This window comes from Carya illinoinensis, chromosome 11 (genome assembly GCF_018687715.1).
Source record: "Carya illinoinensis cultivar Pawnee chromosome 11, C.illinoinensisPawnee_v1, whole genome shotgun sequence".
NCBI classification, from domain to species: domain Eukaryota; kingdom Viridiplantae; phylum Streptophyta; class Magnoliopsida; order Fagales; family Juglandaceae; genus Carya; species Carya illinoinensis.
The window spans coordinates 9,564,370-9,708,548 of NC_056762.1; the positions used below are offsets into that span (position 1 = coordinate 9,564,370).

Sequence of the window (144,179 nt, forward strand, 5' to 3'; positions counted from 1 at the left end):
ATTGTGTGGCTTCATCACTTTGGCACCGTGTGGCTCTATCACTCAGGCACAATATGGCTCCATCACTTCGGCATCATGTAACAAAAGTTCTCCACTGGCTTCATCATTTTCGTACGGCTTCTCAGGCTTTACCATTTCCACACGACTTCAATGGCATTCTTGCTGCCGACACCCACCATCTGTCATCTTCATCTCTTCATTTTTAGCATTACTCATATTATGTTTTGTGTTTATGGATCTGTGATTTGATGTTTGTTTAATCTATGTTTTGTGGATTTTTTTGATTGTTGATGTTGTATGTATGCCACTAGTTTTTTGGTTGTTAATAACATCTGAAATGAGGGAGATTTATTGGCTCGGACTAGTTGGAAGGGGAAAACACAAAGGGAATGTGGTTTTGATCTCCTTGAAGCAAAATATCATATTAGTGGTTATACTTTACTGTTTTAGCTGAACAAGAAAGGGAGACAGTCTTGATTAAAAAAAGAAACAAATGACACTTCCATCTAATCCAGTTAATTTTGGCATGTAGCTCTCTTAGTCTGGCCCAAATTTTTCTAGTCAAGTCATGTGAGCTAAGGTCCAACAAGACCATCCACTTCTTGTGAGAGGAGACAAATGTTAGCAAAAGTAGTTAAAATGCTAAAGACTAGAAAATTGTATTGCATTTTGGGAATCAAGCATGACACCAAAAACTATCAAAAGTCTTGCTTCTTATTAAAAGTTTCTTTCTTTCAAAACGAAACAAGGCATGCTACTTGAGTCAATTCCCAAAACCCCACAGAACCTGCCCATCAAATCATTCTCTAGATAAACTTAAGTCGACTTGAAAATTAACGAAATTTAAAGTTCCAACCCCAAATTCCTGATTTCAACCGGCTATGGTTTGGTATCCCATATAAACTACACAACTGACGAAAAAAATAAGTACTAATCCAACATTGCTTCCATTCCTGCTTTAGCATACCAAAAAAAAATTAAGCAAAAAAAAAAAGTAAGTAATATAAAACTAAATAGCAAAAATAAAAGGAAAATTCAAGTAAAATATAGATGACGTTTCCTGCTTTAGCAATACAAAGATTAAGCGATATAGAACGTTACATCAAAGTAATATTTTAACGACATCCATGTTTGCATGTACAAATTCTTGAATACATAGAGTAATTAAGCAGGAAACTAATTTATCGTTGTGTAAAAACTCCCTAACCAAAAATTTGAATGCTTATACAAATGGAGGTTAAAACAAAGATGATGTTCGACATCACTACCGATGGCATACTTAAAAGACAGTTTCTCCAAGCAATAGTCTCATCAACCATGGGGTTCGATTCCATAGCACAAGCCAGAGAAAGAAAACTGAGCAAAGATATCGAAAAATACCAAAGCAGGTTGCTAGATTACCTTGACGACTTGTTCAGTTACAGCAACCGTCAACTTCAAAGATCTTTCAAACACGAACCCTTTCAAACTTTGTAATGAGCCCACTTTTGCTACGGTTGTTTTGAGGGAGTCATCCTCCAAGAACCCAAGAACTAAAGAGAGAAAGTAAGAAGAAGGAGATGAGAGAAAGACACAAAATTTGAAGGTAGAGATTTAAAATGAATTGAAAAAAAACGTACAATTGAGGACGATTTCTTCTACTGAAGGGGGTGAGGGAGATGGGTCTTCAAATGTTCTGCTGAATTTTTCTAGGGTTTAGGACTGAAAGGGGTGAGGTCGTTGGGGTGAAAGAGAAGAGTCTAAGGTAATGGAGAGGAATAAGAGGAAGAGTTCTACTTCAAGTGAGTGGTTCGAGAGGGAGAGTACTGCATCTAGTAAGACGTCTGAGGGAGAAGAGGGAGAATTAAGAAACTCGAGAGGGATGAATGATAAACCGTGACATGAACCGGGTTCGCCACAAGAGTGTGGTGTGCGGTTAGGGGACCGAAGGTTGGGTAGATTAATTATTCAATATTATATCTATAACTATTAAATTGGAAAAGAAAAATTATATCTTCAGATCGATGTACATTACACATATAGTAAAATGTTTCTATGCCATGATTTGATTTGAAAGATAAATTTTAAAATTTAAATCTTATAAATTAAATTTGACCATTTAAATAATATAAATGGTGTATTTTATATATCGGTTTGGGAATAAAATAACTCGTTGAAAAATTAAAAATATTCCACTATCAACCAATTTAAGGATTGGCATGGAAAATCTATCATTCATACCATTTCATTTCAAGATAGAATATTTATCCTAGAATTGGTTTTATTGATATCTAACATAATAAATGAAAGAATCATTCAAGACACATTAACTACCAAAGACTTCAACAAGATCTTTATCATTTGATATTATTTGATTTCAAAATAAGAGACGACAAATGATACACTTACAATTATTTTATAATTACTTAATGCAATTGTGGCGCTTTCTTATAAATAATTTTTAATTTTATAAAACTATTCGTCATTTCTTGTAGAGTTGTACAAAATAATTATAAGTGTATGCTTGGGTAATGAGATGAAACAAAAATTTTGTAAATATAAATGAGATAATTTGTTAATAGTAGTGAAATATTTTGAGGTAAATTATTTTATTGAGTTTTGGAGAAAGAGAGAGAGAGAGAGAAAGTAAAATATAATTATTACAAAAAAGAATATTGTTAAAATATATATTTTTAATATTATTTTTGTTTGAAATTCTAAAAAATTGTATTGTTTTTTATATTTTGTTTAGAAGTTGAGGACTGTTGTGATGATTAGATAATAATTAGTTAAAAAGGGTTAAAAATTTGAAATTGAAATTAGTTTGTATTTAAATAATATTTGAAAAGAAAATTATAAAAAATTTTAAAATGAGATAAGATTATTTCTATTTCCAAATAAGCCCTAAGTTGATTATTTTTCCCCATCTTAAATCGATACTTTTACGTTGTCCAATCATATTTTGACAACATTTACTCCCACTCAATAATAAAAGTTGTGCTATATGTGTGTACAACTTTACGTATAATATTACACGTATAGAGTAACAAATCTATTTTATCAAAAAAATTAATTTTAAATTTAAATTTTAAATTTTTTTATTATTTCAATAGCTGATTAAATTCTAATTACCTCCTTAAAATTATAAGTATAAATAACGTTTTTGAATAACAATGAGATGCAATGCCATTAATGATTTCTCTTAGGGGTTTAACCGATCCGGTTCGGTCCGATTTTGTACAAAATCTAGGACCAAACCGATAGGCACCGGTTTTGTATTTTTCAAAACCGATTACGCACCGATTTTTCTCCTAAACCGGTATTCTGGTTTTACCGGTTTCCGATCCGATTTTTCGGTTTTAATAAAATACAAATTTTTTATAAAAATTCTGTTTAAAAGAAAAAACTGATTTAAAAAATTCTATTTACCATTTACAAAAATCTACTATGTAAAAAAATTCTGCTATAAAAAATCTGATTTATAAAAAAAAAAAAAAAATCTGCTATGTAAAATATTCTGATATAAAAAATCTGTTTTATAAAAAAAATCTGTTATATAAACAAAATTCGCTATATAAAAAACTGCTATAAAACAAAAACTAAAATAAGAAATCTAATATACAAAAAAAATCTGCTATAATCCTATATTAGACGATTAGTATTAGTATATATATATTAGTATTAGTCTATATAATATATTAGACAATATAATAGTATTAATATTAGACTATTAATATAGCTATATGTTAGTGTTAGTTTTGATGATTTAGTATAACTATATTAGTATGAGTATAACTATAATCTATATTAGAATATTAGTATTAGTATATATGTGATTATTTTTTATGTGATTAAAAATTATATATAATATAAAATATATTATATATAATATTAATATATAAATAGTACCGGTCCGATCCGGTCCAAAACTAACCGAAATCGAAACCGGACCGGTTCCGGCCGGTTTTTCATTTATGAAAACCGGTTCGGTCCGAAACCGGCACAACCGGTCCAGTCCAGTTTGGTCAGGACCGATTTTTTGGTTTGTCGGTTTTTTTTTACACCCCTAATTTCTCTTATAATAATATCATCTCATTTTATTCTTATTTACCAATAAAATTATATATATAATTTTTATTTAAAACTACAAATAGAATTTCTAGTAAAAATGACATCATCAGATGTCTCCGCGTGTTTGAAAAGTACAATCCAATAGCTAACAACCAACGAAGAACAACACCCACGTAATTAAGAAAAACAACGACAGCCAACGCGGCTTTTCTCGTTTCTCCCATTCTCCCCAAGAACTGACGACTGCTTCTCCTCCTGATCTCTGACCTTGAACCCATCTCCCACCAAATCTCTCTAACCCTCTCCAATCCAGAATTAAGAGTCGCAGCGAGAGACGGAGAGAGAGAGGGATAATTTTTCCTCTCTCTTTGTTTCTTTTGATCGATCACACAAAATGGGGTGCTGTGTCAGCAAGAACACGGACTCGAAGGCCAGTAGGGTTGCCCGGTGGCGATCGACTGGCATTGTGGCTCTCCGAGACTCCAAATTGAAGGTAATCTCTTTCTCTCTTTCTCTACACACACACACACACATATATTGTCATATGTATATTAATTGTATCGATGCCTCTGCATTTTTTTTTTTGGTTTGTGGTGGGGGGGGGGGGGGGTCTTTGAGTTATTTATTGCGTAATGAGGGACTTGGTTTTGAAATAAGAGGGTTAGATGTAATCTGCTTAGTTTTGGTCAAGTGTAAGGTATCTCTCAAGATACCAGGATATCAAGAACCCAAAATAGTGAACAAGAACCCAGAAAACAGAGAAAAATTGTAATAAGAGTCACCAAGGATGACCAAGAACTGAGAAAGAAATGGAAAAGGAAACCAAGAATCCCTTTATTGATTCTTGAACAAGGTTTTCGAGAAACCTTGAACCTCCATACAATTCAAGAAGTATCTCATGCAATTACAATAGCTCTAGATGAATTCTGCAACTTCTATTTATAGACAAAAGAACAATTGATACAAAAGAACAATCGATAAACAACGTCGTTAAGCTGCTTGAGGAATTCCCTTCCCCTCAATCGCAACACACCGATATTTAAAAGCCGAAGCACACCGTTTCACTTTCCCTTTCCGTTAGTTCTGTTACTTCCTTATGCACACTGTTTTGCTCTACGTTATACAACCTTTTATTCCTCATCACATAAGCATCAGAACCAAACTACTCTTCACTTCCAGAATCAAGTCCCCTTACAATCCCCACTCCTAAAGACATTGTCCACAAGGTCAAAGCCATTATATTCCCCTCCACTTAAAGATTCCTCATCTTCCACAGCAGTTCCATGAGCTATCATCAAGTGGTGCTCCAAGCCATTTAATCAGCACTTTTGTTGCTGCCTAATTCCCAACCTTTTTCGATCTCCTCTCTAAAATTGCCTCAAGTTTAGGCTGAAGTTTGCCTTGTGAGTCCACTGGGGGTAACATTGGCAATGGAGAGACACCTTGGCCCAGCTTCTTTTTTAGTCAAGACACATGAAAAACTAGATGGATTTTTGAGGAAAATGGTAAATCCAACTGATAAGCTACTGATCCAATGCTCTTAAGCAGCTGGAATGGACCATAATATCTCGGTGACAACTTCAGGTTATGCCTCATAGCTACTATTTTCTGTCTGTAAAGTTGAAGCCTTAAGAAAACCCAATCTCCCACCTCAAGAACTCTCTCAGTCCTCTTCATATCAGCAAAGCATTCATTCTCTGCTAGCCTTTTGCACATTGACCTTCAACAAGGATAACGATTCTTCTCTTGATTTCAATTGATGATCCATTGCTGCATTAGCAGTGGTTCCAGGGACATATGAAAGCAGCTTAGGGGGCACATACCCATAAAGGGTTTCAAAAGGAGACATGCCAATAGTTGTGTGAAAGGTGGTGTTATAACACCATTTAGCCATAGTCAACCAAGTATTCCACTCCTTTCGCCTCTCACTTGTGTAACATCTCTTCCACTGCTTTGTTCAAAATTTCAGTCTGCCCATCTGATTGTGGGTGATAAACGGAATTGAAATGAAGAGAAGTGCCTTGAAGCTTGAACAGTTCCCTCCAAAATGAACGTGTAAATATAGAATCTCAATCTGAGACTATAGTTTTGGGCATGCCATGCAGCTTAAAAAGTCCTGCAAAACATACTTCAGTCACCTTACTTGCCGCAAAGGGATGAGATAAAGGCTTTCTTGAACAAGGTTTTCGAGGAACCTTTAACCTCCATACAAACATTGTGGAATGAGATTTTCAAAAGAGTTGATGTTTCTTGGGCAATGCCATTGAGGGTGGTTGACTTGCTTGTTGGCAGGACATTTATGGCTGCCCTCAGGTGGCAGCAGTTTGGAAGATGATACCGTTGTACATTATGTGGTGTACTTGGTCGGAAAGGAATGCATGGTGCTTTGAAGATAGGGAACGCGCTATGGCGAAGTTTCAGAATTTCTTTTTACATACATTATTGTTTTGGTTTTCAGCCATTGTACTTAATGGAACTACTGTCCACGATTTCCTTTCTTTATCTTAGCTCCTCTAGAATGTATTTAGGCTTTTCTCTTGTATGGTTCCCGTGTACTTAGGCTTTGCTTATTTCATTCTCATTAATATAATTGTTCTTTTACCTATCAAATAAAAAATAAAAACCCTCCATACAATTCAAGAAGTATCTTATGCAATTACAATACCTCTAGATGAATTCTGCAACTTCTATTTATAGACAAAAGAACAATTGATGCAAAAGAACAATCGATAAATGATGCTGTTAAGCTGCTCGAGGAATTCCATTCCCTTCAGTCACAACGCACCGTCATTAAAGGCCGAAGTGCACCGGTTCACTTTCCCTTTCCGTTAGTTCTGTTACTTCCTTATGTGCACGATTTTACTTAAGTGCAGCACAACGTTTTTCTCTATGTTGTACAACCTTTTATTCCTCATTACATAAGCATCAGAACCAAACTACTCTTCACTTCCAGAATCAAGTCCCTTACATCAAGTCGGTGTTTGAATTGTGTCTGTGACCTCTTGATATGATCAAACTTAACATGTGCGTATGAGTGTGTGAGCGCATGTGCTTGTGAGTGCGAGTGCCTGGGCTAAGGATGAGTAATGGTGTGTGAAGATATAATGGTTTCCTCATTGTTTAGACAGCTTTTAGTTATTGTTGGTTGTCTATAATTTGAAGTAGATGGGGGAGTTCAAATTTAAGTGTACTGCGAACTCATACTGTTGAGAATATAAAGTATTTTGTTGGTTAACTTTTCAAATTAGTCATATCTCTTGGACAACACTTGAATGATTAGATACAAAAGGATCAAAATTTTTTTCAGGTTTGCAATTAAGTAGTCAATGCACTATTTTCGGCAGTTAAGATATACATTCAACACATGGAGTGAAACCATATTTTATTCTTTACGCATGCATAAATTGAAGGAAAATAGCATCATAGTACCAGTTGAAGAAATACCAAACTTACACGTGGATGTTCTATTTCTCTGCAACAGGCATTCCCAAATGAAGTTTTTGACCTGGAGAGATCCGTCCGAACTCTTGATTTAACACACAATAAAATAGGTAATGCCCATCTCACCGTCTTCTGTATCTCAGTTAGTAGTGAGGATATTCACTTTTTAACCCCTAACAAATGAAATCTTCATATTTCTAAAACCTGTCTCCTGCTGATTGTTTTTCCTTTTTGCAGTTGAGATACCTACAGATGTAAGCAAATTAATTAACATGCAGCGCATGGTAAGAATAATTAATTCAGTTGTGTACATGTGCTTAGTTTCTTTCCATGATCATATGCTATAAAAACATTTGTCATGTACAGAATTTATAAAAATTTTAAGTAATATATTTGTGGGTTGATACAGCTGTTCTATTTTGAAGAAACAATGTGGAGATTGTGATTCACTTTTTTCTTAATAATTCGTAAATATTTGCCTTCAAAGTTTCTCCATACTTGAAAATGACTTGTGAAGTCCATAACAGGTTAATCTACGAGAATGAATGTGGTTCTAAAGGAAGGTTCTTACAAAAGAGTAATGATTTGTACAAGCCCCAAATAGACAAGCCTTGTGCAGTCTCTTTGTAAAAAAGTAGAATGCACCATGAAAAACTGTGAAAAAACCTATTCTTTTTTAGTGTTACCCATTTTTTTACAAAGGGCCTGCGTGGGGCTTTTCTATTTGGGGCTTGTACCTAGCATACTCCTTACAAAATAATGACATCTAGTGTAACGTTATAACAAATCTGGTAGAGTGACGGGGGTTGGATAATTGCAAGATCATGAATTAATAGCTTCATAAAAGCTCTAGACGGACTAAAGGCAAGCGAGATAAAGAAAGAAGCTAGCCCTATGTGTAAAACCTTGCCGTGGGGTTGTATTTGGCTTTAAAGCTGCAGTGCACATGCAGCCTTTTACAGGTAGAAAAATATATTAATTAGGACTAGTAATTCCATCCAGTTTCACAAGGCTTTAGTTGGCATTAGAACCTGTTGTGGATTACTTATTGAATTCTGTTGAGATATGCTAATGTTGGCCAATGCACCCAGTTGCTATTCTTTGGGACAGATTTGGTGGTTGAATAATCCCATGGTACTGAAATTATCTGATATCCAGTTTCTTCATCAGCTTGGAATTAGTCAGTACATTGATTAATTAAGACTAATAAATATAGGGTCTTATCTTAATTGGTTGAAAAGAATTAGAATATTTTTATTACTTATTAAAAAAAAAAAAAAAGTAAAAGAGAAGCATGAGAATCTTATAGAGGGAAATCCACCAGAAATGAAATTATTGGGAAGTAACTGAAAGAGATTCATTGATACATACTTTCTTCTCTATTGTTGAGTCATTTACAATCTTTTCTCTTGCATTTATTTTTTATTACACGAATACCTTTAAAAAAATATATTATGACGCAATTATTTACATTCACACGATGGCTGTTCTTCGATTTCCATTGGTGATCATTATGATAGGATTAAGATTGGAAAAACTTGTGTTTAAAGTTGTTCAATCTTTTCAGATCTTATCTGAGAATCTCATTGAGCGACTACCAACAAATTTGGGGAAACTTCAGTCTCTAAAAGTTATGACGCTTGATGGGAATCGAATGACTTCTTTGCCCGATGAATGTAATTCTCTTCCCTAGATAAGTAAGAGAACGCTAATTTTTGTGTTTGATAGTCTTTGCCTGCCTTGGGTTTATTTGTATAAGGACTGAATGCAGCTTGCACGAGACTTTTTTACTAGCTTCTAACCTGATTATGTTTTCTTTTTGTTTCTAGTGGGACAGCTGGTGAGGCTTGAGCGGTTATCCATCTCTGGAAATTTGTTAACATACTTGCCTGAGACTATTGGGAGCTTGCGTAATGTGAGTAATTATACCTAGTGAACTGGAATTCTATTGACTACACTGCGGCCTCAGTGGTTTGAGTTGTTTCTTCAATGGTAGAATAGCTTAAATAGAAGTCGTGCAGTAGTGGTACCCACTGATTATAATCACGAGTGGAAGTTAATTCCACATACTTTATGAGAATTACAACATCACTTGAGAAAGAAAACACATTTGGCATGTTTTATCAAGTTCCACGATCCAATATTGATTGTTTGATGATGCAGTTGTTGCTTTTGAATGTTTCAAATAACAAGTTGAAGTCTCTTCCAGAATCAATTGGCAGTTGTTTCTCTCTTGAAGAATTACAAGCAAATGGTACATTCAAATCTTTCTCCAATGTGATGTCTTATCATATCTTAACAAGTGTTGCTTACTACAAGGCCCTAGAATAAGTGGATTATTTGAACAATATGGAGATTTCTGAGATTTGAAGTGTCAAAATTTCTGCATGCGCTGAAACTTTCAGCTCATTGATGGATATATATGCTAAATCTGAACTGGCTATTTGGTGCTATAAGCATGCTCTTTGCACATGCCATATGACCTAAATTCTCTTTTACCTTTTCGTTACTTCTGCTGTTCTAAGCCATGATACCTTTCATGCATCATCAATTTTGTGCAATATATAAAACTTTGAGGCATTGAATGTTTTCTTGTGCTTCTACAATTTACAATCACTAGGGAGTTCTTAAGTTTCTTATAGATGAGAGTGTCATTTTAAAGCTAGTTCCTAACTTGTAATTGGTGTTCTCTTTTGTATACTACCTATGTAATTGGGCAATGCCTTTTTACTTGTTTTAATAATATAAATAAATAAAACTTAGTGGACAAGCTAGAAGCATGATTGTGCTTCTGAATTTTAAATGGTCTCTTTTATCATTATTTATCTGGTTTTGTGAGCTATGTGCTATTATAGCAATTTCTTGATTTTACTATTACGTGTTCACATCTTCATGATTCTGGATGTCCTTTCAGATAATCTTTTTGAAGATCTACCTGCATCACTTTGCAACCTCACTCACATAAAGTCACTTTGCTTAAACAATAATAACGTGAAGCAGGTATTTACCCCCCCCCCCCCCCCCCCCCCTCTTCTCTCTCTCCATTTTGTCACATGCGAATTGAGGTCTTGTCAACAGATTGAAGCTTGCACTCTTACCATTTTTACAGGGCTTTTATTCTCTTCATCTCCTCTTCTTTCTACCTTCAAGTATATCATCTTTCACATTCTTTGAAATTTGATAATAGCCTTTTATAATTTATTAAATTTTAGTTTTGGTATTTAGAAACTTTTGCTCTTATCAATACTGATTTAGGGGATGCTTGGAGAATGAGATGAGATGAGAAATCTGTGAATAGTAATGAAATAGTTTATGAATAGTACAAGTGAAATAGTTTGACTTAAGATGTTTGATTAGGTTTTGGAAATGAAAGAGAAAAAAATTGAATAAAAATATTGTAAATTTGAAATATTGATAGAATATAATTATTTAATATTATCGTTTGTTTTGGAATTTAAAAAATTTAAATTGTTTTTTGTGTTTTGTTTGGAAGTTTGGGAAAGTTGTAAACTTGTAATGATTAGGTGAAAAAATTGAATATTTGAAATTGAAAAGTGTTTGTATTTGAGTGATGTTTAGAAAGGAAATTATGAGAAATTTTGAGATGAGATGAGATGTGTTTCCCAAACAACTCCTTATTGCTTATCCAAAAAAAAAAAAAAATTGGTATCTTGAAAGTTGCCGGACGTTCAAATTTTGTTCTGAGGCCTCATGATCATTGACAAATAAATTATAGAGATCGGATATATAAGATTGGTTTAAGGAGTGAATCAGAACTTGCCATACTCTTTGAAATGCATCTTCCTGACATCTTAACCATTTACTTCTTTCAGCTAAGATGTTTATGGTGTGGGGGTTTCAGAACTTTGCATGTAATAGATTGTCGAAAGCATAGAGGAATTTTCTGCATAATATGTACTTCTTTTTTGTTAGTAATGTGAATGTGAGTGTGATACCCCATATGATAAGGATAAGGGCAGGTAGTGTATGGGATCCCATATTATTTGGGAATGAGAAGTTTTTGCTCTTTATAAGGTTCCAATGGGGCTCCAATTGTATCATTGACTAGTACTTTTAGAGTATAGGCCATGTGGTTTGGGTCTTTTATTGTAGCGTTACAAATGGTATCAGAGTTTATCCCAACCAGAAATATGGGATTTGAGCTGTGCCACCTACGACAGTCTGGCCCGACGAGGACATCAGGAATTTAAATGGGGTAGATTGTGATACCTCATATGATAAGGATAAGGATAGATGGTGTATGGTATCCCACATTGCTTGGGAATGAGAAACTCTTGCTCTTTATAAGGTTCCAATGGGGCTCCAATTGTATCATTAACTAGTTTTTTTAGAGTATAGATCACCATGTGTTTTGGGTCTTCCATTGGAGTGTTACAGTGAGCTACCAGATTCATGGTTCCTTTTCTCTTTGGCAACACACCTTCCTTTGGACTTTATCTATGGACTTTATTTGCATGGATTTTAAAACTGCTTGCCGAAGGTGTGGTATGGCTTGGGTGATGCCTAGGAGGGTTGTGGACCTTTTTACTTGCCGGAGAGGTTTAAGGGGTAATGTGCAAATAGCTGCTGTTTGGAATATGATACCTTTATTTCTTATGTGGTGCATTTGGATTGAGAGGAACGGTTAAGGCTTTGAAAATAAGGAACGCCCGGTGGATGAACTTAGATGTTTTTTCTTTAATTCTTTATTTCAGTAGGCTTCGGCTATTTTATTTAATGGAACTAGTTGATTTTCTTTGTTTCTTTTTCTAGTTCCTGACATGTAATAGATTCAGTTTTTGTATTCTTGCTGGTGTACTTGGCTTTTCCTTGTTACTTGTCTCAATAAAATTTTTATTCATAAAATAGAAAGACTGCTTGCCGAGGGCCTGTGCACCTCCAGGATTAGTCGGATCTTTATTTTTGGATACCCAGTACCAGTAAAAAGAAATGCATTAATTTTTAGTATATTTTTCACTTACTAGATAAGTACCTCTCGTGTATCCCTGTGCATTATGTAATAAAAGCATATCCCTGTATACTTCATTTGCGCCTCTTGCACTTATCATAAAGATTTATTACTTATAAAAGAAAAAGTATGGCAGATTTGGGTTCTTTTTTATCGCTTCTTGGTAGTTTATTCAGTTATCCAATTTAGCTGGACATGGGCGTATTGATATAGTTAGCTTTCTGGACAGATACCTCCAAATCTCTTGAAAGAGTGCAAAGCCCTACAGAATATCTCCCTACATGGCAATCCTATTTCAATGGATCAATTCCAGCAGGTGTGTTGTCATTATTTAATTAATTATTAATTGCATATTTTGGTGAAATTCCCATTATGCATGTTACAATCTAACTGAACCTTGCACATTTCTAGATGGAAGGATTTCAAGATTTTGAAGGAAGAAGGAAGAAGAAGTTTGACAAGCAAATTGATTCAAACGTGATGATTGCATCAAAGGGCCTTGATGAGGGTGTTGATCTATGAAAGCGTCACATTTTTGCTCTCTCAAAGGGTAAGTCAACATCACAATCTCAATGGGTTTCCTTAGAGCCTTGCATTGGCAGAGTCAAGTTTATAGACATTTACATATGCTGCCAAGTTTAGTCTTGAATATTATGAATATGATGATTTTTGGTGCTTGGTCCTGGCTCTTCAAGCATCAAAAGATTTATTAAACAGAATTTAAGAAGCATCCAGCAAAGAGAAGGAAAAAAAAAAAAATTACTTTTAGAAGTAGTGTGTTCAGGAATCTTGAATGTACCAGATTGAAATGCTTGTAAAGCATGCTTAAAAACTTCATATATTGTTCTGTCCATTTTAGTTCTGTTTGTACATGCTTGAGTATATATCCTTATTTATGACTCCTCTAGGTTTGCCTACTTTGCTGTTTTTTTATAGGAGTTAGACTACAGTCTTCCTAAATAACTTATGCTTCGAAGAGGAACAGTTTTTTCAATATGATTAACGCTCAGAGTGCATATCTTGTTCAAGCTGCACTAATAAGATCTCCAATGTAACATGTATTCTCTCTCTCAGACCTCGGTGAAGGATTGAGAGTAAAACCCACAAAGAAAAATGCTTGAATGGGAATTGAAAATGAGCTACCTCTGATTCTATTCATACCATGCATGTGCTGCATCTAAAATGTTGCTGGTGGACCGGACCATTCATCAATTGCTTTCCTCATTTTCCTTTTGTTTGATTCACTAATGAACAAATTGCCTGGTTTTGTATCTTCCAAATCTGTCACAATTACAATTGCATACGTTAATTAACTTGCACATTTTTTTCTTGCTTTTTGAGATATTCATGCTTCTTGTAAATGTTCTTAACTTTTGATTCTTCTTGAACAAACTAGAGAGTAGAGGTTGACGGGCTGAGTCTATTTGAATGCAAAGAAGGGATGCCATCTCTGGTCAGCTATAAATTCAAAGCAGCTTTTATAGTAGATTGGATGGACATTAGTATATATGGCTACCTGTGAGGTGCGAAATAATATCTCCAAAATCGGTTCTATCACATTGTAAATGAGGGATATTGTTAGTGTATATGCCTGTTATTTTGATTTGCTTGTATGCATCACAAGTACTTGGTGTTTATTTAAGGACTTCACCTCATATAGTTATGGTTTCGGACCGAGGACAAATTCAGTGCACATCTATTAGCAGAGCTTGATGATAAGTATATATAGAGTGAACTTTATATATATATATATATATATATATGTTGACACAGGTACGATTCGATCAAATGTCAAAGGACAACTTTGCTAATGTCCGAGTACTGTTCTTGCAGTTCCGTTTGGTTGCAAGATTCAGTTGATATCAACTCAATTTAGTCTAATTTTAAGTTAAATCTAACATTTAAATACCCAACTTTCAAATTACTAAATTCATCTCAACTCAAACCCTCTTTATACGTGGGACTCAATTTTTTTTTCAACTCAACACGATTTTATATGCGGTATCAAAACCATTTTTTAATTTTTCATAAATAGTATTAAACTCATATTAACATCTAAGCACATTTAAACTCAATTTAGATTGGTCCTACATAACTTATCACACCTATTCAACTCATTATTATACATAAAGAACTCGGCTTAACTTAACATCCAAACGTAGTTTAAATGTGCTATATACTTTAGCATGGGAAATCTGCATGCGTGGATGTTTCTCCAGCAACTATAGTTTCTTCCATTAGTAATATAGATTCTATAGTTTCTTCCATTAGTAATATAGATTCTGTGGTAAATGTGAAGAAACGCTCATTGTATCGCGTTTTTGAACATCCAATATCAGTTTGATGCCATCACATGTTTGTTGGTATTTTTCAGACATGACTCAGTTCATGAATGTGGATTTCTGCCTTCACGTGAAAGAAAATGGATACCCATATGTTAGAAAACTATGTTCATAGCAATTTATATTTCTTTTTTTCTCCAAAATAGGATCAAAATTGTTTGTAATCTTGGATAGTGTTAAATTCTCAAGGATCCTTCTACTGTGCTGCTGGGCTCTTATCGCTACGTGTACCTTTCTATTACAATCTCACTTTTTTTTTTCTTTTTCTTTTTTCAAACATTTTTTTTAAACATCTTTAAACATTTAAAAAAATAATAATAGTTGTAGTCGTAAGTATATAAGTGACGTTCAATAACTTTGAAAAAAAAAATATAGGACTCATATAAAAAAATTAATTAATTTTTTAATAATAAACTTTACTTTTTTCAAAGCGACTATATGGTATTTACGGACACGAACTCCACGTCTGTGCGTAACAAATTCACTAGTAGTAACTTTTTTAAACATTTAAAAAACAAAAATTAAAATAGTCAAACCCAATGCATTTTCCAATTCTCGACACATATTACATATTGTAAAACTTGCTCCATCTGGTCCTAGAGTTTGAACATACACCTTAATGGATTCTAATCCGGTATTAGCCGTAACATATATTTAAATTCCCACATTTTTCCCTTTTGAGGAGGGAGAGGAGAATAGAAATAGAAATAATCTGTCTAAGGTTTTTAGAGAATCATTTAAATTTAACGACTAAGATATATTACCGTATATATTAAGATGCTTAATGAACACATAATTTTTAGTTTAGTTAGATTGTAATGAATATTTCAATAACTTCACTACGAGGCCATTTTGAAAAAAAAAATATTTTAGCTATAAATGGATTAATACAAAAGTACTAAACTCACAAACTAATATGACTTGAAGTGGTACATTAAATTATAAAATTATTTTTATTATAAAATAGATCTAATAGATTTCATGAAACCATATCAATTTGTGGGTTTATTTTGTGTCTATAGCAACTCTCGAAAAGGCTCTAATAATTTATACTAACCATAAGCAACCTGAGTGATAGAGAGAGCTTGTGAATAAAGGGGAGAGAGAGAGAGAGAGAGAGAGAGAGAGAGAGAGAGAGAGAGAGAGAGAGAGAGAGAGAGAGAGCATGGAATGATTGATATGGAATGGTGTTTCATGTACTAGAAAGCTATATAATCAGTTAATCATTTTATTTCTACGTTGTGATGTGGTTAAAGTGTTAAGGGATGGTGTGTTTAGAAGATCCGAATTGACCCAGGTTATGCCAAAATCAATAGTAGATTTACTCGCATGCGAGACTAAACTTCATACTTGTTCGATCTCAAGTAGCAACAGAGTGGAAGACGACTCATTTGTGTATTATGTGGTGTATATGGTTGGAAATGAATGAGAGATGTTTTAATAATTAGGAACACAATGCAGAAGAACTTTGGAAATATTTTATGTATTCCTTGTTTAGTTGGTTTTCAACTATTGTTTTAATGGAGAGATGTTCATGAGTTTTTGTCCTCGTTTTTCTAGCATTCAAATGTATTTAGGTGTTTCTTTTATATACATCCCGTGCACATGAGCCTCACCTATTGCATTTGATGAAAGCTAATCTTACCATACCCTAGAATCTGAACATTGTTTCTGAGAATAAAAAATGTAGCAACTAGCTAGGCCACATTGCTTGGTATTCTTCATGTACAATTTGATATTTTGAAGCCTTATTATATGATTTGCTGCATTCATATTACTAACAAACTTTATTTTCAGGATTGGAAGAGCTGCTGGAGGATCTCATGCATGATAGTCAGACATTCTTCAAAGACTTCATAGAAACTCATTTACAATAAACAACAATTATCTTTTTGAGTTATGTATCACCTTTTTTAGCATGGAGACTTTTTTGTTTTGAGCATATTTGGAAATTGTTTGTTGTGTTGTGTTCTTAGTTATTACAACTTTGGTACTAATACCTTTGGGTTTTATGTAATGAACACATATCTTCCTCGTTTATTGTTACATATTTCAAATAAGATAAGATGAGATGAGATGTTTTGTTGAAAGTTAAATAAAATATTGTTATTATATATAATTTTTTAATATTAGTTTTGTTTTGGATTTGAAAAAATTGAATTTTTTATTATATTTTGTGTATAAATTAGAGAAAGTTGTAATGATTATATGATATGAGATGAAATGAGATAGTTTGTTTTTACGTAACCAAACCAGCCAATCAATTTGCGTTATTTACTTTTGTACAAGAATTTTACACACTAGTAACAATTTTTTTTTTTTTCTAAATAGGAAAAAGTGTCTTACACGTTAAACTATTGCTAGTATGTGTGTGTGTGTGTATATATATATATATATATATATTTGTTTATGCTCGTTGCTCATAAAATAAGCCATATTTCACAATTATACCTTACATAATAGTTTTGATAGAAGAAAATATGTAAATAATTCTACCATAATGATAATTTCGACTTGTATCTTTGAATCTCTTAAGATTCATTTTTAAGTCATGATTAGTAGAAATTTCATTATTTAAAGTGTTACCACAATTCAACCTGTGTTTCACATAGTATGTCACAAGGTTTGCGTGATACTTGAAAAATATTCAAACAATGACAGTCAAACCAAAATTGTTCTAGTTGTTTATGTGGTTATAGCAACTAATATTGTTAATAATATAATATAAATAATTAAATTTATATCTTTTCATCAGTTTAAGTTTTTTGAACAAGTGGTGATTTTACATTATATAAGAACAAAGGTTTTGAGCTCGAACCTAACTCTACACTCTATTTTATTTAATTAAAAAAAATTCTATTTATCATCTCCACATATCACTTTTTTTTTCTTACCAAATGTATGATAAATGGATGATGAGTAGAAAAATTCAATTAGTTTTAAAAAAATAAAACTAAAAAATAAATAAATAAATAAAAATATGATGTGTGGAAATAATGAGTAGTAAAGCTCTTATTTAAATATTCCAAATGTTTAGTGCAAGGGGAGTGATAAGAATATACTATAAATAATTAAATCTATATTTTTTCATCAGTTTAAATTTTTTGAACTAGTGATAATTTTACAAATTATTTAAAATGATAGAAAAATTGGACTTAATAAGAGCATTATTGGACTTGACAAAATACATAAGTAGCAAAAATTTACAAACCACGAATTTTAACCAATTAGTTAAAGTACATTTAAGTTATTGACATTGAGGATATATCACTACAAGATAAATGACTTTTTGTGATCATTATTTTTGGGTGGTAATTCAAAAGTTTTGAAAAATGTCAATTTTTGGCATTTCCACATAATAAAAACTCGAAAAGTTAATTCCAACACCTTTTTTGTATTTTATAGCAGCATTATTAGAGTACTGACATTGGATTAGCCAAATGCCAGTGCAACTATATTAATAGTTAAGCACACTAGAATTTGGGCCACATTGAATTAGCTAAAGGAAAGTCATCCAACATATTACAGTAAATTTATCCCCCAATTCATATATAACTTGCACTGTAGCAAAGTTATATGCTTTTTTTATTATTTCCTGAAAGAAACCTTATTTTGTTTCTTTCCTACAGCTTGGCTCTATTTTTGTTATGAACTATTTTTCTTGTAAAAAGTAAATGAAAATAGTAGGAAAACGTAATGGAAGATAACTATGGTTTTCGAGGAACCTGTGTCTCTGCAATGGCAAATTGCTTGAATATTCTTCTCTATTGATTTTGGACTCTTCTGATAGTACATAAGGTGGAAGCATAACAAAAAATAAAGTAAAAGGATGCTAATGCCCTCATTGCTATGATAGGCAATATTCCATAATAATCCTATGGACCCATGCCTAGTTACTGACTAACACTAAGGAACTAAACAACATTCAACCCAATTACTAAAGCCCTTAACGATACTAGCTGGCCCACGGCCCACAACACAACACCTAAACAACATAAGACAAATTCAACTAAACTAAAGTAAACTAATCTGTTTCCCCAACAAAGCCTTCTTCTCCTTTGTGCTTTGAGGGTGGTATGAACCCTAACTCATGGCATTCGTTCCCCCTTTAGACGACCTTGCCCACAAGATTAGGAAATAGTTGGCGCAGTTGCTCAATCAACACCTAGGTAGAGTTTTCTTCCGATTCCCCACTCCATTTAACTAACAATTTAATCAATGGTCGATTGTTTGATTTGGTCATTCTTCTCTGCAAGATCCTTTCTGGTTCAAGACGAGGAGCACCATGGGGGTCTATTGGTGGTAACAGTGGGGTTGTTGTGGTGGCTGGGCCCAAGCACTTCTTAAGGCAGGATACGGGGAAGATGGGGTGCACTAAGGACCCAAGTGGAAGCTTCAGCTTGTAAGCAACTCTCCCGATCCGTTGCACCACCTCAAAGGGTCCATAATATCGAGGCGAAAGCTTAGCATTAGGGCGACAAGTAACATTGTGTTGCCTATATTTTTGTAACTTGAGGTAAACCATGTCCCCCTCTATAAACTCCTTGTCGACATGTTTCTTGTCATACTGTCTCTTCATTGATTCTTGTGCTTCCAATAAACTTTTCTTGAGTAATGTCTATATTTCATCCTTGGATTTGAGGTGTGAATCCACTTTGGGATTTTGGATAGTTCCTTCTAAGAGTTGGTGGATGGACCCCATATAAAGCCTCAAATGGTGTGAGTTGGGTGGAAGAGTGGAGGTTGGTATTATACCACCATTCCCCCCACGACAACCATGCTACTCACTCCTTTGGGCGGTGGCTAACAAAGCACCGAAAATACTGATGGATGACCTTGTTCACCACCTTTGTCTGGCCATCGAATTGAGGGTGGTAAGCTGAGCTATGGAAAAGTTAAGTGCCATATAGTCTACAAAGTTCTTTCCAAAAAGAACTTATGAAAGCCACATCTCGATTAGGGACAATAGTAGAAGGCATGCCATGGAGCTTGAAAACCTGAGAGTCAAAAAGGGTGGCTACTATTTTGGCAGTGTATGGGTGAGAGAGAGGGAGAAAATGGCCGTATTTTGTAAGGCAGTCTACCACCACTAAGATCACAAAAATATCTCTTAGTAATGGTCAGGACTCAATAAAGTCCATTGATATGTCTGACCACTTCTTGTGGGTATTAGTAAGGATTGAAGTAGGTCAGCAAGGTGAGTATTTTCTTACTTGCATTTTTTGCATGTGGGGCTCTCTTGATGTGTAGTTTGACATTCTTTTTCATATTAGGCCAATAGAAATCTTCCTTGACTCTATGAATAGTCTTTTGGTAACCCGAATGCCCCCCCAAATGGGCTATCATGTGTGTATTGCAATACCTGAGCCTTGAATGGAGAATTCTTTGATAAATAAATTCTACCCTTTTTTAATAATAACCCATTCATCGAAGTAAACCCTTGATCCTCAAGCTACCCTTGCTGCAATTTCTGACATAGCTCAGAGAGCTCCAAGTAATTTTTGTAAGAAGCCTTGAGGTCTTAGAGCCACAGCAACATGATCCTAGCCAATGATACCTCCCTTTCCTTCACTAGTTGCCTTTACAAAGCATCAGCTGTTTTGTTTTCTCATCCCCTCTTATACACAATCAAAAAATCATACCTATAAGCTTGCTAACCCATTTCTTTTGGGATGGAGTCTCAACCTTTTGTTCTAATAAAAATTTTAGATTTTGCTTATCTATCTTTACAATAAAAGGTCTCTTTAACACGTAGGGTCTCCACTTCTTCACTGCATAAACTAGGGCTATGAGTTCCTTCTCATAGGTAGATAGATCCAGGGCCCTTCCCTTAAGAGCATGGCTGAGATAAGCTAGTGGTTTGCCCTAATTCATCAACACAGCCCCTATGTATACTCCCAAGGCATCACACTTAATAACGAAAGGCTTAGAGAAGTTGGGTAGGGCCAACAGTGGGGGATGAGTAACTACTATCTTCAGTGCCTCAAAGCTCGTGGTTGTTGTTGTTGTCCACTAAAATGAGTTCTTTTTTAGTAAAACAGTTAGGGGGCTACTATCATCTCATAATTCTTAATAAATTTTCTATAATACCCCGTAAGTCCCAAGAATTCCCTCAAGGATTTAAGGAAATTAGGTAAGAGCAAGTTCACCATCGACTAAATCTTAGTAGGATCAGTTTTCACTCCTTCAGCTAACACCAAATGCCCCAAATATTCAATTTCTATGCACCCGAATCTGCATTTGCTCCTTTTGGCAAACAAAGTGTGTGCTGCCAAAGTTTCTAACACAATAGTTAAATGTAATAAATGGTCATCAAGTGTCTTACTATAAATTAAAATGTCATCGAAGAAAGCAACAACAAACCTTTGCAAATAAGGTTGGAACACCTTGTTTATAAGCTCTTGAAATGTGGCAAGTGCATTAGTAAGTCCAAAGGGTATAACTAAGAACTCATAGTGATCTTGATGAGTCCTAAAAATTGTCTTAGGGATGTTTTCTTCTCTAATCCTTATTTGGTGGTACTAGGACCTTAAAGTCCATTTAAGAGAAGATAGTGACCCTATTCAACTCATCTAACAGCTCATTAATAACTAGAATTGGGAACTTGTCCTTGTTTAACGCTCGATAGTCAACACATATGCGCTAATTTCCATCAGCCTTTCTGACCAATAATACCAAGGAAGAGAAAGGGGACTGACTATGTCTTATAACTCCAGCATTCAACAATTCTTTTGCTATTTTCTCTATTTTAGCTTTTTGATAAAAATGGTACGTATAGGGTCTCACTGAAATTAGACCAACCCCTTCCTTTAAAACAATATGATGATCATGACTCCTTTTTTAAGGAAGCCCTCTAGGCTTCCCAAACACCCCTATGAATTTCTATAGCAACTTCTCCACAGCAGGTGGCATCACGGCTTCCTCCTTCCCATTTCTCACTTATGAAATCTGCAATAGCGTGCCTCTCATCTCTATTTTTGTGAGCTGAGTAAGGCTAACACCTTCTACCCACTTGGAGAGGCTGAGATTTAATCCCTTGAGCATGATTGAGGTCACTCCTTGAGTAAAAAACATTGTGAGGGCTACGAAGTCCCACAACACAGGACCCAAGGTCTTGAGCCATTGCATACCCAATACTGTCCCCCTAAAGGGTAATAAAAAGAAATCAGTAGTAAACAAATAGACCTACACAACTACTTCAAAATTTTCCAACCTCCCTTCACTCTTACTCCTCTCCCCATTTGCTATGCTTACCACTATTTGCTCTCTTGAATTGAGGGTTAGAGGGGTTTTGGAAATAATATTGGGATAAAAAAAATTATGGGTGCTGCCAATATCCACTAGAATGACCATTGAATGCCCATTGACCTTCCCTAAAAGCCTCATAGTTCTAGGGCTAGGAAAACCTGAAATGGCATGCAATGAAATTTCTGGTGTTTCAGCTCCCTCCCCTTGAATAACAGCCTCTTCCCCTTTGGTTTCTTGCTCTTCTCGTTCCCCTACATTTCCAATAGACTCCAGAACAAACTCCATCCCTTCCATCAAATATAATCTGGCCCTTTTACACTTGTGGCTTCCAGTTTTCCTCATAGTAATAATATAACCCCTTATCAATTCTCTCTTTCATTTTTGCTGCACTCACTTTCTAAATAGGGAAAGTTCTCTTTGGATTAAATCATTTAGAATTCGGGGGTTCCATCTTAGCTGCATTAGGAGAAAAACTTGACCCTCTTACCCCCCCACTCTAGAAGCCTAGTGAGGGACCATTAAAGTGATTAAATGGCTTAACATTCCTTTTGGAGCTGTTGATGTATTCGTCTTAGATCTTTGTTAATCCAAAATCTGAGTTCAAAGAATTTGGTTTAAGCATCCTTATAGGTAATCTTATCTCGTCTCTTAAGCCACTAAGGAAGCATCTTAGGTTATAACTTTCTGAAAGACCCCTAAGGCGATTTGGAAAGGACCTCAAATTGGGACATATAGGCAGCCATAGTAGAAGTTTGCCTTAGTCTAGTAATAGCGTCCATGGAGTCATCATAAGATGAGCTCCCAAATCTAACTAGTAAGGCTTGTATAAATGAGTCCCAAGTAGGTAAATGACCAGATTCATCAGCATCTTGAAACCAAACTAGGGCTTCACCCTCCATATAAAGGAAATCATTAATAGTTTCTGTTGGTCAAACATGGGATGTAGGGCAAAGTAATGGTTTACCTTACACACCCAGCTAGTGGGGTTCTCCCCCATCAAACCTTGGAAAATCCAATTTGATGGAACGAAACTGCATACCATTTAAGCCCCTTAAGCTGTCACCTTGCTGCTCCTGCTTATGAAATCTGGCTTGATGCCGTGGGTGGGTATTTCCCCATTCAATGTTTCTACTAACAAGTCCATTTTCTCTGCTAAATCATTTAGTGACTTCTGATGAGTTTCCACTCTTTGTTCTTGCAGGTCTTGGTGCTGCTTCATCCCCAACACTAATTTCTCTAGCTTTTTGAACCTAGTTCTGTCATCCATAGCTCACTGTTGCCCCCTAATCAACAGCTTTGATGCCAAAATCTATTATGAACCTTTTTTCTTGTATGAAGTAAATGGAAATGGTAAGGAAACATAATGAAAGATAAATATGGCTTTCAAGGAACCAGTGCCTCCGTAATGGCAAATTGCCTGAATATTTTTCTTTATTGATTTTGGACTATTTTGACAGTACATAAGGTGGAAGCATAACAAAAAATAAAGTAAAAGGACACTAATGCCCTTACTGTTATGATGGGCAATATTCCATAATAATCCTAAGGGCCCATGCCCAATTACTGATTAACATTAAGGGCTAGTTTGGATACTAAAGTATTATGCGAATATTCCATTACTATTCATTATTTTATTAATATTTTTCATATACTTTTCATTATGTTTTATTACTATTCACTATTATTTAATATTTTATCATTACTTTTTCACTACTATTCACTACTATTTAATATTTTATTATTATTTTTTCACTACTATTCATAGAATATTTAAGATCATCTCCCTACCAAAATACAACTTAATGAACTAAACAGCATTCAACCCAACTACTAAAGCCCTTAATGATACCAGTTAGCTCTTGGCCCACAACATAACACCTGAACAACAAAAGAGATGTTTCGTTTGGAAAATTCTAGGGGCCATAAGCACAAAATATGGAAAATGCTAGTGGCCATACCCACACAATATTATTCAAGAAAATCTTAATGAAAATTGATGTGAGTATAGGAGCATGCCAGTTTTAGGAGTGATTTACCTTTATTATGAAGAGTTGCATTCTTAATCTTATCAATGACAAGAAAACCCAAAACATGAGGACAAAGATAGTAGTTGACAAGTTTGATTGAGGTCTTTGAATATTGAGATTGCTATGATTTGACTACGATTGTATGAATTCATTGGCTACAATAGTATGCATGAAATTTAATTTTGGTTTTGAAGGCAATCCATGCATGTGTTGCAGTGCATTTCATTTGCTAATGATCAACTTTGTGGCTTTTATCTGTATTTTCTTTTAAAGATTGGAGTAACATGCTACTTATTTTTTTTCATGATATTTTTTTATTGAAGTGTCTTTTGAGTTTGAGCTTTTGCTCATTGGAGATTGTGGTGTTGGAGAATATTGCCTTTTGCTTTAAGTTTTGTTATTTTATTTTATTCTTATAGTCAATCCATGTTTTAAAATTTCTATAACAGAAGCGATTGTTTGGCATATGTGTTTGTGTTTGTGTTTGCTGTAAGTTTAAGTTGTAAATTTATTTTTACAAATAACTCGTATAGGCTAATAATTTATTTGTAAATTTAGTGAGTGATTAGTAAATTTACTCGTATCGGATAACTTCTTTTCATAGCATTGTGAATGTTCAAAAACTTGTAGGCAGTTATTTGGATGCATAAAAAATGAATGTGCATACAAAAACTATCAATCCCATGAAAGTTAGTATCTCTATATTATTGTTTCTCTAGTTGACTATAAAAGTAAAATTAAAATGTATTTAACAAATAAAAATAAAAAATAATTAAAGAAATATAAATAATAATAGTTATTATTATAAATAGTGTGATGATTAATCTAACGTAAATTTCAAGTTTTGAGTGATTAGTTAAAACTAAAAAGTTAATTAAAAAAGCTAATCCAATGCTAATACTATTATGTCGAAAATGATAGCGCATGACATTTAACTATTGGCGGCGACTTCACGATTTAAAACTTCGTCAGTATCATTTCTTCTTCCCGGCCTGATACTCTCTCCCTTCTGAGTGATAGTTTGTGTTTCACCTCAGTAAACCGCCGAGTATTTTGATTTTAAACCGCCGAGTGTTTTGACGCCCTTCCCACGCCGAGCCCGCTGCCGCGCCGTTGCCGCCTCGACTAGCCGGTGAGTCTCTCTCTTCTTTGTCTATTTCTCTCTCTCCGTCCTTCTCTCTCTCTCTCTCTCTCTCTCTCGCGCGCGCGCGCTCTCTCTCTCTCCTCCGTGATTAGGCTGCCCCACCGTCTTTCCGCCGCAGCCTAAGGTATTCTGCCACCTCCTCCGCCGTGAGTAAGCTCTCTCCCTCTCTCTTTTCTCTCTCTCCGGTCTGAGTAAGCTCTCCCGGTCGTTACCCTTATTCTTTCTCTCGGTTCTGTCCATCTGTATCTCCCCCATTTCGTGCCTATGCCTCATTCCTCGGTCTCTTCTCTCTCAACTTCGCATCTCTCGGTCTCACTCTGCTCCGATTGTGCCACCGAAGCTGCTATACGCAGCACCGCCACGCCATCGTCGTCGGCAAGTTTCTTTCCCCCTCTAGGTTTTCTTCTCCTTCTCCATGTGTTCCCTCTCCCTCCGTCGATTTGAAAATTCCTAGTTTCTGCTTTCTGTATACGTGAAACTTCAGCGAAAGATTTAACTAGATTAGGGTGCAGATATCTATTGTTGATGTTTTGGATTTGTATTCGGCTCGTAGGTTAGGTGTTATGCTGATTTAAATTATCAGTTTACTAATAATTATCAGTTTATTAATAATTTGTAGAAACTTGAATAAGTTATCAGGTTTTGTTTCTGTGATTCTTTCCATTATAAGGTTTGTTTTGTTTATGTTTGTTATAAAATTTGTGCCTGACATTTAATTAACTCCGTGAATGTTACTCAAGAATCAATTTTATCATCAGAATAAGAATTTTGTTGGTATTCATATGCTATTTAATTTTCAGGGGATTATATCACCTAATAGGCTTAGAGTTGGCTGTTACCGGAGTGGGCTAGATAGAAGTGAAAATAAGAAAGGTGAATAGATGGAGGGTGATGTTGTGGGCACAAACCCCTTGGGTTGTTGTGTACATTTGGATGAAAGGGGAAAGGGGAAAGAAAAAGAAATGTGATGAATATAAGTTGAAACCTGTGTCAGAAGATAAAAGTAATGCAGAAGAAAGAATCAATTATGAGGAAATATGATATGCAGTTCAGAACCAAATAACCTTGCTGAGCATCTGAATGGATCAAAAGCTGTAAGAGAACATGTAGGATTAAAGGCAAGCTATTGATAAGGAGAAGCAGTTCTGACCTATCTTACTAGTTACTGTCAGTTGTTCATGCTTTATAAGCAATTAGTTTATTCTCTTTTTAGAAAGTACAAGAAATTGAAAGATAAATATGTTTCTGTTTTTGTCAAGAATTTTTTTATTGTTTCTTTCTCTCTCTTGTTTTTGGAAAACATCATTCAAACTTTCTCATGTTTTCCTCTTTACATCACATAATGTACCTCTCTTACCAATAGCAGTCTGTTGTCTTTATCTACACTCACAATTTTGTAGGCACCCACCATCGCATATTCTCTCTCTAGCACTCTTCTAATGTTGAGTCAAGAATAAACTTGTAGCTTCATTTTGAATTATGTTTTAATTTCTTATTTTTTATATTTGACTTGGAGTTGGATTTTTTTTTTTTTGATTTCTTATTTCCTATTTCCAATTTTGGAGTTCAGTTTTGAGTTGTGGTGTGGGTTGTTGCAATTGGGTGTTAGGATTTATGGTTTGATATATGCTATTTTGTATAGATTATGCATAATGGGGTTATTTCATTTTTCAATCGAATTCGTTTGTTTCCTTTTTCATATAAGAAGAGGTTGTGAGAAAGTTGTTTTGGTATCACTAGATTGCTTTTGTATTACTAGGTTGTTGATTATGAGCTAGATATCAAAGTATTAGTGAGCATCTAATAAACGATTTTTCAGAGGGAACTTGCATTTATTTAATTGAGTCAGCTGATCGAGTAGTGTTTCATGAGATGAAACATACTAGTGCTATCTTATCAACTGAATACCTTCAAACAAGATCTTGTGTAAAGTAGGTCTTTACACATCAGCCTCTCCTTGTGTAACAAGATTAAGCCCACATTCAAATACATCAAAGTTTCCATCCATCATTAGGTTCTTAGTTCACGATTTGATCTTAAACCAACTTAATTTTACCTCTAGCCCGGTAATAATAATTATTTAGGATTGGGAGATGAATGCGTATACTAAAAAGAAGAAGCACAATAGAGAGGTTAAAGGAAAGGGGGAAGCATAAGAAACACTATTCATTGCTACTTGAGCTCTTATTCTCCCTCATGGAAAGAAAATGGGAGCAAGCTATTGTTTTGGCTTGTCCTTACCATATAGATAGAGGCTATTGCAAAAGTTAGAACTAGATATCTAGCTGAGACTGAGACTTGAGAGGGACGAAAAATCGAGTTGACTTGTTTTGAAAATGAAAAATACAACTTTTTTATTTTGTCATCCCTAATAACATTTGTTGAGTTGGCATATTTTAATTAATTGATCATTTAATGCTTGACATATAAAATCTTTATAATCAGCATCATGAATGAGAATGACAGAATGAAGACATTATTACCCTTTAAAAATTTCAAATTGTCGAGGGCTATGCCACGTTAGTTGATTCTGGTGGTGTGTTAAAAATAGAGGGCCACATCTAGGGGTGCTACTTGTCTGATACAGGCGGGTAGCCACCCTTCCTGCACCTCATCCCTGCCCATATCCGTAACCATCCATATCCGCTTGCCATACAGGAAAATTTACACTGCCACTGTCCGTCCACCAATAATATTCACAAAAAAAGGCCAAAAATGGCACAAAAACCTCATATTTATGCATGAATTTACACAAATATTATGATGTTACAATCCTTGACCATGGCTTGGCCGTAGGTGGAGAAGAAGAAGAGGATTGAGAGGATGAGAAAAATAATAGAAGAAAAAATTGCTGGTGACCCACGACCACCGCTTGGTCATCAATGGAGAAGAAGAGGACTGAAACGAGGATAAAAAGAAGAAGAGGAGGAGAAAAAGAGGCAGAGAAGAAGAGGAGACGAAGAGAAGAGAAGAAAAGGGAGAGAGGAGAGGTGGGCGGTTGGAGGAGAAAGTGAGGGGAGAGAGAAAATTAGGGATTTGCTTTACATATGATATATTTATATATATATTATATACCCATGAGTGGGCGGGCAGGCGAAAACCCTGCTTGCATTTTGATCTATATGCCTTAAGCACTTGCCCGCACCCCATGTGTGTGGGTTGTCCGCCCGTCCCCAAGCGAGATGGCAGATTGTGCAGGTGGGGTAGATTACAGGGGCCCGCTGCCCAATTCCAGTTGAAGCCATTAGTTTTGCTAAATTTCATTTTTTTCCCGTTTGCCCTTGCACACGTTTGAAACCAACCACTTTCCCTCTTCGTAGAGCTCTCTTCGCCATAGTTGACGTAAAGCCATCAATCGTATGGCGTAAATCTGAGGGCTTGTTTGGAAAAAGTTTCCATTCCAAAATTTTCATCCCATCTCCTTCCCAAATATCATTCAAATACAAATACTTTCAAACAAATCATTACAACTTTCCCAAAATTTCAAACAAAAAATAAAAAAAATTCAACTTTTTCAAATCCCCAAACAAAAATAATATTAAAAAACTATATTTTAACAATATTTTAACTTTATAATATTTTTTTATTCAATTTTTTCTCTCTCATTTTCCAAAACCTAAAAAATATTTAACTCCAACCATCTCACTACGATTCACAAACTATTATACTATTTTTCATAAAATTTTCATCCCATCTCATTCCCTATGCATCTTCTCATTCTTTCTGGCCCTTTTGGTGGTCTCACATCCACTCTTTCACCATCATTCTCCCGCCACGCTCTTGGAGAAACCCCCAAGTCCGAGGCAAGCAACCTTTCTCACAATCCAACTCTTTGGTTAGTTTAATCAGATTAGTTCAATTTCTCAGATTATTTAACATTGAATTTTTACTTCTGTTTAGTTCCATGGAACAATTGAACAAACCACAATTTTAAGGAGCCCAAAACCAACCAAAGTGTAACCTTTGGTTGCTGAGAAAACTCAAGCTATAGCATAAAAAACTGATCGTTGAACCATTAGATTTCTTTTTTCTTTTTTATGGAAACTGTTGTGAATATCACATTGATTATTTCCTTAATTCACCTGAGAGTGAAAGTTCTCTCTCTCAAGTCCTTGTGCGATCGCAGAACTCTCTCTCTCTCTCTCTCTCTCTCTCTCTCTCTCTCTCTCTCAATCTATCTATCTATCTCAGATGTAACTTTTTAACAACTAGATACATCTAAATCGAAGCTTTTTGTTCTGAGGTCTTCTTGGCGATCAAAACCAAGCCTAGTTTTTAATATAGATTTCATCATTCTGGTTTATTTTTACTTTCATCCAAACTAATGCATTAGGAAAATTTAAAATTTAATATTTTGTGCTGTCCTTGTATCTATTGAAAGTTGGAACCTGTTGGTTTGATTTGGTTATATTGTTTAGTGCCAGGGAAAATGGGGAGTGAAAACAATTTGAAGACATGGGTATCAGATAAGTTGATGTCGCTGCTGGGATATTCTCAACCCACTCTTGTTCAGTATGTTATCGGACTATGTAAGTCATGACATGATAATTTCTCTGTAATTCAGCCTTGGAGGGACATATAAGATTGTGGTTATTGCTTTATTTAACGGACCTGGTTACTTTTGTTGCAGCTAAGCAAGCAGTTTCACCAGCTGATGTGTTGGTCAAGCTTGTGGAATTTGGACTGTCTTCATCAAGTGAAACCCGTGCATTTTCTGAAGAAATCTTTGCTAGAGTGCCACGTAAATCATCTGGTGTAAATGTGAGTTTTTTATTAAGTAATTCATAGGGTTACAAGTTTGATGAGTATGTGCAAAATTTCTTTGCTGTTTTAGTTTTTTGTTCTTTGCATACATGCATCTAATATTCTCTGCCCCTTCTCACTATACTTGGTGTCTATTACAGCTTTATCAGAAACAAGAGAGGGAAGCTGCTATGTTGGCAAAGCAGCAGAAGTCTTATGCAATTTTGGATGCTGATGATGATGATGATGACAATGATGTGGGAGGTAATGTTGATCATAAATCTTCCACTGCAGCTGCTCCTGAAGCCAGAAAAGTAGATACCCGTAGAAAACGTTTCAGGAAGAGGATTGAAAGTCAAGAAGATGAAGATGGAGATGATGAGGCACAGTATTATGGCCTAACTGATGGAATTTTGTTTTTGTCTTTGTTTCATCAAGTATTGGGAAAAGCTTAAAGTAATGTCACATTATGTTTGCTTGCTTTGATGCAATGCTACAGGTAATAGCACAAAGGGAAACAAAGAGACAGGCTAAAAGGCGAACTTCTGAGGATGAAGATGATGGTTCAGAGGTATTTTGTGCTTAAATGTGTATGCTTTTATTTGTACAAGATGCCGCATCTTTTGTTACACTGCATTCTTTTCACTGGAAAAAGTCTCGAGTTATAACACATAATACTTTTTCAATGTTCATTTATATTGACAATGTGACCTAGCATACAAATCCGACTCCATCAATTGATTCACTACTTTAATATCCTTAATTCTTTTATCTGGTCTTCTTATTGGTTTGTTTATCAGCTTGCTATACCATAGTCAGGGACAAGGCAAAGGGCTTAGGGGGGCCCGCCCTCCCAAGGCTCTTACAAATAAAATTCATATCTGGGTGCTTTTGCCCAGTTTGTATGTCTCCTTTACTTTGTGCTTTTGCCCAGCCACTGGCTCACCTTATTCCGTTGGTGGTTTCTGTGTTGTCCCCGCCCTGTTTAATGTTGTCTCGGATGGCTTTATTGCAGCACCGGTAGAGGCCCCGACTTCAAAGGTTGAATGACCTGTGGGCTTAACCCGCCATCTCCAGGTTGGATAGCCTTTAGAGTTGTGGGCTTTCATCTTCTCTGTAGAGATAAGAGAAGTGTATGGAGGGAAAAGTCATTTTTATAATTCCTATATAGCTCGTTTCCATAGTTCAGCCTCTTTTTTTAATTGCAAGATATGAAAAGCTTAGATGTAATATTAGCAATATTCTTGGAAGGATGCAAACTTGAAATTATTTTTTCTTTCTTATTGTTTTACTCATTTTTTTCACTTTGCTAATCGTGTTTCTAGAAAATTTCAATTCAATGATTCATTTCAAACCTAAAAGTACTCGACCTCTACAAACTTATAATCCCGGCTTCTTCCTTGAGATTCATATTAGGGCCCTTTTGGTGCAACTAGGTTTGACATGTTCCATGGTATCAAATCTAAAATATGTTTGCTTGAATACATACGTGGTTTCATTGATTATACCATTGTGTGCCTTTGTAAAGTTTGCACTCATGTTTTGCCTAGTGTTAGTTCTACTTGGGAAAAACATTATGCTTATTTTTCATCAATATGTTTTCCTTGTTTTCTCTGTAAATTATGTCTTGTGTTTCCACTGTTTTGCAGTCAGAGGAAGAGAGATTGCGTGACCAAAGAGAGAGGGAGCAATTAGAGAGAAATATAAGGGAGCGAGATGCAGCAGGGACACGAAAGGTGTACATTTATATTGAAATTATTACTGTTAGCTTTTGTCAAAAGGTATGCTTGGACCTTTTTGGTTTTTGTCTTGTTGGTCCAAGCCATCATGGTTTAACCTGCCTATGTGTCCTCACATCATTGATTTACATTTATGCTTAATTGGAGGCAGTTAAATGGTGGCTGTATACCTGAGCTTGCCAAGTGAAGCAAATCAATTTGGCTTGTTCACACACACACGGGAGTATATATGTTTGTTTGCCCATGTATATATGTGTCTATACTGTCAAGATAAGTCAAAAATGCTGTATGAATGGCCGAATAGTTGGCCTTGTGATTTCTCTATATTATATAAACTATACAAAGGAATTCTATACATGGAAAGAACTACGTATATGCTAATGTTATCCCTATACAATGTATCAAATATTAAGCTAATTATACAGAAGAGTAAATCAAGGAAACAAATATGAAAACAATTATGGAAACAAATATGGACAGCAAAGCTGTCCATTGACAGCCCCCCTCAAATTGATGCGGGTTGATCAACAAGCATCAATTTGCTACTTAGGAAGCAATGTCGATGACGAGTGAGAGCCTCGGTGAAGATATCAGCAATTTGTAGTTCAGTGGAAATGTGTAGAAGAGTGATAACACGAGCTTCAAAGTCTTCACGGATAGAGTGACAGTCGACTTCAATATGCTTTGTGTGCTCATGATAGACAGGATTGGCTGTGATCTGAATAGCACTTGTATTATCAGCATGTAAAGGTGTAGGATCGGTCTCAGAGAAGTCCAACTCAGCAAGCAAACCTCGAAACCAAATAATTTTGGAACAAGCAAGAGACATCGCTCAGTACTCAGATTTTGTAGATGACTTAGAAACTCTGTCTTGCTTCTTACTCTTCCAGGAGATCAATGCATCACCTAAGAACATGCACCAACCAGTGATGGGGCAATGTGTATTAGCATAACTAGCCCAATTAGCATCGCTATAAGCAACAAGACAAGGAGAATTGCCTGCAGGAAAGAATAAGCCACGGGCATAAGTGCCCTGAACATAGCGTATGATCCTACGGACAGCAGCCAAATGAAGATGGCGAGGAGTCTGAAGAAACTGGCTGACTTGCTGTATAGCAAAAGAAATATTTGGTTTAGTGATGGTGAGATAGACAAGGCTACTCACTAATTTCCGATATAAACTGGGATCAACAAGTAAGTCACCCTCTTCTTTGCAAAGCTTGACATTTAATTCCATGGGAGTATCAACAGAGGTAGCTTCTTGCAGTCCAACTGTAGCCACCAAATCACTAGCATACTTATGTCGATTGAGTGAAATACCAATGGGACTACGATGCACCTCAAGACCAAGAAAATATGTGAGAGACTAAGAGATGAGTCTTAAGCTGGACAAGTAAAGTAGAATCGGAACCAGTTATCACAATATCATCAACATAAACCAAAAGAATAACAATACCCATGTCTGATTTCTGAAGAAACAATGAAGTGTCATACTTGCTTTGTTTGAAGTAAAATTCTAATAAAGTGGTTCGAAGTTTATCAAACCAGACTCTTGGAGCTTGTTTGAGACCATAAAGAGAGCGATGAAGTTTACACACATTGGAGGTCGGAGGGGGAAACAATCTCGGGCATGGTTTCATATAAATACACTCTTCAAAATCCCCGTGAAGAAAATCATTCTTAACATCCATATGATGTAGTGGCCAATCATTGGAAGCAGCAAGAGCTAGGATCATACGAACAATGGTCATCTTAGCCACAGGAGCAAAGGTTTCCTAATAATTGACACCATATTTCTGATTATTCCCAAGAGCAACAACCCGAGCTTTATAACGATCCAAACTCCCATCAGAGCGAACCTTGACTGAGTAAACCCATTTGCAATCCAGAGAAACTATAGTGGAAGGACAAGGCTCAATGTCCTAGGTGTGATTGGCCTCTAGAGGCAATTTCTTCCTGCATAGCTTGTCGCCACCAGTCATGCTTGATAGCATCTGAGTAGCATGTGGGAATATCAAAATTGGACAATGAAGCAGTAAGAGCTGAAATAGAATTGCCAGACGAAAACCCATACCTATCCGGGGGTACAGACACTCGAGGAGAACGACGTACCAAAGGCTCTGGAGGTGCGGCCACTGACTAATTTCAGTGCATGTTAGGATCAGATATCGGGTGAGCCACCGGAAGAGATTGTGGGCGAGAGTGTCTCGTATACACCATACCTGGTTTAAAGCGAGAACTGACTTGATGAAGATCTGAGAGCTGCTGCTCGAAGCAGGGGAGGACCGCAATAGAAAAATAGGGCACAGATGACACAGGAAAGAAATGTTGATTTTAAAAAAAAAAATAACATTCGTATAAATGCGTGTACGATGTAATGTAGGATCATAGCAATCAAATCCCTTTTGACACACATTATATCCCAAGAATGCACATCTAATAGATTGAGTAGATAATTTATGTCGCTCATGAGGAGGTAAATGAACAAACATACACAATCAAAGATATGAAGATTATCATAACTAGGTTGCTTAGCAAACAAGCGGAAATAGGGAGACTCTATGTGTAAGACTTGGGAAGGTAAATGATTAATCAAGTGAGTAGCAGTCTTTAGAGCTTCAACCCAAAACATGGATGGAACAGAAGATTCTAACAAGAGAGTACGTATCACATCAAGAAGATGACGATTTTTGTGTTCGGCTACTCCATTTTGTTGGGGAGTAGCGGGACATGAACGTTGATGGATAATACCTTTAGAAGCCAATAATGCCTGAAACTCAGTAGACAAATATTCACCACCAGAATCTGTGCATAATGTCTTAATAGTTGTAGAGAATTGATTGTCAACATACGTTAAAAACTCAGTGAAAGTACGAAAAACCTCAGATTTAGAGCGAAGAAAATAAACCCAACTGAATCTGCTATGATCATCAATGAAAGTCACATAGTATTTAAATTTTTCATGTGAACTAACCGGGGAAGGTCCCCAAACATCACTATGGATAAGATCAAAACAACGAAAAGCTCTACTAGCATGCAAAGGAAATGGAAGAGTTTTGCTTTTACCAAGTTTACAAGAATCACACTGAAGAGATAAAGAAGAATGTTCTTTATTACCAAGAAAGCTAGAGTGCAATACATAAGATAGGATCTGAGTATTGGGATGGTCTAAATGACGATGCCACACCATACTCAGATTAGGAACATTATTACAAGCAAAAGACTTAATAGAAGAAACTGGAGAAAGTGCTGGAACAGGTAAAAATAGTGGAAACAAGCTCCCCACTTTAGGTCCCTTCGCGATCGGCTCCTCCGTTACTTGGTCCTGCACAACACAACCATCACCAGAAAAATTAACAACACAATTGTTATCAACTAATTGACTAACAGAAATAAGATTCATGGAAAGCTAAGGAGCAAGAAACGCATTAGTAAATGTAGACGAGGCATCTCTGATAGCAACTATTGGTAGAGAACTGCCATTGGCAGTCTGAATGGCAGAGTGACCAGCATAGGGCCGAACATGACACAGAGTTGTGGGAGCATTCGTCATGTGATTAGAAGCCCTCGAGTCTACGTACCAAAGTGTAGTAGAATTGTTACCTTGAAATCCCATCGCAGATAATGCTGAAATAAGCATTTGTTGCACCATTTCAGGGGTACAGTAAGTAGCGGCAGGAGATGCAAGATCAGAGGAAGCACCTGAGGAAGAGTCATGTGCTACAGAAGTTGCTTTGGGAGGAACAGTAACAGAAGTGTGAAATGCTTGGGCCTGACGATTCTGGGGGCGGATACGACATTATTTGATAATATGACCATTTTTCTTGCAATAAGAACAATACTTTTTAGGACAATTGGTAGCAATATGCCCATATTTCTTGTAGCAGAAACAATGCAAATTTTTAGAAGTCATAGGTGATCCTCGTCCTTGGGCAGCATAAGCCACAGTTGCCGTCTTGGAACTGCCATGAGATTGCTCCAGAATAGCTCGAGTACTAAGACGTTCTTCGTGAAGTAACTCACCAAAACAAATATCAAGAGAGGGAGCAGGAGATCTGTTCAGTAGAGAGGAGCGAACAGATTCATATTCCGGGTGTAGTTTCATAAGAAACTGATCACGCTTGCTAGTCTCATGAAGCTTCTGAATAGTCGAAAGAGTGGCAACAGGAACATCCGCTATAACCAAATCAGTATATTCATGCCAAAGATTAAAAAATGCCGAGTAGTAGTCTTGTATGGAAAGACTACCATGTTGAAACATGGCAATTGCATGTTCCAACTAAATGCGACGAGCATCATCATCTTGATGATAAACCTTCTTCAAGTAATTCCACATGGATTGAGCGGAGCGATGAGCCCGCAAGTTGGTGACAATAGGTGGCTCCATCGAACCAAGAAGACAAGACATGATCCGAGTATCAAGCACAGCCCAAGAAGGAGAAGCCACGACATCCTTGGATTTGTCAGTGTTGGATGTTTGTGCAACATTTGTGCCATCAATATGGCCCCAAAGGTCTTTTCCCTTGAGGAAAAGTTCAAACTGAAAAGTCCAAGTAGAGTAATTTTTGCCTGTAAACTTGACACACATAGGTGCAGAGTCCATTGCAAAAAAAATGGAACTCGAGACAAAGCAAAAATATCCAAAAAATTAAAGGAACCGAGAGAAGGACCTGCTGCCGACAAATGAGAGAAGCCAAAAAAATACCCAGACCAAAATAAATATGCCAAAACCACCCAATCCAAGAAAAAGACTCCCAAAAAAAATCTGAGAACAAAAGAAATACCAAGACCTTAAACAGAGGCTGCTGAAAGACACCACCCCAGGAGAGGAACGTGTCGATAGACTAAGAGGGTGCCAAAAATGCCCAAAACTGAGACAGAAGCTGCTGACAAAGACTACCCTAGAAACAGAATGCTGAAAAACATGAAGCTTTGACGTTGGGTGTGATACACCAGAAACAGAAGGTGCTGAGATGTGCTGCCGAGACTTAGAAGATGCCGACACACGAACGCCGACACACGAAACCGAGAAAAAAAAAAATTATTCACGTACGCGACAATATAACCGAGAGAAAAAATTTTCAACCGGCTCTTGATACCACGTCAAGATAAGTAAAAAATGCTGTATGAATGGCTGAATAGTTGGCCTTCTGATTTCTCTATATTATATAAACTGTACAAAGGAATTCTATACATGGAAAGAACTACGTATATGCTTATGTTATCCCTATACAATCTGTCAAATATTAAGCTAATTATACGGAAGAGTAAATGAAGGAAACAAATATGAAAACAATTATGGAAACAAATATGGACAGCAAAGCTGTCCATTGACATATACATGTAGTTCATAACAATGCTGCGTGATAAATATGGTATACCTGAAAGAAAAAATGGTTAGTGTGAGACTTCAGTACGAAACTGGCCCCAAGCTTGGATTTCACGACACCTACAAGTATGTAGGTATATACATATAACAAAACTTGGCGTCACTTTTCCTTTGATATAGCTTAATAGACAGACAATGGCTTTTATTTTTTCCAATGACTAGTAGTAGATGTAAATCTACATATGTTCACATCTATGCAATGTTATACAAAATGCTTTATTTGTTAATTTTCATGTTACTAATTACTTTATATGTTTATTTTTTTTAAATTTTGTAACAGCTAACTGCGCCAAAGTTAACACGAAGGGAGGAAGGTATAGCATATTTGCATAATGTATGTATACACACATCTTTATATTACCTTGTCTCAGTTTGATGTATTTTTATTTTAAACAGAAGAGGAAATGAGGAGATCTAATGCTTTGGAGCAAAATGGCATGGAAACTTTAAGGTTGGTCATTATACATCCCATCCGATTTTCTCCCTGGTTGAGTTTTTAACATGATTTCGCTTCATTACTAATGAAAAAACGATATCATTTCTTTATTTGAAAATGGAAACATCTTAAGATTTTTTTTTCAATAATTTGGAGTGTGGTGTGTGTATATGCTTAGAATTCTTGACTTCAATTTACTTATATAAAAAAAAAGAATTCTTGACTTTCATTAAATATTAATTCTAGAATTCTTTAAGGTTATCTAGGTAGAGCAGAATGTCACAAGGGACTCTTTAAATTTATATTCTTTCTTTTCACGGCAAAATTTGTTCCTTAACTTCCGTTTGAACAGATATTCAACATTAATAGTTCTCTAACGTCATTTGGATAATAGTGCATGGCAGAATTATTTACTAATGAGTTAGCACTCAGGCATTAGGCTGATGCACACCAGACTCTTAAAAAAATAGATCATTTCTAAATGCTAAGTCAGATATGATAGAAGAGATAGTGAACAATCCAAGTAAGCATATGGCGACTTGAGTAATGCCCTTATCATGCTTGTCTCTTGTTGATTATTATTTCCTGTGTTGCTTGTTTATATCTTTTTGAGTTTGTTTATTGTCTTATGTGTTTGTGACATAAAGGGGTTGGTTCCATGTCTTGTTCTGTGGTCCTGGTTTTTTCAGGCTTTCTTTGTCTTTTTAAGCCCCTCTTCTTATGATTTTTTTTTTTTTTTTGATAGATAATAAGAGATTTTATTCCAAGTAAATAGGCATAGCCCAAGTACATAGGATGTATACAAGAGAATACACCTAAATACAAACTAAAGCAAAACAGAACTAAGACAAAGCATTACAAATATTCCTGTCCCTTACAAGGTTTTTCACCCAAAAATTTAAAGTGCTAAAGAAAAAATCCCTAAAGTCCCCTAGAGTACGTTCACAATCTTTGAAATACCTTCCATTTCTCTCTAACCATAAACACCAAAACAAACACATGGGAAACACCCTCCACTCTGCTGCACTGCCTCCACATCCCACTGCGTCTTGCCAGCTAGCCAAGAAGTCCACCACATGTAAAGGCATCACCCAATTAATGCCTACCCTTGCAAATAAACTCATTCCACAAGACCATCACCATCTTCCAATGAAGGAAAAGGTGGTTAACAGATTCACCATCTTTTTTACGCATGAAGCACCAGTCAATGACATACAAACCTCTTTTCCTCAAATTATCTGTAGTTAAAATTTTTTCAAGCGACACCAACCAGCAGAAAAAAGCAACTTTACTGGGCACCCTTGCTCTCTAGTTGCATTTCCAGGGGAATGTTATATCACCATGACTATTTAACACCTTGTAAAAAGATTTCACAGAGAATCTGAAATTATGATTATGTAACCACAGCAGCCTATCCTCCCTATACTGATCAGCTGCTTCACTCACTTCCCAATCCTGTAATTCTCTAGTAAATTCCACATTCCAATGCATCATATTATTAGAAAACATATTTTTTTTGATAGGTAATTTATTAGTATTATTAGAAAACATATAAGAGTCAGCCACTGCAGCCCCTTTATTTCTAGTAATCCTGAAATGGTTAGGATATGAAAATTTAATAGCTAAATCCCTGCACCAAACATCATGCCAGAAAAAAATATCTGTCCCGGTGCCCACTTTGAAATTAATGTTTTTGACAAAATCCCCCCATCCCAACCAAATAGACTTCCATAATCCCACCCCAAACACCCCCTTTATTTCATTAGTACACCAATTTCCCTGCATCCTTCCATATTTAGCATCTACAATCTGCCTCCACAATGCATTCTCTAAGTTGTACCTCCAAAGCCACTTCCCAAGGAGTGCTTTATCAAAAAGCTTTAAATTCTGCACGCCCAATCCTCCACAAGACACCGGGGTACAAACTTTATTCCAACTCACCAAGTGATATTTTCTTTCCTCCCCAATACCATCCCATAAGAAGTTCCTAAAAATCCTCTCAATTCTTTTTACTACCCCTGCTGGTATAGGAAATAAATAAGTGGGTAGATTAGTCAAAGCGCTTTTAATCAAAGTAACTCTTCCCCCTTTATACAAATAGACTTTTTTCCAACCAGCTAGTCTCCTCTCAATCTTTTCAATCACCCCACCCCAAATAGACACTGATTTGTGAGGGGCCCCCAAAGGTAACCCAAGGTATTTCATAGGTAAAGAAGATACCTTACAGCCCAAAATATCGGCCAAATCGTAAATATTTCTGACTGCATCCACTGGAACAATTTCAGACTTAGTTAAATTGATTCTAATTTTAGAGACAGCTTCAAAACATAACAATAAAGCTCGAAGATGATCCTGACTAGAATCACTGAAGATTAAAGTATCATCCGCGAAGAGAAGATGAGAAACAGTGATGCTGCCCCTTGAGACATCACCCACCTTGAAGCCCAACACAAAACCCCCTTCCATTGCCACTTCAATCATACAACTCAAGGCATCCATGACTAAGACAAATAGGAAAGTAGATAAAAGAGTCTCCTTGCCTTAAACCATGGGAGTTGCTGAAGAAACCAACTGGAGAGCCATTCACCAAAATAGAGAATTTGGCCATCAAAATGCAATGTCTTATCCACGAGCACCACTTCTTCCCAAGTCCAAATCTCAAGCAATTAGAGAAGAAAATCCCAATTGACATGGTCAAAAGCCTTTTCCATATCCAATTTGACTAAAATTCTAGATTGCCCCATCCTTCTTCTGCTTCCAAACTCTCATGAGCAATTAAGATCGAGTCAAGAATTTGTCTTCCCCTCATGAATGCATTTTGAGACTTTGTTATAATCTTATCCATAACCACACATAGGCGGTTAGCTAACACCTTTGAGATGATCTTATAAACCCTATTAACCAAGCTAATAGGGCAAAAATCCCTCATTTGTCTTCCCCTCTTCATATAAATTATCACTCTGTTGGTTTCTCAAAACTTGTAAATTGTAATTAGGTAAAGATGACCATAACTTATTTGCATATTGTCTTTCTCAAGAAAGAGACATTTTATTGGAGTAATGTTAATGAACAGTGTGAGATTAGATGGTTCATAATTAACTATAAAATCTACAATTCTGTGGAGACAACTTATTTATAGATGATATTTGAAGTTGGAAACACTCCAGCTAGATCTCTGGATTTAGCATTATCCTTCTGAGATTAGTTATTCGTTCTTCAACACCTCAATTGCTATAAATTCTTGCTTAATATTGTATGGATTTTCTAGAGTGCTTGAAGATTCTATGAAATTTTTAATCATCATGCTCACATCACATTGATTATCTTAGGAAGTAATAAAGTGAACTGAGGGATCTTATCTATATCCTATCTTTTTTTATTTTTTATTTTTTATTTTTATGTTCTGATTAGCAATAATACAAATGATCCTCTTCTTGTGATTTAGGAAAGTGTCAAGACAAGAATACCTAAAGAAAAGGGAGCAAAAGAAACTTGAGGAATTAAGGTATGATGGATTGCATGCTGCTCTTTTCATAGTTCAGGCTTGTGCTTTTCAGCCAGTGAAAGAAGGAATTAGTTTCCGGTGTCTCTTCTCATAATCTTGATAAATTTTGCTAAATATCAGAGATGATATAGAAGATGAACAATATCTATTTGATGGCGTTGAGCTTACCGAAGCAGAACGGCGTGAGTTAAGGTAACATTTCTCCTGCCTGCAGATATCTTTAACTTTTTTTTGTATTATCCATTTTTCTTCTGTATATTATGAGCCTGGGAGGTATTCAATTTTCATTTAATTATAGATCTAAGTTTCCTGTGCTATGTGATTATTGGTGTACACATTGTTATTCTTTCAACCAAAAGTAGACTTGCTTTTCAGTAGGGAGCATGATTATTGGTTTACACATTATTTGGACATGGCACCTTGATTTTTTGTGAAGCAAACCTTTAGCATATGCATTCCTTGCACTGTTTGCTTCCTTTTTGTTAAAGCTATATCGGGCTTGAAGATTAATTTGGCAAGATCTTACTTCTAGAAAATTGGTCGTGGATAGCCTTGCAGATGTTCTTGGTTGTAAGGTTGGTTTTTGCCTATGGTGCATTGAGGCCTCTAATTCAGAGCTCAGTTTGAGACCTATAACATATGGAAAGGTGCCATTGAAAAGATGGAATATAGATCGGCTGGTGAAAGGTTATATTTGTTAATGGGTGGTAGAATTTCCTAATAAAGAGTGTTCTGTCAAATTTTCCCTCTTGCTTTAAGTCCCCATTTCCCTTCTCGACGACATCACTAGTTGCGTTAAAAGATTATTGAGGAAATTCTTATAGGAAGGGGTGGTGGAGGAGCTTAAATTTCACCTACTAAATTGGTCCAAGGAGTAAGCAGCATTCTTTGCTTAGTTCATTGCTTTAGGAAAAATGTTTACAATTGATAATTTTAGGAAGAGATGAGTTATAATATTTGTACCGCATTTGTGAGAAGAATTAGAGCTATTACTACATTATGAAGTAGCGTGTGCTTTGTGGCAAGATGGTTTTAGCTTTTTCGGATTATATTGTCTTGCCTCTTTAGGTGGTGGATCTTTTTGTGTTGTAAAGGTTGGTTTAGAAACCAACATAGTAAAATTTTGTGAAAAATGATCCCTATTTGACTAGTACGGTACATTGGAAATGATTAGAATTTTGAGAATTGATTGTGAGAACTAGAAGATTGTGGAGGATCTAAAGGATTTTTTTTTTTGATTGGTAAAAGAAGTTTTATTGATCCACGTAAATAGGCAAAGCCCGAGTACATAGGAAGTATACAAGAAAGAGCCTAATTACAAAACTACATGCTACTAATAGTAGCATACAAGTCATTAAGACTTGTTCCGTTCAAAACAATAGAAGAGGCCCAAAGCAACAAAGTATGAAAGAAAAAGTCCCTAAAACTATCCGGGGAGTGTTCCCTACCCTCAAACAGTGGCTATTTCTTTCATCCCATGTGCACCACATTAGACATAAAGGTACCATCTTCCATACAGCTGCGATCTGGCGATTGCCCTTAATCTCTCGCCAACAAGACAATAAATCCATCACCTTCCTAGGCATGACCCATGCGATACCAAGCCTCAAGAAGATTGCATCCCACAATACCTTAACTACTTCGCAATGAAGAAGAAGGTGGTCCGCTAATTCACTGTTTCGCTTGCACATGTAGCACCAATCCATTATGTAGAGTCCACGCTTTCGTAACTTGTCAATTGTTAAGATTTTACCATGTGAAGCCACCCAACCAAAGAAAGCTACTTTGAGAGGAACATTGCCCCTCCAAATGCTCTTCCAAGGGAAGTCATTGGAGGAATAGGTCGACAAGGCTTTGTGGTATGAACGAATTGAAATTTTTTTGTTCCCTGTGTAGGTCCAGAGTAACATGTCTTCCCTTCCTACCCTTAGCTTTAGCACATATAACACTTTGTAGAAATTAGTGATGTCTGCCACCTCCCAATCCTGTCCAGCTCTAGTGAATCTCACAGACCAAGTAATGGAGTTAGCAATACTGCACATATTATCAGCCACTGAAGAGCCTTGATCCAACGCAATCCAATAAAGAGAGGGGAGAGCATTTTTCAAAGCAGCATCCCCGCACCAAATATCATGCCAAAATTTGATCCACGTGCCCCTTCCCACCTCAAACCTGCAGTTGCCTAGAAAATCATCCAGCTGTTCCGGATAAGTTTCCAAACTCCCATGCCACAAGCCCCTCTTATTTCCTTAGAGCACCAACCTCCTAGGCACTACCATACTTGACCTCTAAAATATTCCTCCAAAGAGAATCTTCCTTATGATGATAACGCCATAGCCATTTGCTGAGAAGTGCCTTGTTGAGAGTTCTCAACTTTCTTAAGCCCAACCCACCACAAGACAATGAGGTGCATACTTTATCCCATTTGATCAAATGGAATTTCTTTGTCTCCTCTATCCCTCCCCATAAGAAGTCACGAAAGATCTTCTCCAATCTATTCGCCATCCCTGCAGGCACCAGAATGATGAAAAAAAATACGTTGGGAGATTAGATAACGTACTCTTAATGAGTGTGATTCTCCCGCCCTTAGACAAGTAAATTCTCTTCCATCCTGCCAGTTTGCCTTCAATTTTCTCAAGAATTCCTTCCCACATTACCTTGGAATTATGAGGGGCTCCCAATAGGAGTTCAAGGTACTTCATAGGCAAGGATGCGACCTTACATTCCAAGGTGGCAGCCACCTCCCTTAAGTTGTTGACCGAGCCAACGGGGACTACTTCTGACTTTGATAAATTCACCTTTAGGCCAAATACAACTTCAAAGCAAAAAGAAGTGCTCTTAGGGAGCGAATCTGATACAGATCTGGGTCACAAAAAATCAGCGTATCATCGGCGAAAAGAAGATGGGAAACCGTCAAGCTTCCATGTGTAGAACCACTCACCGAGAAACCCGAGATGAAACCCCTATCCACCGCCCCTTCCAGCGTAGATCAAAAGGATTTTTTTAGATCTATGTACTATTGGATGGTGGCAAACTTATGTTTTTCCAGCTTTAGTTTTCAGGATTTTTTAGACCTTTTTTCTCTTTGTAACTAGGTGCATCTTTGTATGCTCTGTGTGTTCTTGGGAAGCACATTTTTGTGTTCATTAAATAAAATTGTTTGTGCTTTTTTTTTGGATAAGTAATCTTAATAAAATTTTTGCGTATTATATATGGTTTTGAAGCACATTTTTTTCCCCCTTTTCATCTCTAAGTTTGGAAAAATGAAAAAACTTCTATTGATCATATTACTCGAATACGATTTCAAAACACGATGGTCTCTGTTGCAATAGACTGGTTATCGCTTTGTTCTTTTTCCTTCTCTTGAATGGTCCCCATTTTGGGCTGCAAAGATGTTGTACAAGGGCTTGACACATTTCCCTTTAGTTGAACCATTGATCCACGTCGTGCATTTTGTGGTATCACGGCAAAGGTAATCAGTTGGGATTTAGATCATCTAGAGTTCTTACCTGAGCTCTAGGGCCTAGAGTGGAAGAGAGAGAGAGAGAGACACACACAATGTGGGATCTACAACATCTATAGTTGTCTCAGTAAATTTCTTGGGGAGCATTAAATGCTCAATAAATGTTGTATAGAAGACTTCATGTGTATTTCTCTTCCACTCTGCCCTAGAATCGAGGGATCTATATCCAATCAATTGTAGTTCCTGTTTTTCGAGTATCCATGCGAGATATGTTTTTAGTTGTTCATCTTGTATGTGGAAATGCTATATTAGTCTTTGGATTGAAATTGGAAAGCAAAGTAATAGTTCAAAGCTCAAAATCCCTGTCATGAGGCTTTAAACATGTGTTTCTTCCACTGTTTATGGAAACTGCATCAGTAAAAAAAATTAATGAATTTTTATTTTGTTAGGTACAAGAAGGAAATATATGAGCTTGTGAAGAAGCGGTCCGAGGAGGCTGATGATACAAGTGAGGTAATCAACATTTTACTAAGGCATAGTTGGCAGGTCCTTTTATTCATTCATTGTTCTGGTTAATTATATTTGTTTATTGCTTTTCGAGCTATTTTGGACAGTAGCCTTTAGCAGATGATTTTTTGCGAATGTTGCATATGGTTGACATTGAGTAATAGCTAATTCATGGCAAACTATAAACTTCTTGTTTTTCTGCCTCTCTTTTGGAAAGATAATCATTTGACAAGTCAGGAACCTAGATGACCATCTATGCTATTGAGTGGTTTCTCTTCTAGCCTCAATCCTGGCATTACAGTAGTGTTCAAGCCATTAAATATGCATTCTGATACCTGATATTCCTCATTTGGTCTTTTTGTGGAGATTGTTATCCTCCAAATAGAACGGTCCTGGCCAGTCGTTTTATCTAACATCCCCAACAGCAATGTTGATTTCCTGCGAGATACATGTTTAAAACAAATTGATTATCGCAGGAAGCTTTGTAAGTCTATGGATTTTTTGTTAAAGTTACATTTCTGTTGTAATGCCCCAATGGAAGACCTAAGCCACATGGCCTATAATTCAAAAGGAATAGTCAACGATACAATTAGAGCCCTATTGTAACATTATAAAGAGCAAGGACTTCTCAATACCAAGCAATGTGGACAACATCTACTCTTATCACTTATTATAATGGGGTATCACAACCCCCCTTATATTCCCGACGTCCTCGTCGGGCTAGTCCGTCGTAAGTGGCACGGCTCAAGTTCTACAGTTCTGGTTGGGATAGACTCTAATACTATTCATAACGCCCCAATGGAAGGCCCAAGTCACATGGCACATACTTTAAAATGATTGCTCAACAATACAATTTGAGCTCCATTGGAACATTATAAAGAGCAAGAACTTGTTATTCCCAAGCAATATGGACACCACCTACCCTTATTACTTATCAGAATGGGGTATCATATTTGCCATCATAGAGTCTAGGGCAGGTGTTTGAAAGAAAAAAAGAATTTCTAGAAATGAGTGCTTCCTCTTTTATCACATCAGATAATAAGCTATTGGGGCTTAAACTTCAGGGGGTATGCTTTTAAGCCTTGTTTATTGGAAATTTTAGAAAACTCGTATAAAATTAGATCTGCAAGTTCTCATCCTTGATTTTAGTATACTTGGTCTCCCGCATTCATAGTCATCATACTTTCAAAGTGGCCGCATCATCTTCTTTTAGGCGGACACAGAAATTACCACAATACTGTGCCTGTTAGAGTTTCTTTTTGTTCATTACTGGAGTAAATGTTCTAGAAAGAAAAAGAAAATATGGTAACTGCATTTTTACCATGTTATAAAAATTTTTAAGATAATTTCTTTGGTGTTTAATATCTCACATCTGGATGGCAGGTATGCTACAACTTCTATTAGTATTAGATTTTTTTTCTCCAAGAAGGTTATATAAATTCCATTGAGGTGGGTAAGGCTTGGTTTGATTCTGTGTTTTTTCTTGGTTGGTTTGGAGATGAATACCGACAATGTTCATTATTCGTTGGTAACGCCTTCATAAAATAAAGTATTGTCCAATGGGTGCCAAACCTGCTTTGATGCTGGGTTTGGATGGACGCTCTATCATGGATAGAGTCCGCTCGATGAGAAACCATTCTTGTTCAGCCCTAATCCTGCGAAAATTTGGTGTACAACATGTCAAAAAACAAAGTTGGTGTATAAACTGAAAACTCATTTTTTTCTCATCGAATCTAAGTTGAGCCAGTTTATTTCATTTTGTCGAGCCAGTTTATTTCATTTTGCTGTAACATAGACACGATTGATACACAATAGTATTAAATTTAAGTTGAGCCGTTGCTTTTTTCCAAGTTTGTTGGGATATATGACAATGTTCCATGGCTTTGGTGCTAAGGGAACATTTGTAAGACGGTCTTATTTAACATTCATAGCCCTCATTCCAAACCACCAAGGTGGTAGCCTAGTTGGTTTGAGCTGGTATTCGATGGCACAAGGTCAGGAGTTCAAGTCAAGATGTAAGTTGAAATTACTTGTAGTAGTAAAGCCTAACTTTTGGGCCATGTGGATGGGTTTTGGACCAGCTGGATACTTTGGGGGTGCTGTGGTGACAGGTGCTCTTGGGACAGTAGCTATGGCTCAAACCAAACATTTCACAGCTGGGAGGAGCTCCTATAGTCACGCCTAGGGAGGGTACGTTTTTTGCTCCCGCCTCCCCTTTTGTTGAGGAAAAAAAAAAATAGCTCTGATTCCAAGAAAAGCAGGGGCTCAAGACATTAGTGACTTTATACCTACATATCTTGTGAGTGTAGTTTACATAATCTTGGCCAAAGTCATTGCTAATAGATTGAAGACGAAATATCATCTTTAGTTCTCCAAATTCATTAAGGGAGGGAGAATTTTAGACTTAGTTTTTAATATGAACAAGTGTTACGAAAATTGATAAGATTGAGGGATTTGGGTGTTCTTTGGAAGTTGGACTTGCAGAATGCATACAACCATGTGAATTGGAAGGTCTTGCTTGCACAGGTTGAGATAGGGGGACGTTTATCTCTTTTATGGTTTGTTATCATCATAGAGGTTTCTCAATAGGATGATCTTGGCATTAGTAGATTCGGGTATTTTGTCAGCTTTCTCAATGGGAATTCAAAGCTACAGGGGGGCTTCTTATTTTGGCATTAATTATATGGTATGTTAATTTTTAGCAAAGCAGATCTGGAGAATCTATGTCCTTTGCGGTGCATGTTTCTATGTTTTGAGGCAATATTAGGGCTACAGACTAATTTGACTAAATTTGAATTACTCCTAGTTGGCAATTTGGAGGATGTAGTGAGTAATTGTTTCAGCAAAGAGCCCAATAGGCTCTCCATAATACTTGTGAAAAAGGGCAAGAGAGGAAAGGTCCAAAATGGTCTATTTATTTGCTAAAGTGCGAGTTTACAACCAACCTGCATCCTTGGATGTAGGAGTCTTCCTTGCCCATGGCATTTTTATATCTCCCATTGGAAGCACATTTTAAAGCTAAGGCAATCCGGGAAGGCCTTCTCAAGAAGGTGGAGTGTCGGTTGGCTGGATGGAAATTTCTGTATGTCTTAAGGGATGTAGAATAAATCTGGTAAGTTTAAACGTTTCCACTCTCCGTAGGAATCGCCAATTGCATTGGAAAGTTATTAAGGGACTTTCTTACGGGGTGGCAATGAGAGGAGCTGAAATTTCATCTTGTGAAATGGCCCAAGGTATGCTTGCCAATATCTGAAGGTGGTTGCTATAATGAATGTGGTTTGGGTATCCAAAGGTTAATTACATATAATCGAGCTCTCTTGGGAAAGTGGCTTATGGCGATATGCCAAAAAAAGTCTATGTAGGTAATGATAAACATGAAGTATGGTAGTGCATGGGGTGGATGAGGCTCAATTTAGGTGAATGGGAATTATGGGCTGGGTGGGGCACATTTGGTTCTTTTTTGCATTGCAAGGATGCAATCAGCGTTAGGCAACTTGCTGCTCTCAAATAGTTCTCTTTGGGTGATGGGTGATGGGTATAGAATAAAATTCTGGACTGACCTGTGGTGTGGAGATCGAGCCCTGAAGGATTCATTCCCTTCAGTTTTTAGGATTGCATGTGAGAAAGATGCATTAGTGGCTAATTGTATGGAGTTCTTTGGAGACCTAGTCCAATGGAATGTGAATTTGACTAGAGCGGCCCAAGATTGGGAGTTCTTTGGTCTTCTATACACCATGATACCGAGAACACAAGGAGCTGACATGATATGGTGGATACCCACCGGTAAAGGTACATTCTTGGTCTGTTCTTTTTATAAGTCTCTCACATATCCACAGAATACTCAATTCACATGGAGAAGGATTTGGCTAAATAAGGCACCTCCCAACGCGGCATTTGACGATGGATAACCTACTGTGGATCATCTATTGTTGCACTGTGAGGTTGCTAAAACTTTATGGAATTAAGTGTTCAGCAAGTTAGACTAGCTTGGGTTATGCCTGCCACAGTGATAGAGCTCATGGCCAGTTGGAAAAATCTACGAGGTCCACAAATCTCAGCAGTGTGGAAAATTGTTCCGATTTGTATCCTGTGGTGCCTATGGATGGAGCGAAATGACCAAGAGTTGCACGGAGCGTTCATTAGAAGAACTTAGATTAATTTTTGTCAGCACTCTTTTTCTATGGGTCACAGTTGTAGATTTTCGTGGTCTCAATTTTCATGAATTTATTGTTTCCATTTCTTCTCCCTAAATGGCTGTTAACCTTTGTATGCCATCTTGTGTACTTGGGCTATGCCTATTCATATCAATATAATCGTTCACTTATTAAAAAAAAAAAAGAGTTCTCTTTGGGAACTATAGGATTTTTTTTTTTTTTTTTTTTTTGTGGGGCGGTGGGAAAGGGTAAAAAAGATGTGTTTGGCCATTTCAAAGAGAGGCTGTTCCATGGTGCATTGAGTCCCAATGGCAATATTCCAGGTTGGATATTTGGCACAGCTAGACCTCCTTGCTTTTCTCATGTTAAAATCATTGAGCCCCTTTTCTTCTCGATCCACAGAGACAGAGGATTGTTAAGAATGTAGAAGAGGTAGGTGGGTAGTTGATATCTTTCTTTAACTTGCTTAGTTAGGTGACTTGCTTCAAGAAGAGTTTTCTACAGAGATTATCCTCCCTTCTCCAAATGGCATCATAAAAATTATGAGATCATCAGTGAATGAATCTGTCTTATCTTCTGCTGATAAATGGTTTTTGTTCTTGTTATATACTTATATGTGGTGTTATTAAACTGATTATTTGCAACTCTCCCCGACATTCTCTGTGAGTGCAGTACAGGATGCCAGATGCCTATGACCAGGATGGTGTTGTTAATCAGGAAAAGAGATTTGCTGTGGCTTTGCAGCGTTACAGGTCAGTTTACACTGGGAATATAAGATGCTTAGACGTTTGTACTCCACAATTGTCACAGCAAGCACTACATCAACAGCATATCCTCACGGCGCTTCATCTATTTTTCTAGAAACATATCGTGCTCAGTCTCGTTAAAGTTATATATTTTTTTATTTCTCATGCAATATATAGGGACCCGAGTGCTGGGGATAAAATGAACCCATTTGCAGAACAAGAGGCTTGGGAGGAGCATCAAATAGGCAAGTTATTTCTGAAGATCAATTCTTTAAGTGCATATATTTGATCAAGGTTCTTCTATTTAGTATTCTAATTTTGAAGTTATCATCTGGCAGGAAAGGCAACATTGAAATATGGCTCAAAAAATAAAAAGCAAATATCTGATGACTATCAGTATGTTTATTCGGTTTCCACTTTATTACAGCTCTTTTTTTTTTTTTTTTTTTTTTAAATATTTTTTTTTTCATGCTTGTTGGAGTGACATCTTAGATTAGTTCCTTCGAAGCAAGGCTTGAAAAATCGGAATCTGATTCGGAATCGGATAGGGACCAATTCAATGAATTTGGTGATTCAACAAATTGAATTGGGCAATTCATGACAATTTTGAATCAGTTATTTTAATGTTGATAAAAAGTGTTAAAAATCATATATAGTGCAATTCAAGCATTTTATATCATGTATAAAATTGTATAAAATATAAATTCACTTTCTAGTTTCAATAAAAATATTCTATGAATCTAAATAGTTTAATTTAATAAATATGTAATTTATGTATTTTTCCTTGTATCACTAAAGTAGCATGCCTAGGTGTTGCTCTTGTATATGTCCTGTATACTTGGGCTATTGCCTACCCTTTTGATCACTAAAAACTTGTTTACCGATAAAAAAAAAAAAAAAAAATCTATTTAACCTCAATTGCTGACATTTTTTAACCACATATATAAAAAAGATAAAGACCATTAAGTTATAAGCACATAGTTAATATACGTTTAGTTCTATCATATTTTTGTACAAGAAAAAAAAAAAAAACTCAATTGTTAGACAACTTGAAAACAAATAAAGTTTTGAATCGGTTGGAATCGGTTCAAATTGGCTAGAATCAGTCTGAATCAGCCGAAATCGGTTGATTGAAGTAGTTCAATGAACGATTCAAAAAGTTCACTAAAATCGGCTCGTTTTCTCACTGATTCAATTTGAATCAACTGAATCAAACCCTTTTTTAAGCCTTGCTTCGAAGTGAACGATAATGATTATAAACGTTATTGTCATAGTGACCTTTCCTTTTATGTAAGCGCTAGTATGATTTTCTCCTTTTGTTTCTTTTCATGTTCAGGTTTGTATTTGAGGATCAGATTGACTTTATCAAAGCATCGGTTATGGATGGAGACAATGTATGTCATATAATTTCATTGATGATGGTATGCCATTCCTTTCTGAATTTGTGGTAAAATTGTCTGCTTTTGTCATTTCATTTGCTTGCAGCTTGATAATGAGGAGCCCATCGAGTTGCTTGAGAAGTCTCTGGCAAAATCAGCTTTGGAGAAACTTCAGGTCTTCATACCGTAGCTAATTCTAATTTTGTAAGAAGTTTATACCTCCCCTAGAGTTATCTGTATTGATTTCTACTATTTTAAGAATGTGACATGCTTGGACAGTAAATGTATGTAGAAAGACACTAAAGTTCTTTTCGGATAGGTTTTTTTTTTTTTTTTTTCCCTTTTTTGTAAGTAATAGTAAAACTTTATTGATTTTAGGATAAGTCAGAAGGAGGCAAAAATACCTTAAACAACTAGAGATTTTTTTTGAATTATATATTATTAAAACTCTTTTTCTTGGGCCAAAGCTGTAGATTTTAATGGCTTGGACTTTCATGAGTTTTTTATTTCTCTTTCTTCCTCCTAGATAGGTGTTATCTCTTGTATACCCCTGTTCTTGGGCTATGCCTATTCTTATTAATAATATTTTTATTGTTTACCTATAAAAAAAATAAAAAAATTAACAACATATTTTTACCTTTGAAAAAAGTAACTATTATAATGTTGTTAATTATATGTAATAATATACTGGGGTTGGCTCAAGCGATAAGGGCCTTGGTCATAGTAGTATGCTTCCTCTAGGTATAAGGTTCAAACTCTTGGGTGCAAACTATTTCTAGGGGCCACGTCCCATTGGTGAAAAGCTGATGATTTACCTGATCTGTGTGATGGGGACGCACTGCGTCCAGGGTTTAACTGGGTAAAAGACATGTTGCATTTGCATGATCTCCAGCAGGTTGGACTTTTGCCATTATTATTATTTACTTATCAAAAAATATTATTGTGGAAGATTCAGGAGATTGTGACAAATTAATTTATGTACGATCCCATATAACATGGAAAGACACTAAAACTGGTTCTATAAGATCACTTGTCAAAAAAAAAAAAAAAAAAAAAAAAAGGTTCTATAAGATCAGTTTTTTTTATAAGTAAAAAAAAAGAAAGATAATTAAGAAGGAAAGAATGTCTTACATTGCTAGAAAAGTTTTAAGAGACTGAATAACATGTTACATAAAATGGCACAAATTGGAGTAGTTTCAGAAAAGTGAGTAAATTACTCATGTCTAATAACCCATCAGAGATTCATACCTTTGAATGTTATCAATTTCATAAGTTTCTGCTGTAAATTTATACCTATAAAAAAAAAAAAAAAAAAAAAGTTTCTGCTCTGCTGTAAATTTATGAATTGATGTTTTTTTAACTTGCAATTTTTCTTCTTGCTCATTCAGGAGGATAGAAAAACTTTACCCGTCTATCCATATCGAGAGCAATTACTCCAAGCTGTTCATGATCATCAGGTTTCCATATCTCTGGTTACATTGCTGTTTATGTTTTGTTCTAATTATTTGAGAATTTCCATATTGTATTATATCCTACATAGAAACAGAAACCGAAAATTCTGTTTGTGCATTTCATTCAGGGTATACATTTACTTCTCATAACCTTGAATTGTTGCTTTCATAGGTTCTTGTCATTGTCGGTGAAACTGGTTCTGGGAAGACTACACAGATACCCCAATATCTTCATGAAGCTGGATATACAAAGCGTGGAAAGGTGTTGGTTTTTCTTTTCTTATAACATGTTTGTTATGCTAGATTGTAAAGAAATTCCTCCGATGATTTCTTCAATTTAATTATTGTTACTTTCTGGTGAATTATATCTTGTGAAAGATAGACAGACATGATGTACTGATTCCATTTCACTCACAAACCCATACACCTGTTTCCCCATACTGGAATTTTATTTCTTATAATTTTTACCAGTTTTAATCTGGTTATATCACTGGGAAAAGAAGGCATATGGTTTGTTTGCTGTAATAAAGTGTTCTTCTTGCGCTGGGATTTGCTATATTCCAATGTATATTGTATATACTCTCCCCAGTTGCATATGCAAACTAAAACTAGAAGAACCATTTGTGATAAATGGAGCAGGTTTGGTTAATTGGAAATAACTGGTAGTCCCTGTGTACCTGGGCTTTGCCTACTTTTAATGAATAAAACTTCTTGATTACCTATCAAAAAAAGAAAATAACTGGAAGTCAATCTAAGTTTGATCATGATTGTGTCCTTTCTTTACAGGTTGGATGTACACAGCCGCGACGGGTCGCTGCTATGAGTGTTGCTGCTCGAGTTTCGCAAGAAATGGGTGTCAAACTTGGGCATGAGGTATGCTGTCTTTATTGCTCTGGCTTGTTTACAACCCACTTTTCTATTAAACATAAATAATATTTTTGTTACTGGATTAATGTGTTCTTCCATGCCATGCTATATATAGGGCTTGTATGCACACCTTGATTCTGATTTGCTGCTTGGATGTTGCAAAAGCCTGACATGGAAGAATATGTATTTATTGTCTGAGGAATCTTGCTACGTCTTTTGTTTCAATTAATGAACCTAATTTTGGTTGCAACACTACCTCCATCTTCATTGTATGATTTTTCTATTAATGTTCTTTCTATTTCTGATTTGTGTTAAAATGATGCAATGGGCATTATGGTTGTTGTGATCTGATATCTTTTGCAGTTAGATACTGGTAACTGTAGTTTTCCCCTTCGGGGTCAACAGTAATGGTTTATGTAAACTGTAGGTTGGTTATTCCATCCGTTTTGAAGATTGTACATCAGAAAAGACTGTTCTGAAATATATGACTGATGGGATGTTGTTACGAGAATTCCTTGGTGAACCAGATCTGGCAAGCTACAGGTGAGTGAGTTTATTTTAGAGCCAGATTTAAGGTTTAGTTAGATTGGTGGTGCTGGTTCACTTATTTTGGCCGCAAACTTCTTAGTGTAGTGATGGTGGATGAGGCCCACGAAAGAACACTCTCAACTGATATTCTATTTGGATTGGTAAAGGTAAGCAATAACTTTAAATTAAAAACGGTTCATATTTTTTTGGTTTTCTTTTTTTAATTGAAGTGTTTTGATTGGTGGACAATCATCTTACAATTATAAGTCGCATTCCTTCATTTAGGTATAGGTGGGTTTGCCTGTGTTCCTTTAAATAATTAAAATGTATCAAGGGATCCTTGAAACAACTCTGGCATGCTTATTCTATTAATCCATCTGATGGCTTTAGATTTGGAGAGCACTTTATTATGGAAGCTATTGGGCCACCCTTCTAATACCATTTAGATGTGCTGGACGTACTTTCTTTCATTTGAAATTGAGATGATAACTTTGGTTTCATGACTCAATGTGGTATTTATTATCCTTTAGTTTGCTATTGACTTCTTAATGCTCTTTTATAACAGGATATTTCTCGTTTTCGCCCTGATCTAAAGTTGCTCATCTCCAGTGCCACACTTGATGCAGAGAAATTTAGTGATTATTTTGATTCAGCTCCAATTTTTAAAATCCCAGGGAGGCGGTATCCTGTTGAAATACACTACACAAAAGCTCCAGAAGCTGATTACTTGGATGCTGCTATAGTTACTGTTCTCCAGATTCATGTGACACAACCAGCTGGAGATATATTAGTTTTCTTCACTGGTCAAGAAGAGATTGAAACAGCCGAAGAAATTTTGAAACACAGGACAAGGGGACTGGGGACAAAGATTGCCGAACTGATTATCTGCCCAATATATGCAAACCTACCAACTGAACTTCAAGCAAAAATATTTGAACCCACTCCTGAAGGAGCCCGGAAGGTTGTTCTTGCAACCAATATAGCTGAAACCTCCTTGACTATCGATGGGATCAAGTATGTAATTGATCCAGGCTTCTGTAAAATGAAATCCTATAATCCAAGAACTGGGATGGAGTCATTGCTGGTCGCTCCAATCTCTAAAGCATCAGCTAATCAGAGGGCAGGTCGATCTGGACGAACAGGTCCCGGGAAATGCTTCCGATTATATACTGCTTACAATTATTACAATGATTTGGATGACAATACTGTGCCCGAAATACAAAGGACGAACCTTGCAAATGTTGTCCTTACTCTTAAGAGCCTTGGCATCCATGACTTATTAAATTTTGATTTTATGGACCCACCACCATCAGAAGCATTATTAAAAGCGCTGGAACTACTCTTTGCACTGAGTGCGTTAAATAAACTAGGTGAGTTGACTAAAGTAGGCAGACGGATGGCGGAGTTCCCTCTTGATCCCATGTTATCCAAAATGATAGTTGCTTCCGACAAGTACAAATGCTCAGATGAGATCATTTCCATTGCTGCCATGCTTTCTGTTGGGAATTCAATCTTTTATCGCCCAAAGGACAAACAAGTCCATGCTGACAATGCACGAATGAATTTTCACACTGGAAATGTGGGGGACCACCTTGCATTGCTGAAGGTTTGGTGAATTTTTTTTTTTTTTTTGGTTCTTTTGAATGTTTTATACATTTGGATTTCTAGGTGTGGAGTGTAGTAGTCAAAAGAATAATGGGCCAATGGCACCATCCCTGGTTATTAGGGATCATGGGGTCCATGGTTAGGGGTTCAATCCCCCCCAACCACTAGGGCAATAGTCCCTCAAAAAAATTACCTAGAAAAAAAAAAAAAACAAGCAAAAAGATGAAAAGAATAGCGTTGTGTTTGTGGTAACTGTATTATACTTTAACAGCCAAACAATGAGTTTCCATGTTTACTTATAAAAAAAAGTTTCCATGTTTAAGAATGGTTATTGACCCTATTTGTTATTGTTGTTATTATTATTATTATTATTATTTTTCATTCAGGTCTACAATTCATGGAAGGAGACAAATTACTCCACACAGTGGTGTTATGAAAATTATATACAGGTATAGTTTAAGCAACAATTCCTCATTTTATTTCCACTAATATTAATTCTTCTGATACTTATATCAAAGCATTGCATCTATTGACTGCATGCCGCCAGGTGTGAAGACCTTGAGATGATTGATCCAAGAAACTGCCAATAGTTTAAAAGCCTTACTCTGGAACTCAATTCAATATTGTTCAGTGCTCTATTTATATTTCTAGTTTACCCCCATACAAAGATTTGAGCAGTTTTGAGTTTTGGTGGTGGAATTAAAGTTTTGAATACCGTTAGGGTGACCGTTTAAGTTAAGGTACTAGAATGAAATATTTTGATATCAGTACTGTTTCATGATTGTCTATGTATGAATAAATTAATTATATATGTATAAATTATATTTCAAAATAACATTAATGCAAGTCTTAAAAAGTTAAAACACATATAAGAATCTTTAGATGTGAGAACTTGAGTGAAAATTACGAAAAAGTTAGGTTTTTTAAATTAATTACAAAAATACAACAATTAGCCGGTATCAACCAAAACACATCGAAATGGCCGGTACACCGAAAACTGGCCGGTATTGACCGAAGCACACCAAACCGGCCGAATTTGACCCGGTACGAAACACATACCTCTTTCGTGCTGGGTACCATTCTGGCTGTACGGGCCAATACAGAAGGGCATTCAAAACACCGGGTGGTGGCATACAAGTCTCTCTCTCTCTCTCTCTCTCTCTCTCTCTCTCTCTAATTATTATCTGAGTTCTACATTTTCAGATTTTAGTTTAATTAATATTTATATCTCCAATTTATGAGTTTGGTGAAGATTGCGAACTTCCTTGGCATTCAAGGCTACCTATTTTTGCATCATGTTGATTGCCTACCAATTTATGCAATTTATCCTCTCAGTTTGTTATGTGAGTTTTTTTTTTTTTTGATTGAAGGAGCTCTTACTGTTCTTTGTAATTTCAATTTTATTGTTTACAGGTTAGGAGTATGAAACGTGCAAGGGATGTTCGAGATCAGCTTGAAGGGCTCTTGGAAAGGGTTGAAATTGAACTAATGGCCGACCCCAGTGATTTAGATGCCATAAAAAAAGCTATAACATCTGGTAAATCTGTTAAAAAAAATTCTTTTGTTTCAGTGACGAGGAAGTGAAATGATTCTTTGTTGTGATTAATTTTGTAATTATTGTTCTTTTCAGGTTTTTTCCCACACTCTGCAAGGCTTCAAAAGAATGGATCTTACAGGACCGTAAAACATCCACAGACTGTTCACATACACCCCAGCTCCGGGCTGGCACAGGTAATTTATTGACTCTTCATTAAATATTGATTATGTTTAGGTGTGTATAGGAACCAATCCAACTGGCCGTCACCGACGGGAACCAGCTACCGGAGTTGGGAACTGGCTGGAACCAGTCGGTCGGTAGTAGGGATTTGGTGAAACCGCCGTTGGCAGGTTCGGTCCTAGTTTGAACCCGAACTGGTCGATAATATATATTTATATATATTTTAATAAAATTAAGTGAAATGGCATCGTTTTCCACGCACTGTTTAGAAAAAAAAATTAAACTGAAAAGACGCCGTTTGGAATTAGAGTTTGAAAACCCTTGGCCCCTCCCCTCCCTCTTCTCCCGATCTTATTTCTCTCTTCACTTTCTCACTCCTCTCAAGCAGCGGCAGCGCATCTCTGTCTCTCTCTCTCTCATGCAGCAGGGCCACCCCCCATCTCTCTCTCTCATTGATACGTTCTCTCCATTCTCTCTCTCATCGCGCCACCGACGGGATTGCTTGTCATCAAGTGACATATGGGTTGTGGAGGATGATTTCATTAAATGGTTGCAAGAGGATATAAAGACATAAGCCTAATTTTGTTGTCTTAAAAATAAAAGAGAAAGGTCTTTTAAGAGTTTTTGTTGGTCTGGAAGTTGGAGTAATTCCTGTTTAGCCTGTTTCTGACTTAAATATTCATCATTTCGAATGCAAAATATGAACAAAAAATTGTTCATGAGGTGATCATTATTTATATTTTACAAAAATGATTTGATGCTTTTCAATGGAATTGGTTCTTAGAGCAGATGGATATGTAGACATGAATCGTTTTATTATACAAATTATACTGCTTTTATTTACTTCTTTGTAATGATCTGTTGAACTGCCTTGCTCCTGGTTTTCAATTTCATGCTGTGTTTGGGCTTTCAAATTACAATATAAAATGATGTATTAGGCATGCTATATTGAATAAATGTGTCGGGACAATTTTCCCTTTTCATTAGAGGTATTCCTTAGCATAAAATGTCCTGACTGGATTCTCAATAAAGGATCTTTCTTTATGGAGCAATTATGGAGGACTGGACCTAGGGCTGTATACGAGCCGAGTTCGAGCGAGTTTGGGTTGTGCGAACTCGGCTCGTTCACAACTCGAGTCGAGCCCAAGCTCGGCTCGTTTATTGGACGAGCCGAAGTTGACGCTCGAGCTCGGCTCGTTTACATTTAACCAAAACTCGAGCTCGGCTCGAGCTCGGTTTGTTAACGAGCCGAGCCCAAGCTCGACTCGAGATCGGCTCGAGTACATATATGTTATTTGCAAAATATATAATATACAAAAAATATTCTGCATCAGAATAATAACAAATTATTTTTTTTTAATGGAGAATAATAGCAATAGCAACTTAAATTTAAATTTACATCATGAAGCCTTTTAGAGACTATTTATTGACATTTACTTTCTAAATAGAACTAGTGAATGAAAACAGAGTTTATTTACAAATTACAACAATAAGAAATGAAACTTAGTACATCAAACTCCAAAACAAAGAATGAGATCTAAAATTGAAATAAGTGAAGTCCTCAATCTTCACGAATGTAGCCCAGAAGTCAGAACCATATACATTATTGCGCTGCTGTCTGCATACACTAACTAATACACAAAAAAATTTGTTAACAGATTTTTAATCCCTTGCTCAAGTACTGTTAACTTAGTATACTGTCAAGGGATTTGTAACAGGAATGCAAAACTTAATTTGCACGAAATAAATGGCATATTTGAAACAGGTTGAAGCAGGTAGTAGCATTAGAAATTAGAATTAGCAAACTGCAATAAAATGGAATCAAATGGCAAACTCGCACAACAACTGACAAACCCAATAAAGTATACAAAACATGAATTTCACGAGCAGTAGAAGAAAATGGCAAGCTCACTGATTTTACAAAGCACATCAGCATTTTAAATTACATATAGAGTGAAATGGCAAGCTAGATTGTCCAAATTACACAGCAATTATACAAAACAGAAATCAAACAAGCAATACAATCAACATGGCAAGGTAACTAACAGTGAAACAAAATACATTAGAGTTGCACGTGAAATTCTTCATAGAAACAAGTTCTCAAGAAACAAAAGGCATACACTAATCAATTAATCAAAGTCCTCATGCAGTTACCAAAACAAAGTCAACATGACAGAACATATATAAAGCAGCAGGCTGCAGTAGCAATAGGCATACAAAAACAAAAGTTCATACTTTAAGTTAAAGCAAATATGCCAACTAGTTACCAACAAAATCACAATGACTAGAAGGGCCCAAACTTATACAATATTTGAGTTCACCATGACAGAAGTAAACAATTTCCCAAACTTGAACAGAATCACCACAGGACAACCTGCACACACTAATAAACCAAAAAAAAAACATTAATATAATATTTATTCCCTTGCAAAATTACTCAAGTACTTTTAACTTAGTAATATTGTCAAGGGATGTTTGCAATGCAAAATTTAATTTGCCATTTAAAGAAATTTAGAAAATATAGATGGTGAAGAGTTAGAACTTAGAAATTACCTGAACTGTCATGTGATCATATTAGATAGAAAAGCCAAACTGTCCAAATATTACAAAGTAAACTGTTCAAATATTAGATAGTAAATCATATAGATTAACCAAAACAGACTAGATAAAACTAGAAAACTGCCCAAAAGCTCCATAGATTAAACATGCTTAATTTAAACAGAATCTGAGTCTGTATGGGCCTATGGCTATGGCAAGAGAATCTGAGTTTCTGATGGAACATCCTTCTATTGACAAGAAAAAAAAGTAGTTAGTATTGTTGTAAATAAATTAATAATAGTAAGTATAAAATAATAAAATAGCAATAGACAGTGTAAATTAAATAGATTACACTTACAGAATTGCTTGATGATCTTTTAAGCCCATATAATGCTCTAACCCAATCAGACCCACATAACAACATCTGGACAGTTTCAGTTGACAATGACGCTCGATGAGGATCAATGACTCTGCCTCCTGCGCTGAATGTTGATTCTGAGCTAACTGTGGTAATTGGGGTAGCTAATATATCTCGGGCCAATTTGGACAAAGTCCGAAATTTGAGACTATTTGTTTTCCACCAATCCAAGGCATCGAAACTTGCATCTGAATCCTCTTCACAGATATATATACTCTCCTCTAAATAATTGTCCAGTTCTAATTTACTAGGCTGCACGGTATCAACACTCCTAACAAAAGATTTAAATAATGACTGGCCACTCTGCATGCTTCTCCCAGTCCCGACACTTGAGGAAGAACCATATACATTCATTCGAGCATTATCTTGCTCTCTTTGTGCCTCAAGAGTTGAATTGTATTCATGAACATACTCATCATATAACTCATGCAACACTTGAGAGACATGATCAATATTCGTAGCAGCATCCGGCATGTGATAAATTAAAGGAAAACAAAACTGGATCAGGACCAATTTGAATCTAGGGTCTAAGACTGCAGCAATTGACATCAATAGATTACACTCCCCCCAATATTTGTCAAACTTAGCACTCATTTTCCTTACCTTTGATTTCATGTACTCATTCTCATCTCTACTCTTCTTACCTAAGATGTCCTTTATTCTCCAAACTTCAGAAAGAAATAAGTTTTCTGTTGGGTAATCACTTCCGGATACAATATTGGTGACTTCATTGAAAATAGCTAGTAGTTGACAAACATTTTCAACTTGCCCCCACTCTTCAACAGTTGGAACCCATTCAAAACATCTATCTCTATCACCATATCTAGGGAAAACTTCTTTGAACTGAATTGCAGCATCCAACATTAAATAAGTGCTGTTCCATCTTGTAGGCACATCTAAAATCAGTTTCTTTGAAGGCAATTGCAACTGTTTTGCAATTTCACTAAACTGTTTTAGCCTATTCTCTGATGCTACCAAATATTTTATACCATCTCTTACACAATCAACAATATCCCTAATCTCCCCCAATCCATATTGTACAAGTAAATTTGTTATATGTGCACAACAACGTACATGAAATAGTTTCCTACCTACAGTCAATGTTCTTTTCAACCTAAAATCATCTTTCAAGATCCGAATGGCAACATCATTAGAACTAGCATTGTCAACAGTAATTGAACTAATTTTATTCTCAATCCCCCAAGTTTGGAAACACTTTTCTAAAGCATTAGCAATAAGAAGGCCAGTATGTGGAGGTGGCACATTACAAAAGTTCAACACACGCCGCTGAAGATGCCAATCAGCATCTATAAAATGAACTGTCACTACCATATATGAAAGTTTTTGACAGGAAGTCCACATGTCAGTTGTGATATGAACTTTATTCACATGTTTAAGCAAAGTCCTTAACTTAGCCTTTTCATTCTCATAAGTTCTCATACATTCTTTCTTTGCAAGAGCCCGTGACATTTTTTCCCAATATGGAGTGTTTGCACTCATAAATTTATTAAATACCACATGCTCCATCATAGAGAATGGATATTCATGGTAAAGTATCATATGAGCAGCAAGCTCTCGGACCCTACCACGATCATAGGTAAAGTTTGAGACAGTGAAGTTTCCATCTGCCTCCTTAGACTCAATTGCTAAGACTTTTTGTTTTTTCTTAGACCCCATGTATGGCAAACAGGTTAGTAAGTGCCTACGTAGAGTAGTCGTAGAACTTGATCGAGAAGCTTTAAACAAGGTTTTACACCATTTACATTGAGGCTGTTTAACCCCATCCCTATCAACCTCGACAAAATCATTCCATACATCAGAAGTCCTCTTTCTTTTTTTTCTTTCATAGGCTACTGTTTGCAATTCTATGGAAGCATTCTCAGTAGACACAGTATTAGGAGCCTGAGTATTTTCAGTATCTCCATCATTATCAGATATGGCCTCTACTAAACTAATCCCAATCGAGTTTTCATTTTCATACTCTTCTACCGGATGAACTTCATTCACTGGATCACCCATTTGCTAGGGTCTATTCATGGTAAACACAAAACCAGAAACATACAATAAGCATAAAGACATTGGCCAAAAATCAATGTCTCCTTGTCTTGGTGGCTCAAGGTGCCTCCAGAAGCAAGGATACTAAAAGATGTCAAAGTAAAAATAATATGACTCCAACAGTTTTGTTATACAGCCTTGCCTTGATGGCTCAATGTGCCTCCAAAAGGAAAGGCTGATATAGTTGATTAATATCAACTATAACAGATGTTAAAGTCAAATTAATTTGACTCGAACAGTTTTAGTATACAATCTTGCCTTAGTGGCTCGATGTGCCTCTAGAAGCAAGGCACCTCAACAACATAAACATAGAACTAATTGGATAAAATTAATCAACCAAAACATATTAAACACTAGTACATTTCATAATTGAAGCAAGAACATAAACACAAGATAGATTGGATAAGATTAAGCAAGCAAGACATGATAAAGATGACATAATTAAATAGTTGCAGAAAGGCCAATATATGATCATTTAAAATAAACAGAGGACAGATTCAAGCAAACATACTTTAAGTCTTGAAGCAAGAACATAAACAGAGGACTGGTTGAATATGATTAATCAATCATATCATATTAAAAAAGCACAATTAAATCTTGCCTTAGTGGCTCGATGTGCCTCCAGAAGCAAGGCACCTCAACAATTTAAACATAGAAGAAACTAGATAAAAGTTGAAGCAATCACCATGAAAAACACAAATGCCATTTCATACTTGTAATTAGAACAGAAACACAAAACAGATTGGAACAGATTAATCAAGCAACACAATTTTATGGCATAATTCAATACTTGAAGCAAGAACAATGTATAAACATTTATACATTGTTCAAAACAGATTCTACATATGCATATTTAAGTACTTGAAATTAGAACATAAACAAAATACAGATTGGATAAGAATTAAGATGAATCAAGTAACACATGGTAAAGATAACAACATTAAATACTTGAAGCAATCACCATATATGATCCTTTATAATCAACCAAAACAGATTCAAAAAAGTATATTGAAATACTTGAAATTAGAACATCAACACAGTTACACAACTACAAGACAGATTGTAAATTTAATATAACCAAAACATGCAACATTAAAACATGCACCACTACTTAAGGCCAAAATCACCATAGGATCAGATTAATCAACCCAAACATGAACAATAAAGCATTATTAAATAGTTCAAGCAAGAACATAAAGCATCATTAAATAAAAATTAACTTGAGAGGCTGAGGGAACTCACAAGGCTGATATAAATTTTTCTTTTAGCACAACTCAGTAGGCAAGATGATTAGCCAAGCAGCAAAGACAGATATAAAAGCAGAAAGCTCAAGTTAGACGCCAAGTTCTAAAATTGTAAGCAATAGCAAAATAACCAAATATTGGGCATATTCAACTATTACAAATCAAAAGAAAAAATTAAAATTAAAACATAAACTTAACAATCAAAGTGATGGACAACCAAAACAGTCATAGTCTCAGTGTCTCACAGTTACCAAAATTAGCATATACGACTGCTTCATGATCACGATTCATGAATGACAGTGTACTATAATGATTTCATGTAGATCTATTGTGCCCACAATACCACAAATCACAATATGAAAAAGAGTTAGGATAGAACCAGAAATGGGCATTGAAAATAGCTACATAAAACTATAACTAGATAAATCAATCAAATCTGCCAACATTCCCAACCAAATGCGTAGAAAAAGGAAACTAAATTGGGTAATCGACTCGTAGATGGACGAATCGACGAACCAGAGAACCACAAGCCACAAAATCAGGGAAGCAGTGGTTGGGAGTCATAAATGCATGCATTTAATGACCCATTTGTCGAGGACCGGCTGTTTTCTCAGAGGCTGAGATTACAGCCAGGGTTCCCCTCTAAAACGGCCGCCGACTGCATCTGCTAGGGTTTCTAGCAGACTGCAGAAGCAGCCATTTTCACTCGACGGCCCGAGGCCCCTCGAGAACAAATGCTGCCCAAATGCACCACACAAATCGAATGATAGATTAAGATGACATATAGGAGGTAACTAGTAAATAGTAATCAGTGTAACCGTGTAAGCATAAGAGATTCAGAGAATGGATAACAGGAGAAGAAGCTAGGGTTTCTCGATGGGAACAGACTGTGAGAGGAGAGAAAGTGAAGCGGCAAGGCCGAGAGAGTGAAAGGTGACTTGGTGAAAGTGAAACGGCGCAGCAGTAGAACTAGATGAAGACTCGGGAAGCATTGAAAGTTGTAACCTAGGGTAAATGTGCCTCCATTAAAATCCAACGGCTCCAAAGTCCCTAGAAAAAGTAACCACATATCCAACGGTTCAAATCAATCTAGGGTTTAATTGGATTCGGCTCTTTAATTAAATTTATACTAGCATAAAAAAGCATATTTAAATATTATTCTATTAAAAAAAATACTATAGTCTATGCATTATAAATTATAATACATGTTAATTTTTTTATATTATAATTTTTATAATTAGCAAGTAGTGACTGTAGTGTTGTAAAAAAAACTATATTTATTTATAATAATTAATTATACTATAAAATTGTCTAACATTATATTTTATCAAACATTCTCCTAATTGGTACTCATAATATAAATTTATAGTTATATTAATTAGTATAATATAATAATACTATAGGCTAATACCGTATATTAACCAAAAAGAGTATTCTATTTTAGAAAATATTATAAGTTATAAATTATAATGCATGTTAATTGTTATATAAATTAATTTTTAAAACTAGCAAGTAGTGTTGCAAATTCATAGAATATATAATGATATAATCTAAGAATCATAGGTGATAAATATTTAATAATTATGTTATGATAGATTAATAAAAATATTGTAAATAGAATGATATAATTATGATTTATGAGTGATATGTTATAGGGCAATAAGTTATGACTATAGCTTATAGACTATAGCCTAGAGCCTTATTATCCTATAAGCATAACTTCTTATATGACATTTCACTATTTGATAAGAATAAGATAAATATATCAATATCATATATTAATATTATAAATTAAATATATAAACTTATAGTATATGTAGAAGAAAATATTTAACTATAAGTCACTATAATTCTATATACATAATTAATAATACATATATAATTATTGATTATTATATATATATTTTATATTTTACTATATATGTATAAATATATACGAGTCGAGCTCACGAGTCGAGTCGAGCTTTATACGAGTATATTCACGAACATTAATCGAGTCGGTCGAGTTTTATACGAGTTTGTATCGTTTAATAATCGAGTTTATTTCTGTGTTTACGAACGGCCCATTTAATATTCGATTCGAGCCGATTTCGAGTTTATTCGAGTCGAATTCGAGCTGCCTGTCGAGTAGCTTGTTTATTTTACAGCCCTAACTGGACCACCTTGGTAATGTATAAATTATTTGTACGACTTTTTGGGTCTGGTCCATCTTGTCTAGAAGAACTTAACATTCTCTTCTTTGTTGCTAGATTCAAAGGTATAACTCATTGTCCGACTTGGGCAAACTGTTACAGACATGAAAATTCATGTGGAAGTCGAATTCTGTTCATACGTGGATCTGACTTTCCCAAACTTTCTGTGTGGATCAAGCATTTCTTCTTATGTTATATAGCACATTATTAACCAAATCTATTTAATAACCTCTATATACATGCATAAAATAACTAAATATATCATATAGCTTGCAATAAGTATAAACTAATACAACAAAAAAATATATATATACTAATTTTAGGAAATAACTTCTATAAAAGGTTATATAAAACATTGTATACATGCCGTGATAACCTAACTAAATATATCATATTAGGTAAAATATGAATAAACTAAAAAAATGAATAAACACATAATACATATTTGAATATATAAATAAAGCTAACATGTATTACATATAATACATGGTGGTGGGTTGTTGTGCTAGTCTCCTTAGGGGTTTAGGTTCCATGGGTGAGTCCTAAGAGCTTTGCCGTGGGGTGGTTCCCCCGTCATAAAAGCAAATGTATTACATATAATACACATATAATAAATATGTTATGAGCTTTAAAATGAGCTCAAACAAGTTGAGTCAAGCCTTTATGAGTTTTGTTCATGAACTTAAACTGAGTCAAGCCAAGCTTATTTGAGTTTAGCTCTTTTAATATTAGATGAATTGAACTCAAATCGAGTATATACAAGTTGGGCTTGAGCCTTTCATGAATGGCTTTGTTCATTTACAGCCTTACTTGCATCCTACATCCCTTAGCAATAATTTTTAAAACATAACCATCAGTGATCCATGACTTGCAAACCATCCAGTGGGTTAATTAGTTTAATCATGGTCAGGAATGGTTTGATTTGGTTCTTGACCTGATGTGCTTTCTGGGGGTATGACCGAACTGTAGTACATTGGATGGTCTGACTGGTCTGGTCCATGTTCAAAATAATGAAGTTTCAGTTTTGGGTGGAAATTCAGGTGCTATGTTGTGCAGTGCTTATATTCTTATATATCTTTCTCATTCAGGTCCTTCCGAGATGGGTTGTATATCATGAATTGGTTTTGACGACCAAGGAGTATATGAGACAGGTATGCTTTTGTCCGCACTCAATGACTTTGATTCAAGTTAGTTTTTCCTGCATACTAGTTTGGAATATTTATTTCTACCATTGAATTGCAGGTGACGGAACTAAAGCCAGAGTGGTTGGTTGAAATAGCCCCGCACTATTACCAGCTTAAGGATGTTGAAGACTGTACTCTCTCTCTCTCTCTCTATATATATGTGTGTGTGTGTGTGTGTGTGTGTGTGTGTGTGCGTGTGCGCATGTTTATGCTTGCCCATGTTTGGGGACATAAGTTTCCTGTTTGAAGTAGGGATTTAGTGCTTCACCATATCATCTTCTACACCACTGATATCGTTGAGAATGTTTTGATTCAAAACTTCACCGTAAATTCTGGTGTGGTTAGAGATTAGGAGAATTGTAATATTAGGTTTTCTCTACATGCAGACAAGGCTGGGCGAGTACTAATTGGAATTTGGACTGTTTGGATCTTCATTAGATGTGAAATAATTGCTTTTTTGCGTGCATTTGATTAAAATTGATTTATTGTTATTTTCCAATCCTTCATAATGATTTCCTTATGGTGTTGGCTTCTCTTCTGCATCAACTATGTTTTAGTGGATTTTGTGACTTGCCATGAAAAGAAGAAGAAGAAATTGAGGGTAACACTTACATATCCATGAAATGCCAAGCATACTTAAAATCATTCTTGTAGAAAACCGCTGATTGGCGAGATATGTTAATCTACCCATTCAGAAGTTTTCCTTGTAGTTGTAGAGCAATCCTATGGAGTTTAATTATGTAATTTGATGTTTTGCTAGAATTTCACTTGATCTATTTGAATGTTTGGACTTCATGTGACTTTTGTTTATCGTATCCATCGCTAGAAGACAAAACTTTCCTCGGATGGAAATAGAAATTGATGCTGGATTATACAGTTAATGTGATTCTCTCAGTTGTGGATACTTTTTACCCTTAACAAATAGAACTCAATCTGAAAGATTTCCCTGAACAACATTCATCCCATAATGATAAGGATGAAAATGATCCCTGGCACAATAGGGTCCTTGAAAACAGCATACATTCTTTTCTGTGAATGACGCCCCCTCCGGCTGCCATGCAGCTAACCTATTTTGCAATTTTTGTTCAAGCTATCCTCTTCACGGGATTGATATCTTTCTATTGTCTCTAGTGTTGGCGTCTTGAATTTTTGGCTGTTTTGTGGTATCAAGTAATTGTCAACTGCTTGATTTATGGTGTTAAAGTAGGCTCTTTATTCAATTTTAATGTTTAGCTGAAGCATGGCAAGGCTGACTTTTCTTAGATAATTTGATTGAACTGGATTGCTAAATTCTATTTTCTCTGCAGCGGGTACAAAGAAAAAGCCTCTTGTGGAAGGGCGTGGATTAAAGGACTAGAAACTGGATCACTTGCCTCATCATTTCGCTTGAATTGCTCAGCCACCGAGACATCGGGTACAAAGGAAAAGCCTTGCACAGTCCCCAAGTCTTGGCAAAGGGGATTGCAGATACTTAGCAGAGAAGATAACTGTATATACACCTGATGGATTTTTGGGCTGAAGACGATCAGAGACACTATAGTAGAGGACATGAAGACTGCACATAGTATTTTGTATATTTATAATAACTGCATTATCTGAAATATGAAAATCAGTAGACTCCCCTCTTACTAAAACCGAACATCCCTTGATGGTTGATGCATGTGGGGATCTTGGGGGTTTCAGAGATGGCTGCATTTTAGATCATTCATTCATAAAGAACTCCCATCGTAGGATCCCTTGGTTTTGAGGTAGAAGCTTAACCCAAATGTAAAATTTAGATAAGAACACCTGCTTACAAGGCGTGTAGTTTATGATTAAAATATTTCATTTGCTAGCTTTCAATATGTATGTTGTGTTTGAGGTGCTGTTTAAGTAAAACTCAGATTTCGGCCACCCTGGTGTATTTCTGCTTCAGTTTTGGCATGTGCGTGAATTAGACTTACCAGATATTGCTATGGCGGTTTTACTCGACTGGGGATTTCATTTCATTCTTGTCACTTTTATTTGGACTTAAATCAAAGAATTTCTAACAGTCAATCAAGTAGTGAAAGTCACGTGTTTATAGTCCCTGGATTACTCAATCAAAGAATTTTTCATTGTTTTTCTCTTAACTTTTGAAGTGACCTTTGGGCGGAACACAGTCTTAACTCTTGTAGTGAATCCGTTGTAATTCCAGCATATTCTGCCCTCGCACTGTTTATGCCAAACCATCAACGACTTTGTCAATTTCCTCGTCCAAAGGTGCAAGCTGTAACTTTGGTAATCTTCAATTATGGTTGACTCTTTGCAGTCTCTGATCTATTATTTATGAAGAATTCCATCTGCGCCTTTTTTTTTTTTTTTAATTAATTAATTTATTTTTTTATAATAAAAAAAATTCAAGCCAGTTGACATAGACTGTTGTATTTGAGATGAGGACTTCAATACAACAGCAGGTTTCTCATCATCCCCATATCATCCTCTGAGGTGGCTAAAATCCAACTCAAATAAGTCGTCATGTACTTCATGAATTTAAAGTAAAACTGCTGAATATGAATATTAAACGTTTCATGCAAGGGTTGTTGCCAGGACGATCCGTTAGGGTCCCGACTTGAATCTCCTTTTAATAAAAATCATTTTGGACCGTTTATATATTGAAATTCCCCCAACATGAATATAATTGAAAGTTGTTAATGGAAAACTAAATACATGAGCATTAATGTCACAGAATTTAAAAATTAGCCTCCGGTCCAGCTTTTTGGCTATGGAAGATAGGAAATTTATTTATCTCTTGTCACTGCAGGCGTGTCCTTGAGCCAGGGGTCCAATGGCTTCCCAATTGAATACACAATGAATCCTATCTCTCTCAGCTTCTTAACATTCACAATGTTTCTACCATCGAACACAAATGCAGGTTTCTTCATATTATCAAAAATCTTCTGGAAATCAAGGGTCTTGAACTCATCCCATTCAGTTAGAATGCAGATCCCATGAGCATCCTTGGTGGCCTCATAAGCATCCCCAACAATGCTGACTTGATTCACAGCAGCAGTATTTGAAGGCTGCAGATGAACAGGATGGTCCCAATCAAACTTGTTCATTGAGAGATCCTTCTTTATTTGATCTTCAGCAACTTGTGGATCATAAATGCTCAACCATGCTTTATCCCCCAATAGCCCTCTGCACACATCAATTGCTGGTGTTTCTCTTGTGTCCCCAGTATCCTTCTTGAAGGCAAACCCAAGTATTGCAATCTTTTTACCAGAAACTGTATTGAACATTGAAGAGACAACCCTGTTGACAAATCGATTCTTTTGGTAGTCATTCACCTTAATGACCTGTTCCCAGTATTTGGCAACTTCAGTGAGGCCATTGCACTCACAAATATAGACCAAGTTGAGGATGTCCTTTTGAAAGCAGGATCCTCCAAAACCTACACTAGCATTAAGGAACTTGGGTCCAATTCTGGTGTCCTTACCAACAGCATTGGAAACTTGTGAAACATTTGCCCCAGTTGCCTCACACAGAGCTGACATGGCATTGACAGAAGAAATCCTCTGAGCCAAGAAGGCATTGGCAGCTAACTTTGAGAGCTCTGCTGACCAGAGATTGGTTGTAATGATTCTGTCTTCAGGAACCCAGTGCGAGTATACATCTTTCAGTGCTTGAACTGCCTTTTGGCCATCAGGTGTTTCTCTCCCTCCAATCAGAACACGGTCTGGGTTAAGAAGGTCCTGAATGGCAGTTCCTTCGGCAAGAAATTCTGGGTTTGAGAGAATCTGATAGCTGATGTTACTGCTATTGAAGGTGAGGATCCTTTCAACTGCCTCAGCTGTTTTCACTGGAACAGTTGATTTCTCAACGACTATCTTGTTCGATGTTGAAACATTAGCAATCATCCTGGCTGCACTCTCCCAATATGTAAGCTCTGGAGCTTTGCCAGCTCCAAGGCCCCGGGTCTTTGTCGGGGTGTTAACAGAAACAAAAATTATGTCTGCCTCAGAGACATGTTTCTCCACATCAGTGCTAAAAAAGAGGTTCTTCCCTCTGCATTGCTTCACTACTTCATCAAGACCTGGCTCATAAATGGGGAGCTGGTCACTGTTCCAGGCCGTGATGCGAGAGATGGAGATGTCAACAACAGTCACTAGAATTTTGGGGCACTTGAGTGCAATGACTGCCATGGTAGGACCTCCAACATATCCAGCTCCAATGCAGCAAATCTTCACCATTTTCTTGGGTAAAAACCTGAGCTAATTGATCTGTTATGTATAAATACATCAAACAAAGCGTTTCTTGCAGAATCTGAAATTTTGCATCCGTAAACAGTACAAAGCATGCGGAATATTAGACCAGTTTAGATTCATAGTCAAATCTACTGGTGTTCCCCATTGTCAAAGGTCGTCTAATTTTGTTCAACAGTTACTGCATTATAGAATAAGGGTTTTAACCAACCATTAAAGCCATTTATTTCTACGTAGCAATTAAAGCTAGAGTAAAAGAAAATGGAACTGAAACGGAAAGGAATCTGAATGAAACGGCTAGAATAGGAGGAGAAAAGAACAGGGTATTCTTCCTACATCATAAAAGATTCCCAACGGTCCCAGAACAAAACCAATCTTTCTTATTAACATCAAATCAGATTAAATCGACCACAGAAGCAAAAAAATATTAATATGCAAATACCAGGGGAGAAAAACAAGAACAATAGCATTCAACCAAACCTATCATGCAAACACGATAATCATGATACAAAGAATATAATTCACACAATTTTTGCAGGAACTCTGGAACTGTCAGAACAAACGTACCTTGTATCTCTTTATAAACTTCAATATAAGGACGAGGAATGGAGTGAGAATAAGAAAGTATAATGGGACCTGAATTCTATTCAGAATAGGAGAGAGATGAACTACAAGTGCATGAAACAAAGGAGCTCTTGATCTCCTTAAATACCCGAACTCAAAGGGCAGCCAGATGTACAGTGCTGGGCTGGAACGTTGAAAACATTTCAATAACGCTCATTTCAGAATAATACAAGGGATTTTCTTTCCAAGACTAGGCAATTAATGCGCCAACTGTTCTTTGTTTGAAAACCATCAAAACCACTTGAGTTACACCCATTTTCTAATGACACAAAAATACAACTTTTCATCTTAAATTTTGTCATTATCTATTGATATACCGGCCTGTATATTATAATGTAAAGGGTTTTACTAATGGGAGGAAATATATGGTATGAAAAACCGTATCTACCATGACAAAATATATCTAACATATGTAGAAATATATTTATGACAATTTATTAAGAACGTGGAAATTTTATGCATAAAGAGATGCATCGAATTCTAGGATTTAGAATGAGAGGAAAATAGACACAAAACCATAGTTGGTACGTTTCCATGTAATGTGGCGAAGGGACTTCAACCAAACACGAAAACTTTACGAATGTTAGGAAAAAGGAGGAGTTTCAAGGCGGGTCATAAACAACGTGTTTGGTGGGGTAGAAAAGGAGTTTGATTGGATTAAAAGCCAATGGAATTAAAAGAATGTTGAAAAAGTGAAAAAGTAATGCATGGATGACAGTTGGAGTATTCTCATTGGTTTGGCCAAATGAAGATGTAGGCTAAAATTTGAATGATTTGTATAAAAAAGACCTAAATTGAATTGGACAAATCTAAAATATTTTAGACTTTTACTATAGTGATTGGCTAAAAATGAAAGATTACTTTTATTTACCAAAAATTAAAATATTACTTTCTTACTCATACACTTTCATTTCACCAGTTAAAATATTAAATATTTTACACTTTCATTTCAAATGATTAAATGACTTTTGAAAATATGTTTTCTTAATATTAATTTAATTATAATATAATTATTAATAATATTAAATTGGTAGCATTATAAAATGTAACCAAAATAATTTTTTTTAAAATATTAATTTAATAATATTTTTTTATTATATAGAGAATAAATGGCTAATCCAATGTGAGGATTGAATTTAGATGAAATAAATAAATATAAAGAAGTGTTGATATTAAACAAATTTATATATGAATTTGGCCAAGCCAATAAGGATGCTCTTAAAGAACTCAATCAATTTGTTTAAAGAGGAATGAGGGAAGGATATATAACGTGTTGATACCTGAGAAAATGCCCAAAAATTAGCACCAAAATAAAGACATTGATATGAAAGAGGGCGAGATTCTTGTGCTTATAAACAAAAGTTGCAGGATTCCAATATTGGGTCTTTGACAGTGATGATGGTAACGCATATATATAAAGCCTGATTAATTTAATTTCCTTCATGGCCAACGCTACAGCCACGGCTCGTAGCTCCGTTGGGTGTTACCGCTAGTTATTTTGATGTGTTTTTCTTTCTTTATATATATATATATATATATATTTTAATGTTTTTTAATATTTTTTTTAAAATTTATAATATCATTAAAAAATATTTTCATAATTACGAAATAAAAAAAAATAATAATTTTTTTTTTTTTAAAATATCAACGGTGGCTCCTAACGGTAGTTGGGAGCGGTGACACCAGCTTTATTCTTTCTTTCGTCGGATGACGCCAAGTCTTTTTTTTTTTTTTTTAAAAAAAATTATCAAAAATTTTATTCTTAAGTAAGGTAAAACACATAATTTACATTACTTAAATGGTAAGACATGATTTATAAAATTCAATTTATCCAAATTATACTATATAAGCACTTTACTAGGTGTGTTGTATACATCAATTTATCCAAATTATACTATATAAGCACTTTACTAGGAAACAAAGATAACAAGTGTTATATATATAAAAGTAACATGAAGCATATGAAAACTTGTATTAAAAAAAAAAATGACATAACTCAAAAGACTCCTCGCTCTTTCATTAAATAAAACTCATCAATTATGGCATTAATGGGCTAAATCTTTCACTAATTTCTAAATAATCTCCAAGAAAGTCGGTCGTCCAGCTCGATCCATTTATATGAAATATAAAAATTCAAAAGAAAAATATTTATATGATTCATTAATCACTGTATCTTATTTAAGAACTTGCGTTTTTAATCAACAAATTAAATTTCTTTAGGCTCATTGTTATTTTGTTTCAGATTGATATACTGTTAAAATAATAATAATGAGTCTCACTATTATTCTTTAGGCTCATTATTAAAATAATAAGATACTGAGTCCTCCAAAAAAATAATAAAAATTAAAGTAATGGTTAGAAAAATAGACTCGAGGAGTAGCCTGCCTCTACTCTCTTTCGGTATCTCTCAAGTTTCTAAGGACGAAAAATGCTTGGAGCCTGCTGGGGGCTCTGTTAGTTTTTTTTTTTTTAATTTTTTTAAACTTAATAATTAAATAAATATTTTTTAATAATATTGTGATTTCTTTTTATTAAAAAAATATCTAATAATGTTAAAAAATACTTATAAAAAAAACCAAAATTATAAACACACAATAATAACTAACGGTAGCTCCTCTCACTTGCTGAGAGCTACCGGCGGTGGCTTTAGCGCCACCCTTTTAAGGACTAACGAGACTCTTGTCTAGTGCATCTAGCTTTTTTTTTTTTTTTTTTTATTTTTTATTTTTTATTTTTTTTTTATTTTTCTTTTTTGGTATGAATCGAATAAGAATATTATAAAATTATTTTATTAAAATACATTTAGGGGGCCCCACCGTTTAGAAATGGTCTTATAGAACGCCTCGTGTTTTTGGGTAAGTCAAATGAATGAAATTTGTAATAGAGGGGTCTAATATCAAATTTGTCATAACAATCGGGAAAAATGATAATCATACGTAACTTTTTACAATATTTTATATAATAATATTTTGAAATGAAGAGTATTTTTGTAAACTATCTTATAAAACTAATATCACTTTACGAAAATACCCTTATTTTACAATATATGTTACGAAATATTTGTGAAATGTATTGTGTGAATATCATTACTCCAAACAGACCATGTAATAAGAGGCAAGATTTCCCTATTTCTTATACTTGGAAGTTCAAATCATGTGTTGTTACATATATAATAATATAAATTCAGAAAATATTCTAAATAGTTTAATAGCAATTAGCCAATTATAATAGGATTTTACTATATATAAGTCAGTGTATTAACACACCATTTATAGTGGGATCCATTATAGCATTCGTAAAGCCCTTTTATAATAATAAGATTTAACTTTAATGAAATGACATTTCTGCATTGATTTTATTGTAAAATGAATTGTAAGATAGTTGCAAGTATATTTTTATATTTTATTCTTAAATAAAATAAGAGCAAGACGACGATGCCTTTTGATCCTCACTGATCTCATGATGGATTTATCGCTGCAAATTGGTTTGGATTCTCAAGAAATGGTAAAAGATGACACATTCAAGGCGTAGAAAACAACACAAGCCTCTTGTTGAGAGCATGCACCTAACCACGTTACTTACAAGGCATGTCCACATATGTAGTAGTCTTGTAGACATTCCATTCAAATCTTCAATAACTAGTCTTTAATTAGCTCTATAAAATATGGGAGAGGCTTGAAACCAAACCTACATCCATTATTAGCATTAATACCTCCATGGAGATCCTAGTGGAAAAACAGCAAGCAATGACCCCTCCAACCCATGCCAATTTCCAAACATTAAACACCATCAAGAGGTTGAACCCCGGCCACCAGGACAACAACACCCTCTATGACTCGTTTGAGCTCCGAGCGATGACCCATCAGCTCAACAAGGCCATCCAGGGCTCAAATGTCTCCTCACCACCATACATGTTCCACTTAAAGTCTCATTTTTGTCGAAAAAATCTCGCCCGCATCTATAAAAAAGGTGCAAAGTCGTCACAATTGATTTCGTACTCACCATCTACACATGCAAGGACACGCACGATGTCTAATGGGGCAGGTACTATAGGTGGCTTTGTATCACGGTGGTGGAAGAAGATTAAACGGGGTTTTCTAAGGAATTAGAGAAAGAAGAATGGTTAGCCAAATTAACACTATAAGAAATATGGGCTTTTACCATGAATTTTTTTTTCCCAAACTCTACATCCATGGCAAATACTTAGCTTATAACATGAAAACTGTTTGTAGGAAAAAAAATATGATTTTTTCCACGAGATTATGTCCACGAGCAAGATTTGATGGAAAATAGTTACATACTTACCTAATGTCACAGACAGCATCTGTGGAAAAAGAAAATAACATTTTATCATGTAATCACATTGGACGATCAAAGATTTGTGATAAAAAAAAACATTTTACCACGTAATCAAGTTGCCGCAAATAAGTATTTTTTGAGATTTTAAATCTCCACCCTTGGATCACTTAGATCCCTAATTCCCTTCCATATTTCCCCTTGTCTGATCACCCCCTCCCTCCAAAGTCCAAATGCCGTATCTCCCCCCTCCCCCACAAATCGAAAACTCTGTCTCTCTCTCTCTCACTCTCTTTCTCTTTCACAACCGCCACCATAGAAGCAGCGCCACTAGCACGAGACGACAGATCTCTCTCCCTTCCATTCTCTTCTCTGTCTCTCTCTCTAGGCTAGGGCTCCGCTGCCGCCATCTCCACGCACGACATCATGGTCGCCCATAGCTTCTCCGCGTCCCTCTCTCACTTTCCCTTACATCGATCAACCCACGCTCACCCCCAACGTCTCCATCAAGCCGACAGCACCGTCCCTGCCTCGCTATGAATATTCCACCATGAGACAGTGAGATCCAACCGAGGCCCCCAACGCCAACAACCCAAGAATATTCCACTACACTGCTAAGAGTTGGTTCCCTTTATTTGCCTTAGTTTTCTCTCTTGTTATGTGTAAGTTTTTGAAGACTGAAGTGCCCCAAAGGTATTATGGAGTAAATTGCCAGTAGTCAGGGAAACTATTCTTTTATTTCGCTGCATTGTTAGTTTTTAATTCAATTCACTGTGATTGTTCTGCTTATTCTATTGACCTCCATTTCCTTGAAGCAAAATCTGATGATTGGTAACGACTGTATGTCATTTGCTTTCGTGAAAAGGGTTCTGCTTCAATCATGTTCTTTTTGTTAAATGTGAATTGGTCTATTTAACTTAATTAAATTAGAAACTGCTGTCATAATTAGTGCCAGGTCAATGCAGTTTTAACTTAATTTTGTTTCCATCATCTCATGAAAGAAAACATTTCATTGGTTCCTCATTTCTTAATGTATGTTTCTTCTTATTAAGTTTAGATCTAAATTACAAAATTTTCTTATTAAATTTATATCTAAATTATATGGTTTTTGTTTTCGCTGATAGTGTCCAGACACCAATTACCTCTTCATGGGGGAATATGTAGATAGAGGGTATTATTCCTCATTTCTTATGCTTGTTGTCTTGCTATATGAAATTATCTTTCCCATTAAATAAGTTATATGGTCAATTGATCTGTTTTTAATTTTCATTTCATTCATTTTCATGGTGATGGCTTTGGAACCTTGTCATGGTCCCAAAGTACATTTATCAATGTTGAAATACACATCTATTTAGTTCAACTAAAGGCCAGTTGGTTTAGCGAACTCCTACATTATCTTAGTAGTCTTTTGTGTGCTAGAATTCTTACAAACCTTGGCTCCAGAAAAGGTGTAAAATATGGGATTTCTGTTCAAAGTACTGTTATATAGCCTAATAGTTTCCTTTCCTTGCTTGTGAATGCTAAAGTTACTATGATAGAGACAATATCAACTCCTAGAATGGCAGTTACCTTTCTATACAGCATAAGAACAAGGAATGGCATTAAAAATCTCTTTTTACCATATTGCATTGGCTTGGTGTAGCATTAATACACCTTACTGATCTCTGTTTCTGAATTCTAGTCTTAAATTTATGATGGTAACCTGGATGCTTCTCTTTAGATGTTGAATTCTCACTCACATAAGTAGAAAAAAAAAATCTATAAATAGTTTCAATGGTTTGATTTTATTTTAGAGTTAATTTTTCTGTTTCTAACATTCAAAGTAATTGTTATATAGCCTAATAGTTTCCTTTCCTTGCTTGTGAATGCTAAAGTTACTATGAAAGAGACAATATCAATTCCTAGAATGGCAGTTACCTGTCTATACAGTATAAGAATGAGGAATTCATGATTAAAAATCTCTTTTTACCATATTGCATTGGCTTGGTGTAGCATTAATACACCTTACTGATCTCTGTTTTTGAATTTTAGTCTTAAATTTATGATGGTAACCTGGATGCTTCTCTTTATACGTTGAATTCTCACTCACATAAATAGAAAAAAAAAATCTATAAATAGTTTCAATGGTTTGATTTTCTGTTAGAGTTAATTTTTTAGTTTCTAGCATGTAGGTATGGAACCATGTGTGATAATAGCAATGGAGATATTGTCAAGACGGCATCTCGTGCTCGAAAGAGTGCTGTAGGGTTTGTTCTTTTGTCTTTATCAAATCTTTTTTTATTTTGATAAGTACTTTATTAAATCTATTGTTGAAGATTTCCTTTTCTCTAGTTTCTCTAGTTTTATTAGATTCTAGCACCTACACACCTAAGTTAGTTGCTGCACATCAAACCGGCCCTCTGATCATGCCATTCTCATCCCTTCAAACTCCAAGCCACAAATGCTATAAGGATTGAACTAGAATTACTGCAAGGCACTATAGCAGCATAATTTCAGCCCTTGTAACTCTCAGTTTTGAGTTCAGTCTTGTATATTCCTCCCCTTATTCAGCCTCTGTTTTGAAGACCTTTAGTTCCTCAGAATTTCAGTCCTTGTAACTCTCAATTTTGAAGACCTTTTCAGCCTCTCAGTTTTGGCTTTTTTTTTTTTGGGGGGGGGGGGGGGGGGGGGGGGGGGGGGGGGGGGGGGGGGGGGGGGGACAGATTGGGGATTAGTCTTTAAATTTACCACCTTGTTTAGTATGCATGAATATGTTCTTTGGACCTACATATTCATTTTAGAAAAATTAATGTGTCTATAATACTTTGAGCTAATAATTTTTTTTTTTCTCTTTGTTTTTTCCTTTGGCAGATTACTCAGGTTTATGGATTTTATGATGAATGCCTGAGTGAGTTATCGATACATTACCTTGGTTTAGGAGGTCATACTTGTAGTAATTTATACTATCTTTTACATGACAATATTATTCATTTTCCCTTTCATACCATATTTTAGATAGTCCTAATATATAGTTTGTGAACTTGATGAGTAGATAATGCATTTCATCTACCTATCGATGTTTTTGGACCTAAAATTGTAGATGTGATTGAACTTATAACTTTTGTGGTTCAAGCTGATGGAGTGTGTGGCTGTCCTGTTTGGGTTGTGCTATGTGACTGGTTGGGTTGACACATGGTTGTTTGGGTTGACATGTGGTTGTTGGTTTTATGAGTGTGGTTGTTCAGGCTGTTATATGTGGCTGTTTAGGCTAGTATGCATGGCTGGTTGGTTTGTTTTAATTACCGGGTGGTGTGGTTGCTTTTGCTTGAAGTTTGTGTGTGTGGTGGTATTTTCAGGCTGTTGTGCATTTATGAGTTTTCAAGTTGGTAAAGTGCATTTATGTGCATTTAAAAAATGAAGTGATCTTTTGTGAAAGTCTGAAGCTCCACTTTTTGAATGATTTATTGTACAATATATCATGGTCATACAAATTAAGGCTACATGGTTCTCATTCCTTCACTTGTAATTCTGTATTTACTAAACTTGACTCAATACACTCAATTCTGTCTTCTATATTCATTCCCTTATCCAGCCTCTGTTTTGAAGACCTTTAGACCCAGAAGAGGCCTTCCATCTGACTTGAACTGAGTCTTGTGGATTAAAGGAAGATCTCCAGTTATTTAGTAGACCAGTCTAGTGATATGTGAATTTAGTTTATGATTATACACTTGTGTTGGATTGAATTACATGGGCAGCAAGGTTTTTCTTGTAAACATGTTAGAAGAATTAACTAGTTGTTTTTTCGGAAGTGTCATTAGTGTCAATTTGAATCTTGGAGGTTTGTATATATTTTTTTGGCTTATATTTGACATTTTTTTATGCTCATTTTTGGCTCAGCCTCATCTTTTTTTACTTTTACAATTATTTTATCTTATTTTTCTGAATTCTTCTAGCATTTGCCGTGAAGACAACTCGCGGCAAATATCTTTTTTTTTTTGACGGGGAGAAAACTTTTCCCACAAATCTTCTAGTGGGTAATACTAATACCCACCAGTACCTCTTATAGTAATTGCTCCTACTCCCATAAGCATAAATGAAAATAGATATGCTTTTGCAATGAGTCACATTGGCTCTTGCTGCAAAATTTGTCGTGAGAAAACATAGGTATTGCCCACGAATTAAACCTTTCGTGGGCTATAAGGCTTTTTGCGGCGAGTTTTATGCCACAAGCTGCCCACAACAACAATTTGTGGGAGTAGAGTTTTTCCCACAATTTGTACATAATGCAGTAGAAAGAAAGCCTGGCTAATTTAGCAGAGAAATTCTATTCATCATTCTTTTTATTATCATCATCTAAACATCCTTGATGTAACATCAAATGATTGGCCCACAAGTATATAACAAATAAACTTCAATCATTTAATATAAATAATGGTATGGTGGGAGGATGATGATAAAAAAAATAAAGGTGAATAACATTACTACAATATAGCATGTTGATACCGAGGTAACGTTATATATATATATATATATATATATATATGTATATATTGTGTATATATATGTGTGTGTGTACGTTTTTGACATTTCTATTGTCTGAGTTTGTTTTCGGGCAGACACACTTGTGTATAGGCTAGCATTTTATGCAAAGGATAAAATTACTATTCCACCTTCATCTTTGAGAAAACAAACCAAGTTTGGTATGGACAATTTTTCTTTTTAATCGGTAAACAAAATTTTATTGAGCATAGAATAGATAAAGGACTAAGTATGAAGGACATATATAAGAGCGTCAACAATGCATGCGAGTTTAATGATACAAGGAAGACATGGAAAGGCATGCCATAAAAATCAATTAAAACAAACCAATGGAGTAAAGTAATAAAAAATAAACTTCTAAACTCATCCATTGACCGTTCTGGATCTTCAACACTTCTTGCATTTCTCTTCTTCTAAATACATCACCATAAATAAATTGGGATCATCTTTTATACTGTTACAATCTGAGAGTTGCCCTAGATGCCTCGCCAAGAAGTCAAGAGGTTGATTATTCCATTTTTTGGCATCATCCAAGCTAAGCCAATTCGAGCAAAGAAATCATTCCACAAGATTGTAGTAATCTCATAAGGAATTAATGGACAACGTACGAACTCTATGCTCTTTTTGCACATACAACACCAATTCATGATTATGATGTGGCGTTTTCGCATCAAAGTTTTGAGTTCTGTTCGACTGATTGTTTTGGTTGAAGTACTAGAATAAAATATTTTTGTATCAATATGTCTTGGTGTATCTTTTCGAGATAATCGATATATGAATAAATTTACATATAATTAGATATAACTATATTATAAATCTTAAAAATATCAATACAAGTTTTAAAAATACAATAAAAAGTAAAAACATTTCAAAAGTATATGCAAACCAATATGAAAGTGAACATAATAAATAGATTTTTTTAATAAATAATAAAACATAAAGAGATTATTTTTATTAGTAAGAGTACATGTTACTCCACAAAGCTAAAGAGACATAATAAGAGAAATTTTAAATGTATGGTCTACAAATTTTTGTTTACCCTGTTAGTTTCTAAAATTTTATATTTTAAAGGGTTTGAGCCTTGTCTTATATGGAGCTGTCAGTTCTTCACGTGGAGATGTCAGCATTTCTTTTCAAATACTTCAAGTTCCAACGCCAAATCTTATCTTTGTCTCTGTGCCTCTAGTTTTTATACTAGCATCTAGGTCTTCAACCTCAAAGAATATAGATTTTCGTTTGAAATACCTATTCTGGTTGGAATATTGGAATCCAACTGTAATGGCTCGAGACCAATTGGAACAATCGAAATTTGACTTGATATAGAACAGTGACCTACCTCATGCTAATTACTGTTCTTGTATGAAATTTTGGCCAGAATGAAATAGATTTCAAAAACTTGATTTCTATAGGTTGTCTAATGTGAGGATCTTCTCTAAAAAAGTTGACCATACAAAAAGATGGCCTTCATGGATGCTTTTGTCTTCCAAATACCCTTCCATGGAAATGCATGTGTATTATGTGTGGTTATGGCTTAATAGTTGGAGCAGATTGTGAACTTTCATTTTCTAGAATGGCGCTAAAAGATCTTGTCTGTAGCCCTCCCTTCATATGGGTAGAGTACACTAGATCATAGAACTCCAAAAAAGTGGCAACTTCACAATCATATGCATCTCTAAAGAATGTAACATTCCATTGGGAGTACTATTAGATATGATTAAGATGTCCGCAATGGAGGCCTCGTTTGTATACATAGTTCATATAAGATAAGATGAGATATTTTGAATAGTAGTAAATTTTTTTAGTTAAGATAGGATGTAATAGTTTGTAAAAAAATATGTGTTTGGATAGTGAGATGAGATAAGATAGTTTTAATTTTTGAGATTTGAAAAGTGTGTAGGTCCCACTATTTTATAAAGAGCCAAATTGTGCATTGTTTATATACTTTCACAACTATTCATGTTAGTTTTCACAGTTCACATACTGTTTATGTCAGTTTTGTACTATTCATGCACTATTCATTGTCAATTATTATTGTTTATTTAAGTAAATGTTTTTAAAATTTAAAAACGAAATATAGTATGTTTGGATAAGGAAAATTATTGTATGGATACAACATCTCATCTGTATCCAGTAACCAAATCAAGCCTGAGGCTTCTTTCATTCTTGCTATGCCCTATAATTGTAGATAAGCTTCCTTGAGTGCCCTATCGTCACACCATACGTTGTGCCAAAATTTGATTTTGGACCTATCACTCACCTCAAACTAGATAATTCTTGAATATGTCTGTCAACCTCTTCTTATGTATTTCCCTAGTCCCACCCCATATGGTCCACTTACCTCATTCAACACTATCCTCCTTATGGTTCACCATACTTTGATTCTATCGTAGCTTTCCATACTGCTCCCTATTCATTGTGGTATCTCCATAGCCATTTCCCAAGAAAAACTTTGTTAAAAGATTGCAAGTTTTGAATTTTCAATTTTCCTTTCAGGTTAGAAGAGCATACTGTGGTCCATTTTATCAAATGGAATTTAAACTCATTGTTCATCTCCCCACAATAAATCATGTTAAGGTTTCTCCATGCAATGAGGCACCTTGTGGGGAAGTGGAAATAGTCATACAAAATAGGTTTACAAGTTGGAAAGGGTACTACTTTTGATTAAAGTCACCCTACCGCCTCTGGAAAGATACATCTTCTTTCAATTAGCCAATTTCCATTCCATTTTCTCTAGTATTTCATCCTAAATAGATTTCAATTTGAATGGGACAACCAAGGAATGCCCAAATATTTCATCGGTAGCTGAGATATCTTACATTACAAAATGTAAGACATGCTCTCCACGTTTGAAACATCCTCTACTGAGACTCCTTGTGATTTAGCCAAGTTAACATTCAACTCTAAAACAACTTCAAAGCATAAAAGGAGTGCTCTCAAAGATCGAATTTGATCATGGATGGCCCCACAAAAGATTAGGGTATCATTGGCAAATAAAAGATGAGATATGTTAAGTGAGCTAGAATTTGCCTCCCTCATTGAGAATCCAAATAAGAACTTGCTCTTCACAACACCTAAAATCATCTTGCTAAAAGCTTCTATTACAAAAACAAAGAGTAGCAGAAATAGAGGATTACCTTGTCTCAAGCCTTGTGAGTTTTTAAAAAAGCCCTTTGATGTGCCATTCACCAAGACAGAAAAACAAATAGTAGAGATACACTGTTTGATCCAAGAACACCATTTTGATCCAAAACCACATCTCTCAAGCATGTGAAGCCCAATTGACTCAGTCATAGGCCTTCAGCTTACACGAGCCCCATCACTCCCAACTTGAGTCTACTATCCAAACATTCATTGGCAATAAGCATTGAATCAAGAGTTTGCTTATCTCAAACAAACTTTTGACAATGTCTTGTAAATTCCATTCACCCCATCACTCCCAACTTGAGTCGACTAGCCAAACATTCATTGACAATAAGCATTGAATCAAGAGTTTGCTTATCTCAAACAAACTTTTGACAACATCTTGTAAATTCCATTCACCAAGCTAATAGGGTGATAATCTTTGAGCTTTACAACCAGATTTTTTTGGGAATAAGAGTAGTAAATGTTACATTGAGACTCTTTTCAAACCTACCATTTACATAAAACTCATGGAAGAACCCCATTATGTCTTCTTTTGTCACTTCCTAACAAGTTTGAAAAAAGGCCATAGAAAATCCATTTGGACTTGGAGCTTTGTCACCCACCAAGCTTCATAACACTTTTCTGATTTTTGTTACTCCAAAGGCCTCTCAAGTTGTCCTGCTACTTGAGAGTCGAGTGTCAAAGTGAACCCATGTAGTCTTGGCCTCCAAGAGAATTGTTCAGAAAGCAAACTCTTGTAATAGTTGACAATGTGATTTGTGATCTCGATTTGGTTGGAAGAAGCTGCTCCATCAACCATCAACCATCAACGTCTCTATGACATTGTTCCTCCCAAGTTAGTCACCCGATGGAAAATTTTGGTGCATTTATCTCCTTCCTTCAACCAAAGTACTCTTGACTTATCCAAGCTATTTCTTCCAATAGAGAGACACTTTCGAGGTTCACAGTCACTTAAATTTTACAAGCCCTCTCCATTTCAAATAATGCCTTATCCTCCTCTACTCCCTCCAATCCTTTGAGTTCGTTAAAGAGAGTACTTTGATCTTTCACATTGCCAAATGCTTGCTCATTCCATGCCTTCAAATATTTTTTCAGATACTTTAATTTACATGGCATGATGTAACTTGAAGTGCCATGAAATTGATAAGAAGACACCATTGCTAGACTCTATTGAGAAACCCATATGATTTTAACCATATGTTTAAAAACTTGAAATAACTTAGGCCACCCTAAATACCTCCACAATCAAGGAGGGTGAGAAATTGAGTTGAGCACAACTAGTGAAGTCTCTCATGAATAAGTTCTGGATAATGTGTTGGTCATTTAGGTGATACTAAGAATCTATTGATCCTTGACTAGAAGGGGTGTTTTCAGTTGCTTGACCAAATGTAGGTGCCACCTGCAAAAGGAATATCTAGTAAATCTTGTTTAGAAATGAAGTTAGAGCATTCTCCCATTGGTGAATTGAAGCTAGAGTTTCCCAATAGTTCGCTCAGGAATCAAGTAACATTAAAGACACCACCAATATTCCAAGGTAAGACCCATATGCAAATTAGGTCAACCAATTCATCCGATAGTAAACTTCTTGCATGATCTAAGGTAGGACCATAAACCTTGGGGAATGCCCATTAATATCCATACACAACATTCTTGAACGATATTAAGGCAAGCAGCAGCGTAGCACCAGCACAGCGCACCAATATTCACAGCAGCAATTCATCATCACGCACTCACAGCAACAATCCATCATCATAGAATATTCCTCAACCATAGACTTTGCAAATAACCACGTCTCAATAACAGAATTGTAGACAGATGTCATAATATGAAAGGTTGACATATTTGGGTTGTTATTCATGTGTCTATAAAAAGGCACTCCTATGTATTGAAGAATATATGAAAAATGAGGAAAAGTTTTACGTAGTTTTTCTCCTCTAGTCATTTTATATTTCCATTGCATTAGTTGCTTTAACATGGTATCAAGAGCCTAGAAAGACCCACGTCTATGGCCTTTCCAGAGAAAAACTCACCTCCTCCTTCCCCACCTCCCCCACCTCCTCCGTCACCACCTTCTGTGTCAACAGCTATCATTACTTCCGCCTCTCATTTGGTAACTGCCAAACTCACACTCGAAAAATTTCCGTTATGGCAAGCTCAAATCGTTCTGTTTCTCAAAGGACATCAACATTTTGGCTTTGTTGATGGTACCCATCCTGCACCACCACTCACCATTAATAATGTTCCCAATCCCGCATACACCCAATGGTCCTTGCAAGATCAACTGATTATTTCTGCCATTAATTCATCGCTTTCCAATTCTGTTCTAACCCAAGTGCTTGATTGTAAAACCTCTCACGCGGTATGGGCAACCATTCAAAATCTCTTCTTTGCTCGCTCCTCTGCTCACATTATGCACACCAAGTATCAGTTAGCCACACTCAAAAAGGGTTCTGACTCCATCTCCGAGTATTACAATAAATCCAAAACTCTAGCTGCTAGTTTAGGAGCAGCTGGGTATCCACTCACTGATCTAGAATTTACAATAGAGTTGCTTCCAAGATTGGGCACCGATTATGAATCGTTGGTGCCCTCTTTACCCCTCGTCCAGATCCCCTTACTCCTCATCAAATCTTCAGCTATTTACTTAATCATGAGTCACGACTATCTCATCAAACCCAGACCTTGCTTTCGGGCACCTCTCTGGATGCTCACAATACAACACTACGACCTCTGCATCCTGCTTCATCCAATAGAGGTGGTCGCATTCCAATTTCCGAGGTGGTCTTCAGAGTTGTGGTCAAGGCTGAGGCACTTATACAAGTCCTCATGGTACTACTCATGCTCCCAACTAATTCACTAATAGACAATATACTCGTCCCTTATGTCAAGTGTGCCGCAAACCAGGCCATTATGCTATTTCATGCTATTATCGCTATGATCACACCTACCAATCCCCACCACCTCCATCTCTCATGGCTAATCTTACTTCCCTGCAAACCCCACCATATAACCCCACCACGGCTTGGTTCCCTGATATTGCCGCCACCCATCACTTCACCCCGCCATACACTAACCTCAACATTGACACTGCATCTTACCAGGACTCCGATCAAGTCAGTATAGGAGATGGCAGCACTATTCCCATTCAGAACTATGGCTTGACTCATCTTGCTACTTCTTCTGGCAAATTTCTCTTAAACAACATTTTGCATGTTCCTTTAATTTCTCGTAACTTGCTTTCAATTAGACAATTTTGTCATGATAATAGTGTCTTTTTTGAATTTCACTCTAGTTATTTTCTTGTGAAGGATTCTCGAACCCAGGTAGCTCTTCTTCGGGGTACCATTGAGAACGGATTGTATGTTCTTCCAACCTCCACCGTCCGTCCAAGCATCTCACTCTCCTATCTCTTCTCCTCAAGCTCTTTTTAGCTCACGGACTTCACCTCACCTATGGCATCTCCGATTGGGCCACCCCTCCTCCAGAATTACGAACCTCACCCTTCAACAACATAATCTTCCATCTACACGAACTAGGTCCACTCCGTGTATCTCCTGCCCACAAGCCAATGCCCACAATCTTCCTCATCCTTCATCTAGTTCCAGATCAACTATACCTTTTCAATTACTCTTTATGGATGTATGGGGCCTGGCCCTAGCGTTATCTACTACTGGATGTCACTATTATCTCTCTGTTTTAGATGACTTCTCAAATTACATATGGATCTTTCTCATGCAAACCAAGTCTAATGTTACATCTTTGCTCATGGCTTTTCTTCAATTTGTTAACAATACTTTTTCCACTAAAATTATGTTAATTCAATCGGATTGGGGAGGGGAATTTCACCCTCTCCATCCTATTTTTCAAAAAATGAGAATAAATCATCGCATCACAAGCCCTTACTCCCATGAACAAAATGGAAGTATTGAAAGACGTCACTGTCACATAGTTGAAACTGGTCATGCTCTTATGGCTCATGCTCATATGCCTCAAAAGTTTTGGGCCGAGGCATTTCAAACGGCTGTGTATTTGATTAATCGCATGCCTACTCCCACGTTGTCCAACAAATCTCCTTTTGAAACACTCATGGGTCACCCTCTAGATTATGATTTTTTAAGAGTTTTTGGGTGCACCCGCTGGCCCAATCTGAGACCATACAACAAACATAAAATGGATTATAGATCACTTCCATGTGTCTTCAAGGGTTATAGCCCAAACCACAAAGCCTACATTTGCCATTACATTGCCTCAGGTAGAACCTACATCTCACGAGATGTGATATTTCATGAAGACCAATTTTTGTTTCAGCCCAAAGACCATCCTAAGCCCACATCGGTCACCCAAATCCCAGCCTACCCGTTGTTGCTTCACCTAAACAACCCTCCTCACCCAACTCTAGATTCTTCAATTCCAACTCCAACTGCCAGCCCAACTCCCACGCCTAGCCTAGCACTTAACCCGGTCCAGTCCATCTCCTCATCTCAAACCAATTCTAGGGTTCTATCTCCATCCTCTTCTTCACACTCTAAGAACCGGCCGCCCTCTTCAGAAAACCCATCTCTCCTCCACCTCCTCCCTCACGGTCTACCACCATCATTCCCTCTCATCCTATGCAAACTAGATCACGATCCAACATACACTGTCCTTGTCGTCTCACCAATGGCACCATCCCATGGCCGCCCTCCAAACCCAGCAATTCGTCCACATCTCTCACCATAATCGGCTCCAACACTCATAGTCCCTCTACTCAAATGATTCCAGAGGAACCAACTTCATTCACTAAAGCGTCTAAACACCCTGAGTGGCACCGAACCCTGAATGTCGAGTTCCAAGCCCTTCTTCAGAACCATACGTGGGATTTAGTCCCTCCTTCTAGTCGATTCAATGTTCTGGGATCCAATTGGATCCTCAAAACAAAACACTGTGTTGATGGATCGCTTGAACGTTGCAAGGCACGCCTTGTGGCCAAGGGGTTCCACTAGCAACCCGGTTGTGATTTCTTTGAAACCTTTAGCCCTGTAGTCCAACCCGTTACCATTCGCGTCATCCTATCTCTTGCTGTCACCTCTAACTGGTCCCTTCATCAACTGGACATTCAGAATGCGTTCTTACATGGGGACCTTGAAGAAGCAGTCTACATGAGCCAATCTCCGAGTGTCGTGAATCCAAATCGTCCTTCATACGTCTGTAAGTTACGTAAATTGATCTATGGCTTAAAACAGGCATCTCAGGCCTGGTTTGCAAAACTCAGTGATCGATTGATTTCTCTTGGCTTTCATGCTTCTCGTTCAGATAGTTCCCTGTTCATATTCTGAAATAATTCTGATTGCATCTATGTCTTAGTTTATGTAGATGATATAATTATTACTGGGTCCAATAATTCATTGATTTCAGATTTTATTAATTCATTAGGTGTAACCTTTCCTGTTAAAGATTTAGGATCTTTACATTACTTCTTAGGAATAGAAGTCTCTAGGAATTCTTCTGGGTTATTTTGCACCCAAACAAAATATATCACTGATTTACTTGTATGCACAAACATGTATAACTCAAAATCTGTTTCCACCCCAATGTCGTCTGTGAAATTAAATGCTCTAGATGGAAACACATTTGAGGATCCTCAATTGTACAGAAGTATTGTGGGCAATCTCCAATACCTCTCTTCCACACGTCCCAACATCTCATTTGCAGTTAATAAAGTATGTCAGTATATGCACTGTCCTTGGCAACCCCACTGGCAAGTTGTCAAACGCATTCTGCATTACCTCAATAACACCCAGACTCTAGGACTTTTTTTGTCTCCAACCTCCTCTTTGCATTTATCTGCTTTCTCTGACGTCGATTGGGTTGGATGCCCTGTGTATTTCTTGGTAATCATCTAGTGGTCTGGGGTTCAAAAAATAGCCTACTATTGCTTGGTCTTCCACTGAAGCCAAGTACAAAACCTTAGCCAACACAACCTGTGAATTGATTTGGATTCAATATTTACTTTAAGAACTTGGCATATTTCTGGTCCAACCACCTACACTCTGGTGTGACAACCTTGGAGCCACTTACTTGTTAGTTAACCCAGTTCTTCACTCACGGACCAAGCATGTGGAACTTGACTACTATTTTGTGAGAGACCGGTTGCATCTAAGTCTCTTCAAGTGTCCTTCATTTCAAGCAAAGATCAATTGGCCGACATTCTTACAAAGCCTCTGTCATCAACCAGATTCTTACTACTTCGATCAAGCCTCACCCTAAAGTCAGTGCCGCTTGATTTGAGGGAGGGTATTAAGGCAAGCAGCAGCGTAGCATCAGCACAGTGCACCAGTACTCATAGCAGCAATTCATCATCACGCACTCACAGCAGCAATCCATCATCATAGAATATTCCTCAACCACAAACTCTGCAAATAACCATGTCTCAATAACAGAATTGTAGACAGATGTCATAATATGAAAGGTTGACAGATTTGGGTTGTTATTCATGTGTCTATAAAAAGGCACTCCTGTGTATTGAAGAATATATGAAAAATGAGGAAAAGTTTCATGTAGTCTTTCTTCTCTAGTCATTTTATATTTCCATTGCATTAGTTGCTTTAACAAACGAGCAAGCCACCATATAATCTCCGTACAATCTTCTAACTTTTCCACTACTATTTATCCCACGTCACTAAGATGGCACCATAGTTGCTTACAACAAGACAAGTTTCTAATAATGCTTGGGAGGATAAATTCCAATTTCTTTCCTTGTAAATAAATGAGTTTTCTTGTAGACAAACGGTATCTACTCTCCTACTAGGTAACTGATTTCTAATTTTGTAATACTTTTCCTTCTCATTCAACCCCCTTACATTCCATAAAACAATTTTCGGCTTCATTAAACAACATCCATTGCCTTTCTCTTCGATCTTCCACAGTTAGAACTCCTCTTCTACTCCATGGTTGACTGTCCAATTGAGCCTTTTTAATTCTTTAGCTCTCTTATTTGCTGAATTGATCTCATTTGATGAGCTAGAGTTAGTCTATCCAGCCTCTATAGCTGCAAGGAGGGCTATAAATTGATCCTCAAAACCATCACACAATATCTCCACACAATGTTAAATCTCTTGGATGTAGCTTCTCGGGTGCTGCGAGTTCACTGGCGTAGGTGCTTCACAATATACCTCTTCACTGACCGGAGGATTTGCTTGCACCTCACCCACCCCATCCGAGACAGGACACAACACTTGCCATTGCTCTCCCTCGACCCCATCCAAATCATATACGACCACGGCTTTGTCTGGGATTTCCCTTTCCTCCATATGACCCAATTCAGAAGCCCCACTCCAGAGGCTTTTCTAGTTATATGAATAGGACCTAATAAGGCTTTGAAATATACACAGAACAAAGGATACCACATCCTTCCATTTACTAACACTAAAGAAGGAAAATCTCTACCTACCCTATTACATCCTTCCATTCAAGCCTAAAACATGCTTTCTTATAGCCAAATTGCGTTAATGCCTTTATTTCTGGACCCAATAATGAATTGCCTTCCCATCTCTCAAACGGTTGAAGCCAGAAGAGTACAGAACATTGGATGTTAGCATCTCATCCTGGTCAAGCACAAAAATCTTGAAGAGAGAATTATAAGGGCTTCCTTCTATTGATGCTAAACAAAGGTTCATTTACAGCATGCCTTGTATAGAAGTAGCAATTTCATAACCACAAGCTATGGCATCGGCAAAACAGATATAAGCGGTTACACAAAACATGTGACACACCTTAATAACAATGAGTACTAAAATCAAAACCCTAATTACTTAATTTTGGGGGGGGGGGGGGGGGGGGGGCGCTAGCAAACAAAAAAAAAAAAAAACTCTAGGACAGTCTCAGCGCCATTTCTTGTAGGAGAGCTCGCTTCTGCGAGGCATTAATTATGTGATTTGTCTCAGCATTCTCAAGCACATCAGTGATAATGGCAGCCGCATGACCAAGAGGTTCCTCAGCCACCCTCTTCAACATGAAGGCCTGCAAAGTCCAAAGTAATTAGTAAAACAACCAAAGTGTACAGAAGTTTTTGAGTACTGACAAGCAAAGTTTTCGAGCAAATATTATTATTTTATTTTTTATTTTTTAATGTCGGGGAACCTCTCCAAGGCAGAGCCCTTCAGACCCACCCTTGTAGAGTAAACCCTGGTTCCCATGCACTGCACCCTCGGAAGTTTCCCTATACGGAATTAGTTAAATCGCTGACTTTTCACATGTTGAACCTTAGACCTTGAAGGGAGTGATACCCCAAGACCAAGGCCTTCACCACTTAGGCCAACCCCTTTGAGCAAATATTTTTTGAAAATACCAAGACATGATTTGGGCATCAGATCAAATAAATACCAGGGGGTGTGACCCCAAAGGATTGTTTACACCCATGAGGTGTTGAACCTTAGACCTTGAAGGAAGTGATACCCCAAGACCTCACCACTTAGGCCAGCCCCTTTGAGCAAATATTATTTGAAAATACCAAGACATGATTTGGCATCAGATCAAATCAATACTGGAAAAGTAAAAAATATGACAGATTGTGCAAAATCGACAAATTTCAAATAGATTTGGAGCAAAATCTGAAAGAATAATATTCAGTGTAGAAGAAGAAACCCTAATAACTAAAACATTTCGTTCATCATTTTTTTTCTTTTGTCATAATGACCTGTAAATTATTTTAATTAAACATTGAAAACAATTGTGGAAAAATGTTTCATAAAAGATTTAAGGATCTCAGTGATTTGATAATTGAATAATCTCAATTAATTAATGAATATCAGAAATAAAGAGCAAATTATGAAGATTGAATAATTGAAAATAATAATAGGAAACTATCTAATGGAATAAGGTGTGCGTGCATGAGAGAGAGAGAGAGAGAGAGACCTGGCCATGATGGGATATTTCCAATGTACAAGGATACTGAAACCAAGGCTCCCCATCAATTTGAACAGGTAATGCAGCTAAGAGCTGTATCTTAATGGTTTGCCCTTGTGCAAGTCTTCGAGCACGAGAAAGCCCAACCTGTTCCCAGTCAAATAACCAATTCAGAGGCATTTCACAAGATATAAATCTAAAAACGCAGCCCCAGTGGTTTTCTCAAGAACTTGGATCCAAGTTGAACTCATTTCGTATGATCAAATTAAGTAATGTTCGTATGGAACATTGAGCTATATTGGAAAATTAAACGTCGAAGGTGCAAGGGCAATTGGGTAATCTCCTACTCTGCCAAAAAGGGCAATGGCTTCACCTACAGCTTAAATATTATAAAACCAGACTTTACATTTTTTTAGCAGGATGAAGAGTGCTGTCATGAAGTCAATAAACTTTACTCAAATTCCCAACTAAATCCTCATGTTTTATCAGCTAGGAGACCGAAAGGTTAACATGTTCCTTTAATTTAAAAAGAAACTCGATTTAATGACAATAAATCAAATGCATGCTCAATCTTATACAGTAGGTGATAGAACTTATTCAAAACGCTCCAAAACAGGTCAAGTAAACGTGTACATATAAGAAACCAGTTTACCTGAAGTTTCCCAAGGTGCCATGTCCCCGATATGCTCACAACCTCAAGTATCTTATCATGCATAGATTGTGGATCAAAATTATCATAACTTTCATCCTCATTTTGCCATAGATCTACACCACCCATGTAGCTCCCAATGTTGGCAACAAGTACACCTTCTGCATCCTGCAAAGATTCAAACCCAATCATATAATTAAACACAGGAGCTGGAAAGATTTTAAACTTTCAGTCCATACTCACTACTCAGGATTGAAAATTATTTAAATGAGTATATATATATTTTTTTATAAGTATTTAAATGAGTATATTTTCGCACCAGAACTTAAGGATAACTCAGGGTTGGTGGCTACAAGGAGAAAATAAAGGATGAAAAGAAAACAAGTAAAATTGGTCTGGAAAAAGCAAAATATGCCAACAGAGAAGGTGGGGAACAAGAAGCATATGCTCCAATCTCTGATTATTTTATCAACCAATTGTAACAATCATAGAAACACCGAAGTTATTTATTCATAAGCGGGGGGAAAACTACAAGAAGAAAAGAGCTAACAGAGTAATTCACAGAAATTATTACGATTGCACCTATTGATAAATTTACAGACTCAAAATGTCCAGCATTTTCTTGGTTGAGAAGTAATCCATGCACCGTAGCGGGTCATTTACTTCATGAACCAACAACAATGCCGTGCAAGGAGATGCCATTTCAGTTGAATATCATTAGCTGACAGCACCCCAGATTTAAAAATCCATAAATATTTGGAATTCATTCATAATGCCAAAGCTTATCCACAAGCCTAGAGCCCAATCAGCATGGTGATGAGTTCTTAAACAATTCAACACAAAAATCAGTCTAACCCACCTCAGGAACTTCAACCTCAACCCCATCCACTTCAACAAGAACTTCAAAAGGAAAATCAGCAAATGTCCTATCCATTATACTCTTAGCGCCCTCTCTTGCATAAAGAACTTTATTCATAAACTGCACATTGGGAGTAAGAATTACACTTGGATAAAATAACCTGAAGACCAAACAATAATTTCAACAATATTTAAAATAATAATAAATAAATAAATAAATAACACAATCAAGCAGAACCTTTTGAGCAAAAAAAATAAAAAAATCAAAAACTAAAATAAAAGGGAACTATAATAAGACAGTGGTCTATCCTGGAAAAAATGTGATGTTAGTATATTACTTCTTTGAGCATAAAAAAGTGTGATGCTACTTTTTTACCCTTCCTTTCTAAGAATGTAAAGAGTCTATAGACTTGAGTCCTTGCTATTTCATGAACCAGGTACGCTGGAAACTGCAATGCTCTTCACCCCATTCTCCGAATACCAATCACGTCTCTAGTCAACAGACTTCAATAATGCATCAAAAACAAAACTTTGTATTTCTCTCTCTCTTTCTTCTTTCATTTCTTCCTTCCTTTTTTTTTTTTTTTTTTTGGTGGTGGGTTTTTTGGTGGTGGGTGGGGGGTTGACATCATTAATTGACATGCTCAACAAGAAAGAGTTCGTGAAAATTATAAAAGATTAAGAACTTAGATGTTTTGAAAATCTGAAATCAAGTAATTTTTTTTTATAAGTAATGCACTTATATTTGATAAGTAATTTGCAGACGATATAGATAGCATAATGCGCTTATATTCTTCAAACAATTTGATACATAGGTTGCACTACAGCCAAAAGATTCTTGTTATGTGTAAGAAATGAAATTTCAAAGAAGCTTGCAAGAATTACTAATTTAGGTAAGTTATTGAATAGAATAAAATATCTCGCACACTTAAAACCAGAGAAGTACATTCCTTTTCCTACACAAGGTATTTTAGACTCAGTTTTAAGAGAACATTTATCTGAACTTTATATAATTATAGTATGTTAAAATGAAAAGATCAAATACTAAGCATTAAAGACTTATTGTACTTCAAATTTAACTTACCTGGTTATAGAACTTCTCCGGATTTTCCTCCCGCAGATTATGAATGTCCAGAGCAACCTTCGCATCACACCCAACACCTGTAAATAATGCTTGCACAAATTAGTCACCAAATGCGTGAGAATATCCATGATAGTACACTGAGTTCTCCATAGATGGGAAAATATAGCTGTATACTCATGCAGGAAGTAGAGCTAAATGTCACTGGACCTATACATGAATCATACGCCAAAATTACCCATCAATCAACAAATATAGTGAGTTTAATTTAGTAAGCCAGTTTACGAAAATCAACAAAAATATAAGTAGCAAGATAACACGATTAAGTTTGCAATTAACGGTATATCATTTTTTTTTTTTTTTTGATAGATAAACTAACGGTAGATCATGTAAACCCAGAAATACAACAATTACAAATCCATAATGAAAACAAAGAAAGCTCATGGTATTTCTTCCAGCATTTATTTTTCCTTTTAAGCATTTTGATTAAAGCTGATAGATTTTTTACCCAACCCAACAAAGGGACCTCAGAAACCAGCAGTTGGCAGGATCAAAGAAGTGAGTCGAGCAAATTTATTAGATACTTGCCAAATCTCTAGTTGACAGTCTATAAATTCAAGTAAAATGTTGAACTTCAAATGCCTAAATCAGGTATACAACATTTCTGAACCAAAAATTTATCATCCGTTCCAAGGGGACACTTATCTCCACTGACAAGTATGCTATGTAACTGAAAAAAACTATATAAATAAAAAAGCCTAACATACCAAGATAATTGTTCATAAATTTTGGTGGGAGCTGCTTTCCTTCTTTATTTAAAATTGCTACCTTCCAACGGTCTAGAATAGTTACTGCAGCGTGTTCTATGTGGTGTAACACTGTACAAAGGCCTCCTTGCCTCTCCACTGAGCCCAAACCACCTCCCCAAGAAAGGACCCTGGCCAGATCATTTCCAGTCCCAGCAGGAAGAATAGCAACTGGAGGAGGAGAAACAAAATTTTGCTTGTCTATGGTATTCAACACCCAACCAACAGTACCGTCTCCCCCGCATATAAGAACTCTAAAGTGAGGCACCTTTCTGAATAAATAAAGACCCACCTCTGGACCCTCTGTTGAGCTCAACTCGAAAACCTAAAAGAATGTACCAACAACAACGATGATAAAAATCAATTGAGTAAAAAAATTAACAATTATAACAATAAAAATACAAAGTGAAAACACATCAAAGTTTTGTTAGGGGGCCACAAAAATATATCCTGAATAGTCCATGTTTATCAATTTATGCAACACCAAAGAAACTAACCATATAATGAATCATTCAATTTCCACTCACTAAAAAAAGCGATTTAACCCAGATGATAGCATATAGGTGCTTTAGCTTTCATGATTCCAATCAATTGATACCATAAGGGAGTATCTTGACCAACCTAGCAGCTATTTTGTCCCTGTTAATATCAAAGTGTACACCCTCATATGATAATGCAGGTTAAAGTCATGTCACAGTTCACACCACCTCAAATGTGAAATGTTGTCCAATGTTCATGCATCATACGACGAGGTTTTTCTTGTCTGTATAATCGCATTGTTTTAACAAAAATGTCAGTTTGACAGACTAATGAGTAATTTCAATGGTTTATACACTTAATAATAGCTTTAACATTGATATGCTGTATATTAATTATTCGATAAACTACATTGTGCATCATTTTCTGTGTCTAACAAAATACTACCACTAAGAAAAAACAGAGTCCACTAAGACTCTCATAATGTTTCTCTGAAAGCTCGATCTTGGCCAAAATGTCAGGAGAAGTTATTCCAAAAGCATTAAGGTGATACTTCCAGTTCTACTTGTTCAGGGAGAGGAAACAACAAGTTTATGCCTATACAAAAAAGTAAGGATCTGAGGGACAGTGTGATTGAGAAAATAAACCTGAACAGGATTCAAAAGCATATTTAAACGTCGTGCAAGTGAATCCCCATGCTGAGCCCCACTCTTCTTGTTGATGAAAACTAACAATGGCCTTGCATCTGGAGGCAAATCAATCAATTCATACCTCTGTTTCATACTTAATACCTGAGACTCATCCCTCTGATTGATTGAAGAACTTCTTTTGTAATTGGGCTTTGAATCCAGTTTATTATCTACATGACCATTTTGATGTTGAACCTCCACATTCATGCTAACATCACCATTTTCATCCATTGCATGAGAACCATCACTAATTTGATGAGTATCGGCAGTGCTTTCTGTGGAAATGTCCCCAGTACTACCACTATTTCCAGTTTCAACAGAGGATTCATTTCCATGCTTGTACTTCTTGCTCTGACTCCGTATAGTTGCACGCACTGAAGATGCTATCTCATTGGCTCCATGAGTAAGTGAGCTTAAAAATCCTCCTGTAGATGTCTGGTTTAACTTCTTAACATAGAGTGGTGATAGAATCAACCTTCTGAATGGCCCTAAATCGCATACATCACCATTTTCATTAGACGCCATATTACTGTGGCAATCTACATGTACCAATCTTTGACACCACATACAACACCATATAGGGGATCCACCAAGGAAAGACGCACTACATGGTTCCTCACAGTAGCTACAAAAAGAAGCTCCATCAGGCTGATCTGTAATCTCTGCCCAACGAACAGCCCACTGGTGCATCACATGCTCATATCCAATCATAGATACACATTTACAATCCTTATGTGCGATGGAGGAGCAGCTTAAATGTGCTGCCACACCACAAATGTCACAACGGTGTATAAAACTGTCTGAAGTCGCCAAAGGCCCCAGAGTTTGAGAAGGGTATGTGGATTTCAAGCAGACACAACAACTTAAATTTTTTCCACGAGATACAGATTCTAGAATCCAAGCATGAGGAGTTACAGGCACTTTGTGCCTTGCCTTTGGATTTTTCTTTGACCTGGCTATGGCTTTCATCCAACTTAGATTAATGTTTCTCCTCCACTGAAATGCCGTATAGGCAATAGTTAAAATTCCAACTAGGGCGGCAACAAAAAAAGATATAATGAATAGCCGATCCGTTGGATTCTTGTTGTTCCAAATGGGAAATAACATCTCAACATCTCTGAATTCATCCATTTCTCCACCAAATAAAAAACCAACGGAATCACTATAACAACCTATTTATATTTCTGCCAATAAAGTGCCATCATGAGTACCAAGCTTGAACCAGCTTCCACACCAGATTCACCGTCCAAAGAATTAACTGATGGTGCCAAAAAGAGTCTAACAACGTGGAGAAAATATGCTACTCAAAGCAAAGATAATGTTCAAACAAAGGGTGCTTTTCTCAGGCACGAATTCCTCCAAAGCACCTGCTTTCAATCCCAATGGTGGTAACCATGAAATCCTATGTGTTGATAAGCATTTGGAGCCCAAGCTAACATCCACATACCTGTAGAACACTTGAGTTACGCAAGTAATAACTTTCAGTGACATATGATTCACATTAGTTGCAAATTTCTTCGCAGTTGAAAATTATGGCCAATAAACAATTTATAAGTTATAAATTCTTAAACATAAAAGCTGATAGCGTTCACAGCTTCAGCGGCATTACAGGATATATCTAATAGTTTCACAGCATATGAGAATGGTGCATTCTTTTCAATCACATACGAAAACTATGTCATAAAACCTTAAAACACAAGTGCTCCTTTTGGTTGGTGAGAATCTTGCAAAAAAACAAAAAAGAGGTCTAAACTTTGGATCGCTTAGATTGCATAGAAAACCAATGCCTAAATTCCTGACCGACCCTAATAAAACCACACAAGTTAGAGCAATGGGACTTAACTGTACTCACAGTATATTAGGGCAAGCTTTGCAGCCTTAGGAAAAGTGGAAAACAAAGCAACAGAGAAGTCAGACTCGAAACTTGCCCTCTCTTTCCTCCCGTTTCTCCACAAACAAACAGAAATTCGAAAGGAAATAATAAAAAAAAGGGAAAACTAGTATAAAAATCAATAAGAATACGATTAATTAATTAAACACCTCCTTGACAACGAATTAAATATATAAATATATTTATATATAAAGAAGAAGAGGAACTTACAGCAACACACAACGACTCAACGAGAGGGATGGATCGGGTCGATCAAAGCCAACACTCGGTTGATCTAGAAACAGAAAGCGCAAACCTAGTCATTTAGACAGAGACGACGAGAGAGAATCGAAGCAAAACCAAAATCCAAATCCAATATATATATATATATTTTTCCCTTTTCCTCTCTATTCAAATCTGTTTGAAATTAAAGTATTAATAACTTTAAAATTTCAACTTTTGTTTTTTCCCTCTCTTGCTCGCTTTTGGAGATTCTTGTAGACACCGCAAGCAGGCACATCGAATAGATACGAACAGAATAGACTTTCCCGAGAACATATGTATTAGTAAACAAAAAACAAAAATGAGTTCTTTGGAGAGGGATCCACGCGGCGGACAGCCAGACCATTAGGGTGGCGAGCGTCCTTTTGTGGGACCCTAAACTTGCTTTTTTAGACTCGTACCGTACGCGCCATATACACATACATTAGACGAGCCCACGCTTTCCCTATCGTCTCTTCCATAGAAAATCGAACGCAGCTTTCAACAAACAGATACCACCCACAACTTTGCTCCACCTACTACTGGGTACCAGCTTTGTGTCCTTGCCCAAATACTGAGCTGCTTTGATTTGCTTTCTCTCTAAACGTGTTTTCCCTGCCAACAAAATCCAGCCCTTCTTCAGTGCATGTAAAGATGGTAATTGCAGAAAGATCAACAAACCCATCGATTACCAACAGCTTGCAAGCAATTGCTTCACCCACGATAGTCAACCACGAATCTTTATGCCCACACGGCACCCCCATCTTATTGTATATTGAACTCTTCCCACTATTCGTTATAGTTCTCTCCTTTTGCAGGTGATAACTCTTACGTCTTCCAAGATTCTCATTTGAGCTTCCGACCCAAATCAGTTTCTCAATCTAGAGAGAAGGGCTTATGGGAAAACGGCACTCCTGTCATATTCCATGTATAAAGATAGGCAGTGGATGAGACCTCGTATTATTTGAAAATAAAAAAATTTTATTTTTTATAAATTTTTAATAAACATTTTTTTAAAATATAGGTTATGAAGTTTAGTTCTATTAAGACGTTATGATAATTAAATAATAATTAAATAAAAAATTAAAAAAATATATTTTTGTTGTAAAATAATATTGTTGTAAAATAAATTGTATGACCACCTTGAACTAGCTGATATATGCATAGTGCATAGTGCCAGCATAGTACTGCATAGTAACTGATATAGTGAATGGCCGACATAATGCACAGTGTATAGTGCCAGCATAGTACTGCATAGTAACTGGCATAGTGAATGGCCAACATAATGCACAGTGCATAGTGCCAGCATAGTACTGCATAGTAACTGGCATAGTAAATGGCCGACATATGCATAGTGCATAGTGTCAGCATAGTACTGCATAGTAAGCTAGCATAGTTCCCTTTGTACGCCTATATATATCGTTAAATTCTTTAAGAAATTCATAAGTTTCATAACTTCTCTGAGTTCTATCTCTCTCTCTCTCCTTTTAGAAAGTTTTATAATAAATCTATCTCTCTCTTTCCTTTTCGATAGTTCTATAACACGTTATCAGCACGAGAGTTCTGACGATCTTGAAGCTAATAGTCCTCTACTTCAAGTAAGTCTTTCAATATATTTTTTGTAGTTTTCAAAATGAATATGAAATATTAAACATATTTATGTTCCTGATTTATATATGTAGAAAATGTCAAATCTTACAAAATTGGAATTCGTTGCTCTTGACATTTCTGGGAAAAATTATTTATCTTGGATCCTTGATGCTAAGATCCATCTGGATGCAATGAATCTGGGAGATACAATTAAAGAAGGAAATCAAGGGTCCCTACAGGACCGTGCTAAGGCAATGATTTTCCTTCGGCACCATCTTCATGAAGAATTAAAAAATGAGTATCTAACTGTGAAAGATCCACTTATTTTGTGGAATGATTTAAGGGAGAGATATGAACACCAGAAAACTGTAATCCTCCCAAAAGCTCGTCATGATTGGATGCACCTGAGGTTGCAAGACTTCAAGAGTGTTAGTGAGTATAACTCTGCACTCTTTAAAATTAGCTCGCTATTGAAATTATGTGGTGAAAAAGTCACTGATGATGACTTGTTAGAGAAGACATATACTACTTTTCATGCCTCGAATGTGCTCCTGCAGCAGCAGTATCGAGAGCGAAAGTTCAAGAAATATTCTGAACTTATATCTTTTCTTCTATTAGCTGAGCAAAATAATGAGCTTTTATTAAGAAATCACCAGTCACGTCCTACTGGTTCTATATCATTCCCTGAAGTGAATGGTACTAGATTTACATCATTCTCAGAAGCGAATGGTGCATCTTTTCAAAGAAAAAGAGGGCGTGGACGTGGTAAGAAAAACTATAGAAGTGGAGGTCCTAGAAGTGACCACACTAAAAGGGAAAATAATAAATATACACCGTACCATCAAAAGTGGTTCAACTCAGAAAAGGGCAAAGGTTCTCAAAATAAATTTGTAAAGAAATATGAAGATTAATGCCATAGATGTGGTATGACTGGACATTGGTCTCGTACCTGTCGTACAGCTAAGCACTTGGTTGACTTATACCAATCTTCCATAAAAGAAAAAACAAAGAAATTTGAAACAAATTTTGCTGAACCATCATATGCTTTAAATTCTATAGATGTAGAAGATATTACAAGTCTTGATGTTTCTGATTTCTTTGAGGATTCTAGTGGTAGAGTTGATCATGGAAGTGTTCCTTTTTAATTAATGTATTTCCTTTATATTATTGTAAAATATTTTTATTCTGTAATTTTTTTTTAGTAATGAAAGTTTTATATATTTTGTAGAATCATGAGTCTTATTGATGAACTTTCTATCTCCGAGATGAATAATAAAGATGTATGTCTGGCTGACAGTGCTACAACTCACACAATTCTTAAGGATAAAAAATATTTTCAAAATCTAACATTGAGTAAAGCCTATGTTCATATCATCTCCGGTTCATCGAATCTAATTGAAGGCTCCGGAAGAGCTTATATTGTGTTGCCTAATGACACCAAATTTTGTATTAATGATGCTCTATTTTCTTCACAATCCAGAAGAAATATATTAAGTTTTAAAGATATACGTCGTAATGGTTGTCATATTGAAACCATTAACGAAGACGATAAAGAGCATCTTCTCATTACTAAAATAATTTCGAGCCAGAAGCTCGTATTAGAAAAACTGTCTGCCCTCTCATCTGGATTGTATTATACAAAAATGAGAACAATTGAATCACATGTTGTAATGCACCAGAAGTGCATTGATGCCAAAATATTTATGACTTGGCATGATCGCCTTGGACATCTGGGATCAATAATGATGAGACGAATAATTGATAATTCGTATGGGCATCCCCTAAAGAATCAGAAGATTATCTTATCCAATGAATATCCATGCTCTGCATGTTCTCAAGGTAAATTGATTATCAAACCATCTATCTAAAAGCTTGTTTTTGAATCTCCATCTTTTTTACAAATGATTCATGGAGATATATGTGGGCCTATTCAACCATCAAATGGACCGTTTAGATATTTTATGGTTTTAATTGATGCATCAAGTCAATGGTCACATGTTTGTCTACTTTCCACTAGAAATGCTGCATTTGCTAAACTTCTTGCACAAATAATTAAGCTACGAGCACAATTCCCTGACTATCCAATTAAAACTATTCGATTGGATAATGCAGGAGAATTTACATCTCAAGCTTTTGATAATTATTGCATGTCAATAGGAATAGATGTTGAACATCCAGTTGCCCACACACACACTCAAAATGGTTTAGCTGAATCATTGATTAAAAGACTTCAGCTAATCGCTAGACCTTTACTCATGAAATCAAATCTTCCTATTTCTGTTTGGGGACATGCTATAATTCATGCAGCATCATTAATTCGAGTTAGGCCATCAGCATATCATAAATATTCACCATTACAGCTTGCATTTGGTCAGCAACCAAATATTTCTCATCTTCGTATTTTTGGATGTACTGTATATGTTCCAATTGCACCTCCACAACGTACAAAGATGGGCCCTCAACGTAGACTTGGGATATATGTTGGGTTTGATTCTCCATCTATTATCAGATACCTTGAGCCTCTTACAGGGGATATGTTTAAGGCACGTTTTGAGGATTGTCATTTTGACGAATCCATTTTTCCAACATTGGGTAATGAGAAGTCGGTGCCTGAAGCACGACAGGAAATTACTTGGAAAAATAAAGCTCTTTCCCAATTTGATCCTCGTACAAAAGAATGTAATCTAGAGGTTCAAAAGATTATTCATTTGCAAAGTGTTGCAAACCAATTACCGGATGTATTTACTGACACTAAAGGTGTGGTAAAATCATATATTCCTGCTGTTAATGTTCCAGCAAGGATTGCAGTCCCTGAAGGACAAGTTGCCAAAATAGCAATAGGCGAATCTAAGATACGCCTGAAGCGTGGACGACCTATTGGTGCTAAGGACAAAATTCCTCGGAAGAGGAAAATACAAAATGAATTTGGTACTCCTGAAGAGTCCATACCAACACAGGCCATAAGAGTAATTGATGCTCCTGAAGAGAATAAATCTCCTGAGAAAGAACCTCCTGAAGAGGTATTTCATAAAATGTCTTCCCTTGAAGAAGGACAGGTACCTAAAAATAACGAAATCTCGATACATTTCATGAGTACAGGAGAAATTTTGAATAGAAATAAAACTGTTGTCGACAACATATTTTCATATAACATGGCTCTTGACATTACCAGAAGTAATGAAGAAATTGAGCCAAGAATTGTCGAAGAATGTCGACGTAGAGATGACTGGCCAAAATGGAAATCAGCTATTGAAGCTGAATTAAACTCGCTAGCAAAGCGAGAGGTCTTTGGACCAATTATACAAACACCAAAGGGTGTAATGCCCGTTGGATATAAATGGGTATTTATACGTAAACGTAATGAAAGCAATGAAATTGTGCGATATAAAGCACGACTTGTTGCACAAGGTTTCCTGCAGAAACCGGGGATTGATTATGAGGAAACATACTCTCCTGTTATGGATGCAATCACATTCAGATATTTGATCAGTTTGGCAGTTATAAAAAGATTGAATATGCAATTGATGGATGTGGTCACTGCATATTTATATGGATCATTAGATCATGACATATATATGAAAATCCCTGAAGGATATAAAATGCATGAAGCTTCTAATCTGAGTACATCCAGAAGTATGTATTCTATTAAGCTTCAAAGATCTTTATATGGGTTAAAACAATCCGGACGCATGTGGTATAAACGCCTTAGCGAATATCTATTGAAAGAAGGATTTGAGAATAATCCAATATGCCCATGTGTTTTTATTAAGAAATCAGACTCCGGATTTGTTATTATTGCGGTTTATGTTGATGATCTAAATCTTGTTGGAACTCCTGAAGAGATCAGAAGAACCGCTACATATTTAAATAATGAATTTGAAATGAAGGATCTTGGCAAAACGAAATTTTGTCTCGGCCTGCAGCTCGAGCATTTGCCAAATGGAATTCTCATTCATCAGTCAAATTATACAGAGAAAGTCTTGAAACACTTTTACATGGACAAAGCTCATCCCCTGAGTACTCCAATGGTTGTTCGATCACTTAATGTGCAAAAGGATCCATTTCGTCCTTGTGAAGACAATGAAGAAATTCTTGGTCCTGAAATACCTTATCTCAGTGCAATTGGAGCCCTGATGTATCTTGCAAATTGCACTTGGCCTGATATTGCATTTTCAGTTAATTTACTTGCAAGATATAGTTCCGCACCAACTCGAAGACATTGGAATGGCATTAAACATATCCTTCGATACCTTCGAGGTACGGTTGATATGGGATTATTTTATCAACATGGTTCAAATCCACAATTAGTTGGATATGCAGATGCAGGTTATCTTTCAGATCCACACAGAGGTAGATCTCAAACTGGATATGTATTTAGTTATGGAAATTCTGCTATATCATGGAGATCTGTCAAACAAACATTATCTGCTACCTCTTCAAATCACTCAGAGATCATTGCAATTCATGAAGCAAGTTGAGAATGTATTTGGCTAAGATCAATGATCCAACATATTCAAGAAAAGTGTGGTCTTCCAGTGATTAATGATAGCCCAACAACTTTATACGAAGATAATGCTGCTTGTATTACTCAAATTAGAGGAGGATATATCAAAGGTGATAGAACCAAACATATTTCACCTAAATTCTTTTATACTCATGAACTTCAAGAGAAATGTGAAATTAAAATCAAGCAGATACGATCAAGTGATAATTTGGCAGATTTATTCACAAAAGCATTACCAACTGCAACATTTAAGAAGATTGTGCAGAACATTGGAATGCGGAGACTTGAAGACCTTTTATCATGCACTTTTCAGGGGGAGTAATGTCTTGAAGACTTATACTGATTGTACTCTTTTTCTTTCGCTAAGGTTTTATCCCACTGGGTTTTCCTTTGCAAGGTTTTAATGAGGCAATCTTAAAGCATTATACGGTACACATGAATATTGTACTCTTTTTCCTTCGCCATTGGTTTTTTTTCCCACAGGGTTTTTCCTTGGCAAGGTTTTAACGAGGCATATTCATTATATGTGGTCATCCAAATGGGGAGTGTTGTAAAATAACATTGTTGTAAAATAAATTGTATGACCACCTTGAGCTAGCCGATATATGCACAGTGCATAGTGCCAGCATAGTACTGCATAGTAACTAGCATAGTGAATGGCCGACATAATGTACAGTGCATAGTGCCAGCATAGTACTGCATAGTAACTGGTATAGTGAATGGCCGATATAATGCACAGTGCATAGTGCCAGTATAGTACTAAATAGTAACTGGCATAGTAAATGGCCGACATATGCACAGTGCATAGTGTCAGCATAATACTGCATAGTAAGCTAGCATAGTTCCCTTTGTACGCCTATATATATCGTTGAATTCTTTAAGAAATTCATAAGTTTCATAACTTCTCTGAGTTCTATCTCTCTCTCTCTCTCTCTCTCTCTCTCCTTTTAGAAAGTTTTATAATAAATCTATCTCTCTCTTTCCTTTTCGATAGTTCTATAACAATTTTGAGGAATATTTAGATATTAAGATGTAATAAGATGAGATAAAATCATTTGAATATTCAAATAACCCCTAAATCTTTCACTTGAATAGTTTCCTCAATTATTTTCACCGGAGACAATTGAATTGAATAGGTTTTTAGTGTCATTATCAAGTAATATAAATCCTTTCAAATTTCTGTAAAACATCTTCCAATATTAAGGTAAGTCAACGATTGGATTATTATTGTAATTCACCACACGTGTACAGCAGGTGGCGTGATTTACATCAAATACTTCAGACTGAAATACATCCTTCTTCTTTTCCTGGTCAAGATCGACCATCTGGTTTTTAGCAATTTTATCTCCTACAGGCCCCTAGCTGAATAGAGGTGAAGCTTGTCCTTTAGAAAGTGAAGCCGAGCTGAAGTAAGTGGCTTATTCAGCAGATCTGCAAGTTCATCTTTATTTGAAAGAAACCAGACCTTCAGAGTGACCCGTGAAACTCTCAAGCAAAAATGGAAATCCAATTCCATGTGATTCGTGCGATCATGGAAAACTGGATGATTTACTGGTATCGCACCAAAATGTAGGAGGCTAATGCTGGAAAATACCAAGTTCTTTAAACAATGACCGTGAAAGGAATAAAAACAGCCCAGACGATATGATATCCATGCGCCAGTCCATTGGATCTTCATTAGGAAGCAAGTGGAAAAAAAGAGATGTGGGGATTATGGGTGTATATCTTGACCAAATTTTTTCCAGATTCGTTCAGGAACCGGATTAATCCGGGCAGATAAGATTACCGATTACAAATTCAAAAACGGTTACGGATCCGGTGATATAATCGGATATCCGTAATCATTACATTAAAGAAAATGTTCAATCAGTCTTTACATTTCAAAACACAAGTGCCCGACAAGGTTTTTAAATTACTTCAATCAATATATATAGAGTTTTACTACATATAAATAAGTCGTGTACTAATCTGCATATTAATACTGATTCCTTCATACTTAAAATTTAAATTAACACTATTTTCAATAAAATCTACTTTTTGACCAATCACATTAAATTAGTTTGTAGATTAGTACACAATTATACTTACAACTAGATTTTTCCATATATATATATCTCCCCACCCCCGAAAACCCTAGCATCCCTCAACGAAACCTATCGCCACCATCCCCCCTTAGACAAAGGCTAAATTTTGAAATCCAATTTCTGTTGCTGATCTCCTTAGTCTCCACTTTGTGTCTTGTTATAGAAGCGGAGTAAGCTTCTCCTAGATCTGCCTAACTTGGCTTCCTGTATTAGCTATGTGAGCATCTCTCATAGATATGGATAAATTAGATCTGGGTTTACAGTTTTGTTTGAGTCCATATCCATTTGATTTTGTGAATCTTGGTTATTTTTGATTTTGTATTTTCTGGGATTTTTTTGAAGATTTGGTATCTATTTTGATTTTGTATCTTCGAGTCCATAATACATTATTATACCATTTTTCTCTAGAATAGGTCTAGGTTTTTAACTAATCTCGAGGTGGCCATGGTTCTCTTTTAGATTATTTTTCATAGATTTTTTATTTTTTACTTTTGGCTAGATCTGGGTCTATTTTGGTTTGTTCTATTATAGACGCAGAGTAAGCTTGTCCTAGATCTGCCCAACTTGGCTTCTTGTATTAGCCATGTGAGCATTTCTCGCTTTTAAGATGTAGATATGTTTCACTTTAAGGTTGTTTTTCACATATTTGGAATTGTTTTGCTAGATCTGGAATTTTTATTTTATTTTATTTTATGGATCTCATTTGTAAGGCAATGTACGCGTCATAGATAATTTCTGATATTTCTTTGTGTTGATAAAGTTGTGGTACATATGGTGATGAGAGCATGCATGTCTCTCCATATATATACTTCAATCCATGAATTAATTAAAAACAATCTGAGGCGTGTATTAAATGATGCTTGCTTCTTCATTCTCATTAACTATTTATTTTCATGTGAACTATTTTCTTTGATGATTTATATTGGAATTGTAGTGTTGCTCAGCAGTATTGTGTTTCCTTCATATTTGAACTAATCACTTTTTTTCTTGCTTTTAGGCTGTTGTGGATGTCAAGAAGAAAGTTACAACTTTGAGGGCTATGCATTATCGTAATTTCTATTTGATTTTCAGTAAGTCCATCTTGCTAGCTGGCAGTAGTGTTAATTGATGCAGTTGTGATACTGTACATAATTAGTTTATGCTAATTCCTTGCTTGCATGGATTTCTAGCTAGCTAGAGTGATCATCATCACTTCCACCGCCACAAATAGTTGAGTTTCATGCATGCATTTCATGTTGTAGGTTTCTTGTTTATAATAAGAGCAAATGTATTGTTAATTCTTGTGTACATATCTTACTTGATTATTGATTAAGAATTCATACAATGTTTGGCAGATACCCTGATCTTGAAGCTGGGGAGATGCTGATGACTAGATCATTGTGATGTAAAACTCATAAATTTGTTCATTGTAAAATTGATGTTTTGTATTGCGATGTGAAGAATGTAATATGTAAAATGTAGTGTATTTTTTGTGTGTGTGTGTGTGCGCGCTTTTTTTTATTTTTATTTTTTTTTGAGAGAGAAAATGTATTGTGTGTGGATATCTATTATTATTTTATAAAATTTTTGAAGGATAATAAAAAGTTTAAAAAATCACTTTAAAAATATTTATTATATAAAAAATAATATACATAAAGGCCTAAAAAAATATTTAAAAAATGTTAATTTTTTTTTAAAAAACAAGCTATTAATTTTTTTTTTTTTAATTCTAGGTTTTAAACAAAGATATTTGAATTAAAAAAAAAAGGTGATATAAAAAATTTTCCAAAAGTTTTAAAGCTTTTTTTTCAAGCAAAAATAAAAAAATGTATTAAACCCGGATATCTGGTTACAACCTGAGTATCCTGGTCCAAATCTGATACCCAATAAGGATTATAATTGGGTTTACTTAGGCAGATATCTGTCCAATTTTAAAAAGTCGAATCTAGATTCGTATATTCAGATCCAGATCCGGTTGCACAGCCTTAGTGGGGAAAAAATTTGAGGAAAGAAAAACAAGGTGTTAGAGGGAAGTGTTGGGATAAAGTTGACTAGGTCCAACCCATTAAAAACTGACTTGGTCTCAAATGTGCTTCCAACTATAGAAGTGTCAAGTTGTATCAACGATAAGTCCAGGATCGCATTCCACAGGGACAAAGGGTTATCAAAATATTTGTAAAATTTTTGTTATAAAAAATGTACCTACTATAAGAGATGAAAACAAAAAAGGTAAAATGCAATGTGAAAAATATTGAATATGAGTTAAGAAAAAAAAGTATGAATTCAATTTCTGCAAAAATTTAATCAAAAATGGAATTAGAGTTTCTAATCAAAAAGACAAATTAACAAACACTTGAGTTGGGTATGGGGCTTTCTTTATTTCGATTTCTAGATAATTTTATCGATTAATAAACCAATCAAGGCATTGATAAACGGAAGATAAAAAGTTATGCTCAAATTTTGCAATATTTTCCTAAGGGGTTCTCTACTTTACTAGCCAAACACACATTTACAATCAATTGAGAGAAGTCTTGATAATTTTCAAACTTTTGTTGTGCCTTACGTTAACAACAAATCAAGAGCAAGAGCCGCAATCTATTTTCAATTTACATCCGACTAGTAACATAGTGAAATCAAAATTTATCAACAAAATATTGAATTAAACTAGAATTCAAAACATGTCAAGTCTCATTCCACAACCTAAGTTGCAAAAATTAGATACACATAATATTTCTAGCAGTAAAAATAAATTTAAGTTGAGTCATGATAAAAACTAAGAAAATAACCAAATGGAATCTCAAAAGTGCAAACAACCTCTTAAATACCTCCGAAAAATGAAACAATAAATGTCGCAGCATAGGAAAATAAGGATCAATTTGCCTCAAATGAAGGAGAAGCCTGATTGAGCTAAAATATTGCATGTTTTAGCTATTTAAAACAAATGTATTTTAAATTCTTCGTTACACTATTATTGGTTTTAGATGAAAAAATAGTTAATAAGCATAAATACGAGTTGTGATTTTTAATTGATTAAAATCATGTTTATGCTTAATTTTATAACTATGATTTAATTGGACAATATTTCCTCACAAATATAATATATTTTTAATAATCTATTTTTCATTTTAATTTATTTTTGAGTGCTATTTTTATCTATTTATTTTCAGCTCAAATAAAATTCACATGGGATCCGGTTGAAACATTTGATTAAAAGTGCATACTAATTGAAAGGAATGAAGAGAAGGAAGGAAGCGGTGTACTTCGGCAGCTAAAAAAAAAGATGAAGATTTTTTGTGGTGAATTTCTTACTTGGTTGTTCATAGATGCATGCGGTGAAGAAAATGATTTACGGTGGACAAACACATGCAACGTCAAAGTCTAAAAAAGGGGCTGAAACCAAATGGAGGTCCCATGAAGCAGCTCTTTATTTTATTTTTGTTTGCTCTTGGACGTGGGAGTGTGAACGTAAGAGGCGGCAGCTTGTTAATAGCTTCGGTTGGTGCAGCTAAAGCAGACTTGATTGGAAGTGCTTAATCCTCCGGTGCTGAAAATGTGGTAATTGATAGTCAAGCAGAATCAAATTTATTTGATGTCGGTTGGTGCAGCTAATTTGGAGTGGAGTGGAGTCTAGTGTCTTTGGAACCATGAAAATATATATATATATATATATATATTTATTGCACACTCTATTCTACTCTGGGAGGATTGGCAGGAGAGGGAAGTAGAGGGGGGATGGGATGAGAAGGTGAGTCGGTCATTTGTTTGGAGTGGAGAGGTGCCGTGCTTGACTTGGATTGGAGGGAGACTTGGCTGGTGGGAATTTACGTGCTGGGGTTCTCATTGAATTGAGGAAGTCGGTGGATGCTTTTTTAGGAGAGCATAGAAAAAGGAAGTCGGTGGGATGAAGTTGAGGTCGGTTGGGATTTATTTATTTGGCTGATTTGAGAGATGAAGTGGGTGCAGCTTTAATTCTCTTGGAGGAGAGTCGGTCAGTGAGGATTTTTTTGGCTGAGCAGGTTATTGATGTGGGAGGTTTTTGGACGTCTAGAGTTTTTCATTGAAGAGGGACGTGGGGATTTGAGTGTTAGTTATTGGGATTTTTCTAGTTTTCATTGGAGAGGAAGTCGGAGCTTGACTAAATTGAAGAGACGTGTGGAGTTAGGAAGTCAGACAGTAGATAGGTGAGGGACGTGAAGTTGAGATTTGAAGGGAGAGTTGGTTGGAGTTTTATTTGGCTGAGTAGAGTATTGACGTTGGGTTGGTTCGGATGAAGAACAGAGGAGCAGCTGGGTTCATTTCTATTTTCTTTAGTTCAGCGACGACATGGGTTTTATTCTCTCGGCGTCGATTGGGTTCCAGATTTTATTACTTCTAAGTTTTTTTCTAGTATTTCTTGTATTTTATTTTAGTTTTCTAATGAAAAATATTTATGTGATTTCTATAGCATTTGTGATGAACATGGTTGGCTAAATTTTCATATTAAGGTTAGAGGTGAAGTTTAATGATTTAAATATTATTTTCGAATCAACGTAAAATTTATTTTGTGAGCTTGATCGATTGAAAGATTTTATTATTGGATATTTTGATTATCTATATATTTATCTTGATTCATTGTGATTACTGAATTCAGTGAAAGCTTGAAGAATCCATGTGATATTCAAATAAATTTATGAATGTTTTAATCATCAATCGTTCATGCTCAATCATTAGCAACTATTTTTTTCTTGACCTTAAATGCTAAATCTTTCAATTAAACGGAATCATTATTCTAGTTTAATTGAAGTAAATTGATCGGAAACAATATTATAAATTATTAGATGGATCCTTAAAACTTAAGTCTTTCTCCAAATTCATTTTATCATTTTAGTTTAATTCAATTATTTTACAAATCTTCATCTCAGTAATTTTATTTTATATTCAATTACATTTTTTTTAGTAATTTCTTTTCATTGTTTGAATTTATTTTCTTTATAACAAAAGTCAATCCTTGTGGATTCGACCCTGTAAGGTACTACAACACCTGTATACTCGCAGGTATAACTGCACTAAATTATTGGTTCATTAATTTGAGTGAAATTTTAGGTGCAACAAGTTTTTGACGCTATTGCCGGGGATTGCAACGTGTGATAATTTTTTTTTTAGAAAAAAAAAATATTTTAATAATCTTTTGCTAATTTTCTCATATTCTTTTTGCAGGTACGATTTTTGTTATTTTGACGAAAAATGGATCAAGTAACAATTCTTCCATATTCATATCATTTGGTAATCTCATTCCAAAAATTTTTTATTTTACTTTCTTGCTTGTTTTGCTTTTTGTTTTTTTTTTTTGTCTTTGAATGTGCATGATCCTCTATGATGAATGATCTCGTGGCAACGTGATCAAACTGGTAGATTAAGGAGAAAGAAAATTGTTTTAAAAGAATTGATTGATAAGTTGTCTAGTGATTACAAAAATTCTCATTCTAATACCATAGCTGACAATCATAGTGTTCATGACGAACAAGAAAATGAGGATGTACAAAATAATTCACCAATGAGAACTTTGCGCGAGTATTTACTGCCAACAAGGACAAGTACTCCATCTTGCATAATTTTTCCTACGAATATGGGGAATTTTGATTTAAAATCGGGAGTAATTCAATTACTTCCCAAGTTTCATGTCTTAGACTCAGAAAGTCCTTATTTGCATCTGAAAGAATTTGAAGAAATTTGTGCAACTTTACAAACTCAAACTATCAATGATGATATTGTTAGATTAAAGTTGTTTCCATTCTCTTTGAAAGAAAAAGCTAAAAATTGCTAAACTCCTTGAGATCAAGATCTATTGGCACATGGCAAGAAATGCAAAGAGAATTTCTGAAAAAAGTTTTTTCCAACTCATAGGACCAACACTCTTCGCAGAAATATTATGAATTTTTCTCAAAAAGAAAATGAAACATTTTTTCAATGTTGGGAGCGTTTTAAAGAATTATTGTTAACTTGCACACATCATGGCTATGAAACTTGGTGCACCATTAGTTTTTTCTATGAAGGTTTAACATCTCAAATGCGTCAGTTTGTAGAAATGATGTGTAATGGTGAATTTTTAAATAAAGATCCTGATGATGCTTGAGATTATTTTGACCAATTGGCTTAAAATGCCCAATCTTGGGATAATACAGATCGTTTTGATAGGTCAAATAAGCCCAAACTCAATACCATGTCTCAAGAGGGTATATATGTCCTTAAAGGAAATGATGATGTGAATACTAGGATAGCAAGTTTAACAAGAAAAGTCGAGGTCATCGAATTTAGGAAGGTAAATTCAGCTAAGGCCATTGAAAAAGAAGAAGAGAATTGTGGCATATGTGAGATTAGTAAACACTTGACTCAGGATTGTCTAACAATCCTCGCTTTTAAAGAGGTGTTGTACGAATAAGCAAATGTCATAAATTCTTATAAGAAACCATTTTCTTCCCCTTATTCGGAAACATATAATCCTGGATGGAGAAATCACCCCAATTTTAGTTGGAAGAATAAGTCCAATTCAAATCAAAATCCTCAAGGACCGTCTTCTTTTAATCCTTATGTGCCTCCATATAAGAAAACCCTTGAGGAGACATTACAAACATTTATGCAGGGGCAAATAAATATTAACACTCAGACAATGCAGACCATTACTGAGATGAGAAGTTCCATTAGCGACTTGACTTCCGCATTGCACGCTCAAGAAAATGGTAAGTTTCCTGCTCAACCGCAGTCGAATCCCAAAGGTAAATTTGAGGTAAGAAATTCAAATCCTTCTGATTCAAAATTGGAACATGCCAAGTCCATCACCACTCTATGCAGTGGAAAAATAATTGATAAGAGTATTTCAACAATGAAAGTTGATGAGACCAACAATTCTTTAAATTCTAAAATTGATGGTGAACTTAACAAGGTTGAGCTAGATATGCTTGTGAAAGCCCCAATACTTGCCCCTTTTCCTCAAGGTTGCAACATTCTCACAAGTTGGTTCAACATGCTGATATTCTTGAAATTTTCAAACAAGTAAAAATCAACATTCCTTTGTTGGATGTAATCAAACAGATTCCATCATATGCTAAATTTTTGAAAGATTTGTGCACAGTGAAACGTACAATGAAAATGCAGAAGAAGGCCTTCCTCACTGAGCAGGTAAGCGCCATCCTCCATAACAATTCTCCTTCAAAATATAAAGACCTAGGTTGTCCAACAATTTCCTACGTGATTGGAAATTTTAAAATTAAAAAGTTTTACTTGACCTCGGAGCTAGTGTTAACCTCCTACCTTACTCGATATATGAGCAGTTGGGTCTTGGTGAACTTAAACCCACCAAGGTAACACTCCAACTTGTTGACCGACCAATTAAAATACCGAGAGGGATAGTGGAGGATGTGTTAGTACAAGTAGGAAAATTTTATTTTCCAGTGGATTTCATTGTTTTGGACACAAAACCTGTCTTTGATGTTTGCACTCAAATTCCTATAATTTTGGGTAGGCCATTCTATGCTACTTCAAATGCTTTAATAAATTGTAGGAGTGGTGTGATGATAATTTCTTTTGGTAACATGACTTTGGAGTTGAATATTTTCAATATTTGTAAACAACCTGGCGATGATGATGATGTGCATAAAGTAAATCTGATCCAAACTCTTGTTCAAAAAAAATTTGATTTGTCAATTCTTTCTGACCCTCTTGAGGCTTGTTTGGTTCATGGTGAAAATTTTGATGATGATTATGTGCTTGTATCTATGAATTTTTTGCTAGAATCTACTCCTATAATGGACACTAATAAATGGAAAACACGTTTTGAGGAATTACTACCTCATGATGTCGTGTCTCTCCCCTCAAGTGTGCAAATATCAAAACTCGACTTGAAACCTCTACCTGCTGATATCAAATGTGCATTTTTAGGCCAAGTAGAGACATTACCAGTGGCCATCTCGTCAAAACTGGATGAAATTCAGGAGAGAAAATTAATTGGTGTTCTCATTGAACACAAAGAGACAATAGGATGGACCATACTTGATATCAAAGATATCAATCATTTGATTTGTACCCAAAGAGGCAATTGGGTAGAGCGTTTCGTTGAAATATTCATGGATGATTTTTCTATTTTTGGTGATTCATTTGATGAATGTTTGACTCATTTGGAAATAGTGCTGATTAGATGCAAAGAAAAAAATTTGATTTTAAACTAGGAGAAGTGTCATTTTATGGTCACTCAAGGGATTGTTCTTGGTCACATTGTTTCTTCTCAAGGTTTTGAAGTGGACAAGGCCAAAATTGAATTAATTTCTAAGCTGCCCATCCCAAAGAATATCAGGGATATCAGATCTTTTCTAGGTCATGCAGGTTTTTACAGGAGGTTCATTAAAGACTTCAACATAATTTCTAGACCTTTGTGCAATTTATTGTCAAAGAAAAATTCTTTTGTGTGGACTGATGACTGTGAGTTAGTTTTTACAAAGCTAAAAGGTATGTTGATTTCAACCCCAATTATGCGATTACCTAATTGGAATTTACCATTTGAGATTATGTGTGATGCTAGTGATTATGCTATTGGAGCTGTGTTGGGCCAACATAAAGACAAAAAGCCTTGTGTTATTTATTATGCAAGTAGAACTTTAAATTGTGACGCCCCCAAATCCCCATGCACGGACACGGGAAAATTGAGACGTCCGGATGATGACATCACGGGTCATCACCCTATCGACTTGTGCCAAGTGTGTATATAAGCGACGAATGTGCACGAGAAATACACAGCGAAAAGCAAGCCAATAACTAAGTACCAGAATTTTTTCTTGTTTAATATAAAGCTATTCAAAACATACATAAATAAATATTACAAAACACAAATATAATTTAAAACAAATACAAAGCATAACATCAGCATCCTGGAGGAGCCGCATCCTCGGGCTCAGTCTCCTCCTCCTCATTCTCGATCTCTACACCAAAATCTACGGTACCAAAAAATGGTGCCGCAGGTAAGTAAACTCTAAACACCACTAGATAAAAACATATAAAACTCAAACAATATGCATGAAATAAAAACCAATGCACATGCACCATAAAACATAATTTTTTCACGCACGCCAAAAATCCATTTGACCCACAAAAACATATCCTTAAAACCAAGTCTCGCCATTAACCCAGATAATGGCCCAAACCACCATTTTTCTAGAAAATGGATCAAAAGCCTCAAAAACCAAACATCGCCATTTTTCCAGAAAATGGCCCACATCCGAAAACCATAAAAACAATCCGGTTATGCATGCACCGTGATCTCCCCTAGGGATCACCCGCACACCCTGGCTCTGTGCCACACCGCAGTTAACGACTACGCATGTGACACCTAAACGAGCGATTCCCAGACTCGTGCCCCGCGCGTACCTAGTCAGGCCATCTTCTAGTCCCCGCCACTCTAGGGACCACGGAGTCGTCACGATAGCGTTATCGTATCGTGCGATCCGGTCGTCGCCCTGCGACAACTCAGGAGATGCCACTTAGTATTATCGACGCCCGAGTGACCAGAGGAGCTCCACCGAGATCATAACCCATCCCGGCTTGAGCTCGTGAGACACACGCACCCGAAATTCCATTTACGCCAACAAAACAGGATTTTCTCAAATTAAATAAAATGCACATATATGCAATATGTAACGCACGCCTCATGGCTCAAATAACCAAACAATCACATACAACCAAAACCAAGTACTCCGTCCTCAAACCATCCGACCCCCGAACTCCTCGGACTCAGTCCGGAATCAGCCAACCAACAGCAATTATTTATTGTAAGAGCAAAATATATTTAAATCTAAAATTAGGGTTTGAAAAATACTTATAGCGCTATATGGTATTTTTAGAAAACACGCGGTGTTGCAAACGGCGGAAGGAAAGCAACGTAACAGTGAAAATTCACTGTGGCCGTGGGTTGTAAAATACCCACTTTTGAACGGGGATAAACCAAGGCTCGGGATTGATAGGGAGGGTCTAAGGATGTTTATGAAGCTAATGGAAGTGAAGTTTGGCCGTGAGTGGCGACGGAAACGGTGGAGGAAGGCCAGATTTCCCAAAACGGAAAGCTAGCTCGTGGGAGCTATTCTGGTGGCTGTTAGAGGCTGGAAATGGGTGGGTTAGGATGGCAAGGAGCCGGTGATGAAGTGGTGAAGAGATGGTGGCAAGAGGTGGAGCGACGGCGGCAGATCGGAGCAAAATCTGTGAGGCTTGTTGGGCGTTGTCCGGCCAAACGGCGGCTCTGTTGGCGGTGAAAATTGGTGGGGTGGTTCACTGGAGGGAGGGGAAGATTTTGGTAGGGGTGCTGTGCCACACGGTGGCCGGCAGCGGTGGGTCTGGGCTGAAGATGGTTCCGGCGTGGGAGAGGAGAGAGAGAGAGAGAGAGACGAACCGGGGGGGTTACGCGCGGGAGAGAGGGGAGGAAAAAGAAGAAGAAAAAAGAAAAAGAAAAAAGAAAAAGGAAAGAAAAGAGAAAAAGAGAAAAAGGAAAAAGGGGAAAAAAAAGATGTAGGAAAGAAATGAGGTCCAATCCTTACTCCGGAAAGCAAACAAATCCGCCGAAAATGAGATTAAAAAATCGTAAAACGACTAATTAAATAAAACGCAACATCAAATAAATAAAAATCAATTAAAATACATTAATTTAAAATAAATAAACTAATATATTAATTAAATTAAAAACAACCCTTCAGTGAAAATACACGTAAAAGCGGGTCATCACATAAATAGTGCTCAAATGAATTATTTAACAACTGAAAAAGAGATACTTGCAGTAATTTTTGCACTTGAAAAATTTCGCTCTTATTTGATTGGATCTCAAATTGTCATCTTTACTGATCATGCTGCGTTAAAGTACCTTTTAGCGAAAAAAGATGCAAAGCCCAGGTTGCTTAGATGAATCCTTTTGATGCAAGAATTTGATTTGATAATTAAAGATAAAAAAAGGAATTGAAAATGTTATTGCTGATCATCTGTCTAGACTTGTTCTTTCAGATTCCATAGAGACAGTTCCTATTAGAGACACATTTCCAGATGAGTAACTTTTTGATATATTTCAAGTGACTTGGTATGCTGAAATTGCTAATTTTCTCGCTACAGGTAAAATTCCTCACATTTGGACTCAACAAGATAAAAGGAAATTTTTTGTGGAGGTAAGAAAATTCTTTTGGGATGATCCATATCTGTTTAAATATTACCCAGATCATATAATTAGACGATGTGTTCCCAATAACGAATTTCAAAGTGTGATGTCTTTTTGTCACTCTAGGGCATGTGGTGACTATTTTTCTGGAAACAAAACTGCTTTCAAAATTTTACAATGTGGTTTCTATTAGCCTACCATTTTCAAGGACACTCATGAATTTTGTAAAAATTGTGAGCATTGTCAAAAATTGGGAGGGATTACCCGCCGGAATATAATGCTATTAAATCCAATTTTGGTTATTGAAATATTTGATTGCTGGGGCATTGATTTCATGGGACCCTTCCCAGTTTTTTTGGCAATCTTTACATTTTGGTAGTTGTGGATTATGTGTCCAAATGGATTGAGGCTGTTCCATGCAAAAACAATGACCACAAAGTGGTATTGAAATTTTTGAAAGAAAATATTTTATCAAGGTTTGGAACACCTCGAGCCATTATCAGTAATGGGGTAAACATTTCTCAATAAGCCTTTTGAGGCCTTAATGCAAAAATATGATGTTACTCATAAGGTTGCTACCCCTTATTATCTACAAATAAGTGGCCAAGTTAAGGTATCAAATCGGGAGATAAATTTTTTTTTAGAAAAGACAGTTAACCCAAGTCACAAAGATTGATATTTACGACTAACAGATGCACTTTGGGCATACCTTACTGCTTTTAAAACCCCGATCGGTATGTCCCCATATCGACTCGTTTTTGGAAATGCATGTCGCTTGCCTGTGGAATTGGAACATAAAGCTTATTGGGTAATCAAGCAATTTAATTTTGATGTGGATAAAGTTTGCTCTCTTCGTAAGTTTCAGCTTAATGAGTTAGAGGAAATCAGGAATGAAGCTTATGAAAATTCTCGTATTTCCAAAAAAAGATTAAAAATTTTTCATGACAAAAATATTTTTCAAAAATCTTTTGAATCTTCCCAAAAAGTTTTGTTGTATAATTCAAGGCTCCATTTGTTTCCTGGCAAGCTTCGATCCCGATGGATCGGCCCTTTTGTTGTAAAAACTATTTATCCTTTTGGGGCCATTGAGATAGAAAATCCAGAGAATGGTAATGTTTTTAAAGTTAATAAACAAAGGTTGAAACCATTTTTGGATGAGTTTACTCCATAGGTTGAGTCCACTACTCTGAAGAATCCTGCTTATCAGAATTAATTTCTGATTCCTCATTGCATATACCGTATTTGTTTGTTTTATTTTTCTTTCTTTTACTTTTTGTTTCTTCTAACTTTGACACAAATCTACTCCTTGTGTACACTCGAGTATCTCAGGTGACTTCTTTCCTCTCTGTTTAATCATTTTTGTCTCAATATATGTTCTGCAATATTTATCTTGCTTCAATTCATGCCTGTATAGCATACATCATCGAACATTCAATTGCTGAACATTGAGGACAATGTCACATTTAGTTGGGGGAGGGTTTTCTGTTGAAAATTTGTTAGTACCGAAAAAGAAAATAATAATAATAAAATAATAAAAAATAAAAAATAAAAAAAATAAAAATTTGTGATGTGACGCCCCCAAATCCCATGTACAGACATGGGAAATCGAGACGTTGGGATGATGACAACATGGGTCACCACCCTATTGCCAAGTGCCAAGTGTGTGTACATGCAACAAGTGTGCAAAAGAAAATACGCAACGGATAAACAAGGTCATATAACTAAGTACCATAATTTTTTTTCTATGTTTAATACAAACCCGCTCAAAACATACATAATAAAAAATTACATGCCACAAATATTGTTTCAAATCAAACTACAAAGCATAAACTCTAAATCAATACTCTGGCGGAGCCGCCTCCTTGGGCTCAGCCTCTTTTTCTTCCTCGACCTCTACATATCTACGGTACCAAAATGGTGCCACAGGTAAATAAAGATCCAAACGCCACAAGATAAAAACATATTAAACTCAACAAATATGCATGAAAGAATGCAAATGCACATAACCCATAAAACCACATTTTTTCACGCACGCCAAAATCCCATTTTGGCCCAAAACGTAACCTTTAAAACCAATCATTGCCATTATCCCAGATAATGGCCCAAATTAAGAAATCACAATTTTCCCATAAAATAGATCTCAAAGCCTCAAACATAACCTCGCCATTTTCCCAGAAAATGGTCCGTATCCAAAACCAAAACCCGTTCCAATTATTGCATGCACCATGATCTCCCCTAGGGATCATCCGCACACTCTGGCTCCTGTGCCATACCGCAGGTAACGACTACGCGTGTGACACCTAAACGAGCGATGCCCAGTACTAGTGCCCAGCGCGTATCTGGACCAGGTCATCCTCTAATCCCCGCCAGCCTAGGAACCACGGAGTCGACATGACAGCGTTACCGTATCGTGCGATCCCAAAGGATGTCACTCAATATTATTCACACCCAAGTGACCAGAGGAGCTCTACCGAGCGGCTTGGGGTCGTGATACACACGCACCCGAAAATCCATTTACACAAAAAACACCGATTTTTCTCAGTTAAACAAATGCACGTAAATGCATCATGCAATGCACACTTCAAGATACAAATCATCCAACCAATCACAAAAACAACAAAACCAAGCAACTCCGTCCTTGAACCATCCGACCTCCGAACTCCTCGGATTCAGTTCGGAATCAACCAACAGTCAAATAATTAATTGTAAGAGTAAAAATATATTTAAATCTAAAATAGAGTTTGGAAAATACTTACAGCGCTATAAGGTATTTTTCGAAAGATCACGACGTTGCAAACAGTGGAGAAAAAGCAACGTAACAGTGTATTTTACACTGTGGCCGTGGGTTGTAAAATACCCACTTTCGAACGGGGACAAACCAAGACTTGAAATTGATAGGAAATGACCTAGAGATGTTTACGAAGCTAAAGGAAGTGAGGCCGTGGGTGGCGATGGAAGCGGAAAAAGAGCAAATCGGAGTTGAGCTCGTGGGAGCTGCTCCGGCAACGGATCGGGGCCGGAAATGGGTGGGTTAGGACGGCAAGAGGTAGGTAATGAAGTGATGAAAAGATGGTAGCCGGAGGTGGAGAGACGGCGCCGGAAATGGCCAAAAACGCTGCGACTTAGATAGGCTCTAGGTGGTTAACGGCGGCACGGGAGGGGTTGATTTTTGGTGGGGTGGTGCGCCGACCGATGGGAAATTTTTCTGGGTGGGTGGTTCCAGCCACGTCGCCGGCGAGCGGTGGGTCTGGGCTGGAGAGCTGGACGGCGACGAAGGGAGCGAGAGAAGAGCGTGCTGCGTGCGAGAGGAGAAGGAGAAAGAAGAAGAAGAAAAGAAAGAAAGAAGAAAAGAAAGAAAGAAGAAAAGAAGAAAAGGAAAAAGAAAAAAGGAAAAAGGGAAAAAGAAAAAGAGAAAAGAAAAGATGGAGAAAAGAAATGAGGTCCAATCCTCACCTCCGGAATCTAAAAACTGATCCGACGAAAACAAATTTAAAAACCATAAAACGACTAAAATAAATTAAACACCACATCAAACTAAAATAAAACCAATTAAAATACAATAATTTAAAATAAAAAAACTAATATATTAATTAAATTAAAATACTCATTCAGTGAAAATACACGTAAAAACGGGGTATCACATGTGAGGTGCATAGAAACATAAATGATTAACACACTCTTGGCATTTTTGTGAAATTTGAGCACCTTGGTGGTGTAGTTGACCGGAATTATTTTGTGAAAATTTATTTTCAACCCTAAGCATAGAGCATGACTTATGATGTATCATATTTTGTTGAATAGTGACTTGAAACACCAGGATGCGATATTTACAAAAATGAGAATTAGTATGATTTATATAGAATAAATAGCAAGTTTTGGAAGAACATTTTGCACATACTTACACTTGTAGTGTTCCTCATTAATGTTCATTGATTTAAAACAGGAGAAGTAAACTGCAAGACTACCGAGCCTTATGTAAAAATAAAAATAAAAACAAAAGAAAAAGAATCGAAATAAAAAAAAAATCATATAAGTTTTCCTAAATAAAGAGTTAGAAACAGTTACCCAAAACTTTGGAGGTTGAGTGTTCAACCTTTAAACAGAGTTGGCGTAAAAACTGCTAGTCCCTTAGGCTTTGAGGTAGTTATAATCAATAATAATTAATCTTAAGGTTGAAAAATCCTATGATAAATCATGCTTATTAATGAGGAACACACAAAGGTTTAGCCACACACACATATCCAAGTTCTGAGACATTTGCCCCAATTTTATGTGAATAATTGTTGAGACTTTCCTTGTGGATACAACTCCTGCTGTTGAGTATTCACGAATCAATTTTTTGTGAGATTTAGAATTATGTTTGATTGCTTTGTTTGAATTTCGAACTTTATGCAAAGTTCATCTCAATTAATTTTCACTATTTTGTTCAAGGATTAGCAAAAAGCTAGTTGGGGGGTGTGATTGGGCTGAAATATTGCATGTTTTAACTATTTAAAACCAATGTATTTTAAATTCTTCGTGACACTATTATTGGTTTTAGATGGAAAAATGGTTAATAAGGATAAATACGAATTGTGATTTTTAATTGATTGAAATCATGTTTATATTTAATTTTATAACTATGATTTAATTGGACAATGTTTTCTCACAAAAATAATCTATTTTTTATTTTAATTTATTTTTGAGTGCTATTTTTATCTATTTATTTTCAGCTCAAATAAAATTCACATGGGATCCGGTTGAAACTTTTGATCAAAAGTCCATACTAATTGAGAGGCATGAAGAGAAGGAAGGAAGCGGTGTATTTCGGCAACTAAAAAAAAAAGATGAAGATTTTTGGTGGTGACTTTCTTACTTGGTTGTTCATAGATGCATGCAGTGAAGAAAATGATTTACGGTGGACAAACACATGCAATGTCAAAGTCTAAAAAGGGGGCTGAAACCAAATGGAGGTCCCATGAAGCAGCTCTTTATTTTATTTTTGCTTACTCTTGGACGTGGGAGTGTGAACGTAAGAGACGGCAGCTTGTTGATAGCTTCGGTTGGTGCAGCTAAAGCGGACTTGATTGGAAGTGCTTAATCCTCCAGTGTTGAAAATGTGGTAATTGATAGTCAAGCAAAATCAAATTTATTTGATGTCAGTTGGTGCAGCTAATTTGGAGTGGAGTGGAGTCTGGTGTCTTTGGAACCATGAAAAAATATATATATATATATATATATTGCACACTCTATTATACTCTGGGAGGATTGGCAGAAGAGGGAAGTAGAGGAGGATGGGATGAGAAGGTGAGTCGGTCATTTGTCTGGAGTAGGACTGTACAGCCGACCCGACCCGACTTGAATTGTACTGTTTCGAATCGATCCGTAGTTGGCCACTTCCGAACAGAAGATTCTGAAAGTTTCCCTGTTACCCGATTACCCGAAGCCGATACTGTTCCGGGCGAAATCAGGTATTCCGACACCGATTACTTGAACGGTGCCTATTACGGTTCATCCTTAGCCCATGGGGCAGCTTCTTGGTACTCTAAGCATGAAAAAACCCCAGCATCGAACTCAATTGAAGCTGTCTACAACAAAATGGAGGCCAAAGAACTTAAAATAGAAAAAAGAAACATTACCCTTAAGATGCCAAGAACTCGATTAACATCCTCTTTCATTAGTTCATTCTCAGATCCTTAAAGTACATCATCTCAAGGTAAACCCCGAAGTCATCAGAGTCTACGATCTCCACGATGTAAGGAGACCCCACGGGTCTCTGTGGCATCGTCCACCGCTCAGACAACTTGATCAAAAAGAACTTGTTGTGGGCCACGAGAATCTGACGATGGAGATTCACGGAGACACTGATGCCGTCCTTGGAGCTCAATGTAAGCTTAATGTCACTCGAGGTCGTGTCGTTCAACTAGTTTTCAGGGCTGCGGCTAGACAGGATCTCGAAGTTTCCAGGGCTGCATTGTTAGGGTTTGGTTTTGGGAACCAGTACGGCGCCGTTTTGTTTTAGGAGATGCGGTTAACGGGTAAATACCCAATTCGGTCCGTTTTAAAACGGGTAGTAAATGTAAATACCCGATTCCGACTTGTTTTGATTCGGTCCGGCTAATTTGCAATGATTCGGGTCGAAATTTCGGTTCGGATCAGGTAGACGGTTTAATTGTTCACCCCTAGTCTGGAGTGGAGAGGTGCCGTGCTTGACTTGGATTGGAGGGAGACTTGGTTGGTGGGAATTTACGTGCTGGAGTTCTCATTGAATTGAGGGAGTCGGTGGATGCTTTTTTAGGAGAGTAGAGAAAAAGGAAGTCAGTGGGATGAAGTTGAGGTCGGCTGGGATTTATTTATTTGGCTGATTTGAGAGATGAAGTGGGTGCAGCTTTAATTCTCATGGAGGAGAGTCGGTCAGTGAGGATTTTTTTGGCTGAGCAGGTTATTGATGTGGGAGGTTTTTGGAGGTCTGGAGTTTTTCATTGAAGAGGGACGTGGGGATTTGAGAGAGAAGTGTCAGTCATTGGGATTTTTCTAGTTTTCATTGGAGAGGAAGTCGGTGCTTGACTGAATTGGAGAGACTTGTGGAGTTGAGGAAGTCAGACTGTAGAGAGGGGAGTGTGAATGTAAGTTGAGACGTGAGGGACCTGAAGTTGGGATTTGAAGGGAGTATTGGTTGGAGTTTTATTTGGCTGAGTAGAGTATTGACGTTGGGTTGGTTTGGACGAAGAACAGAGGAGCAGTTGGGTTCATTTCTATTTTCTTTAGTTCAGCGACGGCGTGGGTTTTATTCTCTCGGCGTCTACTAGGTTCCAGATTTTATTACTTCTAAGTTGTTTTCTTATATTTTGTGTATTTTATTTAGTTTTCTAATGAAAAATATTTATGTGATTTCTATAGCACTTGCGATAAACATGGTTGGCTAAATTTTTATACTAAGGTTAGAGGTGAAGTTTAATGATTTAAATATTTTTTTCAAATCAACGTAAAATTTATTTTGTGAGCTTGATTGATTGAAAGATTTTATTATTGGATATTTTGATTATCTATATATTTATCTTGATTCATTGTGATTTATGAATACAGTGAATGCTTGAAGAATCCCTGTGATATTCAAATAGATTTGTGAATGTTTTAATCATCAATCATTCATACTCAATCTTTAGCGACTATTTTTTTCTTAATCTTAAATGCTAAATCTTCCAATTAAACGGAATCATTATTCTAGTTTAATTGAAGTAAATCGATCGGAAACAATATTATAAATTATTGGACGAATCCTCCAAACCTTAGTCTTTCTCCATATCAATTTATTTTATCATTTTAGTTTGATTCAGTTATTTTACAAATCTTCATCTCAGTACTTTTATTTTATATTCGATTGCACGTTTTTTTAGTAATTTCTTTTCATTGTTTGAATTTATTTTCTTTATCACAAAAGTCAATCCTTGTGAATTCGACCCTGTAAGGTACTACAACACCTGTATACTTGCAAGTAAAACTGCACTAAATTATTGGTTCATTAATTTGAGTTAAAGTTTAGGCGCAACAAAGCTGTAATAAAGAAAATGAGAACCGAAAACTAAAGCTGTCCAAAAAACACAAAAATAAAACCCAGCTGAAATGAAAGCGGCGTTTTGATTTCCCAACCCAAACAAAAATGAAGAAAAGTAACACTATTGAAAACTAAAACCAAGCAGCCGACACCTACCAAAGCCTAAACTGCAGAAAGAAAGAAAAAATACAGTAGAAAAAATATTAAAGAGGAAGCCGTCCAAGTGAAGAACTAAAAGAAATAAAACTTTGCAGAAAAAAATGAAGAACCACCCAATGTCCCAACAAAAACCAGAGCTACAGAAAAGGAAAAAAATGAAGAGAAAGTCCAGTACACGAAAATGAAAACTAAGAAAAGAAGCTATGGAGAAAAATGCAAAAAAAAAAAAAAAAATTCTATCCGTAAGAACCAGAAAAATAAATCCCAGTCGAAAATGAAGTAGAATGCCTCCAGCAAAAGACTAAAGATGAAAGAAAAATGAAGCCAAATGAAAAAAATAATTCAAATTGAAAGAAAGAAAAAGTCCCACGAAAAAGAAAAAAACTCCAAAAAATAACGAAGATAGATACCTCTGTCAAACAAAAAACTAAGAGAAAAAAAGAAAAGAAAAGCTCCTCCCTACTTTGGGTGATCTACTCTCCTTTTTTTTTTTTTTTCATTTTTAGCCCCCACTGTTGTGTGCGTGAGTCTGTGCATCTTGAGGCCACGATCGTGATTGGTGGGATCCTGCACTCCCTCATGCTAGCACCTGCAACAGCGTTGAGACCGTGCTTTGCTTTTCATTTCCAGAGAGCTGTGTTTTGGTTTGTGCCTCTTGTACCTTCAGTCCACGATTTGCCGTGTGGACTATCTCTTGGTTCCCATTAGATGGGTTCCCCCAAACCCATTAACCAATTCCTTAATTTCCTCTCGAGTCCCTCATGGCTTCAGACTCTATATATATATATAGATATATATATATATATATAGATATATATTTCTTTCCATAAATACTCTGCAACATTTAAGTAAGATATGAAATGAATAAAATTGGGGTATTAATTCTGATGTGGAGCAGTTGCATTATAAATGTTTTTAAGTGCAAAAATGTCATAATTCAACAATTGATTAATCAACTGCATAATCAAGTGCTTAACTCATTTTTGGTTAAACAATTTAGTCACTTTAGCAACTTAATTATGCAATTTTGCCACTTTAACACACCCCCAACTAGTTTTTGCTAGTCTCTAGCAAATAATGCGATCAAAAAATGAAAGATCTAAGAGTGACCTACTGAACTCAAAAATCTCTACAAAAGATCAAATCATGTTGAGGTAGGTCTTGGGCATCAGAGTGTAGTTAGGTCAGGTTATAGTTCAATACAAAGGCTTATAAAATTCTCAAGAATTCAAACAAGGGGAATGTATCTATGTTGTAGATCTCTGAGTGCATCAAGTGTGTGAATAGATTGTCATTTGTTGGTTTCAAGATTTCTCACAATAGTTTCAGCCAAGCAACTTTTTCAAGAAAAATAAAAAAGTCTTTACTCCAAGTCAAAACTATTACATTGGTGGCTTTCACGCTATCACACTTTGAAAGACCAATTTTTTAAAAAGAAAACAGATCCCAGTGATCAGCAGACTTTTCCAATGTACTTGCACCATTTTTTTTTTTTAATCTTTGGCCTGTCCCTTTTCTCATGTATTTTAACCTCAATTTTTTTTTTTTGAATTTCTCATTCACTTTTCCTAGGCCATTAAGATATGGTTTATTGTAATACTTGCTAGTTGCTTAGATGAAAACCACTAATTGACATCAATCAAACAACAAAAGTATCTATCTTGTGTCTATTAGGGTCATCAATCAATAGTTTTGAAATACATTGCCTAATTTTGAGTTGCTAAGACTTATCATAAGGTCCTATGTTGAACTTAAACCTAAACTAGTGGGAATTAGTGTAGTCCAAGACCGAAACTATCTAATCTTAAGTAGAGAAGTGTGAAATTAGTAACTTGTCATCAAAAAAATTTAGACCCCACAATTATAAATCCTGAGAGACTAAGTGGTAAAATACTCTCCTTACTCCCAACTAAAAATGGGCAGTGTCCTCAATACAAATCATGAATAAATAAGGAATGAAAGAGAACAAGGCCAAAGGAAATACCTGAGATGGCTGAGGGGATCTTGAAAGTAAAAATGAAACCAGAAGAAAAAATGAACTAAACAGTGCTAAACCTGAAGAGATAGAATGAAGAAAAAGAAAGAAAGAAAGAGAAAAAGAAAACAAAGGAAAAAACAAAGCATAGAAGTGAAATAAACAAGAACAGAAAAAAGAAAAAAAAGAAAAAGAAAAAAAAATTAAAGCAAAACAGAAATAAACTAATGATCATGAGAGTAAGTAGGATCTTCCAAAGGATTGAAAGTATCCTCACGTGAAAGTTTTGCCAAAAAATATTTAAGTCGTTGGCTATTTACTTTGAAAGTATTTTCATTTTGAGGATTAGTAATCTCAACAGTTCCATATGGAAATACAATCTTAACTAAATAAGGACCACTTCACCTTGATCTTAATTTTCCTGGAAATAGGTGGAGGCGAGAATTGTAAAGTAAAACTTGTTCATTGGGCTCAAAATTCTTTGTCTGGATGTGCTTGTCATGTAACATCTTCATGCGCTCCTTCGACAATTTGGAATTGTCATATGCATCTCGTCTAAGCTCATCCATTCTGAAATCTGAAACTTTCTCACAGAACCAGCATGGTCAATAGAAAAATTGAATTGTTTAACAGCCCAATATACCTTATGTTCAAGCTCAACGGGGAAGATGACATGCTTTTCCATAAACCTAGCGATAAGGGGACATGTTAATAGAGGTTTTAAAAGCTGTCCTATAAGCCAAAAGTGCATCAATCTACCTCCTAGACCAATCTTTTCTGTTAGGGTTGACTTTTTTTCTGAGATGTGCTTAAGCTCCCTATTAGCTAATTCAGCTTGCCCATTTGTTTGAGAGTGATATGGAGTGGAAACCTTATGGTGTATATCATATTTCTTCATGAGGGCAGCAAATGGTTTGTTGCAAAAATTGGTTCCATTATCACTAATGATAGCTCTAAGTATGCCAAATCTAGCAAAAATGTTTTTTTTCAAGAACTTAAGCATTACCTTATAGTCATTCGTTTTACATGGAATGGCTCCAATCCACTTAGAAACATAACCAACAACCACTAGGATTTACAAATAACCAAAAGAAGATGGAAATGGCCCCATAAAATCAATCATCCAACAATAAAAAATCTCAATGACCAAAATGGGTTGTAGAGGCATCATGTTCCTCTTAGTGACTATGCCTAATTTTTGACATGGCTCACAAGTCTTGCAAAAATTGTATGCATCTTTAAACATATGAGGCCAATAAAATCCATTTTGTAAAATTTTTGCAACGATTTTATGTGCAGAAAAATGTCCCCCACATGCCTCAGTATGACAAAAGGAAAGAACAGCTTGTATTTCATGATCAGACACACATTTCCTTGTGATTTGGTCAGAACAATATTTAAACAAATAAGGATCATCATAGAAGAATAACTTTACCTCACGCTTAAATTTTCATATGTCTTGAGCACTTCAATAGGGTGAAGTTTGTCCTATCACTAAAAAATTAACTATGTCAGCAAACCAATGCAAGTTTTCAACTAACATAAGCTGTTTATTAGGAAAAGAATCAAGAACAGGTGTCGGTTGTTCAGTTTTAGCAATTGTGAGCCTAGACAAATGGTCAGCTACCATATTCTCCACTCCTTTCTTGTCCTTGATGATAATGTTGAACTCCTAGAGTAAAAGTATCCATCTAATCAACATTGATTTTGCATCTTTCTTTATCAATAAATACTTGAGAGCTGCATGGTCAGTAAAGATGACTATAGGAGAACCAAGAATATATGTACGAAACTTATCTAAAGCAAATACCACAACAACTAATTCCTTTTCAGTAATAGAATAATTTTTTTGAGCGGAATTTAAAGTTTTATTTGCATAGTAAATGACATATGGAAGTTTGTCCCTACGTTGTCCTAGAACAGCTCCTATAGCAAAATCGCTTGCATCACACATCATTTCAAAAGAAATTGACCAATTAGGAGGTTGAATAATAGGAGAACCGGTTAGCAAAGTTTTAAGTTGACAGAAAGCTTCTTGACACTCGGGTGTCCGATCAAAATTTACATCATTCATCAATAACTTACATAGAGGCTTAGAAGTAGAGCTAAAGTCCTTAATAAATATTCTAAAAAAGCCCGCATGCCCAAGAAAAAATCTAGTGTCTTTTATTGACTTAGGTATAGGAAGTTTAGAAATCAACTCAATTTTTGCTCTATCTACTTCAATTCCTCTTGATGAAACAATATATCCTAGAACAATGCTCTGTTGTACCATGAAATGACACTTCTCCCAATTGAGCAACAATTGCTTCTCTTCACACCTGGTCAAAACAACTTGTAAATTGGTTAAACAACTCTCAAATGAATCACCAAATACAGAAAAATCATCCATAAACACTTTTAGGATGTTCTCAATCATGTCACTAAAAATGCTAAGTATGCATCTTTAAAAAGTTGCTAGTGCGTTGCATAAACCAAAATGCATTTTCCTAAAAGCAAAGGTACCAAAAAGACAAGTAAATGTGATATTTTCTTGATCCTCTAGTGTTATTTCTAATTGATAGTAACCGGAGAACCCATCTAAGAAATAATAAAAAGCATGTCCAGCAACTTTTTCTAACACTTGATCAAGAAAGGGTAAAGGAAAATGATATTTCCTAGTGGCAGCATTCAACTTCCTATAATCCATAAACATGCGCCCACCAGTAGGAATCCTAGTAGGAATCGATTTATTTTGCTTATTTTTAACAATGGTAAGCCCAAATTTTGTTGGAACTACATGAATGGGACTTACCTACTTGCTATCCAAGATGAGGTAAATAATACCCACATCATGCAATTTCAACACCTCATTTTTAATCATTTCCTTTATTGTGGGATTCAACCTTCTTTGCATTTCCCTAAAAGACTTTGCATCATCTTCTAAATAAATCTTATGGGTACACTCCAAGGGACTTCTACCTTTTATATCAGACATTGTCCACCTAATGGACTTTTTATGCTTCTTAAGGATGTCTAGCAATTTATCTTCTTGTTCACTAGTTAAGTGAGAAGAAATTACCACAGGGAATGTGCTTTGTCCTAAGAAAGCATACTTCAGCTTCAATGGAAGATGTTTGAGGTCCAAAGTTAGGGATTGCTCCTTCGAAGGCTTGAGAGTTGATGTCAAGGGTTGGAGTTGCTCAAATTTCGGCCTCCATGGTGGTGTAACTTGCTGACCTATTAGGGAAACAAGAGATGTGTTATTAACATTATCAAATATTTTCAAATCTTCTTCAAATCTTCTTCAAATTCCGTTAAAGAATCAATAAATTGAAAGTAAGGTGCAGAATTTTCGTCAATAAAATTTTCCAGCAAATTCACTTCATAAACTTCCTCAACTTCTTGCGGTTGCTTGCAAAAATTGAAAATATTTAGCTCTAAAGTCATATTTTTAAAACTCAACTTTAAAACTCCACTTCTACAATTTATGAGAGCATTAGAAGTAACCAAGAATGGTCTTCCTAAGATAACAGGTGCTTGGAAAGTAGAATGAGTAGTCAATTACATATCAAGTGCCATAAAGTCTACCGGATAGTAGAATTTGTCTACTTGAACTAAAACATCTTCCACAACACCTCTAGGAATCTTAATAGACCTATTGGCCAGCTGCAATGTGATAGAAGTAGATTTCAACTCACCCAACCCAAGCTGAACATAAACATTATAAGGCAATAAGTTCACACTTGAATCTAAATCTAACAATGCTTGGCCTATTTTTTAGCTCCCTATCATGCAAGTTATGGTAGGGGATCATGAGTCTTTGTATTTGGGAGGAATGTTGGTTTGGATAGTAGCACTAACCTGCTCAGTAAGAAAAGCTTTCTTTTGCACATTCAATTTTATTTTTATGGTGAATAAATCATTTAAAAATTTAGCATAGGTAGGAACTTGTTGAATAGCATTTAACAATAGTATATTAATCCTAACTTGTTTAAAAATTTCAAGAATTTCAGCTTGATGCTTCTCTTTGAGCAAAGGGGTTAATCTTTGAGGAAAATGTGTAGGTGTAGTGCTTGGAACATTCTTAAATTCTAAAAAGTCTTGCGCCTCATTTTTAGAATGAGGTTTAGAAGTATTACCATTATTTTTTGCCCATTGACTTGGAATGCCAATCACCTTACCACTTTTCAAGGTTGTAATAGCCTTGACTTGCTTGGCATTTGAATCTCTAGCCACACTTTGGAATTGTTGGTTTTGGCCTTGGGGATTAGGCTGAGATTGTGTAGGGAACTTCCCTTTCCCTTGAGCACTCAAGGAAGTGGTCAATCTTGTGACTGAACCTCAGATATCGGCGATGGCCTGTGAATTTTGACTGTTGATAGCAACTTGGCTTTGCATAAATTGCTGAAAATTGGTGGACAACTGCTGAAAATTGTCTTCAAGGTTCTTTTTCTGAGATGGGACCATGTGGTTGGCATATTGAGATGGTCCTGAACCTCCTGGGGTTGTGTAGGGTGCAAATTGTGAAGGACCTATTGTGTTGGGTGCAGGTACAGCAGCTTGTTCACCCCTCCAATTAAAATTAGGGTGATTTGTCCATCCCGAATTGAAAGTGTTGGAATAAGGACCTAAAAAAGGTTTCGCAACCATATTAACAGCATTAGATTGATAAAAAAACAAAAAAAAACTTCTTTAAAGGCTGGAATGGTTGGGCAATCATTAGTTGAATGCCCTTGGCCCTCACAAATATGCTCAAGGTAATCTGAGGTACAACTTGTACCTCATTCACTTCTTCAATTCATTTCTAATTTCTTAGAAGTCATAGTCAACCTAGCATTCAAATCATTTACTTTCCTCAGATTATATTTCTCACCCCCTGAAACTGTCCTTGAACTTTCCTAGCTATCATGAACATCAAATGTATCCCATGATTGTGCATTTTTAGCTAGAAAATCAAAATACTCAATAGCTTCCTCAGTTTCTTTGTTAAAAAACTTTCCATTACACATGCTCTCCACAAATTGTCTCATTTTTTGTTGCAACCCTTCGTAGAAAAAACTAATAACCCTCCAATTCTCATATCCATGATAAGGACATGCATTTAAAAGGTCTTTGAATCGCTTCCAACAATGATAAAATGTTTCCACATCCTTTTGGCAACATTTCATGATTTGTCTTTTCAAGGCATTGGTTCTATGCATGGAAAAAAATTTCTTTAAAAATTCAGTTTGCATTTCTTGTCAAGTCCCAATGGATCTTGGTGTTAGGGAATTCAACCATGTCTTAGCCTTGTCTTTTAAGGAAAATGGAAACAGTTTTAATTTTATGACCTCTTCAGTGCATGTTCTATCCATAAATATGGAACACACTTATTCAAACTTTTTGATATGCAAGTAGGGGTTTTCAGATTCCATACCGTGAAAGTGTGGTAGCAATGGAATCATCTAGGGTTTAAAATTAAAAGCATTTACATTAAAAGGCAAAATGATGCAAGAAGGTGTGCTAGTCCTACTAGGTTGAAGATATTCTTTAAGTGTCCTGTTCTGATTTACCATTTCCCTATCATGATGCTTATTTTCAGCCATGGTGCTAGGAGCATTAGATGATAATTCAAGAGAAGGTGATGCAGAGTTAAAAGATGTTAATGATTCTGTCCTAAATAGTCGAGATATGTGGTCTCTAGTCCAACCAGTCATACAAAAAAGAGTAGAAAATAAAAAAAAATATTATGAAAAATAAACAGAGAAAGGGAAAAAAAATCAAATGTAACCCAGGCTGTGAAGAGATTCACAGCTCCACAAACGTCATCTCAGCAGTAGAGGAATGCTCTAATAAGCACTAGTTGTCCCTGATAACGGCGCCAAAAACTTGACTCGGTTTCAAATGTGCTTCCAAGTGTATAAATATCAAGTTGTATCAAGGATAAGTCTAGGATCGTATTCCACATGGACAAAGGATTATTAAAGCATTTTTGAAATTTTTGTTATAAAAAATGTATCGATTATGAGAGATGAAAATAAAAAATGTGAAATGCAATGTGAAAAATATTGAAGATGAGTTAAGAAAAAAAATATGAATTCAATTTTTGCAAAAATTTAAGCAAAATTAGAATTAGAGTTTCTACTCAAAAAGGCAAATTAACAAACACTTAGGTTGCTTATGGGACTTTCTTTGTTTCGATTCCTAGATAATTTTCTTAATTAACAAATCAATCAAGGCATTAATAAACGGAAGATAAAAAGTTATGCTCAAGTTTTGCAATATTTTCCTAAGGGGTTCTCTACTTTACTAGCCAAACACATATTTACAATCAATTGAGAGAAGTCTTGATAATTTTTAAAATTTTGTTATGCCTTACGTCAACAGCAAATTAAGAGCAAGAGTGGCAATCTATTTTCAATTCAAATCCAGCTAGTAACATAGCGAAATCAACATTTATCAACAAAATATTGCATTAAACTCGAATCCAAAATAAATCAAGTCTCATTCCATAATCCAAGTTTCAAAAATTAGTTACAAATATTTCTAGTAGTAAAAATAAATTTAAGTTGAGGCATGATAAGAATTAAGAAAATACCCAAATGGAATCTCAAAAGTGCAAACAACATCTTAAATACCTTCCAAAAAATGAAACAAAAAAAGTCGCAGCACAGGAAAATAAGGATCAATTTGCCTCAAATGAAGGAGAAGCTGCAGCAAAGAAGAGAAGAACCGAAAACTAAAGCTGTCTGAAAAGCACCAAAATAAAACCTAGTTGCAACGAAAGCTACGTTTTGATTTCCCAACGCAAACGAAAATGAAGAAAATTAACACTATTGAAAACTAAAACCAAGCAGCCGACACCAACCAAAGCCTAAACTGCAGAGAGAAAGAAAAAAATACTGCAGAAAAAATATTGAAGAGGAAGCCGTCCACATGAAGAACTGAAAGAAATAAAACTTTGCAAAAAATAAAAAATAAAAATGAAGAATCGTTGAATGTCCCTGCAAAAACTAGAACTGCTGAAAAGGAAAAAAATGAAGAGAAAGTCCAGTACATGAAAAAGAAAACTAAAAGAAGAAGCTACAGAAAGAACATGCAATCGAAAAAAAAATCTATCCATGAGAACCAGAAAAATAAATCCCAGTCAAAAATGAAGTAGAACGCCTCCAACAAAAGACTAAAGCTGAAAGAAAAATGAAGTCGAACGAAGAAAAAAAAAATTCAAACTGAAAGAAAGAAAAAGTCCCACGGAAAAGAAAAAAACTCTGAAAAATAATGAAGATAGATACCACCGTCAAACGAAAAACTAAGAGAAAAAAATAAAAGCTTCCCCCTATTCTGTGTGATCTGCTCTCCCTTTCACTCTGCGTGATCTGCTCAAGCCCTTTGTTTTTTTTTTTTTTTTTCATTTTTGGCCCCCGCTGCTGTGTGCGTGAGTCTATGCATCTTGAGGCCACGATCGTGATTAGCTGAATCCTGCACTCCTGCGTGCCAGCACCTACACCAGCGTTGAGACCGTGCTCTGCTTTTTATTTCTAGAGAATTATGTTTTGGTTTGTGCCTCCTGCACCTTTCATCCACGATCTGCCATGTGGGCCATCTCTTGGTTCCCATGATATGGGTTCCCCCAAACCATTAACCAATTGCTTAATTTCCTCCCGAGTACCTCATGGCATCAGACTCTATATATATATATATATATATATATTTTCTTTCCATAAATACCATGCAACATTTAAGTAAGATATGAAATGAGTAAAATTAGGGTATTAATTATGATGTGGAACAGCTGTATTATAAATTTTTTTAAGTACAAAAATGTCATAATTCAACAATTGATTAATCAATTGCATAATCAAGTGCTTAACTCATTTTTGGTTAAACAATGTAGTCACTTTAGCAACTTAATTTTGCAATTAATCTTTATGTCTCTCTCTATTTATTTTTATATGTTTATTTGTTATTTATTTAATAGATGAATGTGATGAACATCGTACTAAAGCCCGAATCACTTAGTGCAGGTTGGGGATTATGCTTTCCTCCCTTTCGACCTATTGTGAGAAATCAAGCATTAATAGTTAGTGCCATTCGTGAGATTCAATTTTTTATTATTTTCGATAAGGGTAGGAGGATGATTCTCGATTCTCTTAAAAAAATATCAGATAAGTTCCTCGCGCTTGCACCTATCATTTTATTTTGTCTGTATTGTTATAGTAGATCATATATATATATGAGTAATGCTACGTACAGTCACTTTTGCGTACTCCCTGTGCACTCCACTGATATGATTGGTTGGATTAATTTTTTTTTAATACACAATCAATCATATCACTGGAGTGCACAAAGGAGTTTACGAAAATGACTGCGCATAGAATTTTTGTATATATATATATTGAGGGAGCCTGGGAAAGGGGGCGTGCACTAAGCACTAGGTAGTCCACGACCTACACTGTGTGTGCTATGCACAGGCACATAATGTGCATGGCCCCATGCACCAACTTGTGAAAGGAACATCACGACCCTATACGAGGCTTGTCATGCATGGTGGGCTTGTTGCTTGCCACCTCCATGAGTGGTGTGGCACAATCCTAGCCACTAAGCTGAGAATCAGGATAGAGCCGACATGAGTTTCCCTATTGGTATCTCATTGCCATGAACCCAGAAGCCAGTGGGAAGCCACCCATCAACTACCCAGGGATGGTTAAGGCCGTCAGTGGCCATGACTAGGCTTGTCGGCGTTGTCTATCACCAATGAGGTGCTTCTTGCATAATGGCATGCCCAGATCCAATGAATAAAGGCGGGCAACACGTTGAGGACAGCACCACCTGCCAACAACTCGCGAGCTAGGGAAGTCCTTAGTAACCAACACATGACTTGCCAATGACCTCGACCACCAGTACAGTGGTCCTCTACCTTGTAGCTCCACCCACTATGGCGCTCCTAGACCTAGAAGTCGCAGGCAAGGTCAACTACTGGAAACTAATTGAGGTGCAGGTTGGCGTCGCCGTGTACGTATAACCAAAGCCAGCCAATGACCAAGGCCCTGCCAGCTTAGCAAGATGCAACCCAAAGTCCTACATGGAGGGCTTGTTGCCCACCACCCCATCGTGCAGCATGGTATGAGCAAGACCAAGCTCCTAGATGGTTAGAAGGGGGTAGTAAGAGTTCTGCCGCAGCATCCTTGCCATTGAAAATCCTAAAAACTAGCAAGAAAGCCAAGTCTAAGCACTGTGGCCGCACAAGCTCACTGGCAATTTCTGTCACTGGCGCATTGATACTCAACCATGGAGGTCTTGCACATCGTTAGGCATCCTAAAGCTTGTGGGTAGGTGAAGTTGCCAGCAACCGCTACTTGACTTGCAAAAGTATTTTGTCATTGGTAAGGCAGTCCTAGACCACTAAAAGGCCATTGCTCGTCACCATGGAGACCTTTTCTCACTACAAGAGTGTTGCCCACTGTTAACAGGAAGTGACTAACAAAATGGGAAAAGAGAGAGAAGGGCGGTCAATGTAACAGCCTGGTTGAAATTTAATGGTGAAATTTCTATAGATTTTAGAAACCTAGTGAAAATTCTGTAAGTTTTCACAAATAAACTAATCGCTTAGGTTTTAGTCTGTCAACATAGTCAGTGTTATCACTCACTATAGTGCCAGAATGCAATTTTAATTATTTGAGGTAGTTAGAAGTGTCAAAATACATTATGATCTGTGCCACTATATTCAGTTGATTATTTAAAATTTTATGACATAATAACCCATTTTCATAATTTCGGATAAAATGTCTGTTTAAAATTATGAAATTATTTTTTAGAGGCACTTCGAGGTTGAGTTTTGTTAAACGATTTTCATTGTAGGTTAATATGAATACTTAGAATTTTTCAGTATTAAGTTTATTATACATTTTTTTTGGAGTGAATAGTAATCTCGATAAGTATACTAAGTGCAGTATTTTCAAAATCACAATGTGGAATGTCCAAATTAGGTTACAGTAGTTTTATTGGGACACTTGGCAAGATCTTAGACACACATAGTGAATAGGATTAGACACTTGGTACAAAAATGAACCATTAGATAGATTTGTGAAGGAAATCAAGGTGTGAGATTATGCCACCTAAGTAAAACTTTTTTTTATCTAATCAACCATATTGTCCAAGACCAAAGAGGGTTTCAACCCTACGAGACCTAAACGGTTGTAATCCAATTGAAATCTCAAAAACTTGGTTGAAAACTGAAACCCTAAACGGTTTCCCTAAACCCTAAAGTTGGCCTCCAAACACATTTTTATCCGATTTCTAACATTGTGTTTAATCACTTGATTAAATCACTTCCATATGATATTAATTTATTAAATACTTGTTATGACATCATTATCGAACCTTTTAAACCTTGGAAATCTAATTCGGCCAAGAAAAATTGGATTTGGGTTTGATAGCATCTCAAACCCTAACCAAACCCCCTTTAAACCCCAAATTGAAGCCCACTTGGTTGAAGCCCACTTGGTTGAGGCCCACCAAGGCCAACGAATTTGGCCACCTTGGTAAAGCTTCTTGAAGAAGTTCCCCTCCTCCCCCACATGGCAGACCATCCACTGCCCTTGGCTGCACCCAATAGTGCCTTGATGAGATGGAGAAACCTACCTCATCAACCTCTATACCTCATAGCTTCTGTAGGCAGTCCTTTCCCCTCACTATTCTCCAATTTATGTCAGATAGACACCTCCAATCAAAGGTTATTCAAGCCAATATCTTCCTCCTCCAGAAGTCAAGAGTCGTTCAAGACACACTTCTTTCCCTTTAATCACTTCTTCACCCCATTGTTAGAGAGAAACCCAAAAGAGCTCTATTGGGTAGATTTTTGGGTCTTTTTGCGTGGATATGTTAGACCTTTTTAAAGTATTTTCACAAGATAAATCCTTTATAAAAGTTGTTCCTTTTTTAGTATAGTTTCCGCATATATATTATTTGTATCATTCCATGGTCATTTAATTAGTCAAAAGTATTTTTAACCATTGGAAGGTCATTCTGGGCGTGAAATTGGAGAGTATGTTATGTTTTGGAAATTTTGACCAAGCTAATGGACATATCTTGGTTCGAAAATTTTATGGAGTGTTGTTAACATATGTTTAAGAGTTCTCATTGAGTTTTTGTTGCATGAATAAACCTTTTGATGATAGATTTTCTTAGATCTAGAAACTTGAAAATTGGAAGTGAAAAAATAGTTTTTATTTGGAGAAAGTTTGAATATTTTGTGGTTTGATCTTACTTTAAAGGTTTTGATATTTTTATATGATGATCCCAAGTCTCTTATTTTCAGGTTAGGATGTTATTTTGAAAATATTTAGTATTAGTTTCAAAGATATGATTTTTTTATGCAAGAAGATTTCAGTTAGGCCTAAGATTTGATTTTTTGGATTAGATCCATATTTTATTGATTTTTAGCCATGTGATTTTAAGTTTGATGGCTGGATATTCTTTAGAACACATTTGTAAACCATGTAATGCTTTATTTCGAAGATCTCACATTCTTAAGCCATTGATCAAGAGATTTATCAAAACTAGTTAAGAAAAAAGTTTATGTTTTTGGATTAAGTGTAAAGCCAAAAACTCCAAATATTATTTTGTGATTTTTGTGACTTTAGTTTGATGATTTAAAGTATGGTTGATCTTAGGAAGATGTTATGAATATGTTAGAAGTAAGATTTGATTTTTTTGAAATTCTTGGAAATGTTTTGATTTAGGGTCAAAACTTGTGATTCAAGTATTTGGATCTTTTTACAAAAACGTTTGGTGTTGATTATTAGATTTTTCTAAATGGATGTTTTAAGTATGGTTTTAAACTTAAGATAGGAAGATCCTTGTTGCCAAATTTTGGTTTAAGTATGAGTTTTGAAGTTGGAAGGAATTGCAACAAAAATAAAGAGAAATTGCCTATGGATGTTTTGGCCATAATGTGTTTTTTATAGTTGTGATTTGTTTTAAATTTTTCTAAATTGATATTTGAGTTTAGGACAAAATATACATAATGAATGTAAATTTTAAAAACTTTTGGATTTAGGATGTGAAATCCTTAAGTTAGGGGTAAAATGGTCATTTTTCTACATGTAGAGGGTAAAATGATCATTTTACTTTAAGTTGTCTCTTTTACACATTTCTAATTGTTAGTAATTAAATTTCTAACTTTTAAAATATCCTCTTACAGTTTTCCGTATTTCGTGCTTTATTTTCATTGAACATGACAAATGAGGTAAGTTAACTCTTAACTTACTATCAATTTATTGTGTCTGTGTAATGGGTAAGGGAATTACAATTTATATTTGTATATTATTATATATTCCATACCCTGCCATGTCATCACATGTTTATCTATTACATGAATTATTCTGTCATGAAATACTTATTTGTTACACAATATATTCTATCACATGTTATACAACGTTATGAAATATTGTCTATTACATGTCATGTCATGTTATGAAATCTTTTCTGTTATGTTAATGTCTCAAAGAACGTTATGTCTATCGTCTTATATTCATGTCATGTTACGCTACGTCAAGACTTCTATCCTTTCATATTTATGTCACGTCTGGTTTCAAATACAGGTTGTGTATCTCAAGAATAGCCATGTTAAGTTATTCATGTCAATCACAACCATAAGTGCTAGGATTGGGAAATATTCTAGTGTAATTCCTTTGTTCACGCTGGAGTGTCTAAATAGGTGTAAAATTCTCTAGGTTGACGAAGTACAATCAACAGGTTGCGAATGGGGCCTAACTAGCTGGTCACCAAAGCGCGCCAGGCACTAACGCCAATGGAGCCATTTTTTATTTTACGCGTGTTCATAGCAAGTGTGGCAGAAACAATTCATGGGGCCACAACAACTGTGGAGCATACACTATGTGGGACACAACAATTGTGACACGTAGAATACGTGGGGCTACAACAATGTGGAGTACGTATTAACACACTTGTAGTTGGTATAGATATTTGTGTTGTGATGTGGTAATCGGCAAAGACACACGGCTCAAGGGGACCTGTGTAGCACCTATATGGTCACTTTATTAATTAAGTATATTGAACAAGATTTTAAGTTCATGTATTTAACGTTCAAGTCATGTTTCACGTTACACTATGTTCAAGTTTACGTTTATGTCAAGCTTCAAGTTCATGTCCATGTTATGATTCAAGCTCGTGTCACGTCAAGCTAAGTTTCAGTTTCAGTTCAAGTTATATCAGCCCATGCCATGTTACGTCAAGTCACATTATGCTTATTATTTTATGCCATATTATGTCAAGTTATGTTATATTTATTATTGACTTTGATGGTGCATTCATACCTTTATTTCTATGCATGCATTTTTAACCTATGTGAAAGTTTTCTGTTAACTTACTGAGATTTGTAATCAAATCTCACCGTGGAAGTCCCAACTACCATTTTTCCCGAATGGTAGGCGATTTGTCAGGTTCAGAATAGGGAGTGAACATCGATAGGCCGGAGGTGGTTGACTAGATGCCGTAGACATGATGCAGAGCTTTCAGCTTCTATAGTTAGTTTTTTTGGACATTATTTTAGCCTCGTTAGTCGAGTTACACGAGTTACTCAATGAACTGGCTTAATAGTGTATTTTGGTAATGTAAATATGGAGTCTAGTCTCCCATGTTTTGAGATTACAATCTTCTGAGACCCGTATTGTAATCGTGGATATTTATTTTGTTAAGTATGCATGGATTATGCTTTAATTATTTGAAATGTTATAAGTTTGGTGCATAGTATTCAAAAAAAATTATCCGCTAGATGCATGTTAAGAACATTGCATCCTATATGTCATGAACGGGTACAGGTAACCTTGTGTTACATGTCTCAACCCTTCAAATATCTGTCCGATCCCAAACGAAAATCTGGGGGCGTCACAGTCAAACACGCAAAAGGGAATAGCAAAGTGACTTAAAACTAAATTCTTCACCAACTACTGACAGAGACTTAATAAAAGGGATCAGATCAACTAAAGAATGGGGGAATCTCTTCTGGACTATTTTTGGACAACTCCAAAGAGATTCTTCAATCTCCAGACGAAAAAACCATGCTTTATTATTTTCTAAGCAAACGGGTTCACCGACCCCCATTTATACCACGAGTTATGTGAGACCATAGAAGACTATAAAATACTCCCATTATAGTGGATTTTCCCTCCAAACTACCCATAGATGTTATGCCGAACTACGTAAATTTGTATGTTTTCCTCTCTATTTATATTTGTTGCATTTATTTTCTATTTGATGTCATGGACATACGTATGGGCACCGTACTGCTCCCTTAGACCGCCATTGTGGGCTCAAAATGACATCAATCACGACCCAAATCGTTACGGTGGGTCAAGAATGACTCTTTCTCCATTTATGACTTGTTCCTATCAAAGTTTTGAAAACTATTCCGTTTCGTCTGGAATGTCTAAAATTTGCCATTTTGGAATAGTGACCAGAATAATGTAGCTGACTATTTCATACCGGATTCAATTCCGGTCGTTTCAGTGCATTTCAGATCATTTCAACCAAATTCCGGTATTCTAGCTGGAATGACGATTTCGGTCTGAAAATTAATACATGGTTTTTTGGTAATTATTTTGAATTCCATGGCAAAAATGTGTAATTTTCTCATCTTCTTATTTACTCCCACCAATTACTTTTCTTATCAATATGTGTCAGTAGACTTAGTACATGTCTCCATCTACCATTTTGCTTTTTCTGATCAATATGCGTCAACGTCTCCATCTACAATGTAATAAATAAAAGAGATGGGATTTTCAGGTAAAAAATATAAAAAAAAGTTACTTACATGTTTTAAAAATATTTTCTTTATGGGAAGTTGAGGAAGTAGGACGTCCTTGTGATTAATGTTATATACACTGGCGGCGTTTACTTGAGGGAGGAATGGAGGGACATGTTTCTTGAGTATTTTATTGAGTTTTATAAATATGTGTGTTTAAGACTTATATTGATTATTAAGAAGTATTATTAATTTTATCAAGTATGTATGTTTTTAAGATTTATATTGATTTTATTTTGGAATATGGTTATTATATATATAATTTATTCATATAATGTCTATCCCGAAACGTACCGAACTGATATCGAAATATTTCATTCATGTGCTTCAACCAAAATGGTTACCGGAATGGAATTCAAAACTTTGGTTCCTACAAAATAAGTCTTAATAGGCTGGATAGAAATGAACTTAGCAGTAGCATTTACTATGGCCCTGTAATCGAACTCTATGGTTGACGTCTCCATGATAGATTGCTTTTTGGAGCTCTATTATAAGGCTTTGGCTATGACGATCATTAGGTGAGCCAACCTAATTAGCATTTGTGTATGTTGCTAAAGTAGGTGAACCGCTTGATGCAAGGAAAAGTGCATGATCAGTAGACGACTTCAGGTACAGAGGATGTGTTCATCGCCCAATATAAAATAAACATCAATTCCTACAATACATTGAAGACCCAAATCGGTGATAGGCCCCCATATTAGTCCTTGGGCTGCACTAGTTCCTCTTTCTAATAACCCATCTTATTTCCTACATTGACTCAAAAACTGCAAAACTATAGTAGGACTACAATGGTAAGATTTGAGAAAATTTCAGCTATAATTCAAGACAACAAGTAATAATGCAAGTAATGATGATCAATATAGCAAAATAAACTTTGGAGTAAATAGAATAAAAGTCATACATATTGAGGTGCCAGCCTCTGTGCAAATAAAGCATTCATAAGGGTGTAAT

At 35.9% G+C, this 144,179-nt stretch overlaps 4 protein-coding genes, 1 long non-coding RNA gene and 1 other non-coding gene across 12 annotated transcripts; 3 read left to right on the top strand and 3 right to left on the bottom strand.

Moving 5' to 3' along the window:
• Window positions 1-4,212: 4,212 nt before the first annotated feature.
• LOC122281415 (plant intracellular Ras-group-related LRR protein 7) lies at window positions 4,213-16,880 on the top strand. 2 transcript variants are annotated; one of them, XM_043092870.1, is made up of 10 exons: window positions 4,213-4,543; window positions 7,532-7,601; window positions 7,729-7,775; window positions 9,059-9,167; window positions 9,321-9,406; window positions 9,655-9,745; window positions 10,406-10,491; window positions 12,690-12,776; window positions 12,872-13,010; window positions 16,600-16,880. In XM_043092870.1, exons 1-9 carry the CDS (start codon window positions 4,445-4,447, stop codon window positions 12,980-12,982), a joined length of 786 nt encoding a protein of 261 aa, XP_042948804.1. In that variant the 5' UTR covers window positions 4,213-4,444; the 3' UTR covers window positions 12,983-13,010; window positions 16,600-16,880. The 2 variants fall into 2 exon arrangements, with proteins under 2 accessions (XP_042948804.1, XP_042948802.1); XM_043092868.1 differs by lacking the exon at window positions 16,600-16,880 and adding an exon at window positions 13,857-14,144 and having other exon boundaries at window positions 4,214-4,543.
• Window positions 16,881-25,043: 8,163 nt separating this feature from the next.
• LOC122281416 (pre-mRNA-splicing factor ATP-dependent RNA helicase DEAH1-like) lies at window positions 25,044-68,974 on the top strand. Of its 3 annotated transcripts, XM_043092871.1 has the most exons (28): window positions 25,045-25,209; window positions 29,640-29,750; window positions 29,852-29,982; window positions 30,126-30,347; window positions 30,464-30,535; window positions 31,614-31,700; window positions 37,373-37,406; window positions 37,489-37,543; window positions 40,974-41,033; window positions 41,154-41,225; window positions 44,946-45,009; window positions 49,830-49,909; window positions 50,081-50,148; window positions 50,242-50,299; window positions 51,240-51,297; window positions 51,389-51,457; window positions 52,671-52,739; window positions 52,906-52,995; window positions 53,520-53,606; window positions 54,028-54,143; window positions 54,229-54,295; window positions 54,694-55,734; window positions 56,120-56,182; window positions 57,147-57,270; window positions 57,364-57,464; window positions 66,986-67,048; window positions 67,140-67,212; window positions 68,389-68,974. In XM_043092871.1, exons 2-28 carry the CDS (start codon window positions 29,651-29,653, stop codon window positions 68,436-68,438), a joined length of 3,174 nt encoding a protein of 1,057 aa, XP_042948805.1. In that variant the 5' UTR covers window positions 25,045-25,209; window positions 29,640-29,650; the 3' UTR covers window positions 68,439-68,974. The 3 variants fall into 3 exon arrangements, with proteins under 3 accessions (XP_042948806.1, XP_042948805.1, XP_042948807.1); XM_043092872.1 differs by lacking the exon at window positions 56,120-56,182 and having other exon boundaries at window positions 25,044-25,209; XM_043092873.1 differs by lacking the exons at window positions 25,045-25,209; window positions 29,640-29,750 and having other exon boundaries at window positions 29,955-29,982; window positions 30,126-30,228.
• Window positions 68,975-69,725: 751 nt separating this feature from the next.
• On the bottom strand, window positions 69,726-72,053 carry LOC122281417 (UDP-glucose 6-dehydrogenase 1-like). Of its 2 annotated transcripts, none has more exons than XM_043092875.1 (2): window positions 71,872-72,053; window positions 69,726-71,308 (listed from the first exon to the last, which is right to left on the bottom strand). In XM_043092875.1, exon 2 carries the CDS (start codon window positions 71,290-71,292, stop codon window positions 69,841-69,843), a length of 1,452 nt encoding a protein of 483 aa, XP_042948809.1. In that variant the 5' UTR covers window positions 71,293-71,308; window positions 71,872-72,053; the 3' UTR covers window positions 69,726-69,840. The 2 variants fall into 2 exon arrangements, with proteins under 2 accessions (XP_042948809.1, XP_042948808.1); XM_043092874.1 differs by having other exon boundaries at window positions 69,726-71,322; window positions 71,872-72,051.
• Window positions 72,054-76,414: 4,361 nt separating this feature from the next.
• Window positions 76,415-80,088, top strand: LOC122280479. The gene is made up of 2 exons (XR_006229917.1): window positions 76,415-78,470; window positions 79,075-80,088. It is a non-coding gene; the product is annotated as an uncharacterized LOC122280479 (long non-coding RNA).
• Window positions 80,089-91,488: 11,400 nt separating this feature from the next.
• LOC122281240 (diacylglycerol kinase 1) lies at window positions 91,489-100,366 on the bottom strand. Of its 3 annotated transcripts, XM_043092596.1 has the most exons (9): window positions 99,883-100,366; window positions 99,431-99,494; window positions 97,288-98,776; window positions 96,125-96,488; window positions 95,361-95,437; window positions 94,278-94,397; window positions 93,422-93,586; window positions 92,779-92,916; window positions 91,489-91,884 (listed from the first exon to the last, which is right to left on the bottom strand). In XM_043092596.1, exons 3-9 carry the CDS (start codon window positions 98,458-98,460, stop codon window positions 91,735-91,737), a joined length of 2,187 nt encoding a protein of 728 aa, XP_042948530.1. In that variant the 5' UTR covers window positions 98,461-98,776; window positions 99,431-99,494; window positions 99,883-100,366; the 3' UTR covers window positions 91,489-91,734. The 3 variants fall into 3 exon arrangements, with proteins under 3 accessions (XP_042948530.1, XP_042948529.1, XP_042948528.1); XM_043092595.1 differs by lacking the exon at window positions 99,883-100,366 and having other exon boundaries at window positions 99,431-99,872; XM_043092594.1 differs by lacking the exon at window positions 99,883-100,366 and having other exon boundaries at window positions 97,288-98,786; window positions 99,431-99,872.
• A 13,144-nt stretch (window positions 100,367-113,510) lies between these two features.
• LOC122283576 lies at window positions 113,511-113,614 on the bottom strand. Its single transcript, XR_006230974.1, has one exon. It is a non-coding gene; the product is annotated as a small nucleolar RNA R71 (small nucleolar RNA).
• Between the last annotated feature and the right edge of the window lie 30,565 nt (window positions 113,615-144,179).

Bases quoted from the DNA above. Each gene is read 5' to 3' on its own strand.
- LOC122281415 (XM_043092870.1), top strand. From the start codon at position 4,445: ATGGGGTGCTGTGTCAGCAAGAACACGGACTCGAAGGCCAGTAGGGTT. The intron at 9,746-10,405 runs GTACATTCAAAT...ATGTCCTTTCAG, and splicing joins TGAAGAATTACAAGCAAATG to ATAATCTTTTTGAAGATCTA. The intron at 12,777-12,871 runs GTGTGTTGTCAT...GCACATTTCTAG, and splicing joins CAATGGATCAATTCCAGCAG to ATGGAAGGATTTCAAGATTT.
- LOC122281416 (XM_043092871.1), top strand. From the start codon at position 29,651: ATGGGGAGTGAAAACAATTTGAAGACATGGGTATCAGATAAGTTGATG. The intron at 37,544-40,973 runs GTTGGTCATTAT...CTTGTGATTTAG, and splicing joins AATGGCATGGAAACTTTAAG to GAAAGTGTCAAGACAAGAAT. The intron at 67,213-68,388 runs GTACTCTCTCTC...TTTTCTCTGCAG, and splicing joins GCTTAAGGATGTTGAAGACT to CGGGTACAAAGAAAAAGCCT.
- LOC122281417 (XM_043092875.1), bottom strand. From the start codon at position 71,292: ATGGTGAAGATTTGCTGCATTGGAGCTGGATATGTTGGAGGTCCTACC.
- LOC122281240 (XM_043092596.1), bottom strand. From the start codon at position 98,460: ATGGATGAATTCAGAGATGTTGAGATGTTATTTCCCATTTGGAACAAC. The intron at 93,587-94,277 runs GTGGGTTAGACT...GAATCTTTGCAG, and splicing joins TTGAGGTTGAAGTTCCTGAG to GATGCAGAAGGTGTACTTGT. The intron at 91,885-92,778 runs GTCTCTCTCTCT...TGGACTTTGCAG, and splicing joins AAATATCCCATCATGGCCAG to GCCTTCATGTTGAAGAGGGT.